Below are 144,179 nucleotides of genomic sequence, written 5' to 3' on the forward strand. Positions count from 1 at the left end.
TAGCCCAATATCACAAATGTTACATTTGTCTCAGTGGACTTCACAGTGTGTACAGAATATCAGTATGACAATACGACACCCTCTGTCCTTAGACCCTCACATCGTACAAGGAAAAACTTCCGGAGAAAACCCACAGTTTAAAGGGAAAAATGGGAGAAACCTCAGGGAGAGCAACAGAGGAGGGATCCCTCTCCCAGGACGGACAGACGTGCAATAGATGCCGTGTGTACATTGAAAAGATAATACATTTGCAACATAGGTAGTCCAAATGTTTGGAAATGCATGTGTGTATAATAGGAAGATGAATCCACGAGGATTTTGGTTTTAGAATTTTTATTTATAATCATTTCAACACTGTCTGTAAATGAGGTTGTTGCGATAGAAACAAAACAATATGATATTTTTAAAATGTAAAAAAATGTTAACATCATATATTGATATAATGTTTAAAATACACAAAATATGTTGGCAGATGTCGGATTTTTTGGTTTGTAAGTTTACGATTTCACAGTACATGAGTGTTTTGGATTAGTTTTTTATGGTAACTCTTTATACCTACCTCCATTCATATTTTGAGTGTAATTCATATGCCAAACAAGAGGTAAGGAAAAGATAAACAAAGTTAAAGATCAATTTGACTGGTAGCATTTTTTTTATCCAACTTTTACTAGCCCTTCAAAAATATACCTAAACTTGTCTGAATAAATTAGCTATTTCAATAACTAGGCAAATTAAGTAACAACATGCAATGCAGACTTAAGAAACATGACTGTTTTGAGGACACGTCCAGTGAACTACAGCAACACAATGTCAGACGTACAGAGGAATGCCACAGATCCCATCTGTGATGTGAACACTGCACAGCATTCTGACAATCTGCAGGGAATTCACTGGATAGGGTTGACTGTTCAAGGTCAGACACGTATGCTGTGCATTGTTTTAATCTCTTTATTATATGCAACCATTGTGAGTATGTACATTGAGTTCAAATTCTGTACAAAATGTACACTAGATGGAGAAGCAGCACAATGGTGTTATTGTGGAGAGACACTCAGGACTGACCGGATGCTGTGGAGCACAAACAAAACAGGAATTAGAGGACTATCCATTGTTGGTTCTTCATCTGTGTAAATGGTTAGTGAATCCTGAATAGTGGAGAGAATGTAGAGGAAATCTACCATTTGCCTTGCTTCATCAGTTCAATGGCATCATTGACCTGGTCCAAAGTCATGTTGTGGGTGATGAACTCATCCACCTTCACCTTCTTGTCCAGGTAGCCTTTAACCATCTGAGGCACGCCATCCTTACTCTTAAATCCTGAGCCGCAGAGAACCAACACATTATCAAATAAGCGTAAATAGTTATTTTTAAAATACTGGTTGCATGATTGCAGAGAAAAATCCTACAGCCTTTTGGTTACTGTCACTTCAGAGGGAACGTAGTAGCAGCAGTAGCTGTCAACAGATAGGCAATATATTCCACAAGCGGCACAGCTCTGAAAAAAATTATTAACAGCATAGAATACACTCATTAGTTAGTAAGAAGTTAGTAGTCATTTTTGACAGACAAGGTGTTCACCTCCAAACAGAGAGCCCTTCCATTTGCGTCCAGCGATGAGCTGAAGGGGTCGGGTAGCAACGTCGTACAAGTCTGTCCAGCCAACCAGAACGCTGACACCCCAACCTCTCACACAAGACTCCAAGGCACTGCGCTAGATGAAGAAGCAGCACAAAGTCAGTAGACTTGTTACCCCAGGGTTACAAACCTGTAGAGTGCTTTAGGATATGTGTTTTTTCGTAGTTACTTACCATGACTCCAACATTGCCGACACATTCCAGGGAGAAGTCCACTCCTCCGTCAGTCATCTCAGACAGAACTTGGCTGATGGGTTTACTGTGATCCTTGGGGTTTACGAAGTCGGTCGCCCCGAACAACTTGGCCTTCTCAGCCTTCTCTGGATTGATGTCAACAGCGATGATCCTCTTGGCTCCTGCAGCCTTGCAGCCCATGACTGCAGCCAACCCCACGGCTCCCAGGCCGAACACAGCACATGTAGAGCCTGGATCCACCTAAATTAACACAGATAACCACATGGGTCTATAGGTTGGACTTCCTAAATACTATGTTGTCAAAGGCAGGTAATATGTTTTAATTATCAGATGTCTGACATTTAACAGAGTGATGGGACACATCTTAGACTAGAAATCTAGGTGACGTCATGGAGACTGAGTCCATATACAAAGAACGATTGTAAAGCTCAAAGTTGGTGGCGTTCGCCATCTTGGCAGTGAATAAATCGAAGAACTGTAGGCCAATCTAAAAATGGGCATTCACACTGAAGTTAATGTCGGCCCTAGTTGCCTCCAACCCGGGGTTCAATTCATAACTGTGGGGGAAACTTCTGAAGCAATTGGAGTCAGGACTCAAAGAGAGACACGATGGAGAGCCGGAGCTTTGAAGACAAACACTAACGGTTTATTTGGAGCTTCGGCCGGAGAATTCACAAGACATGTCACGGGCCACGGTTTGACCACACGGTTGAGATGCCACAATCAATTCTGAAGAACTCTACCCCAGACCCATGTATTTAGCTAGTTCAGAGAGAATAATCAACATTGTGCAGAACAAGATAGAACTATAACACCTCTATCAGCTGATGCCAACAGGCAAGAACAGGGAGACAAAACACTGAGAGCACAACAGCCAAGGTTGCAGGTGCCTGAGCTCAGTCAGGACAGAATGAACTGATAAACTGGGTCAAAGTTATGGGCCTTGGGAAATATTTCCCCAACAATAACAACAGGTATTATCCTTCAACAACACAAGTTGAACTCTCCACAACAGTCAAAATACACACCTTAGCGGTATTAACTGCTGCTCCATATCCTGTAGAGATTCCACAGCCAAGGAGACAGACTTTGTCCAGAGGGGCAGCAGTGTCGATCTTAGCCACAGCCATCTGGTTAACCACAGTGTACTCAGAGAAAGTGCTGGTCCCCATAAACTGCAGCACCTTCTTCCCCTTACAGGTAAACCTGGAGTCTGCTAATACCTTCACATCATCACCACCATCCCTGAATAGAGAATTTATTTAAATGCAAATAAAACTTCTGACTTTGCACTTATCCTGTTAAAAAATGCAATGAATGTGTGTTAACATGAGCAGAGTCACAAAAAAAGGAACAAAAACCCTAATCAATTGTTCTGTGTCATCATGAAAACTATTAAAGTCTCTCTACTGACAACATGAGCACTTTGACATCGGAGATACATGCATACAATGTGATTCCAAAATACTGTAGGTCCATAACATAATTAACACTTCCTATGAATAGGAAATAAGAAGAAAACTCTCACCATCCTTTCTCACACTGGTTGGTATTAGGATTCTTACAGAAGCGACATTCTCTACACTGAGGGATGATCAGAGGAATAACCTTGTCTCCTAAAATTCGAACACAATGTTTCCGTGTCAAAGGAATTCAAGCGGAATACAGGGCACACATACACTTTGGTGTACTCATTGCTGAAATTGATTTCACTTAGTCTGACAGGAAAATAAATATATAATAATGAATAATTATTAGCTGTTAAATTAAGGTTCTTGTGGTTTTAAGATTAAACTGACCCGGTTGGAATTCAGTGACTCCAGGGCCAACACTTTCTATGATGCCGGCTCCCTCATGGCCGAGAACTGCTGGAAAGCCGCCTTCATCCATACCCTCATATAGATGATACAGGTCAGTGTGGCATATCCCGGTGGCCACAATCTGCAAAGAAGACCAAACGACCACACAATCAAAACAACGATGGGTATTTCATTTGAAATAGAAAAACCTCTTTATCTACGGAACTTGGTGGGGTCTCTCCAACCGAGAGAAAAAGTGTTAGGAGTAAAAATATCTGTCTTTTTATATGATTCAATCTAGTGAAGTTGCTGGTGCTTCAGCCAACAGAATATTCCTCCACTCACACTTCCCTTATCAGTCATTAGTGAACAAACGGGGAAAATAAACAATTATATAGCACATTTTATAAAGACACAAAGTATATTAAGTCATTAGAAAAAGCTTTTTGTAACAGTTTACAGAATCAATTGATAACAGAGTGTGGGGAGCCATTTCCAGAGGAATGGGACACAGCTGCAAATGTGAATCAACCTTTGTATTTGCAAGCGGGGGCTGTGTATGAATACCGGACCTTGGTCAAACGATCGGAGTGGCCTAGATGAAGGAAGAAGTGAACTATGTAGGGCCTTGTAAATTGTAAACAGTATATTGGAGTCTGTTTTGTATTTTATTAGAATCCAGTGATCGGATGAGAGGATCAGTGTGATGTGGGATCTAGGATGTGAGGTTATAAGCCTGGCTGCAGCGGAAATTTGGCTGAGAACGGCGAAGAAGTGCACTGCATAGTCTAGGTGTGAAAAAAAGTGGGTATAAACAAGTAACTCTAGATCTCTGGTTGACCGCTGAACTGACAAAGCAGGTTGCCATTAGATTACATGCATAGGGAAAGAAAAAGGTTGGACCAAGGACTAAACCCTGTGGAACACCTCAGAGAATGCAGACGAGAACACAGGCTTGGCTACGGCATCCTCAAACTTCCCGTTTGACAGATTTTCTGACTGGGATTACACTTTGAGGCAGTATAGAAGGATGCTGACCTGCCTGAAACATGCAGCTCAAGCCTCAATCATTCAGCACAATATCATGCATTGTAGTGGCAAGACCCCTTTACAGGGTTTCAACTAAGCTGGCAACAGGGGATGTCATTGTCCACTAACTCAGGGAGGTAACATTATAATGTAATTAGCTTCAACTGATTAAATCTGTGACAGCTTTCATTTTGGCTGCAGAAAATGTGCGGTCACTGGTGATTTATTAAATGTCTGCTAATGTCTAGTTCTAACTAAAATCAAGGGTTAGGTGAACAGTACTTGAGATGAGCCATTCTATATAACCAGAATACTGCACATCAATAGGAAGACTTTAAAATAATGATGTCACTGCTTATTTATGGTGGGTGAAGTCCTTGTTATTTTTCAGTAACATAGCATCCAAAGCAACATCCATTCACTTACCCTGGCTGATTCACTGCTTACCTGTGTATTTTCCTTTCTAAGTCTTAAAAGGGGACGTCTCTCACCTTGATGCGGACCTCGTTGGCCTCGGGTGGGGCTACTTCAATCTCCTCCATCACCAAAGGCTTGTTGGGCTCCCAGGCCACTGCTGCCTTGCACTTGATGACCTGCAGCCCAGTGACACCAGCATGACATCTCACATTACTGGGTGCTGCCACAATTAAAAATGTACTAAGATAGGTTTCTGGAAAAGGTGCTACCGAATTACCGCAAACCTGTCAAGCGCTGCATTTGACATAAGCATTCAATGAAATGTCACTGTCTTCTGTAATACTAATTCAAGCTTACCAAGAGGCACCAAATTGATTTATCGGCCAACATGCAAATATAATAATAATAATAATTAGAATAAAGCTTTATTTGTATAGCACTTTTCATACATATGATGCAGATCAAAGTGTATAAACGAAATGCCACCCAAAACCAAATAAACTGAAACAAGAACTTCAATTTATGTCAAACATTAAAAGCTATTAACACACATGCAGTATATGTAAATGATATATAAGATTCCAAGGACTAAACTGGTGAAATATGTAAGAGAATAATAAAATAATATGATAATAATAATAGGCATGTGGCGCAGTGGCCTAGTGCGTTGGTGTTCGGATCAGGGGAGCACAGGTTCAAACCCCACTGCAGTCAGCATGTCGTTGTGTCCCTGGCCAAGACACTTCACCCCGAATTGCCCACAGTATTGAATATGTAAGTCGCTTTGAATAAAAGGGTCTAACATGTAACATGTAATGTAATAATCGAAAAGTTCACAACAGATAACACACTCAGTAAAAGTAAGAAAGACAAAATTAGACAACATTATTAAAAACAATAAAACTATCAAACTATCAAATAAATGAACAAAATAATATTAAAAATGATAGGAAGATGAATTAAAACAATTGAAACAGGATGTTGTTAATTAAAAGCTAAACTATGTGGTTTCAAAGTTTTGCCTGAGTTATATTATTAGTAATCCTCATAATGAAAGGAGTTTCATATGCTTCCTGCATAATAATTATTAATAATGTACGGAAGAAAAATTGGAGCAGGATCACATTTATCTATTTCAGTACAGCTGCTCCTGAAAAGAGAGTTTAAAGTCCACAAAAGTCACCTTGCAAAGTATTACATTTAATAAATCATTCATAAATGAAGGGATTTGACTTTAAGTGTCTTTGGCTTCTTTATTAAATTCCACAGTGGAACTTAATTGAATTGTTAGGTTTTAACCATGACCATGTTGACTTTCTGTCCCCTGATTTTTGCCAATATCCACAGTTTCACAGAAATGTTTGGATAGTTTCCAACTGTGGGCTAAGTCAAACAAGGACATGCAATATTTAACTTTGGCAGAGGAGGGAAACATACACGATATTCCAAGTTAGTTTGAGTTAAATATACATACATGTGCATAGAAAATTACATCAACACTGAACACCCACATTATACAATTAAAATCAATACAAATTCCCATAATGTTCATGTAAAATATATAAATGTGAAGTACTTACTATACTTCAAACTTTTCTCTGAAAAACCTATTTAAACTGCACAACCTACCTTACCGGCTGTGGCCATTTTTGCAGAAAAGCTTGGACTGAAAACTGCAGGAGTTGAGAAAGAAACACTACAAGAATGGTCAGTAAGAAGGAGTGATATCTCTCATAGGCTCCGCCCTCTACTGGACTCTATGGGTACTCCCCTCGATTCTATCATGCAAGCATTCATCATCCACTGAGACTTTCTAGACGTAGCCAGCCCTGGGGCGGGCCTACCTGAATGCGCGTGCATCTCACTGCATAAAAGGAGGCCACGCCTCCTTACTGTCATCCCTTTCTCTTCAGCAAGGCAGTAAACAACTGAGTGAAGAGAGACGGTTAGAGAAAAACATTAAAACGAAGGAAATGGACTCACCATTGGAGCGCCCCTGTCCTTCGTGTCCGGCCGTCATAGAAGGCGACGACCCCCACTGTCGGTGCATCGAGTGCCTGGGGTCCGACCATGCGGCGGCCAACCTGGGCCCGCTTGCAGTCTGCAGCGCCTGCCAGCTGATTCCTCGCCCCGGCCACCATCAACGGCTGGCGCAGTTCGAGGGTTGCTACGTCTCGCTGGTGGAGGACCCAGAGCTCGACGTGGTGGAGATGGAGGACCTCGAGGAGTGAGTGCCCTTCGTGTTCGCCATTCCAGCGGACCGGGCGGGTCCGTGCGTCGGGTAGAGGGACGACGATGGCGACACCTCGTCGTCTGATATTTCCAGCGACCGCCAGGAAGGCCAACAGCACAGGTCTGCGCGAGAGGACTTCCCGGCAGTGATGACTATTGCGGCGGAGCGTGCAGGCTTGCCGCTCCCCTCACCGCTGCCACCGAGGCCGGTGAGCCGCCTGCGTCGGCCTTTGTTTCACATCTGGCGGTGTGTGGAGGCCACGTGGCAGCAGCCACTGAGAACAAAGGCTCCGGTGGCTACATGGGCAACGGTTTGCAGTTTTTAACAACCTTTGTTTGTATTCTTATAATAATGTAACACCATTGCCTGTGATCTGTTCATTACACATTGATATGGTCTGTATACATATTGCATGTATACTGTGCATCATTTGATACATAATCCTATTATCTGAATTGTATTGTGTGTATGAATATTGTGTCAAGATCCCTAAAAAGGAATTACCCAATTACCCTCTGTTGCTTATGGATTACTTCAATACCATATATGCGAAAAAAGACAAGAGAAAATAAATGTCAATAATATGATTTTTATTCAATCTCAAGTAGTGATTTGATTATAGTTTTTTGGGCTGCAGGTCATTACATGATTTGTGTGTACATTTAGTGAAAGCAACATAGTTTTCTTATTGTGGAGAGACACTCAGGACTGTCCGGATGCTGTGGAGCGAAAAAAACAAAATTAGAGGTAAATCCTGAAGGATTGCAAAAGTACAGAAATAAGTGTAAACCTACCATTTGCCTTGCTTCATCAGTTCAATGGCATCATTGACCTGGGCCAGGGTCATGTTGTGGGTGATGAACTCATCCAGCTTCACCTTCTTGTCCAGGTAGCCTTTGACCATCTGAGGCACGCCATCCTTACTCTTAAATCCTGAGCCATAGAGAACAAACACATTTGGAAGCACATTTGATCTTGTCTCAATAGTAATAATGGCTGAACGATTGCGTTATCAAGTATGAAGCCATATGAGAACTATCACAGCACAGGTAGTGGAGATTAAATGAGGGGATTTAATTTCCAGTAATTCTACCGGCTAATAACAGCCCATACAAACAAGAAAAGCCTTGGTTACCTGTCAACAAGAAAATGATTCAGGCCTTACCAATGGTAATTTGACTCACTGGCTCACATTACTTTATTACTATTAAGACACACCCTCTAGAGATGAACAACCAATCAAAAATCAATGTGATAGTGACAGTAGTGTCAATAGTTAGTCGGGATGGTCATATTTGATGGACAGGCGTCTGACCTCCAAACAGAGAACCCTTCCATGTGCGTCCAGCGATGAGCTGAATGGGTCGGGCAGCAACGTCGTACAAGTCTGTCCAGCCAACCAGAACGCTGACACCCCAACCTTTCACACAAGACTCCAAAGCATTGCGCTAGAACAAGAAACACAGATTATGATATTGTAAACCTAGTCATATTAGCACTGGTAGAGCCCTCTACTGGAATCTATTGGCTAAACCAGGGGTGGGGAACCTCCGGCCCCCGGGCCGTATACGGCCCGCGAGACCATTTGGTACGGCCCTCAAGGTAATTTATAAACACACGCAAAAAAGAAAAATGTGTAAGAAATCTAGACCGCAAAAAAATTAAACAAGCGAGTGCCTGTTTTTCCTGGCCAAGGTCAGGGTCCTTGAACACAACACGAGCCTAACGTGTCATCACGTGGTATACAGTATGTCTCGTCTGACAGGGGTGCAAATCTGACGGAGAGCACCAGAACGGCTCCGGGCCGGGACTTCACAAATTGCAGTACCCATAAGGAGCCGTACACATGCCGCATGTCTTTAGTTGTTAGCCCAGTGGCGATCTGTTCATCTGTCATACTGATCATACAGTCAATAACTTTGTTGTTATTAGCATCTGGTTAGCTAGCTATGCTGATTGATTGATTGATTGAAAAGTTTATTAACAGCTTGTATATTGGGTACAGTACAGTACAGCTCAAAACATACAATTGTTAAGGGGATGCAGACCAGAGAAAGACTTTCGTCTTGTTTACATCAGGGTCCCCCATTTCCAATTCATCATGTCATTTAAGACATATAAGACATATTTGACATACAGATGGCTTATTTACAATTTACATACAGGTGGTTTTTTACATACAGATTGCTTATTTACAATTTTCATTTTAGATTTCGTTCTAATACATCCTAACCGGACATTTAAGACATACCAAGTCTACAGATATACAGTTAGTAACAGAGTCTAAAATGCGAGTATATACATAGATGGGGGGGGGAAGCTGTCCATTGAACGACAGGTTGAGATTTGTACCATTACCGGGGCCAGTTTTGCAATGCTCTCCCCCGAAGGTGCTCTTTAAGAGAGCTAACGAATATAAGAAGCTTTTTCTACTACCAGTGAGGTAAAGGCACATCTTTATATGATCATTATAGTTATAACAAAAATAAGAGAATAAAGTAAACAGGTATAAAATACTATATGACAGTAAAAAAAAGTTGTTATTAACAGTGTTGGGACTAACACGTTACAAAGTAACGCGTTACTGTAACGCCGTAATTTTTGGCAGTAACTAGTAGGCTACTCTAACGCATTGCTTTTTAAATTCAGTAACTCAGTTACCGTTACTACATGGTGCGTTACTCCGTTACTGCGTTAGTTTTTTTATATAGTCTACAGCCAGGCGAACAGAGATGAGAACTGTAGGCTACTTAAGTACAGTACTTGAGTAAATGTACTTTAATACTTCCTGCGTCACATGCGGAGACGGGCTGTGGACGTGTTTGTGTTGTTTACTAACAAGACTATCGAATGGCGGCGGCGGAGCCCAAGTCTAGTTTCTCCACCTGGAGATATTCTCACTATTTCACTTTTGTCGAGCACAAAGAAAATAAAGTTTCTGTTAAATGTAAGTTGTGCCCTCCTGGCGGGTCAAAGAGCCTATCTACTGCCCAAACCAGTAATTCAAATCTCTTAAAACATCTGCAAAAACAACATGCGACATGGGACGAAGCTAGTAACTAAGACCGGCACAGACCCAGACTCAGCCGACGCCACTCCACCTCCACCTAAGCAACAGCGGTTGGATTTTAACCAAGGGACTGCTAGCCAGGGAAAAGTCGATAAAGCCATTGCACGGTATGTTGTAGAACACATGCAGGCTATTGCTACAGTGGAGTCACCCGCTTTCAGGGAGCTAGTTAGCATGATACCATGTCCGGGCGGCACACGGCATATGGGACGGAACACTTTTTCCAACTACCTGGAGAAAGAATATACAAAAATGGAAAGCCAGCTAATATCGATGCAATCCAGATTGCATATAATGCATGTCAAGTTGATCAACAGATTGTATTATTCTCCAATGTAATAACAGTACTGAAATGAAGGCTATAAGGGCATTAATGGGAGCCCTTTTTTTAAGTAACTAAAAAGTTACTTTTTACAGTAACGCATTACTTTTTGGTGTAAGTAATCAGTTGCAATGAAGTAACTAGTAATGGTAACTAGTTACTGGTTTTCAGTAACTAGCACAACACTGGTTATTAATAAACAAGAATACAGTTTGAAAGGGGAGTGATTTGTAAAATATCCATAAAGAAAAATAAATCTGCTTACAGTTCTGTTTCATCTGGGTGTTGAGAGATGTATCCATAGAGCTCCTAATGTTTCTCTCAAAGTGCACCAGATTGATGCTTTTAACTTCAACATTTAAAAAATAAATCTTCCCGGGGAAGCATGCCCCTGGACCCCCCTAGAGGAGGTTAGGTCCCCCCCAACTGAAATCATGTGCACATGGATAGGAAACTAAATACATTTACACACATCTTGTGTGTCTATAAGCGAGTCATGGTAAGATATCTGGATTAAGAGGTTGCTTTTTCTTTGCACAGCATGAAAGAAAGGCCAAATTAATGAATTTTAGCATTTTTAAGCAGAGGTCAATAATTTGAATGGCCCTCGGAGGATGTTGAAAAAATTGAAATGGCCCTTGAGAGGAAAAAGGTTCCCCACCCCTGGGCTAAACTCTTCAGCAAGCAGTGAAAGACAAAAAAGCTTCGTTATAGCTCACACAGGACTGGCACACCAGTGGACTGTATCCCAATGATTGAAAGTCCTGTCCAGGTAGTTTGTTTCTAAACTCGGTTGAGCCATGGCCTAACCTTGTAAATGTCTAAAAAACAAGTTGTAAACACTCTTCACTGTGGCAGCTTGTATGGCATCACTGATTATATGAGTGGGTGTGTGAATGGGTAAAAGTTGTCATGGTGGTCGAAAGACTAGAAAGGCACAATATAAAAGCAAGTCCAGTTACCATTGTGGGGAAGAGACATTCACCACTTGGCATTATCTCAGGAATGGCTCAAGTTGGCCACTAACTGATCTATCTTACACTCTAATGGTGGCATCAACCTGCATTGGGGAGGGGATTTAGCCTGCTCTTCCGGCACCAGCATTTGGGTTAGGGAACCCTAACCACTTGACCCTGAACTGGGGGATGGTACAATTTTTGGCCACCATCAACCATCTTTTTCTGCATATAACAGCATGACCGAACACTGCTCCTGTCACCCTCTTTCCAAAAAAGGAGGGATGAAACAAGGCAAGGGCTAAAGCCTCTTTCTTGGCCATGGCATGAACCATCATATCATGGTTTGATGACTGCATCTACCAGGGTCATGTGAAGCTGTTAAGTAACTGCGAGAAACGGGTGTTGCGTATGTTGATGAACAGATCCCCTTCCTCTTCCTAATCCCAAGCAAGTTTGCTTCACCACCTTCAGGGAAGCGCTCAGCAGGCTTTGCAGTCCAGTGTCTTCTGAACATTGAAAAAAGCTCGGCAGTAGTTAGAAAACTTTAATATAACAAGCTTTTGTCAATGAATGTACATATATTTGATGTGCCTCACCATGACTCCAACATTCCCGACACATTCCAGGGAGAAGTCCACTCCTCCGTCAGTCATCTCAAACAGAACTTGGCTGATGGGTTTACTGTGATCCTTGGGGTTCACAAAGTCGGTCGCCCCGAACACCTTGGCCTTCTCAGCCTTCTCTGGATTGATGTCAACAGCGATGATCCTCTTGGCTCCTGCAGCCTTGCATCCCATAACTGCAGCCAAACCCACGGCTCCCAGGCCGAACACAGCACATGTAGAGCCTGGTTCCACCTAAATGTACCAGACTTTGTCAACACTGTTTTACTGATTTATTTCTTAAAACCGTATAAATGGGCATCATTGATTACATTGAGGTGTACCCAGGTGACACAGCAGAGAAGACAGCTAGTTGCTAGCAACATTATACGGCACCCATCTGTCATTCAAAGTAGCCGCCGCCCTCATAATGCCCATGGACAAATGTCCTGAACAGGGAAATTAGCTATAGATACAGTAACTATACACATTTTTTGTACCAGGTTGTAAGCATGTTTATTTCTCCTGTAAATGTAGGCATGTTAACATCAGGGGCAAAGAGACTTTTGGTAGCAATTCGACGAGATTCAGTTTTTGGTACTTATGTATTCGCTTCTCTGCTCAGCCCCAGAGAATTCTTCTTAGATTTGCCCCCAACAATCAAAATACATACCTTAGCAGTATTAACTGCTGCTCCATATCCTGTAGATATTCCACAGCCAAGGAGACAGACTTTGTCCAGAGGGGCAGCAGGGTCGATCTTAGCCACAGCCATCTGGTTAACCACAGTGTACTCAGAGAAAGTGCTGGTCCCCATAAACTGCAGCACCTTCTTGCCCTTGCAGGTAAACCTGGAGTCTTCGACTGACATCACATCATAACGATCAGCAGCCCTGAATAGAGAATTTCTTAAAATGAAAATACAACCTGAGACTAAATGTTTTCATGGAACCTGTTCTATCAGTGTGGAACAAAACGTTTTTTCACATGAGCAAAGTGACCGATAGTATAAAAACCAAAGACCCAAACGGTGTCATCTGCACACAACAACTAAAGACGCGTTACTGACATAGTGACCAATAAGCCATATGTAGATACATACTGCATGCAATGTTAATATTCCTGAAATGGGTCTGCAACCTTATGACTACCTCCTGAATTTATAAAGTAAAGACATAAGAAGATAGAGATGAGCTCACCATCCTTTCTCACACTGGTTGGTTTTGGGACTCTTACAGAAGCGACATTCTCTGCACTGGGAGATGAACAGAGGAATGACCTTGTCTCCTGTAATTCAAAAACAATTGGTAGTCCAAAAATATGCCTTAGTGTTGATGATAACATTTCTGCAAAAACTTCCAATGGAGAAAAAAACACAAGCTGGTGGACAAATTAAGGTTGTTGAGGTTGTTCGCTTTAACTGACCTGTTTTAAATTCAGTGACTCCAGGCCCGACACTCTCTACGATGCCGGCTCCCTCATGGCCGAGGACTGCTGGGAAGCCATCTTTATGCATACTCTCAAACAGATGGTACAGGTCGGTGTGGCACACACCTGTTGCCACAATCTGGCCAGAGACAATTAAAAAAATGTGCTTTCCAAAACCAACAGTGATATGAAATGAATTACATTGTGTGTTTATCTGAACCAACAACATTAACATGTCTGGCTATCTTAACTGAAATAGAAACCAATTAAGTTTAGCTTCTATTTCAGTTAAGCTAGTCAAGTAGCTTTACGTTAGCTAATAACATTTTGCAGGGTTACAACGTTTTGTAAAATTGAACTAGCTGTTAACCTAATGTTACATTACTAATGCTCATGTCGAACATAATATCATGTTGAAACCTTAAATGTTTCATAAATGGAATTAATGGTGTGTTTATCTGTGCCAGACTAAGATTGGTTCAAAATACCTCATGAAAGAACAACAAAGAAGTGAGGATACCCAGCCCGGAGGAAGCCGGGGGGTCCTTCTAGAGCCAGGCCCAGAAGGAGGACTCGTCAGCGAGCGTCTGGTGGCTGGGCTTGCCGGGCACAGCCCGAAAAGGCAATGTGGGCAACACCTCCGCCTCTCCATCCCGCGGGCCCACCACCTACGGGAAACACCGATGGTGTCGGGTGCGCTGCCAGAAGGGTGGCAGTGAAAGCAGAGGGTTTCGACGGACCAGACCCGGGCGACAGAAGCTGGCTTTGGGGACGTGGAACGTCACCTCTCTGGGGGGGAAGGAGCCGGAGCTTGTGCGGGAGGTGGAGTGTTACCAGCTGGATCTGGTTGGGCTCACCTTTACGCACAGCGTCGGCTCTGGAACCTTACTTCTGGATAGGGGTTGGACTATATTCTTCTCCGGAGTTGCTCAAGGTGTGAGGCGCCGGGCGGGTGTGGGGATACTCACAAATCCCCGGTTGGGTGCTTCGTTGTTGGAGTTTACCCCAGTGGACGAGAGGGTCGCCTCCCTACGCCTGCGGGTTATGGGGGGGGGGGAACTCTGACTGTTGTATGTGCTTATGCACCAAACAGCAGTTCAGAGTATACGGCCTTCTTGGAGTCCCTGGAAAGAGTCTTGTATGGGGCTCCTGAAGGGGACTCTTTAATCTTGCTGGGAGACTTCAACGCACATGTGGGCAATGATGGAGACACTTGGAGGGGCGTGATTGGGAGGAACGGCCCCCCTGATCTGAACCGGAGTGGTGGTTTGTTACTGGACTTCTGTGCTAGTCATGGATTGGCCATAACAAACACCATGTTCGAACATAAGGATGCTCATAAGTGTACGTGGTACCAGAGCACCCTAGGCAGAAGGTCCATGATCGATTTCGTTATCGTATCATTGGACCTGAGGCCGTATGGTTTGGACACTCGGGTAAAGAGAGGGGCGGAGTTGTCAACTGATCACCATCTGGTGGTGAGTTGGGTCGAGTGGCGGGGGAAGCCTCTGGATAGACCTGGTAAGCCCAAACGTGTAGTTCGGGTGAACTGGGAACGTCTGGAGGAGGCCCAAGTTCAGGAGGCCTTCAACTCACACCTCCGGCGGAGCTTTTCGGACATTCCTGTGGAGGTTGGGGACATTGAACCATAGTCGTCGGTGTTCAAAACCTCTATTGCCGAAGCCGCGGCGGGGAGCTGTGGTCTCAAGGTCTTAGGTGCCTCAAGGGGCGGTAACCCTCGAACCTCCTGGTGGACACCGGTGGTCAGGGAAGCCATCCGACTGAAGAAGGAGGCCTTCAGGGATTTGCTATCCCGGGGGACTCCCGAGGCAGTTGCAAGGTACCGACAGACCCGAAGGGCAGCAGCCTCAGCTGTGGCCGAGGCAAAGCAGCGGGTGTGGGAGAAGTTCGGAGAAGACATGGAAAAGGACTTTCGGGCGGCACCAAAGTTGTTCTGGAAAACTGTCCGACACCTCAGGAGGGGGAAGCAGGGAACCATCCAAACTGTGTACAGTAAGGATGGGACGTTGTTGACCTCAACTGATGGAGTGTTAGGGCATTGGAAGGAACACTTTGAGGAACTCCTGAACCCGACAACTCCGCTGGAAGTCGGAAACAATACCGAAGGAGTGGCAGACCGGGGTGGTGGTTCCCCTTTTCAAAAAGGGGGATCAGAGGGTGTGTGCCAATTACAGAGGCATCACACTACTCAGCCTCCCCGGGAAAGTTTACTCTAAGGTACTCGAAAGGAGGGTCAGGCCGATTGTCGAACCTCAGATTGAGGAGGAACAATGCGGATTCCGTCCTGGTCGTGTAACGATGGATCAGCTGTTTACTCTCGCAAGGATCCTGGAGGAGGCCTGGGAGTACGCTTATCCGGTCTACATGTGTTTTGTAGACTTGGAGAAGGCGTATGACCGAGTTCCCAGGGAGTTACTGTGGGAGGTGCTGCGGGAGTATGGGGTGAGGGGTCTCTACTCAGGGCCATCCAATCTCTGTACTCCCAAAGCGGGAGCTGTGTCCGGGTCCTCGGCTGTAAGTCGGACCCATTTCCGGTGAGGGTTGGCCTCCGCCAGGGCTGCACTTTGTCACCAATCCTGTTTGTAATATACATGGATCGGATTTTGAGGCGTAGTCGTGGGGGAGGGGGTCTGCAGTTTGGTGGACTAAGGATTGCACCACTGCTTTTAGCAGATGATGTGGTTATAATGGCTTCATCGGTCTGCGATCTTCAGCACTCACTGAATCTGTTCGCAACCGAGCAGGGCTGGACTGGCCATCTGGCATACCGGGCATTTTCCCGGTGGGCCGACGTGCCTTTTGGGCCTTTTTTTTTTTCTGAAGTCCCGACCCATAAGACGGGTAGATTGGGTAGATTGGCCCTCTGTTTAAATGTTTTTAGTAATTGACACTGGGCCGGCCCAATCAAATCTTTAATCACCTCCCCCTTTGGGCCGCTCGGTGTGCATCATTATATCACGCCCCCAGGAGGTGAGCCGGCCGTTGAAGCCAAACTGCCTTTTTTTCGAGAAAAAATAGTTAGAAATGGAAAAGGCGAAGACGAAGGCCAAGCGAAAAGGGGGAGCAGAAAAATTGCGGGCAAGAAAAAAGCAGGCCCTTCGTGCTGATGCTGCCGCTTGTGTCAAAATAACCGACATATTTAGTACAGGTGCAGGTCCATCTTCAGCACCCGTGGCCGATATTGGTGGTGAGGAAGATGATGAGAGGAAGAGAGATCAGCGTGAGTGGGGAGAGGGAGGAGAACTCGCGGGTAGCAGATATGGCCTTTTTTGGGCCGTTTTCTCATTGGGATACCCAGGCCGTGGGACACCATATTAGGTTAAGGGACAACCAGGGCAGTTTGGTGTCCACTACCAGTGTACGACTCCTGAAGTGGGATGCTGCCATGGTGGGTGCGTGTATCGGACCCTCGGTGGCGCTATAGTCATGGGGGGGGGGGGGGGGGGGGGGGGGGGGGGGCAAGGGGGTGTCCACACATCAATATGGTGTCCTACTTCCCGTGGGGGGGTGTCCACAGATCAATATGGCATCCCACTTCCCATGTAGGGGTGTCCACAGATCAATATGGCATCCCACTTACCATGTAGGGGTGTCCATACATCAATATGGTGTCCCACTTCCCGTGGGGGGGGTGTCCATCCATCAATATGGCATCCCACTTCCCATGTATGGGTGTCCACAGATCAATATGGCATCCCACTTCCCATGTAGGGGTGTCCACAGATCAATATGGGATCCCACTTCCGGGTGTCCATACATCAATATGAGGTCCCACTTCCCATGAATGGTATACACCAATCAATATGGGGTCCCACTTCCGGGTGTCCATACATCAATATGGGGTCCCACTTCCCATGAGGTTGAGATCTGTTTAAAGGTCTTTGGAAAGGGCTAAAGAGATGATTTTTCACAGGATGCCTCTAAATAGGGCCCAGATCAGGAATCTGAAGTATGGAAACTTAAATCCACCCAGAATTTTTTTTTCAATAAAATGTCAAATTACTCACATAATCCTGACTGCCGCGAAGAGTCTGAGAGGCTAGTGCTGAAGAAGAGAGGTCAAATTGAAAAAAATTCAAAACATGTGCTTGGCGCTCCGAGCCTTTGAGAGTGTGTTGTTTAACTTGTGTGGAACCCGCTTGCAAAATATGGGGACCCTGCGACCTCCGAGAAGGTCAAAACTGAGGTCAGAGGTCACGTTGTAATGCCGTATGGTGCCCTTTACGGCACAAAGGAAGGTCCGACCGCTTTGAGCTTGCTCTCATTAGAAACGGCTCGGAGAGAAGATGCAGATTGATGCCTCTGCTGCTCCTAATGTCAAAGGTTACGGCTTGAAATGTAACAAAGCTCCAAAGGTCAAAGGTCACCTGTGGATGGTATACGCTACTGTTTTTGCCACTTAGGAAGGTCCGACCGCTAACATTCGTTAGCCTACAAGCTAGTAAGCTGGCTTTTTTTAGGTTTTCCCTGGCAAGTTAAAATATAGCTTAATGGGACTCTGATTGACTCTCATTGAAAGAATGTCATTATTTTGTTAACCACCATTCATGAACAATTACTGTCAGCTGGCAGCTTGTTTTGTTTAGTTTATTTACTTATTTGGTTATAAGGGCAACAGTGGTATTTTGGGACCTGAAACAAATGTTTATAGTCAGCTTTTTGTAGTAGTTTTGATTGACAATATATGAATAATATAGAAATAAATATAAAATGGAGGCACACATGTAGTTTTGACCATTAACTGTGTGGTATTGTTATGTCAATGCCTATTTGTATGGACCTCTATCAGGGAATCCATTAATTCTGTATCATTGTGTTGAGCCAGGTAGCATCCCCAGAGGAGGAGAGTGTCAGCGAGAGTGAGGAGAGCAAAGAGCAGGAGGACATAGATTACTTTGCCCGCCCCGAGCCATCTATGTTACAGATGTTTTTAGAACAGCACCCACAACAACATACCAGAAATACAGTTGTGCAGAAGGTATTCACCTGTAAAGATGACACCAGTAGAAAGTGGCTTACATATTGCAAGGGACGTCATATGTTGTTTTGTTTTGTATGTCTGGCATTTGGGAAGAGGACTGACACTGGAACATTTATAACTGGAATGTCAGATTGGAGGCACGCACACCAGCGTACAGAGGAGCACGAAAAGAGCATTATACATTCAACCTGTGCTCAAGCTTTTTTCTTACGGTGCTCTAAAGCAGACATCGAAAGCATGTTTGCTGGCAGTCAGATGTCTGCTCATAGGGAACAGGTCCGAAAGAGACGTCAGGTTTTGGAGCGTGTGGTGGATGTGGTGAAAGAGCTTAGGAAGAGGGGGCTAAGCTACAGGCAGGTGGAGAATGAGGGAGCATATATGCTAGTTTACAACACGTGGACCACGGTAACTTTTTGGAGCTCATCCTTTTATTAGGAAAGTATGATTTCTGCTTAAAAGAGCATCCTTTTTGACTCTCCCAAAGCCCCCCAACTACATGCAAACAGACACACACACACACACACACACACACACACACACAAACTCCTACCCCGAGGAATGGACGCTGGACATAGTGCCCCTCTCCACAACAAGCATTCATTTGAGTTATTTCAGTCTAGTATATAAGTTACTTTGTGTGTACAGTATATATATATATATACAGTATATATATCTTGCTAGTTGTGTACTTTTGTAATTTATGTGGGCATACCCCCCCAGACCCCCCTATTAGTGCTCGGTCACTGTTCGCTTTGTGAGAGGGTTTAAAGGTCTAATGTCTAATGATTGATAGTTACACATACTTGTGGTATGTATTAGTTTTGTTTGCCCCTGGTACGTAAAAAGGATAATAATAGCGTTTTTTAAATTAGACTGAGTTATTCTTCTTGTCAGGAACCGCTACTATTCGTTTGTTTTATGGATTTGGGCCGGTCTGGGTCTAAATGCCAGGGCCGATTTGCTGTCCCAGTCCAGCCCTGCAACCGAGTGTGAAGCGGCTGGGATGAGGATCAGCACGTCCAAATCTGAGGCCATGGTTCTCAGCAGGAAACCGATGGACTGTCCACTCCAAGTAGGTAATGAGTCCTTACCCCAAGTGAAGGAGTTCAAGTATCTCGGAGTCTTGTTCTCGAGTGAGGGAACAATGGAGTGTGAGATGGGCCGGAGAATCGGAGCAGCGGGAGCGGTACTGCAGTCGCTTTACCGCACCGTTGTGACGAAAAGGGAGCTGAGCCAGAAGGCAAAGCTCTCTGTCTACCGGGCCATTTTCGTTCCTACCCTCACCTATGGTCATGAAGGATGGGTCATGACCGAAAGAACGAGATCGCGGATACAAGCGGTCGAGATGGGTTTTCTCCGCAGGGTGGCTGGTGTCTCCCTTAGGGATAAGGTGAGAAGTTCGGTCATCCGGAAGGGACTCGGAGTTGAACCGCTCCTCCTTCGCGTCGAAAGGAGCCAGTTGAGGTGGTTCGGGCACCCAGTTAAGATGCCACCTTGGCGCCTCCCCAGGGAGGTGTTCCAGGCACGTCCAGCTGGGAAGAGACCAAGGGGTAGACCTAGGACCAGGTGGAGGGATTATATCTCTTCGCTGGCCTGGGAGCGCCTTGGGATCCCCCAGTCAGAGCTGGTTGATGTGGCCAGAGAAAGGAAAGTTTGGGGCTCTCTGCTGGAACTGCTACCCCTGCGACCCGACCACGGATAAGCGGGAGAAGATGGATGGATGGATGGTTTATCTGTGCTAACAACAATAACATGACTAGCTAGTTCAACTGAGGTATAAGCTAAGCTTACTTGGCCTTACTTCAGTTAAACCCGCCAAGGATCATTACTTTAGCTAACAACATTTTGTAGAGTTACAGGTTTTGTGCAAGCAAAGTGTTAGCTATTAAGCTAATTTCACCTTATTCATGTTCATGTCTAAAATAATAGCATGTTTAAATCTGAAATGATTCATGTTTTTCTTATATTTAGAAAAGAAACCCTTAAAGGTCACCTATTATGCAAAATCCACTTTTTCATGTCTTATACATAAATATGTGTCCCTTCTGTGTTAAGAGAATCGGAAAGTAGTCTCTGTTTCAGGGTTTCCGCTAGGATTTTTTCTCGCCGGTCAAATGTCCGGGCAGAATTTATTTTACAGGACAAATTTGAAACTTACCGGTCATATTTCAATAATAATAGTAAGAGTTGTGTAGCAGAGTTTCCGTTAGCAGGTCATTACCGGACTATGAGCAGATATGCTTCAGTTTAAAACTCAGTTAATGGGCTCATTTTTATATTGCTTCAGTCTATCATCGTAACAGATCGAAAAATTCAGATCCATTTTTCAATAAATGATTCCACAAACAACAAACAACATAATTATTACATTCAAACAAACTACTTGTAGTAGATAACGTACATTATTCAAAAGTTTACATTAACTTTGAATAATAACACGGGAGAAACGGATCATCTCTTTTCCCCTCTCCCTCCCTCTCTCTCCTGACAGCCCGTCAGTTTCTCATGCAGCTAAACAGAGGGCGGGGCTTCAGGTGATTATGCAGAGCTGCTTGTCTCGGTCTGACTCAGCAGCTGATCTGATCTCTCTCTCGCGTGTCCGGTTATACTTCACTCGCGTTTATGTCCATATCGATCAGATCCAGCTCTCCTGATCGTTCTTTATAGAGAGCACCGATCAAACTATTAAGAGTGAATATCGGCCGATAATGACCGGTGGCCGATCTATCGGAGCCTTCCTAATTATTACCAGACATTTTGACCGGCAGGTTTTGAATTTACCGGTTTTTAATATATTTTACCAGCTAAAAACCGGTAATTACCGGCTAACGGAAACCCTGCTCTGTTTGTCCTGATCCATCTATATAAAAACCTGTCTGAAAATCAGCTGATCAGATTTTGGCCACCGGCTCGAAATACACTTTTTGTTATATTCCATGGAATGCTCTTAACATCCCGATAGCAATGAATATCTTAAGTGCTTTGACAAAAAATCCATAAAAAAATTTCATCTGTGGAAGCCTTAGTACTGTAAAAAGCACGACCAATCATTTTAGCCGGCCCGGCTAAAATAACTGGATGGCCTACCTGCCTGTCAGCCTTCCATCTGTGCACAAACTTATCTCGTGCCCTCATTGGTCATGTGCGCGTTCGTGTGTGTTGGAGGAGGGGCTCTGTAAGGAAGTGGCAGATTTTTTCCGGCTGTGTATTTTCAAATTCTCGCGCACTCCTGGGCCCCGTCTCAGGTAGACTATTTTCATTTCCTCGCTCCTCGGTCCTCTGTCTCACCGGAAGTTGATTTGTCTGCGCCATCTTGAGTAGCGTCCCATGGCTCTTATTTCTGCCGGAGGACCGAGTATCGAGGAGCGAGGAGCGATAATGAAGGAGCGATAACCGAGGAACCACCAGACCATCCTCCGATGAAATCCTCAGATACTAGCCCCGCCCCTTACTGTGTATCGCTCACTGATTGGACGATGCAGCGCATTCTCTGATCTGATGCTTCTTGACATGAGAGCCGTTTCCCAGCGGAGTGAAGAAAATACATGAAACTCACGGGACTCACTCCTCAGTTTATACCGTGTTTTGTTTCAATTCATGTATAATTTAGTTACAAATATGTGATATACCTGAACAACAAAGTGGTCAAAAATCATTTTATTCATTTATTGGAAACATTTTCATGATCGCTTTTTTCGTTTTACATTTTCATTTATTGTCATTTCCATTCAGTCAGTCATTAAGTGCTATTAAAATGTTAATATGCTACATATCCACAAAAACAAACAAAGTGTGCAATCCAATGAATGTTAATCTAACTGGGTTTTGATAGATAACATATCTCTTTTTCTTCTCTCAATTATTGTATTTCTATTGTGCACTCTAATCAATATTAATCCAACTATTGTTCGTTTATAGCCTACATTTTAAGAATGGCGTTTATTTTTTTAGAATGAGTTCTTATTTTATTTTATTTATTGGGGTCTACAACAGATGATACAAATGTTTGTGTCAGTAAATGTGTGGCGGCGGTGTTTGTGAAAATAACGGGGACAGAGCTGCTGTCAGACGAACAGCTGTGCCGCATCATCACAAACGGACGCCGCTTCACGTGACGCTCCGGAGGAAAGGACGTCCCATTGCTCTTAAAACTAATTTCCCTGCTTCTCGTGGTTTCCTTAGAGGCTTCTCAATACTCAAATTTCCCCTCCTCGACTCCTCGGTCCTCTGGTAGTGACCCGGAAATGAATTTCAGCGCGCCATTTTGAAGGACATCTCATTTCTCTAAATGCACACTGAGGAACGAGGATCGAGCGTCGAGGAGGCTCTCTGGAGGAGCTATAACCGAGGATACACTGATGGTTCCTTCCAGGGTCGGCGTCATGGGGGGTCATTCGCGGGCCATGCCCCCCCAAATGAGTCACTGTGCCCCCCCCAACGCAGGGTGGGCAAGCCTTGCCACTTTGCCGTTTTTTTCTTTTTTTAATCATATAAGTGAAAACGTTTCCACTAAAGGTTTTTTGTGTGAAATACATCAGAAATAAAGAATACAAATATAAAACACAGCCTGAGGTGTGCTCACTGCTGCTCTCTGATTGGTGTGTTGCTTGACCAATGACCCCCAACCTTTTTTTTGTTATCATTACGTGGCTGTGTGTTTAGATGAAAGCCCAGTGGCGATCTGTTCATCTGTTATACTGATTATACAGTAAAGCCATCAAAAATAATATGATATACAGTACAGTACAAGTACATGGGTCTCTGTGTTTCATTTAAGCTCGGCTCTGTGTGTGTGTGTGGCACGAGCGCATTTTGTGAGTTCGCGAGCGGTAACGTGGAATGTTGTTAGCATCTGGTTAGCTAGCTATGCTAACGGATATAAAGGGCTGTTCTATTTCGTATATGGCTTCGCCCTCTAATCGCTATTGGGTTATCCCTCTGCGCCCCCGCTCAGCACTGAAACACTTGTAGTCCACGCCCACCCGCCAGGTGGGCCCCACTCTCGGGCCTCCTTCCGGTATAAATAGGAAGGGTTCCCGGCAATCTGCTCCCTCTTTTCTTCAGCAACCAGCAGTTTACTGAAGCACGAGAAAAGCAAGATCATGAGCAACAAAGAGTGTGTCCGTATGTGTCCTTCGTGCAATACGGGGTACATTATGAGCTATGATTTGCACCCGATATGCGCAGCCTGTCTGGGGCCAGAGCACGCGGACGCGGCTCTCAGCCAGAAGGTCGCATGTCCTCACTGTGTGCGTCTCCCTTCATCCGACAGGAAGCGAAGGGCGGACGCTCTAGCTGCTGCGGGTGAGGAAGACGTCTGGGGGGGGCAGGAGCCCATCCAGAACAGAGACAGCCTGTTTCTGGAGGCGAGTGGGGGGCAGGAGTCGGACGACTCCTACCCCGCTTCCCTCCATGGCTCACCATGCGGCTCTCCCCTTCCCCCTCTTCCCCGGACGGGGGAGACAGGGTCGGAGTGAGAGTAAGAGGTGGCGGTCGAGCACGTGGTCCCCTTCTCCGTGGCCACGGCGCTACCGGCATTGGGGGGCATCATGCTGGAGCTGCCGGAAATAATCGGCAAGGCAGCGGCATGCAGAGGTCTCCCCGTTCCCCGAGTACGGGAGAGGATGGCTCTGGATGACATGGCGGGAGTGTTTTCCCGGGTTCAGACGGGCAGGACTGATCCGATCTGGCCGCGCTTCCCCGCCATTAGGCGTTACCAGGAAGGTGCAGCGGCGAACCCGAGGAGCTTAAGGGCTCCAGTGGCCACCTTTGTCCCCTTCATCAAGGTGGAGGGGTTCACGGACGAGGTTTTTCCAACCACCCCCGCTCTGGAACCGAGCTTAACGGCGTTTTTCGGGGTTAGACAGGCCAACTTGGTCGCCGGACGGCGCCCTATGTTGGCCGACCCCAAGGACCAGTATGTCGCCCACCAGGCTGACCGGGCGCACCAGTGTGCGATCCAGGCGTCGGCAGCGGCGAATAATATTGCATTGCTGACCAACTCGGTGGTGACGTTGGTCGAACGGTCCACCACCGTGGCTCCAGAGGAGGCGGAGGAGATCGCTAAGGCGGCCAGCACGGCGCTCACGCTGTGCGCAGCCGTGGCGGTGTCCCAGGCGAGGATCACAGCCTGGATGACACAGATCCAGCGCCACCTCTGGTTACAGCAGGCAGCGGTCACAGAGCCAGCCAGGAAGGTGTTACTGGACGCTCCGATCAGCTCGGACGGGCTGTTCGGGCCCCAGTTCCTGGCCATGGTGGATTACATGAAGGCGGCATCGGAGCAGGCGGAGGATATCCGCCAGCACGTCGGCTGGCTCCAACCAACGGTGAAGCAGCAGCGGCACCAGCGGCAGCAGCAACAGCCAACCCGGCCACAGCGGCAGACGGACAGACACCAGCAGCAACAGCAGCCGAGGCGTCAGACTCGTCCGTCAGCGGCGGCTGGGGCACCGGCCCGCGCCTCCAGGGCACCGTCCCGCGCCTACGGGCCCCCACCAGAGGCGTTATCTGGAGTGGAATTAAAAACTCAGCCAGCAGCAGAGCGCGCTCTAGCGGCAGCGAGTGGAGAAACGGACAGCTCTCCTCCGGCGTGTCACAACCCACACAGCCCTCTCCGTGACGCAGCTGCGCGGCATTAGCGTCAGCTGGTCACGGGGGGGGGGATTCCCCTGGGTCTCCCCCACAGGTGGAGTCTCCAGAGGTGCTTCATTCACTGCAGAAGCCTGCTGTTTTAACCTATTGGTTTATAAACTGCAGAGCTCGAGGCATTCCTCTGTCCCAGATATGCCTTACACACGGTGATAATAAATCCACGAGCACTGTTATAACGCCTCGTGTGGACAGCATACACACACCTCTCATCCTCTGGGCGTGTACGTGCCTCATGATGAGAGACAGAGTGGAATGCAGCGTGTGGAAACTCCCTCGCAGCCTTTTTGCTTCACCGGCAGCAGCGGCGAAGGCGTGGCACGTCACCATGACGACCATTACGGCACATCACAGAGAAGCCTCTCCCCCCAGCAGTTCCATGGGATACAAGAAACACTCCCGTTATCCCAGGAACAGTGTTATTCCCGGCGAATTTAACCGAGGGGCTCGCAGAACGCAGCAGCCGTGGTATGCGAGGAGTATGGAGACTCAGACCGGTGTCACGCACACTGGCGCCTCAGTGGGATTTGGCTTTGGTGTTACGTGCACTAAAGAAAAACCCCATTTGAACCTGATCAGGTTCCCCTTAACTGTATTCAGCCAAAGTAGTACTGCTTTTGGCTCTATCAGAGGAAAGGGTGATCTGTCTGCTCTCCCGGTGGCTCCGTCATGTCTCCGGATCCATGGAGATGCAGTTCAGCTGTTTTACGCCCTAACCCGGCTTCATGCCTATAAGGTCATCACAACTCTTTTAGGTCAAGAGTGATCACCCTGGCTAGCTTCTTCCCCCCTCCTTACAGGTCGGAGGAAGAAGCAACATCTCATCTCCTCTGTCCGGTGCGCGCGCTGTCCTGCTATGTGGCGCGCACGGCGGCATTGCGCCGTTCTCAGCGCCTGTTTGTGCATTACAGAGAGCGCTCGATCGGGCAACCTCTGTCTACACAACGGCTGTCACACTGGCTGTGTGAGGCTGTGTCACAGGCATATGTCTCCTCTGGGGTGGAGCCCCCGGAGAATATCAAAGCGCACTCAACCAGAGGAATTTCCTCCTCCTCGGTGTTGCGCAGAGGAATGTCAGTGGAAGATATTTGCACGACTGCATCTTGGTCTTCCCCCTGTTCATTTATTCAATTTGATTTGAGGGATGTCTCCCTTTCCTCTCTGACACGCCCTGTACTGGGTGTCCTGTCAGAGTGAGTGACGTCAGGGATCCAGCTGTGCGCCTCTCTCCTGCCTCGCGGCACACAGAGAGCGGCCCTTTTTCCCCTCGTAGGAGAGGGATGTCCCCCTTCCTCTGACACACTTCGTACGGAGTGCCTGGTCAGAGTGAGTGACGTCAGGGATCCAGCTGAGCGCTCTCCTACCTGGCTGACACGGAGAGAGCGGCTGTTCCCCCTCTATGATCGCAGGACAAGGTGGGACCTTCGTCTCTACTTTCTCACAGCGGTCGGTATGTATTGTTCCCAGCCTTCACCCCGTCAGGAAAATAGGTATGTTTTGCTATGTTCCAGGGACGGGGATGTGCCATTACGCATGGCACAACAGGCAGGGGGGTGTTATTAAGCAGGTATGTCTGTGCTTCTAGTGCTGGACGGACCCAGTGGGGCGCAGACTACATCATGCTTTGCCCTTAACCCAATAGCGATAGCCTTAGAGGGCGAAGCCATATACGAAATAGAACTGAGGTTACCTACTGTAACTCAGCTTCTATGAGTATTGGTGCAGCCCTCTAAGCGCTGGGCCCCACTGGCTCTACGAATAGCTGAAGAAAAGTTATATTGTATGGGAGCAGATTGCCGGGCACCCTTCCTATTTATACCGGAAGGAGGCCCGAGGGTGGGGCCCACCTGGCGGGTGGGCGTGGACTACAAGTGTTTCAGTGCTGCGCGGGGGCGCAGAGGGATAACCCAATAGCGATAGCCTTAAAGGGCTGCGCCAATACTCATAGAAGCTGGGTTACAGTAGGTAACCTCAGTTTCTACACCAAGGTGGAGGAGAGTCCTCTCCTGTCAGACTGTGAGGATCGTATAACCTCAGCTCAGTGAGGTAAGGACTCTCTCAGTGTTTAGATAGTTCACTTTAGTGTAAGTTATCTCAGTGGGTCTCAAACGGTTTGGTCACCATTTATGTAAGTATTTTCGAGGAATACCTTTATATGATCATTATAGTTATTAAAGAGAGAATAAATGAAAAACGGGTATGAAATACTATAGGACAGTAACACAAGAATACAGTTTAAAAGGGGAATGATTAGTAAAATATCCATAAAGAAAAAGTAAATCTGTGTACAGTTCTGTTTCATATGGATGCTGAGTGTAGGCTATAGATCTCTTCATGTTGCTTTCAAAGTGCACCAGATTGATGCATTTAACTTCAATATTTTAAAAATAATCTTCCCGGGGGAGCATGCCCCCAGACCCTCCTAGAGGAGGTTAGGTCCACCTCCACCTAAAACATGTTCACATGGATAGGATACTAAATACATTTGCACACTTTTTATATGGTGGCCTATGTCCATATCAAATCAAATCAAGTTTTATTTATATAGCACATTTTTCAACGATTTTTGGTCGAGCCAAAGTGCTGTACATATAATAAAAAAATAACCTACAGTAAAGACACTTTACAGCAAATACAACAGCACAGTTTGTGCAGAATATCAGTATGAGAAAACGACACCCTCTGTCCTTATATGTTTCTGTTTTGATGGTCGTGCCACAACCGTGCATGTATGCACAAGTCATAGGTGCGCTATACAATAGCACTACACCCCTGCAATGTGTGTGAAAGACAATAGACTTTACAGCATGTTTTTTGAAATTGAAGTTGCGTTGGTGTTTGTGTGTTGGTTGTTGACGGCAGTGTGTGCCCCCCCTTGGTAAATGATTGCCCCCCCATTCGATTTGTTCTAGAGCCGACCCTGGTTCCTCCACTGCTCCTCCGCGGATGCATTTCCGGGAACGGTGGAGTCGTGATGTACGGCCGGACTTATCTCAGCCAATGACAGCTCTGCGTGCATCCCCTGGATATGATTTTAGAAACTGCTTTCATCGCGACGCGATGTTTACAGAGAGAACAGCTGTGAGGTTCGTGCAGAAAGCAGAGCAGTGTGTATAATAGATATCACTCATAACAGGCCTACTCTCTTTATTTGCTTTAGTTTAGTAGATAACTACAAACAAAGAGTCGATATTTTTCTAAGACCATTTATTGCTTCACATAATAAAATACACAACGGCTGTATCCTGATTATGCTTTAGGAGCTGTAGGTGTGAGTGGTACAGTGTGTAGGTGTGTGTGTTGTAGATGCGGCGGACAGACGGGTTTCAATTGGTCTGCTTACTTTTAATACTTGTAAATACAACTTTTGGCCCGTAATTTCAATTCCCCATTTCAGTGACCAGAGAGAGAGGGGGGGGGGATATATCCAGTCTCTGATTGTGTTACGTTATTATGTGTGCTCTCATACTTTAAATTGTATATATATAAGTCGTCATGAACACATCTGTCCATCAGACAGAGGGCTACTGTGCCTCCTGTCATCATTAATGGACGTCTCTTTAAAATGAGGAGTTCTCATTTCTCTAACTGCTGCTTCCCCTCCTCTCTCCTCGGTTCCCCTCCTCAGTCCTCCGCTCGCATCTCCTGTGGGCGGGACTAAGTCTCGAGGATAGGAGTCGAGGAGGGGAAATTGAGAAGCCTCTCTTGCGTCCCTCCATGCTTCCCTGGTGGGAGGACTAAACGCAGGGAAACGAGCAAGTGAGGGAAGCAAGGATTTCATTTAACCGACCTGAGACTGGGCCCAGCTGGTTTCTCCAAAATTACCTACCCCACCTTTAAGCCAATAACCATCCAAGGTAACACCTTATCACTTAAATCTCCTCCTAGACCACCATTGTATTTTTTTGTAAACCAATCATCTCTCAGAGGGACGTAGCCAGCAGCAGCTCATTAGCATTAAAGCTACAGACACAGAATCAGCACTTTTGAAACAGAGTGGTATATGGCATGCTACAATGATCTGTTTGGTATTACGAGCCAAACACTTCAGAGACATGATTTGTATGTATCTGAGACCTATGATATATTGTTGCAAAAGTGTATAAGAGGGGACCTTTAATATTGAAAATAACATGTCATTGAAATTGTTTGAGAAATATATACATCAGTTTATTTCTAGTAAAACAGCATCTAACCTGTTTACTTGTATTAGTTTACAACTAGCCTTACCCAGGATAGAATGGTGTTGATGAAATGCAGCCAATGCGCTGTGTATGAATGAGTAAGGTCTGTGCTGTGTAGATGGTAAGTGTCTCTCACCTTGATGCGGACCTCGTTGGCCTTGGGCGGAGCTACTTCAATCTCCTCCATCACCAAAGGCTTGTTGGGCTCCCAGGCCACTGCTGCCTTGCACTTGATGACCTGCAGCACAGTGATACCAGCATGAACTCTCCCATACTGGGTGCTGCCTGTTTGCAATAAGGATTTATGGCAGTTTACGGACACCCTTAAAGCACTGCACCCATGCATTGTTGAGGATTATATGAAATCTTACTTCCCTCTGTAATATATTTCAAGGTTAACACTCATCTAGAGGCAACAAGTAGATGTATATGCCACCATGCTAATGATCATCATTGCTTACATTATCAAGGGATTTGACATATCCGCTGAACTTTCTTTATTACATTACATTATAAGTGTATTAATCTCTCTGATACAGTTGCTCCTGAAAAAGCAAACGTCACATGACATCAAACAGTTCAAAGACCACATAATTATTTGGCAGTATTTTGATACAAGCATAACAATTATGTGTTTGGTGAAGTATCACTTAGTGAAACAGCTGTTAACACACTTGGTAAATAAAATGTCCCCTTGGTAACGTTTTTTTTTTCTTCCACTGTCCACATCCAATAAATCCTTGGGTTTCCATCATGATCTTGTTTGGCTTCATACCCTCTAATCCTTGCCAATATCCACAGTTGCGCAAATATGTCTGGATAGTTTCAGACTGTGACATATCAGACGAGTAAATGCAATATCAGGGGCAGAGGGTACAGAAAGAGAAATACAGTATATAATTCATTTAACATAGTGTTCGCAGTAAAAAAAACTCATTCTAAGTCGGTTTGAATAAAGTAAACATGTATGTGAAAAGACAATTACATTAACACTGCACATGATGTTATTGAAGCACACTGAAAGAAGTTTCCAGGTATCAGTTTGGTATAATCTAACCATCCAGATAATAATATCTTTATGATCATTACAATCTTAAAATGATTCTCAATAATAGCCTCAGTATGTGGTTACAGCACATGCAACCTTACTTCAATACATGTCTTTTCAGTAGTAAATAACAGTACTCCATGATTTAATATTGTACTTACCTTTCCAGCTGTAGCCATTTCTCAGTGTCAGAAAGTTTGGAGTAGAGAAAGAAACACTGCCTGACTGGAGAGTGAGGAAGAGAGAACCTGGATTTGAGTTTTAAACAACGCTGCCAGAAAAAACTGTTGCACAAACATTAAGATGGGCGGGGACTAATCGTAAAGTAAGGCACACAATATGAATCCAACTGAATTTAAAAGTGTGTTTATAAGTGTTGCTCTTGGCAAGGCAAGGAAAGGCAAGGCAAGTTTATTTATATAGTACCTTTCAACACAAGGCAATTCAAAGTGCTTTACAAAAATGAAAGACATTAAGAAAATGGCATTTAAAAACAGTCATTAAAAAGTAAAGATAATAAAATAAACATTAAAATAAAAAAATACATGAATAAAGTGACAGTGCAGTTTATGGAATAGTTCAATTAAAAGCAGCGGCAAAAAGAAAAGTCTTCAGCCTGGATTTAAAAGTAGTCAGAGTTGCAGCGGACCTGCAGGTTTCTGGGAGTTTGTTCCAGATATTTGGAGCATAATAACTGAACGCTGCTTTACCATGTTTAGTTCTGACTCTGGGGACAGAAAGCTGACCAGTCCCTGAAGACCTGAGAGATCTGGATGGTTCATAATTTAGCAGGAGGTCAGAAATGTATTTTGGGCCTAAACCATTCAATGCTTTATAAACCATCAGCAGTATCTTAAGTTAATATACGACATTACTGTAATGGTCAGATCAAATCTGAAATTAGACTTGCTTCACAGCAGCTCCATTTGCAACATTAATAAGGACAACATAACAAAAAAGACCCTTTGCATTTGAGCTGTGATTTAACTCTGTGTCTTTACTGTTAGGATTGACTGCGGTGCACAAAGGAGTGCTTCAGTTTGACTTTATTAAAACGAGGGACTCTGTATCTCCGATAATATTTCAATAATTCATATTCTCTGTTCAGCACATGGTTTGGGTCTGAGATGATGTTGTTGGACAGCCTCACTAGGTTATTATGGTATGCTGACTCATAAAGTCTCTGAAAGGGTTGACCAACAATCTTTGAGCAGATTTTCCGCTGGTGGAGCAGTTTTGATTTGAAAGCAGTCGACAAACACTTGTACCAAGTAGTATTGCAATACTGTAGAATCATTACACCCATATTTGTAGGAAAGTACCTGCTTGTTTTTTTTCAGTATGAATTAAAATGGGGACTGTATGGGAGTCAGACGGTGAGCCAAAGAGTATTTCCTCTGTTTTCCTGGTGTTAATCTCAAGAGCATGTTATCAGTCCACCCAACCACCTGATTTACACCCTGTTGGTGCAGCCCAGGGTTGCTGAGTTACATAACAGAGATATTAACACTGTATCAGAGTACTTAATAATCAAAGTCAAAGTCAGCTTTATTGTCAACATTTCTACATGTGTTATACATACAGAAATCTTGAAATACCGTTTCTCGCAGTCCCACGGTGACATATTTACATAAAAATAAGATACAAAAAGGGCCTAGATAAACGGGGTATAAAACTAAGCAATAGTAGTAATAAGTACTAGTTAATAATATATTTATAAAAACACAATCCATAGAACATGAATTGACATGAATGGAAGTATTCTTTAGTGCAAATGAGAAAATTATGTTCAAAGTAGTTTCAGTGCAGTAGCAGCGGAGATGGGTAGAAAAATTACTGGTGCTGAGGGAAGGTTGTGTGTGTGGTTAAAGTCCAGGTCCATTTGGGGCAGGGGGGAAAGGTGGGAGGTTGGGTGGAGAGGTCAGGGGAGAAATGTCAGAGGAGGGAGGGAGGGAGAGAGGGAGAGAGTTCAGCATCCTGACTGCGGAACCTTCTCCCTGAAGGCAGGAGGCTGAAGAGGCTGTTGGAGGGGTGGGTGGAATCACCCACAATGCTGAGTGCTTTGCGGGTGAGGCGGGTGTTATATATGTCCTGTAGCGATGGGAGTGAGGCACCGATGATCCTCTGGCCAGAGTTCACAATGCGCTGCAGGCTCTTGCGGTTGGAGGCGGTGCAGCTTCCAAACCACAGCGTGATGCAGCTGCTGAGGATGCTCTCAGTGGCGCCTCGGTAGAAAGACAGCATGATGGGGGGTGATGCTCCGGCTTGCTTGAGCTTCCGGACGAAGTACAGGCGCTGCTGGGCTTTCTTCGCTAGTGCGGTGGTGTTGTTTCTCCAGGTGAGGTGATCAGTGATGGTCACACCAATGAATTTGGTGCTGGTCACCTGCTCCACAGCTGCCCCGTTGATGGTCAGGGGGAGAGGGGGTCGGTAGTGGGTTCTCCTGAAGTCAACAACAATCTCCTTTGTTTTCTCCAGGTTGAGGAAGGCAAGGCAAGGCAAGGCAAGGCAAGTTTATTTATATAGCACTTTTCAACACAAGGCAATTCAAAGTGCCTTACAAAAAATGAAAGAGATTAAGAAAATGGCATTTAAAATCAGTCATTAAAACGAAAAGCTAATAAAATAAACATTAAAAGAAAAAATACATGGATAAAAGTTACAGTGCAGTCAATTAAACATTAAAAGAAAAAAGTACATGGATAAAAGTTACAGTGCAGTCTAAGATATGAATAGTTCAATTAAAAGCAGCGACAAAAAGAAAAGTCTTCAGCCTGGATTTAAAAGTAGTCAGAGTTGTAGCGGACCTGCAGGTTTCTGGGAGTTTGTTCCAGATATTTGGAGCATAATAACTGAACGCTGCTTTACCATGTTTAGTTCTGACTCTGGGGACAGAAAGCTGACCAGTCCCTGAAGACCTGAGAGATCTGGATGGTTCATAATTTAGCAGGAGGTCAGAAATGTATTTTGGGCCTAAACCATTCAGTGCTTTATAAACCAGCAGCAGTATTTTGAAATCTATTCTTTGACACACAGGAAGCCAGTGTAAAGACTTCAGAACTGGAGTGATGTGATCCACTTTCTTAGTGTTAGTGAGGACTCGAGCAGCAGCATTCTGAATCAGCTGCAGCTTCCTAATAGATTTTTTAGTGAGACCTGTGAAGACACCATTGCAGTAGTCGAGTCTACTGAAGATAAAAGCATGGACAAGTTTTTCCAAATCCTGCTGTGACATTAGTCTTTTAATCCTAGATATATTCTTTAGGTGATAGTAGGCTGATTTAGTAACAGTTTTAATGTGACTGTTGAAACTCAGGTCAGAGTCCATGACTACACCTAGATTTCTGGCTTTATCTGTTGTTTTGAACATTGCACAATGAAGCTCAGCGCTAACTTGTATACGTTCTGCCTTGGCTCCAAAAATCATGACCTCAGTTTTATCTTTGTTTAATTGGAGACAGTTCTGACACATCCAGTCATTGATTTGTTCAATGCACTTACTCAGTGTTTGAATTGGAGCATAGTCTCCTGGTGAAATTGTTACGTACATTTGTGTGTCATCTGCATAGCTATGGTAACTTATTTTGTTGTTCTTCATTATCTGAGCCAGTGGTAGCATGTAGATGTTAAAGAGAAGAGGCCCCAAGATGGAGCCTTGAGGAACCCCACATGTCATATTTGTCAACTCAGATGTGTATTTACCTATAGAAACAAAGTTGTTTCTGTCCTTTAAGTAGGATTCAAACCAATTTAGAACTGTTTCCGAAAGTCCCACCCAGTTCTCCAGTCGGTCTAGTAATATGCTGTGGTCAACAGTGTCAAACGCAGCACTGAGATCTAATAATACTAACACTGAAGTTCTGCCACTGTCTGTGTTTAAGTGGATGTCATTAAAGACCTTTACAAGAGCAGTCTCAGTGCTGTGGTTTGGACGAAAGCCTGACTGGAACACATCAAAACAGTTATTTAAATGCAAGAAATTACTCAACTGTTGAAAAACAACTTTTTCAATGATTTTACCTAGAAATGGCAGGTTTGATATGGGCCTGTAATTGTTCATTACTGAAGCATCTAGATTATTCTTTTTTAAGAGCGGTTTAATGACTGCAGTTTTCAGGGCCTGTGGAAAAATACCTGAGTGAAGAGATTTGTTTACTATATGAAGTAGATCTGAGGCCATGCAAGGCAAAACATCTTTGAAAAATCCTGTTGGAATAATATCAAGGCAGCAAGAGGAGGATTTCAGAAGTTGAATAATGTCCTCTAGGTTTTTATCATTAATCTGATGGAATTGTGTCATGATGTCTGAATTGATGTTAAGTGGAGATAGGGACAACACATTTGCTGTTCCTGATGCAGAGGCACTGACTGCTTGTCTGATTTTCTGAATTTTGTCAGTGAAAAAGGAGGCAAAATCATTGCACGCCCTGGTGGATAGAAATTCAGAGGCTACTGACACTGGGGGGTTAGTTAGTCTGTTGACGGTAGCAAACAAGGCACGTGCGTTGTTTTTGTTTTTGGTAATGATGTCAGAGAAGAACGATTGTCGTGCGTTTTTCAATTCCAAATTATAAAGGCCAAGTCTCTCTTTATAGATTTCAAAGTGAACCTGGAGATTTGTTTTTCGCCACCTGCGTTCAGCTTTTCGACATTCTCTTTTTTCTGTTTTCACGGTCATGGCCTTTCTCCATGGAGATATTTTCTTGCCAGACACTTCCTTTACCTTAGTTGGAGCAATGGCATCTATAACATTTTTAATTTTTGAATTAAAATGATCTACTAGCTCATTTACTGAGATGTTGGCAGGGGCAAGTGTGGAAGAGAAATTCTGAGTAAACATTTCCCTAGTATTTTCAGTTAAATATCGCTTTGTGGTTACCTCTTTTTGAACATTTTTGTGAACAGAAATAGAGCTCTCAAAGAAAACACAGGAATGGTCAGAGAGTGTAACATCAGTCACCACAACCTTAGAGATATTCAGACCCTTTGAGATAATTAAGTCCAGAGTGTGCCCCTTATTGTGCGTGGGCTCCGTCACATGCTGAGTCAGTCCATAGCTATCAAGAACACAAAACAGTTCTTTAGCCCCTCTGTCCTGGGGGTTGTCAACATGGATGTTAAAATCACCAACAATGACTAGACGGTCAAAGTCAATACACACTATAGACAGCAGTTCAGTAAAGTCATCAAAAAAGCTTACACAGTATTTGGGTGGTCTATAGATATTTAGGAACAGAGCTCGAGAGGAGCATTTCAGCTGAAGGGCCACATATTCAAAAGAATCAAAGTTTCCATACGATGTCTTCCTGCATTGAAGGGAATCATTGAACAAAATAGCAACTCCACCCCCTTTCTTATGCATTCTTTCCTGACTCATAAAACTAAAGTTGGGAGGGGTTGATTCGATAAGAACAGCTGCACTGTTATTTTGTTCAATCCAAGTTTCTGTTAAAAACATAAAATCGAGATTGTGCTCAGTGATAAAATCATTGATTAAAAATGTTTTTCCTGCCAAAGACCTGACATTTAATAAAGCTAGTTTAAGTTCGTTAAACACACTATCAGTCAGGTTTTTTGTAACAAGCTGTGGCTGACATGGAATCACTGCTAAATTAGATACACTCACACAAACGTTTGAGCGCTTCCTGTTTCTATGATTCACCGCTCTTAATCTATTACCTATCAACACAGATATCGGCAAAGCTACTGGCAGGCAGGGCCCCGACATGTCCTGGAAAGAGTTGAGAGTGCCATACGCCCTTGAGCCTGGACCCATCACATATCAGTAAGAGTTTGTTGTGTTTTGTACACACACATCCCTATCAGGCTTCGGAGACTGCAGATGCCCCCTCGAAAGGAGGAAGAGGTTATTATTTTGGCACCACAGGGACAGCTGGTTCACTTCCTTCCTTCCTTAGTCTCATCGTTTTGGCTGATGAGACCCACCACAGTAGTGTCGTCTGCAAAACTTCACGATGTGGTTGGAGCTGAAGGTGGCTTTGCACTCGTGGGACAGCAGAGTGAAGAGAAGGGGGCTGAGCACACATCCTCCCCCGTACTCAGTATGAGGTGTTGTTGTTGACCTGTACAGCTTGAGGTCTCTGTGAGAAAGTCCCGCAACCAGTTGCAGAGAGAGGGGCTGAGGCCCAGGTCTGTAAGATTTTGTACAAGCTGCTGGGGGATGATAGTGTTGAATGCCGAGCTGAAGTCTATGAATAGCATTCCAACATAGGAGTCCTTAGTGTCCAGGTGTGTGAGGGCTGGGTGGAGAGCGGAGGAGATTGCATCCTCTGTGGACCGTTTAGCTCGGTAGGCAAACTGAAATGGGTCCAGCAACGGGGGGAGGGTGGATTTGATCTGCTTCATGACCAGCCTTTCGAAGGACTTCATGATGGTAGAAGTTAGTGCGACGGGGCGGTAGTCGTTGAAGCAGGATGGAGATGACTTCTTTGGCACTGGAATGATGGTGGTTTCCTTGAAGCACGAGGGAACAGCCTGGCTCAGGGAGATGCTAAAGATGTCTGTGAGGACATCTGTGAGCTCCTGGATTTGGATTTGGAGCAGCTAATGTCAAACTAGCTTACTTTAGGTAGCGCTTGCATCATCTATTTGTAAGAATAGGTCTGTGTGGGCCACATAGAGAAAAAAGTATTGACCTTATAATTATTATTTTCCTAAATCCTCTTGTTGTGGACTGAGGAAGCAACTTTGATTGACCTTTTTCATTAAAAAAGGTTTCACTATACACATTCCTAAAAGGCAACCAGTCACTGTAGGCCATACATTGAAAGGCATCTCTAATCATATGAAACCTCAAATACCAAAAATACAGATAATGTAAACTTGAGTCATAATGGCATTTCGTGTAAATGATGTTTTAAAAGTTGAATATTGTGTTAGAAATGTTTGTGAAAGTTGAACGTTTTTGTTTTTTTCTAAATGATCTCCCGATTCGCACAATGTGGCCTTCATTCTGCCAGTCCACAAAGAACCTTCGCTTTTTAAGCCATATACCTCTATTAACGTTGAAAAAGTATTTTCCAGTAATTTGTGGACAAAGGATTAGACAATAGCACAACAAAATAAAAGGTATATCATCAGCATCTAGATTTGGTAAAGGAGTCTTGACAAAACTGAAAGAAATTCAAAACAGCATTTTTTTATTGTTTATTAATGATCTATTGATATCATGAACATGGGTGACACTTTACATGTTAATAATTTGCTGAAAATGTGGCAAATAGTGCATTTTCTATAATCAAATGCATTGCAATAAGTCGACGGAAAACACACCCAGCACTAGTTATAAATACTGTTGAAGACAAAGTAGTAAAAATAAAACAAAGACTGTAAAAGATGAGCAATCAACGTTATGACACTTAATATAATCAAAACTGTTAGAAAATGCTTCAAAAGGCACTATATCAGAAAATAATGATCTCTGATGTGTGGTAACTCGCCTCTATTAATGGCACACTCAACACAAGCTGCCAGTAATAGTGATAACCATCTTTTCCAGGTTTCTCTTTAGTAAACAAAGTATTCTGATTAGCTCCTTTGCAATGAAACAATATAAACTTTGTACAAAATACCGGGATTATCTCCATTTTACATCAAAGCTGAAAAGTTTTCCTTTTAAAGTACATCACTTTTAAGACCAAAACCGTTAAATGGTTCAGTGAAGGATCACACTGTATTATTCAGAAAGGGCACAGAATGTTTTACATGAGACGATTTTTTTTATGAAGTACCTATTGTTCTGAAAAGGTACTTTTATTAAAAGGATACATTGGATGTTTTGAAATGGGGTTGTGCGCTACTTATCCATAATCAGTGTACTATAGAATGATGCAGTGATGTATTTTTGTAGGCCAACCTAGAAGTTATCATCAAAAGGGCTCCTTTGAATGTTGCAGAAAATAAGATGAGGCAAATTAACAGTTTATTTTACACGTTTTGTAATAATCTAGACTTTTATGATTTTTGAAGTTTCAATGCAATCACTAGAGGTAAAAAGCTTATGTTAGGCTATACACATCACGGTCACATGACTGTGTGTCACCACCGCTAAGCTAAAGGCAGCTAATGTTCGACGTGATGCGTTTAATAGTCTCATTTAGCCGACTGTTAGCAACGGCCGTTATTAAGAGTTAGAAGCTTCAGACATTCACCAGTTGGGTATATGATAACGTATTTTATGTTCTCGAAACAAAACTTAAAAGTCTTGAGTTAACCACAGACCTTAATTCTGGCATCTAACCAAAATCAAGAAAAAAAAAAACGTAGACTTCGAGACGATGTAAGAGGAAGACTTATTCCTGTACCACTCTAATACCTTAAGCAGATGACATGCCTCAGGAGAAACAGAATAGCACAGAAGCGAGCAATGTGCGGCTGTGGATTGGCACCGAATAGAACGTTTTTTTAGCATCTTAAAAAAATCTACCTGCAACCTACTTCAGGTAAGTTCCTCATACAAACCCCATTTCAAAAAGGTCTGCACTGTCCCTTTAAGAAAAGCATTATTAAGACATCAGGTCATAAGGTCTTGGGTCTTTACATTATTCTGCTTTCATATCAAAATATAGTCTAAATGCCTGCTTTTAGTATGATTTCATGGCTTTCCTGTGTGCAAACATAAAACAATTCAACAAAATATGATAATCTGCAACAACATACATGTGTAACTTTTAGCTTATGGACAATCATTTGTAATTTAGGTATTTTCTAGTAAGAAAATAAAAAAGGATTAAGATAAACACTGATATGGAAGAAGGCAAAGAAAACCTTCCTTAAACCCAGACAGATATATTAACTTTCTCTGGAAATAAGTAGATTTTTATGTCAACATTCATAAGAATACTGTACTGTATATTGTTGAGCACGGGCTGTGGTGCAGAGCAGCTTCATGACTGATTATTACAGTACATGTGTAATTATGAGGAACGAGTGGTTACACAATGCTTATTAGTATGCGTGGATGCAAGTGTGAATGTATGAATGTATGCATGTATGCATGCAAGTTTGGTCACAAAAATGCCAAGATAAACCCAGAGCTCAAAAGACAGGTGTAAAAAAAAAGAAATCAAGGTAAAAGTGCAGCGCGTTAATACCGGGAAACCATGCAAGCAATCACACACATCCTTAGTTAAACACTTATTGGAAATGTTAATGACATCTGTGTCACCGCACAAACAAAGCTTTCTCTCTTACATAAGACAATGTTATCATACAAAGAGCAATGATAATACTAATAAGAACCCAGGTGATAGGATGGAAATGAAAATATCTTTAATTCAAACACAACTCAAATCCAGACATGTTTTGTTTACACCTGACACCTATAATATATTGTTGAAAAATAGTAATATTATAATAGGGGTATATTTTTCCATATCCTGATACCGACCTAGATAGAAAATACAAATCTGAAAGCCAACTGGACTATATACAGTATATATATATATATATATATATATATATATTGGACATCTGTCTTTTAAAAAAAGGGCCAAATCCATGTGTAACAGGCAAATCTGGTTTTATTTGTCTTTAAATGTTCAATGGGTATTTGTTCGCATTTCATTTTTTGTAGAAATGACTTATTAGAATCAATATGGATTACAAAGTTAGCGTTTACGAAAACTGGTATTTTTATTAAAATAGAGCTTTTATAGTTCAACCAGTGACAGCTGATACAATCACTTTTGAAATTATATCCACTATTTTTGAAGTAGTAGGATATAAGTTATTTTAATACAACTCAAATGTTGTCACTGAAAATTGCAAAATACTATCATTAGTAAGAATTCCCAATTAAAAAAATTCAACAAAATAATCGAAATAGATAATTAAAATACCAAAAAAAAGGATGCAATGAAATGTTAAGGGGACTGATGGATTAGCTGAGCTTCACTCCACAAAAAAGTTGTTTTCTTCTTGCATTTGAAATGAATACAGATTTTGTTAATGCCAAGTAGATTGGACTTAAGAAGCTGTACCAGATTGTTGGAGTTATGCAGCGTAGGGCTTTTCATTATCCAACACTAAGCTAATATGGCTAATTACAGGCTCACTACTACTTGGCTCCATTTCCATTTTGGCATTGTTGCACTGAAACAGACTTGGTTCAGCTGAGATAAATTAAGTTGTCAAGCAGTAGTTTATGGATGCTAATTGCTAAGTGTTTTTGGGAATATTGCTAACTTTTATTGGGAATATGCCTTGCTTGGTTTGAAATTCCGACGAGATGCCATTATATAAAGAATCGGAATCAGAATATGGTATCATGAGGAGTTACAGGCAGAGACTGTTTCTTTTTGGGGTTACAATTAGCAACGCCTTATATTGCCAAAGTGTGGTATGGATCTTGCAATTCAACTCTAGAATGAAAGATAAGTAACAAGCCAATGTCAAACGCATTGGTTAAAAATGTGTACTTAATCAGGTTGAAGAGCAAAAAAGTATCAATAGCAGTGCTTCTTAGACTAGTCCCCTAAAAATGTGAACAGGTTCTACCTGTGTTTACTTATAAAACTAGTAGCTTCCTGGTAGAGTGAGCATTGCCACACTAACAAGTCTGAAAATAATGCCAGGTGGATGTTGGGTATAATGTTAATATATCCTAAAAATGGATCCACCTTGTATGATATTTTTTATTAAAAAAGAGGAAATGTGATCAGTAACTTGTTCCTGTACGAACAACCAGTGGGTGTTCTGATTCAAGCCAATGTTGATAACCACTGATCTGAACAATACTCGATGAAAGTGTATTATTGATGTTTAAAAGTCATCCTTTTTTACCCATAAAAGTTAAAGATGGATACATTTGTATGGAAACTTGACATTTTCCATTTCAAATTTGGCATTTGTCCACATCACATACGCAACCATATGGCTAACCCTAACCCTAAACATGACCAATGTTACAAGCACAGCAGACATATAACTACCTGTTATTGGACACAAAATGATAAAAAAAATAACTAACAAAAACTACACAGGAAAAAAATAGTTTTAAGTGTCCCATTTGATGCGGATGATTTACGTTATGGCAAGCTAGTGACAAGGGGCACCTGTGCACACCTCGGTCCTCGTGGAAGACTTGTGATCCATCTCGACCCGTTCCGAGTGTTCCGGGTTTGTTAGGTTCACGCCGCTTCAGGAGAGGAATCAGTCGTCAATGTCCTCGAACACATTATCGTCGAAGAACCGCGCCACAGACGGCTGTATCTTTTGCCGGGAATACTTGAGATTAACAAGGTCTCCCACCTCACTGATGACACTCAGCGCCTGTGGAGACATTTGTTCAATAAAAAGTCTGTCAGCATGAAGGGAAATATGTGGCTCCAGGAAATGTAAAACTGCACCAAGCTAGATTTGTACATCTTTCATGTAAGATTACATCAAAACTTGAGCTGAAACCTTAAACCTTAAATCTTTTCAATTTTTCTTTCCCATTAATTGGCGGGATGGGTAGTCACCAGTAGGACATCCTGTAATAGCACAGGAGGTGATGAGTTCATACAGATAAATCATCTAAACAGCAGCAAGAGTTCATTCTGTCTGAAACTCTTCCCCGAAATGGAAGATCTTCCGTCGTAAAAGCGCTTCTTGAACGTTTTTTAAAGTTAAATCAGTCAATGCTTAACAATATAAACAAGTTGTTGGTAAAACACAATGAAACGAACAGTTGTGTGTAGGTTGAGTGTGTATTTGTGTAAAACAGTTAGTGATTAATCTGATTACCTGAATTTCTTTTGTGCTATTTGATTTGTTTTACATATCATTAATGTTGTACAGTAGTACCTGAGAGACCAGTGAGAAAAATAATTGGATGATCTTTTTTCTAATATATATATCTGATATCAATTGTTTATGACTTAAGAACAGGTGGTGAAATGATCACTTTCCCAGTGTTTGTTCTTGTAATTCTCATTTGGACCACAAGGGGCTGAAGTGCACCACTACCCCATAAACTGATATGGGGAATAGGATTGAAAGCATTCACACTTTTCTTTCAGGTCAGTCTTATTATCTTAATTACTGTAGTTTTTGATTGGCTAGAAATGTAATTTAACCATATCAAAATATATATTTAGAATGCAAGGTCAAACTCAACTGGAAGAAAACGAGTACAAATTACATTTAGATTATTGGGTAGTGGTGCTCTTTCGCCTCCTATGCCTGAAGTCAGTATTACAAAAACAAACAAAAAGTTCACATTCAAATTTTGGAAGACTTGTTTTCACAGATGAATAAAATATAATTTTGGCAAACCTTTTTTTGTTCATAGTCATACATACATTATAGAAATGATTACATTATAAAACAAAATATATCAGCCTTAGAAAATGGGTCACTATAATATTTTATCTGACTTACATCTTAGGTCTTCCGTGTTTTTCTTTTTGAAATGCCAATAGGTTACAACAGGGGTGAACACGAGATTGAAGGTTTATGTGGTAAATGTTTTGACAAAAATATAATCTATAAGGGTGACATGCAGAAATAGCACAGTAATAGTGTTCATTTGGAGTTGTGCTTTTGGCCACCTGACACCTCTTTGCGTCAGGTGGCCATTAGTCAGTCTTTTTGGCTATTAAACTGCTCATTGCTCCACTGCAGATTAAAATGCCACAAAAAGTAGTCTTTGTCTGTTTTGACTTTTTCAAGAAGTCAGAGTAGACTTCTATGATCAAAGATGTGTGGGTGCTATTGAAGGAGAGGGCTTGACTGCCAAAGCTTACCAAAAGATAAAAGAAACTCACAAATCGTCACGACACATCAAAGTACAAGAAAGTGATACAGCAAGGAGGCCTAACTAAAAGATCTTAACAACAGCGACTCCCTGTCCTCACTTTGTTTGTCTTGAGAGCAAGACAAGGAATGGGAGTGGATAACAGCCCCCGCACTTCCTGGAGACACATTTGACATCCGAGCCACAAGGACACCCCAATTAGAACAGGGGATTTAAGACTTTTGCTGGATGACCTAGAGGCTGAAGTTAAAGACGGTGACTGCAAAAGGACAAGCAGGCGAATATAGTAGAAGAGGAGCTCTTGCAGTATTTGAGAGGAGTGGGCGGCTTTGTGATGTAATGCCCAGAGACTGCACTGACATTGAGACACTGAGGAAAATGAGGGTGGGCGTCTGAACTCGTAACAGATAATGCAGTCTCCCCTTCAATCCATCTCTCCTCTACTATGACAAGCTGTGAGGTGGTCACACCTGAACAACCATCCACAATTGGTCTGATTTTGTAATTTATTTTCTAATTTAATAAAAACTTCCAATAAATAAAATGAAATCAACAGAAAATAATATCGGAGCCTAGCTCACCCTCTTTGTCTAAAAAGAAAATGTGCTCTGCTATACAAACAGGAAGCCTTAGTACCCTGAAACCACACTGAGGTGACAAAAGGGTGGTGCAGTGAGGCCAAGTTAACATTGCAAAGTCTCTCTTGACAAACGCAATGAGATGTCCCCATTGGATTTTTGGGTATATTGCAGGAATGTGTCATACTTATGTGTTTTGTTCCGCGGAATAATCTCCACATATTAACAACATTTTTACGATTTATTTTGTGTAATTGCAATTGCGAGAAGTAAAAAGCAATCCTTAGAATATAAACAAATTAGATCACGGTAAGGGGGAAAATAATACTGATGTTTGACCAATGAGTGTTAACCGTTTTGTCCATCCAATCAGGACCGAGTATTTTCAGTGGCCATGATAACACAGGTTCTAGTAATACTGTGTAAAGCTAAACACTAACTTTCCTATTATAGAGAATTTAGTGTAAGAAAAACAGATAGAACTAAGACTTTTGCTATCTTTTTTACTTCTTGTTGTTTTTCTCAGATCTAATTTCGTGCCCAAGAAGAATTAAATTAAAACAGTTTTATGTGATAAAACCGTGTTTGTATAAATGAGTTACCCTGTCGAGCACGTCCTTCGTGTGGGCGGCGGAGATGCAGAAGCGTGCCCGGGACTCGATGATGGGCGTAGCGGGGAAGCCCACCCCCACCACCCCGATGTTCCTCTTCAACATCTCCCTGCTAAACGCTCTGTGGGACAGAAGAGACGCGGCAAGAAATGACATACCAAAATATAGTTCTAATAAAGACATTAACCTTTGCAACATTATGGCAAGCTAGTATTGTTCATTGAGATTTATTGTTTAGAACATTTATACTTATAAAAACACATAGGTTTTATAAGTGGGTATTGTCCACATAATTCAATCTATTACAATATGTAATGTAAAGCGCTAAAATAAATACTATGACTAATTATAAGACTAAGACCTTTTTTTTTAATAAAGCCTATAATTAGGGCTTACCTTAAACATCTTCCTGGATCTTATATTCATTTAACTTTATTTGTGTTTTACATTCAAATTAGCATTTAGTTAATTAGATTGTTTATGTTGTCATGCATTATGTATTCAGTTTACATTTTCATTCATGTTTGATCTGCACACACTGTAAAGCCCCCTGATGAAAATGTGTTTTTTTATTAATACAAAAATCAGGATCTTTTGAAATATGTAAATCTGGCTACATCTCATATCAAATAATATTATTCATCATTCTGTATTGTTCTAGGCTTTAATGCGTGAAAACGACTTTAAGCAGCGAGTCAAATCTGTAGGCTTACGCTATCTTGGCGGGCATGTAGAGCATCATGGGTACAACAGGCGAGTCCTCGTTTCCGTAGATGATGAAGCCCATCTTCTGAAGCTTCCTGCGGAAATACACTGCGTTCTTTGCCAGCTGATGCACACGGTCACAGCCTGGGGAGGATCAGAAGAGAATTTTTAACAAGAGTTGACAGAAAAGCAATGGAGGAACCACAATGCTATTAAAGTTAATGATCTTTTAGTTTGGGGGTCTTTGACAATTGTCAGCCCAAAGACCCCAAAGCTAAAGCAGGGGACTCTTACATATGTATACAATTGAGTTGGATATAAGGTTCGGAACCGTCATTTGGAATTCAAGTAAGAACTGATCCAAAACGGCCCATACCAGAACAAAAGCTTTTGTGAGCAGTGACGTGATGGGAGAACTGACGTATTGTAGGCCTTTTCCCAAATTAAACTCTATGCTTTTCATTTAGAAGTTTAAAATTACTCAAATCGAGTTGCATAGATAGAAGCGGAATCTCTAAGCAGAACCGGAATCAAAACCAGAATTGTGAAATGCAAACGATACCAAACCCTAGGGCGTTTTTATGCAGTCGCTCTGAATTTACAATATTATAGAATTTTTAAGAAAAGCACCGGTAAAGTGACTATAGAAGATGGGGATTATTTGAACAGAAACCGAAACGCCTGTTTGTTGGAACAGATTGATCGGGAGGATCCTGCTGGTTTGTGTTGTGACTTTTATCGTCGTCTCCCATCGCTGGCAGACTGAGCGGTGAAACTCATTTAGACAAACATATCCCGGTTGATGCTCATAGTAAAACAAAGTCAAATAAAAATATAGTACTAAAAACACAGATGATAAAATCCAAGGGGGGCAAAAATGATTTGTCTTACAACAGTGGTGATACGCATTACGCACAAGGATTCATGGGTAACAGTTAGACTCACTACATATTACCATAATGTGTATTTCCAGACATTTTAAATGTGAGAAGATGAGAAATATTTATAGCGAGTCTGATGAAAAAAGAAAGGGAAAAAAAGAGTGTTGATAAGCAGCTGAAAACTAACACATTCATGAGATGTGAGAGGAAACATCTGAGGGGTGCAGCCCTCGGGGGAGGGGGAGTTTTGACTTCTCTGTAATGTTTTCCTTCTGCCACAGGAGATAGAAGATTCACTGATTCTTTAAAAACACAACTACAAACTATGTTAATTTGCCCACAAATGTAGTCACAAGGAACTACTATTATCATAATATTGCACCAAGACATACACGTCCATGCAAATAAAATAAAAAGTAGGTCAACAGAAATGACTTTTTTGATACACAAAAGCTAACCTCACCTCAAGATACATCTGGATTGATCTTGGTATAATAAATGGGAAGAAGAAGGGTTTCTATTTATTATATCTCACACGGATACAGCTTCAACTCTGTGTTTTTTTAGTAGTAGTAGTGTGAAATAAAACTACTGATTTCATCAGTTTGTACTGACACTCAGTGGCAACTGCTTACAATTACAGCATTGAAATGAAATCCACTCAACACTGACAATCTGAACATCTCAATTCTTAGTTCATATTTAAATGATAAGATATGCTCTTTCAATAAAACAACTCAAGGCCAAGTACGGTACTCTTCATTATGATGACATCAAGGTTTTTTTTTATGTAGTCAGGACATGATGCACTCAATTTGTCACAGATAGTGATTAAGGAGACACTCTAAAGGTGAATAGGTTACAAACACCCAACTAATAGCTCACTATGAAAGTTCCCCCGTTGATTACTTATATTAACGAAGACATATAATGCTAATTTCAGGTTTGTATTTTGTACCTCTGCTGTGACATGTGTCCATGCTTTAATGTTGAAAAAGCTCTCTATTTTTCTCATACTGCCTGTGCTGCACATTGTCTTATTAAATAAAGGTCTATTTGCAATCTATTTTACAACAGAAAACTCAAAATTGGATAAAAACTCATTCTTGTTTCAGCAGCATAAAAAAAGCATTAAAAAAAGCAATCTTGTAGCCTATGGTGTTAAGCCTTAGAGACACAACTACACAAAGTGATGCCCTATCAATCTATTTGTTCCTGAATGTTAATTAAAACATTACAGGGCACTGGGGGGCACACTCAACATATAATAGGCAGTGTTGGGCAAGTTACTTCCAAAATGTAATATATTACATATTACTTATTACTGTCTTTTGAAAGTAATAAGTTACATTACAATATTAATGTCTCTGAAATGTAATGAGTTACACTACTTTGTAGTTACTTTTGAGTGACTTTCACCAAAATAACCGCAAAAGAATGGCTAGGTATTTTAAATGCTAAAATGTAGTTTAGTGCAGCTCATTATACATCCAGTGAAGGGCAATGTGGTATAGCATAACAACTGTGTAGGCCCTTAAGGCTACTAACAACTTGTATTACACGGCTTAGTTGAATACTTGATTCTGATTGTAAATTATTAACATGTGACACGTTGTTAATACAGCAGTACAGACCACTGTCAAGGACTATAATGAAGGTTGCTAAGGAGGATCAAGAAAGAGAAAGGAAAAGAGGTTAAAAGATGGAGCGCTGGACGTCAGATAGATCACCAGAAGAAGGCAGACAGGAAGTAAACAATAACAGGACATGGAATGGGCTCTGTAGTGTGTTTAGTATATGGCCGTGTACAGGCCCGGTTCCAGAACAAAATGACTCGGGGTGCATCTGAGATTACAGGGGGTGCAGCAGTAGTTGGTTTACATGAGCAATAGTGGCCGGCAACAGCAATGAAAAATAGCATTGATGGTCCCCAATGAACAGATTATGGCATTTGTTATGTTTTGAAACCAAGCAAGTGAGAACATTTCAAGTGAGTTAAAAGTGCAATCCTGAAATATTTCATATAGTCCAAAGTGAACTATGGCAAGGAAAAGCACAAAAGCTTCAAAACTGTACTGATAAAACAAATGAGAACATATTGTAAATCAAGGCAAATATGATTTGAACCAGCTCATGGTTTGAAATGGCAAACATTGAAAAGCAAAAGTATTATTAAAACCATGTACTAAATCATCACCTTGGTCCCATCATATACTTTTTATTATTATTATTATTACATTGCATTTAGCTGACGCTTTTGTCCAAAGCGACTTACAATAAGTACATTCGACCAGGAAGACACAACCTTGAAGAAAACAGAATCATATAAGTATATCAGGTTTCATAGAGCCAAACATTTCAAGTGCTAACTGGCTTTAGGTAATCCAGTCCTTTATTAGTATAAAAGTGCTTCGTTAATCGTTCTAACGCTCGAAGTGGAGTCGAAAGAGATGAGTTTTCAGTTTGCGCCGGAAGATGTGCAAGCTATCTGCCGTCCTGATGTCAATGGGGAGCTCATTCCACCATCTTGGAGCCAGGATAGCAAACCCACGTGTTTTCGCCGATGGGAACTTGGGTCCCCCTCGCGGCGAGGGCGCAACGAGTCGTTTGGCTGATGCAGAGCGTAGTGCACGCGCTGGGGTGTACGGTTTAACCATGTCCTGGATGTAGGAAGGGCCAGATCCATTCGCAGCACGGTAAGCAAGTACCAGTGTCTTGAAGTGGATTCTAGCAGTTACCGGAAGCCAGTGAAGGGAGCGGAGGAGCGGAGTGGTGTGGGAGAATTTAGGAAGGTTGAAGACCAGACGAGCCGCTGCATTCTGGATGAGCTGCAGAGGTCGGATGGCACATGCAGGTAGACCAGCCAGGAGGGAGTTGCAGTAGTCTAGGCGTGAGATGATGAGAGCCTGGACCAGAACCTGAGTCGCTTTCTGAGTCAGCTGGGGACGTATCTTCCTGATGTTGTAAAGCGTGTATCTGCAGCAGCGGGTTGTAGCAGCGATGTTTGCAGTGAAGGACAGGTTGTTATCTAGGGTCACTCTGGGAAGAGAATATTTACTGTGCTTGAAAACTGGTATCACATCATCATGTGAGGTTGACTTTGTGACCTGGAGAACATTTCAGCTGCAACATTAGCTTGTTGATAAACTTGGGATATGAGATATTTTTGTAGCCATTCGTGGTGAAGGCATCTGTGCTATTGTATGCATTATTTTTGACCCAACATTTCTACAGGCATGGCAGAATATGGCACTATTTTCACATGAATATTCTAGCCATTGTCTATTTGTATGCCACGAGCTGCAAAATGACCGCCTAACCCCACTGTACAGGCGGGTACTCGTTTAGATATACCTGTAGGCTCTGTTTTGCCGTTTTTTTTACTGTATAAAAGCTAACCCGCATACATTTGCATCAGACAAAACTAAACTGCAATCCAAAAAACACTTCAGTAGCTCCACTAGCTGAAAAGAATCCTCTGGTTACCTTTAATGTTGTTTTGCCACTCACCTATCGTTGTGCCATCCTCTCCCATAATGCACTTCATAGAAGTGATGATTTGCTCCACCACAGGTGGAGACATGGAGGATGCGTAGACCGCACTGTGGGAATGGGAGCGCAGGTACTCAATAAGCTCCTAAAGCCAGCAGATACACAGGAGATGTAAGGAGACGTGCATGGAAATTAATTATGTTGTACATCCATTGAGAGTTAAGAAACTGAGGTTCTTTTGATAGTAAAGGTTGCTGACCCTTGGCTTGGCCTAACCCTCTTATGTATATATATATATTTAAATGAAACCGCAGACAAATAAAAATCCTCCAGCCTCACCCTTTTCCCCGCGATGTATCCCCCTGCAGCACCGAAGCTCTTGGTGAATGTTCCCATCATGACGTCCACATCACAGGGGTCCAGGCCAAAGTAATCGACCACGCCTCTGCCTCTAGGCCCCAGGGCTCCGATGCTGTGGGCCTCGTCTAGGTAAAGGTAGGCCTTGTAGCGCTTCTTCAGAGCAATCATTTCTGGCAGGCGCACTATGCTGCCCTCCATGCTGCAGGGAGGAAAGGACAAAATGGAAGGGATTAAAGCCAGGGTCAAGCAAACGTCCTTGTTGATTACTGACTAAGGGAATACAGTATGTTCCCTACTCAAGAACTTAATAATACGAATGTTTTTCCACGAAAATAAGCACGTTTATGTTGTTTACAACATGGTAAAACTCACTAAAAAACAGGCGATATACTTTGTTCCTATTGACGAGTACATTTTTTATATAGATTATAAAGATAATAATGTACACTGATATAATGTACACTAATGTACAATGATACACAGAAAAGTGTATAATTAGCTGGAGCCTTTTAACTGCAGATTGCTATACAAACAAAAATGCAATGTTGCTTACTGTGTGTACAACCAGTTAGATCTATCCCAGCACTAAATCAGCTGTCAACTTGTAATCCTGTCCTAATACAGCTACTAATGCTGAATCTAATGGAACCACACGAGCCATAAATAAAAGATAAGAGCTACTTTTCTGACATTGAACAGTAAGGAAATCTTATCTTTAGAGCTGATGACTACCATTGTTCTACTGTTTTTGGCTCAATGATTCTTATGGCACAATAGTAAACATTGATGTCCCTCCTCCTTCCTCTCAGCACTGATAACACCTGATTTGTGTGGTCTGAAACAACGTTTTATCTTTGAATAACCTTGTCACTAAAAAACAAATCAAAAGAATCACAAGGGTAGATCAACAGAACGTGAATGGTAGGTTTCGGTAAATATTTAACCTGGGGAGAAAATGGGTAAGGTACCTGTAAATGCCCTCTACAACAATGAGAATCTTCTTCCATGGTCTTCGGGTCCTGGGCTGCCCGTGAACTATGGCCTCCCTCAGCAGTTTCTCCAGGCTCTGCATATCTGGAAAGGAAACCAGGAGATTTGAGTCAGATTCTTCAATAAAGTTGCCCTTGTTTTTAATCACATTAGCCATGGGGAGACCCCGTTGATTTGTATTTTTTAAGATTCAGAAAGAAGAAACAGATGTACTTGTATATTAACTTGTGGTGATTTTTGGTCTGTGGCTATAACTGACAAAATAAGCTACTTTAACAAACAACTAAAATGATTAAGCTGTAAAAATAGACAGGCAACTGGTTTTAGGCAGCTAGCTGAGGTTTTGGCTAGTTAGCTGGTAGCTAATGGCTAAATGTGTAAAGGTTACTAGCAAACCCGAACCAGCTAATAACTCAAGCAGCAAACTTTTAGTAACATCAATTAATTATTATTATTAGATAAAAGATGACCAAGATGGATTATCCACTAAATAAGACACCAACTGATCTACCCGATTAAAAGTAAAAAAATGCTAACCACCTTTAATGTGGACATTGCTTCTGAGCTAGTTAGCCCAATGGCTATCAAACAGCTAGAGGCTTATTATTTTTAGGCTAATTAGTAGTGCTGTAGCGACGCGTCGACTTCAAAATATCGTCGACGACATATTTCCGCGTCGACGCGTCGCTACACACACACGTGGGTCACCCAAAGCAACAAGCAGTTCGCAATCGCACTTCAAACACAATGGAGACTGAAACGGCTACCACCTCCTCCTCACAGGATTGCGCACGAAGCCCCAAACGAAAACATCTCGCCCTAGGTCTTCAAAAGCATGGGAATATTTTAAAGTTAGTCCAAAACGCAAAGATATTTATATATTTATATCTCACTGAGACTGCTGCATAGCCTAGCAGAAGCAGCAGCTAGCTGTGGTGGCTACCATTAGCAGCTAGCATTTGCTCTCCGATTTGTACATAAAATGGAATTATGGATTATAAATTCAATCATTTTTTTATACATAGACGTTAAAAACCTATGGATTAACCGATTCAGCCGCGTTTTTTCTCATTTTATTGCCATTGAACACGTCTTTTGATCAGATTACGGTGGTGAGACGATCTCCCGAGAAGCTCTGTGAAGGTACGTGTTGTGATGACTGTATTTGCTTCCCCTGTCGCGAGTCCGGATCACTCAGTGATGATACTATATACCTACATAATCTGTGGAGTCTCAGCTTTAATCGGATATATTGTATGTGCAGCTATAATAAGTAATAAGGGTACTTTTATCTTGAGTTCTGTGCCAATGTCTGTTAGCATTTTTCGCTCAGGGGTCATTTAGATGCTTCTTATGAGACTTGTGTTTTGTTTTGGTAAACATGGTTTGTATCGTCAGTTAGCTGAGATTATTTCCGTTAATCTGGTATAACACATTAATCGGTTCTTAAATATTAAGATCTCCTGAGACACAGCATCGTGAAAAAAAATTGTTTTAATTACGTTTTTTATGAATTGAACAACAGAAAAATAATCGTTAGATTAGTCGACTAATCGATCAAATAATCGCCCGATTAATCGTTTTCAAAATAATCGTTTCCCCCCAGCACTACTAATTAGACACATACACACATTATATTTATATAGTTAAGCATAATCCATATCGTGTTCTATAAGCAAAATCTTTTATGAGCTCCCCTAAATACAATTCTCAATGTACTTGATTTAGCATGCGAGCACAGTTATGGGGGACCCTGATGTAAACAAGACGAAAGTCTTTCTCTGGTCTGCATCCCCTTAACAATTGTATGTTTTGAGCTGTACTGTACTGTACCCAATATACAAGCTGTTAATAAACTTTTCAATCAATCAATTCAATCAATCAGTTAGCAACTAGCACTTCTCCTCTGCAGTTGACGTACATTACAATCACAGATACTTGTTTTTGTGTGAATACAATGAAGTTTGAGTAACAGAAAGAGTGGTTACAGAAAACAGATACAGTCTCAAAATAACTTTTTCACAGCAGACTTTTCAAATTGTATTCAGAAAAAGCACAGTTACCAATAAAATAACAAAGGCTATTGTTCCGTTTATTCAAATGTCTCAGTAAGCTGCGAGTGTGGCAGTGAGTCAGCATCTACAATACAAGGAACATAAAAACCGTCCATAAAAGTGGCCAGTTTTCTTCTTTTGTTTTACCCTGAGCTTTTTATATTAGCAGAATGTCAAAAATATCTTCGATTAAAAAGGGTACTCCTAATTAAAAAAAAAACTAAAAAGAAAAACACATTGTATTTTATAGGTTCTAGGTTTTTTGTATTGCACTTCCACACTAAAGAATTCTGTATAGAGACCTTTAACATGTCAAAGTCCACGTGCTTCAACACTTTCCAGGAAATAACAATCCGGCTGTGTCAGGCTTTAACCAGAACACTTAGTTAAATGCCCAGTATTGTATGTGGCACTGTAAAGCATGTCAACGACTAAATCAAAGAAAGTAATGACGTCAAATAACAAGAAAGCGGCAACCTTCATCACATGAAGGCAATCTTTGTTTTGCAGAGTCATTCAGAATATCAATGATGTATTAGACCATGAAAATAATAATAATGATAATCACACACACACACCACACACACACACACACACACACACACACACACACACACACACACACACACACACACACACACACACACACACACACACACACACACACACACACACACACACACACACACACACACACACACACACACACACACACACACACACACACACACACACACACACACACACACACACACACACACACACACACACACACACACACACACACACACACACACACACACACACACACACACACACACACACACACACACACACACACACACACACACACACACACACACACACACACACACACACACACACACACACACACACACACACACACACACACACACACACACACACACACACACACACACACACACACACACACACACACACACACACAACACACACACACACACACACACACACACACACACACACACACACACACACACACACACACACACACACACACAACACACACACACACACACACACACACGAAAAATACTACTTGTGACTCACTGTTGTGTTTGAAGACTCTGATGGTGGACCCGGAGAGTCTGGCTCCCAGGACCAGAGAGGCGTGGTTCAGTTCATCACTCAGAAGCAGACAGCCCTGCAGGACACCAGAAACACTTCAATATGTACACACGTCGCATTTGGAATAAAATAAAATAAAAATATTTATATGAAGATAAGAAGTTTAAGTAAAATGTCCTATAAAATATATTAGAATAAAAAAAATATATATACAAAAAAAGCATAATTGTTATGTAAACACGCAAAGTAAAAATATGCGGTAGAGATGAAAAATAATAAAATATTTATACAAAAATAATAATATTTATACAAATATAATTTAAACTAAAGATGTGCACTATAATAACTAAATGAAATAAATTAGAATAATGATATTCATATAAACCAAAGTTAAAGTAAAAATTGGAAATAAAATAAATGCAAAGTAAAAAAAAATGCAATAGAGATGACAAATGTTTTAATACACACATATATATATATATATATATATATATATATATACTGAACAAAAATATAAACGCAACACTTTTGTTTTTGCTCCCATTTTTCATGAGATGAACTCAAAGATCTGAAACATTTTCTATATACATAAAAATAACCATTTCTCTCAAATATTGTTCAAAAATCTGCAAAAATCTGTGATAGTGAGCACTTCTCCTTTGCCGAGATAATCCATCCCACCTCACAGGTGTGGCATATCAAGATGCTGATTAGACAGCATGATTATTGCACAGGTGTGCCTTAAGCTGGCCACAATAAAAGGCCACTCTGAAACGTGCAGTTTTGCTTTATTGGGGGGGTCTGGGGGGGTCCGAAATCCAGTCAGTATCTGGTGTGAGGGGTAGGATTAGGGTTAGGGATAGGGTAATGTTGTGAATTGAGTGGCCCATGGTGGTGGTGGGGTTATTGTATGGGCAGGCGTATGTTATGGATGACGAACACAGATCACTCAATTCACAACATTACCCTAACCCTAACCCTAATCCTACCCCTCACACCAGATACTGACTGGTTTTCGGACCCCCCCAGACCCCCCCAATAAAGCAAAACTGCACGTTTCAGAGTGGCCTTTTATTGTGGCCAGCCTAAGGCACACCTGTGCAATAATCATGCTGTCTAATCAACATCTTGATATGTCACACCTGTGAGGTGGGATGGATTATCTCGGCAAAGGAGAAGTGCTCACTATCACAGATTTTTTCAGATTTGTGAACAATATTTGAGAGAAATGGTTATTTTTATGTATATAGAAAATGTTTTAGATCTTTGAGTTCATCTCATGAAAAATGGGAGCAAAAACAAAAGTGTTGCGTTTATATTTTTGTTCAGTGTATATATACACACACACATATATATATAATAAATAAAGTAAAAAAGGCCAATAAAAAAATACAAATATTTATATAAAACACAAGTTAAAGTAAAACAAATTATATAATTTTTTTTTTTCCATTTTTCTTAAACATAACAAGTTAAACTAGAATCACACATTTATACAAATATAAGTTATAAACGACTTTAGTTGCTGATGGGGAAATAAGCTGTGTTAGTCTATTTACTGTGTATACCAACAGGAAGTGTTTCCTCATATCCTGCCACGTGGTTCTGTGTCTGTGTACTACTATCTGGGCATAGATTTGTCACATAATTATTTGTGTCAACATTAAAATAATTTGTGTGTAAATATGTAATTTGTAAATGTAAAACACCATCCACAAATGCATTTAAAAGATTTGCTAACTCACAAATACATTTGCAAATGTAAAACGGATCCGCAAATACGCTAAATATTGTCACAAATAAAAAAAAGATCTGTGAATATCTCTCTCCAACATTGATAACTTTCGATCAGGCATTTGTGAATGTAACGTAACCCTATTACGTAACCCTATTACAACAGAGATCAACAACCTATAACAGGGCCTATGCACAGAATGCAGATATTCAATACTCATTCTTGTTTAAGAATATGAGCATGTCTACTCAGGGGAGAGGCGGGTGCGGAGACTATTCACAATCAGGCCAGCTGTAGAGAAGACCCTCTCAGCTGGAATTTGGGCATAAGATGAGGTTTGAGTCTGCGTGATCTGTGTGTAGGGAGGGGCAGCAGCCATATCATTAGCTAGAACTAGCTAGATCTGATGGATTTGGACATAAACGCGAGTGAAGTATAACCGGACGCGAGAGAGAGAGATCAGCACAGCTCTGCCCGCTGTGAGGGACCGGTGAGCGGAGCAAAAACACACCTTTAGACCTGACACATTTAGCTATGGCAATGTCGTATACATTCAATTATTCCATTTGATCATATGTAATCAACTTCGGCACCCCTCCCAAAAAAATAAAATTACAATAAAAATATTCATAACTCATATTCGAATACCTGAATAATTTCGAATATTCGATTAATCGTTCCCATCCCTAATGCATATATTCCTGTCTATTGCTTTTATTTGTATTTAATGTTATTATGTTTATAATAGGGCCGGGACTTTAACGCGTTAATTAAGATGAATTAATTACACAAAAATTAACGCGTTAAAAAAATTAACGCATTTTAATCGCACTTATTTTTGCACCGTGGAACGTTTCTCACTGGATGAGTTTCAGGCGTACCGATTATACTGGAGCACCAACTAACGTTCATGACTTCAGACAACAACAAACCACAGTGAACAACAGTGGGAAATGTTGTTTTAAAAAACGGACGGATGGAAGCGTCGATAAGAGCACGGTTGTGTGCAAATTATGCCAAAAGGAATTCGCATATCACCGCAGCACATCAAGCCTCAAGTATCACCTCAATGCAAAACATATAGCAGCTAGCGTGGAAGCTAGCGTGGACGTTAGCCTCTTTTATCGCGTTCACACCAAAAAGAGCCGGTACTAAAATTAGTTAATGAGAACCTTTTTACCCCCACGAAAGTCCCTGCTAGAGAGCAGAGAGCTGCTAGAGAGCAGGGACTTTCGTACGGCTCTCTTGTGAGAAAAGAGCTATATTTCTGATTGGCTGGGCGGATTGCAAACCACGCCCCGTAAAACTCCCAAAAAGTTTTGTGAAGCCGCCATTTTATTATCCTCCCATTAGCATTATTAGCATTAGCCCAGCGCAGAAACGCAGAGAGACTAACTTATGGCAACACAAAATAAAACATGGGAGCGGTGGAGATGAGGAGGTGTCGGCGTTCTGGCGATTTACTCGGAAGGCTTCAGTAGAAGCTGCTGGGACTCCCAGCAGCTTCTACTGAAGCCAGTCCCCAACTCCGGGGACTTCCGGCCGGGGACTTTGGGCGGCAGTATACGCCGTGAAGTGGTTTGCGGCCTGCCAGTAAACCCAAAGCAGAAGAAGAAGAAGTGACGTCAGCGGCTTCATTTGCCTAATCCACCCCCAGGTTCAAAGAGTTCTCATGAACTAAATTCTCATGAACCTTTGTGGGAAAAGTACTGCGGTGTGAATGCGCCTAATGGTATACTAAAATCCATGTGAAAAAAAATTGCTTCTCACTGTTCTCAGGTCAAATATGTATATGCGATTAAAAATGCGATTAATTTCGATTAATTAATTACAAAGCCTCTAATTAATTAGATTAATTTTTTTAATCGAGTCCCGGCCCTAGTTTATAATTTTTTCCACACATTTCACAATTTGGGATGAATTAAGTATCTATCTATCTATCCATCCATCCATCTATCATAGATAGATTTTTAAAAAACATTTTTAAAGACAGGAATATATGCATACAGTAGAAAGGATACAATGAATATTATAACATTTAATGTAGCCTTACTATGAAGGCTAACCTAAATACGGTGCTTTTCTACAGATTACTTTATTACTGCACTGGTAAGGTAAAACTAGGCCGATTAATAAAATGTGAAGTGCTTTGTAACTTTGACCCGCTTGACTGAATACACAACAAACAATGAAGAAAGAGTTATCTCTGGGGCTGCTTCGCTGCCAGCTGTAGCTCCCCGGGACCCAAAAGTGGCGTAGCCTGTAGCCTAGTTCAACATCAATGCATACGAAAGTGCTCGATATATGCTGTATTGAACAAATAAACTAACTGTATCACTATAACATGATGATGATGGTGATAAAGAATGCATCTAACGTTCCGCTGTTCATTATAATACAAAAACAGTGCATTAAACAAACCATCATGCTCTTACTTTGCAGAGATTTGAGATCCGCGAGCGCATTTTTGGTTGACAAATACAAAATGGATTCACAAATGCCTGATCGAAAGTTGTCAATGTTAAAGAGAGATATTCACAGATATTTTTTGTATTTGTGAAAATATTCAGCGTATTTTCAGATCCGTTTTACATTTGCAAATTTTTTTGTGAGTTTGCAAATCTTTTAAATGCATTTGCGGATGGTGTTTTGCATTTACAAATCACATATTTACACACAAATTATTTTTCTGTTCAACAAATCTATGCCCATATTGCAACATATAGGACATGTGACTGAGCAAGCCAAAGAGCGGAGACAAGCAATGGAGGGGAACGTTTGCAGCAATGGTATTCTTCAATAGTAAATCACAGCTCTACAGAGGAAACATCTACCTCTTGTGGTCTTACCTTGCCAGACAGCGCTGGAATGTTCATGGAGTTGGTTGCGAACCCCATCCCAAAAGACATGGCCGACTCCACGCCCAGGAACCTGGCCACCAGCTTCTCCAACTCCTCGTGTCTGTCCAGGTTACCTGAGGAGCAGACAAACAGGAAATCACAATAAATACATTAATTCATTGAAAATGATCCTATTCTATATGGATTTATTTGACTAATTTCAGTATTTTATGATTGCACCATTATGTTCTTGCACTATCTTATTTTAGTAACACCATTTTGTTTCTTAAACATTGAGGAAAAGTAACTGCATATACACTGAACAAAAATATAAATGCAACACTCTTGCAACACATCTCCTTTGCATAGAGTTGATCAGGTTGTTGATTGTGGCCTGCTAGGCTTAGGGTTCAACCCTAACATGTCAGTGGGTGACATGTTAGGGTTAAGGTTAGGATTAAACCCTAAGCCTAACAGGCCACAATCAACAACCTGATCAACTCTATGCGAAGGAGATGTGTTGCACTGCGTGAGGCAAATGGTGGTCACACCAGATACTGACTGGTTTTCGGACCCCCCCAGACCCCCCCAATAAAGCAAAACTGCACGTTTCAGAGTGGCCTATTATTGTGGCCAGCCTAAGGCACACCTGTGCAATAATCATGCTGTCTAATCAGCATCTTGATATGCCAAACCTGTGAGGTGGGATGGATTATCTCGGCAAAGGAGAAGTGCTCACTATCACAGATGTTTTCAGATTGGTGAACAATATTTGAGAGAAATGGTTATTTTGTGTATATAGAAAATGTTTTAGATCTTTGAGTTCATCTCATGAAAAATGGGAGCAAAAACAAAAGTGTTGCGTTTATATTTTTGTTTAGTGTATATAGCACCTTTACCACAACCTCTCAAAGTGCCTTTACATACACGCCAACATGAAGAAGGTCCTGCCGAAGTACTACCAACACATCAGCTGCCCGACGCACGGGGGAAACATACTGGACCATGTTTATTCCCCTTTTCGACATGGATATAAGGCTCTCCCTCGCCCTCCCTTCGGCAAATCAGACCACATCTCACTGCTGCCTGCTTACAAGCAGAAACTCAAACGGGACAGACCGGTAACAAAGAGGAGTCAGATTCAGGCCCCGGCCACACGAAGACGAAAACGGCTAAATGCATAGGATTAACGCAATCGCAAAAAGCTTCCGTCCACACGCAATATTCACCGGATAGTGTCTGTCCACACGAGACAGCTCCGTTTAGCTCCAACCGCTGGAGAAGCTGCAGTACATATGCAGGAGCCTGTACGTGGCGCTGTAACTTCCTCCACAAAAGCAGCGAAGAAGCATGGTTGTCATGGTTGCCCTTCTGTTTATTCTCCGCGGTGGGGGCCAAGGGAACCGGGCAGAGTTTTTCGCCAGTCAACGTGTATTAAAGTTTAAATCTTCCGACACAATTATAAAAGTGCCGGTCAAAGGTCTTTGTTATTTATTGAGCTTTAAAACAAATGAATAATGACTATATAATATAATAATAAAATACATGGAGCCTCTCTTTTCCCTCCCTCTCTTCGGACAGCGTCAGTGTCCGTTTCATGCAGCAGCTGATCCAGTTATGAGTGACCCGGCCGACAGTAAAAATAAACATATTTATAACTAGTTTAGGTAGTTTGAGAGGTGTCTCCGTCCTGTCAGATTAGACTTCACTCGCGTTTATGTCCATATCGAGAGAAAGATAAATAATCTGAATTCAGTGTGCAGTTTACTTTGACGCGGGGGTGAGCAGCAGAGGCGGGGCTAGTGCCTCATCATTATCAGAAAATGATCGTATAGGGCGTACACACGGAGCCGTTGGACCCCTGCTGGAAGGTGAACCAAGCCTCAAATCTCTGGCAGACTGAAACACAGTTTCCTCAAGTATTTCCCTGTATTTTCCTCCATTCATCACTCCTATTTTTACCAGCTTCCCAGTCCCTGCCGATGAAAAACATCCCCACAACATGATGCTGCCACCACCATGCTTCACTGTGGGGATGGTGTTCTGAGGGTGATCAGAGGTGTTGGGTTTGCACCAGACATAGCGTTTACCTTGATGGCCAAAAAGTTCAATTTTAGTCTCATCCAACCACAGGACCTTCTTCCACATGTTTGGGGAATCTTCCACATGCCTTTTGGCGAACCCCAAACATGTTTTCTTATTTTTTTTTGCGACTCTTCCATAAAGCCCAGCTCTGTGGAGTGTACGGCTTACTGTGGTCCTGTACAGATTCTCCTCTCTCTGCTGTGGAGCTTACCAGCTCCTTCTGGGTTATCCTCGGCCTCTTTGTTGCCTCTCTGATCAATGCTCTCCTTGCACGGTGTGAGTTTTGGTGGGCAGCCCTATCTTGGCAGGTTTGTTGTCGTGGCATATTTTTTCCATTTTAAAATAATGGATTTAATGGTGCTTCGTGATGTTCAACATTTGTGAGATTTTTTTATAACCCAACTCTGTCTCATACTTTTCCACAACTTTGTCCCTGACCTGTTTGGAGAGCTCTTTAGTCTTCATGGTGTCGTTTTCTTGCTTAGAAAGGCCACTTGCTGTGGTATGGAAGACGGAGGCCTTCTACACAGGGGCGCCGCCAGGGATTTTGGTCCCCATGAAAAGATTTCACATTGGGCCCCACCACCAGGCCTGTCTGGCCTGGAGATTTAAACTCCGCACACGGAGCTCTGATTGGTCAGCAGGCGGTGCTTTCACTGAGTTGATCTCTTTTCGCTCTTTACGCCGGGGGCGGGCAGCGTCAGGTAACAAAAAAGTTATTTAGCCTTCCCAAACCTGAGTCTCACGCGCCGCCTATGATTACAATTATTATTTACAATGGACTACGCTTAGCTAACAGACTAATTTCCACCACTCATGGACCACACCCACCTTTTCTTTTGAAAAACTGGGTGACATACTGTCGCCCTTTAGTCCATCTCTCTTGTCTTTCTCTCCTTTCTTTTCTTTCTTGAAAGCCTGACTTTGTTAGTCGTTGAGACATCGTACACACGTAAGTACTAGCATCCCTCCTCACATGCTCTCACTAGTCTCTCTGCTAGAAAGGGCCGGGCGGTGCTGCACAGCGTTTGGAGGCAGGACCAAACCATTACATGTAAATAGAGGGGGGTGTTCGATGCATTGGATAATTAACTTTTGGAAGAAAATAAGTGAAATGAATCATAAGTTTAGTGAGTACATCATCAATATGACGTTATATTAATGTTAATTATTGATGATTGATGAAAGGTTACTTAAACATTTTTTTCTTAGTGTTCTAAAAATATTTTGGGCCCCTGTCAGTCACGGGCCCTTAGAATCATCCTAACTTTTCACCCCCTTACGGCGCCCCTGCTTCTACAACAGTTGTATATACAGAGATAATGAGGCACTTGATTGCACACAGGTGAACGTTATTTCAATAATTGTGTGACTCTGAAGGTCTTTGTTTGGGCTAAATAGCAAAGGGGGTCAATACATATGCACACACCACTTTTCAGTTTTACATTTTTTGTTATGTTTTAAAAACGTGCTCTTTTTTTCTTTCACTTCACCAATTTTGACTAACTTTGTGAGGAGTCTTGCCATAAAATCCCCCCAAAAATATTATATTATTTTGGGTTTTAATGCAAGAAAATAGGAAAAAAGGATCCTGAACTTCCTGACGGGCAGACCCCAGGCAGTGCGGGTGGGAAACATCACATCCTCCTCCCTGATCCTCAACACCGGTGCCCCTCAAGGCTGCGTGCTCAGCCCTCTCTACTCCCTGTTCACTCACGACTGCATGTCCACACACAGCTCCAACACCATCGTGAAGTTTGCTGATGACACGACAGTCATCGGCCAGATCACAGACGGCGACGAGACGGCATACAGAGAGGAGGTTGAAAACCTGACATCTTGGTGCCAGGATAACAACCTCCATCTCAACGTCAGCAAAACAAAGGAGCCGATTGTGGATTACAGGAAGCAGCAGAGAGAGGGACACGCCCCCATCGCCACCAATGGGACTACGGTGAAGAGAGTCAGCAGCTTCAGGTTCCTCAGGGTCCACATCACTGAGGACTTGACATGGACTCTTCACACCACCATCACAGCTCGACAGCGGCTCTTCTTCCTCCGCAGGCTGAGGAGGTTCAACATGGACTCCAGGATACTCTGCAACTTCTACAGGTGCACCATAGAGAGTATCCTGACCTTCTACAGGTGCACCATAGAGAGGATCCTGACCTTCTACAGGTGCACCATAGAGAGTATCCTGACCTTCTACAGCTGCACCATAGAGAGCATCCTGACCTTCTACAGGTGCACCATAGAGAGGATCCTGACTTTCTACAGGTGCACCATAGAGAGTATCCTGACCTTCTACAGGTGCACCATAGAGAGGATCCTGACTTTCTACAGGTGCACCATAGAGAGGATCCTGACCTTCTACAGGTGCATCTTAGAGAGTATCCTGACCTTCTACAGGTGCACCATAGAGAGGATCCTGACCTTCTACAGGTGCATCTTAGAGAGTATCCTGACCTTCTACAGGTGCACCTTAGAGAGTATCCTGACCTTCTACAGCTGCACCATAGCGAGCATCCTGACTGGCTGCATCACGGCCTGGTACGGCAGCTGCACTGCCCTCAATCGTAAGGCTTTACAGAGGGTGGTGAAAACTGCACAGAACATCATCCATGGAGGACCTTTACTCCCAGCAGCTCAGGAAGAAAGCCCTCAGGATTATAAAAGACCCCCATCACCCCAGCCACAAACTGTTCAGTCTGCTGCCGTCTGGCAGGCGTTACCGAAGCATCCGGACAAAAACCACCAGACTCAGGGACAGTTTCATCCCACAGGCCGTAAGACTGTTAAACACCTGAACTGCTGAAACAACATCCACAATATTCATCTGGCTGCTACTTAAAAATGATTTATCTATTAACCTATATATCATATTTCAATGACTTGCATATGGACTCTTATTGCACTATTTCACTTTTTTAAACTATTTTCTTCTTGTATTTACTATTTACTTGCACTATATTTTTCAGTTTCTGTGTTTTGTGTTGCACTGTTGGAGAAGCCTGTGACACAAGATTTTCATCGGCATAACTACACTGAAGCTATGTTCGTTTGACAAATAAAGAACCTTGAACCTTGAACCTTGAATGAGTCAGAATTCTTCCATTCAAACCCATTGATACAGAGGAAGAGGCTGGAGGAAAGATAAACACACACCACTGGCCATCTGGGGCAATTTGGGGTTAATTATCTCGCCCAGGGAAAATCTGACATGCTGCAGGGGTTGGGTATCATACCACCGAACTTCCTGAGCCAACGTCACCTAAAAGTGCCTTCCTCCAGGGTTATCTGGGTGTTACTCACGTTTTCTAAAGTACATGTGAAATTAGAAAACACCGATTCAGATATTCGCCACTGTCTATCTTCAGTATCTATCTCTAAGCGGTTGACTAATCACAACAGAGCCGGCCAGCTAACCAATCAGAGCAGACTGGGCTCTGGTTTCAGACAGAGGGTGAAAAGAGGTGCTACAGCACAGGCATTATGAGAACAATAAAGAGCTTTTTGAACATTAAAGCATGGAGACACGTCACAGTAGAGACACTAAATACTGATATGAACCTGAAAACGAGCATAATGTGTCCTCTTCAAAGAAAATCAATGTTTGTTGTGCGGTATAAATAAAACAAAGATATATTTCCCCTTAAACTCTAGGTATTTACATGGTCAGTATCTAAACAGACTGCTTCATAATGCTTTATTTACAGTAGTGATTTCACCCCTGCACATTATTTCTGTATTCCAGTAATTGCAAAGCTCATGGAGGGTAAGTCTGTATTTTGGCAGGTGTTCATACCAAGCTCTTGTCTGGTACTCGCGACTCCCACGCCGTACTTCTTGGTGATCTCGGCTGCAGCATCAGCACACAAACCCTTGTTCTCAGCGAAGCCCAGGTAATTATAGGAGCCCAAGTTAATCACATCCTGCAACACCCGGCCTGATTGACTGCGAGAGAGAGCAGAAGAAGATCAGACAGAGGAAACAATCGATGAAAGGAATCTATGGTTTTTAATTTTCCCTTACACGAAAGTCCAGTTGTAGTCGGGGGACGTCCTCTCCAACAAGTCCATTGTGGCCCCTGGCACGCCGCATAGGGGCCGGTTCCAGTTGTCTCTGATACGGATGTAGATGTTTCTGGTGTAAAAGTTCTCGAAATCCTGGTAGAGGGGCACAAAGTCCTACACATGGACGAATAAAGAGGAGGAGAGAGGGGTACATTAGCTAAGCATCAGTATGGACATATAGTTAACATTGCAGATATTTACAATATTATTTTGGCAAGTGGTAATGTCATTGTGACCTAACAATATTTGTATTCAAGACATCCAATAGGTCATTCGGACAAAACAACATGAGAGATATCTGAAGTTTGACTACATTGCGACCAGGAAGAATGAAAATATCAAAGATATGTCAGTATTAGTATGTGGGGTATATCTAATAAAAAATGTAATATAAAATGTTATACTTGATAGAATACACAATTGAATTATGTATATTCTAATTCCAGTTTTGAGTTTGCTACGACATCATTTTGACTAGTTAAAACACAATATATTAAAAAGGAAAATTAAGGGAATTATGAATTTCTTGATTCTGAATCATGGCTACTCATAAATGCTTGGCAAAAGTTGTTCTAAATTTACGGGTCAAAATGTTGTTACAGATATCTAAAATTACAGTGTTGACTCGTATACATATAATTAAAAGCAACATGAATTAGAGCTCTGACATGGCAAAAAGAGGTTGCAGATATGGATGATGAAAATCCAATCCAGCTAATAACTGTAGAAGTCCTTGACCTACTGCAGTGAAGTGGTAGGAATGTATCAAATCTACCAGTAACATCAAAGAACTACATGCCAGGCATTGTTTGGAAAGCTTAGCTGGAAGGAATATGATCTTTCACATTAAAACCCATGACTGACAGTTCATGTTCCTTGGTTCTTGGTGGAAACATCCGTTGGGGGGAGCTAATGACTTCCCCAAGTCTATCTCACTAGCTTCCTTTCCTCAACATAACCAAATACTTCGAAACAATGGGCTTCACTATCAAAAGTTACACAACAGGTTGAAAACAATCCCAGTGGTCAAGGACGTGTTCCAAATGTTCTGATAACTCCGCCATTGGCTGTTTACTGACAAAATGCAACCTTAGGCGCACATTCCACTGAATTGCAAAGGATAAAAAGCGATTTAGAGGGAATATTAGTGTTATAGTGTTTCAACACAGAGAAAAACTTATCTTATCATCATTATCATTTCCATTTTGTGATATCATTGTGGTTGACAAGATCACATCAAATGCTCTGAGGTTTTGTTTGCAAAGTGTTGTTTCCTCTTCAAACACTTAAGAACTGCTGCTAACAGTGTGTGAAATACGAGAGCCCCGTAGCTTCGACTGTTGGTAAACTATGTGGAGTGCAAATATCACTTTAGTCCAGTCAAGTTAACAAAACAAGAAATGGATTAAGTCTAGAATTAAGTTTTTTTCCATTCTTTGTCACTGTTGTTTTGACATTAACATGGAAAACTTCCATACTAGAAGCAGCACGTGCTCAGCCTAGCAAATCACTTCCATTCAACAGTGTGCTGAATGCACACATTTCTGCCGATGCGAGGAGCAGCTGGCTCAATCTGGCAACAAAAAGAACATGTCGACAGTGTTCTTATGATAAATCTTACTGCTAGAAGAGTGGGCACTGTAAGTGTATCCATAGGGTATTAAATATTGAGAATAGGTAGCTAACGTTAGCTCGCTAACTAGAAAGATAGACAGCTAAAGTTGGCAAGTTGGCTAGATTGGTTATCAGATAGCTCACAATCGATAGGTAGTTAGATACACAGGAAGGCATTACAAAATGTCCCCATGAGATTTCAGGCCCTTTTCATACATCGTCATCCTGCAGTCACCAACAGAGAATGGAAGCTGTATAACCAGTTGGCTGCAGTGTAGCTGTTAATATTTTCTAATATAATTCATGATGTATAACGTTGCTGCTATTGCCAAACCAGAAAGAAAACAGATTTGCCTTTAAACAGAAAGTCAGGGGGGCTACATAAATGAATACAAAGCTGTGCACTAAAGGATCAGGTTTGTGGCTTCTCCTACCCTCTGTTCCTCCTTCTCCCCGGCGATGTTGCATCTTTCGATCTTCCAGTAACGGAGAAAGTCTCGCAGGTAGCCGAAGATGGTCAGAATGCCGTAGCTCATGTAGGTGAAGACGGCTGGCAGCATGGGCGTCTGCTCGTAAGACTCAACGAAGGGCCGACAGTACGGGACGCCATGATGCGATGTTGCATTGACCTGGAGACATGGAAAGCAAGCATTGTAGATAAATGACATGCACATAGGAATTGCCAGTTTTCATCAAATGTATCTCCCAATAATAGTATCTGTGAGTTCATATTACTATTTATTTTCATTTGGGAAATAACAATATTATAGATTTTGAAAAATGTAAATGTTCTGGTTGGAATATGCCCACAACAGAAAAGCTTAAAAGTTGACAGAATAATCATTACAATGATGTATTAAGTATTCAAACTAAATATTCTGTTTACTGTTGGTTTTATGTGGACCCTGTGCAGTGGTGGAACTAAAGTATGTACTACTAGCTTCTTTGTCTTGGACATTGTACTTCTAACTCCACTACATTTATTTTTATTACTTTAGTTAGCACAGGCAGTATGATAAAAAATACTTTTTTGAACATCTACATGTCACAGTAGAGGCACAAAATAAAAATATGAACCTGAAAATGAGTATAATAAGACCTCTTCAACCTTTCATGTTAAAATCCACTTCATATAAATGTGCAGCCTGACGTCCTGTGACTTCCTCTCCTTTTTTCCTAATGAGAAAACAGTTTGTCTTCTGTTATAGTTGGCTGAGATTGCTGCAACTCATTTAAAGGTGACTTATGTGCAGTCTTATTGTAAGTGGAGGGGAGATAACATGGTATCAGCTCTGGTGCAGCTGTACACTAACTATACAGGGAAGAAAACACTGTTTGACAAATGACAGGGGGGAAAGCTTTTGCATTCCAAATATGGGAAGATCTAGCTTGTGTTGATGTTGTGTTTTTATGTGCATTTGCAGCAGAGTGACTGATAAATAAACTCAACATGGATATGATCTTTTATACTGAAACTCCACATGTCTATTTTCTGGACAGAAGCTCACGACTCTCAGACTTGTTGCAGTTAGCCTTCCCCATCATGCGCGTTTCGGTGCTCATGGCTATTAGGCGCTGCATGTGACCAGTCATGCCTCCCTCTCAAATACCTTACAGAGTAGCAACGCTGACATCTGCACGCACAATAATCAGCTGAGGTTCACTCACCACTTTATCAGCCTAGTTAGCTGAAACATGAGCAGAAGAAACGGGGTTTTCCCAGCACTGCAATGGCTGGTGAGGACAATGACCTGTCAACAGTTATTTAGCTTCAAAATGTCAAGATGGAATTGATTTGAAGTGAACAACCGAGGAAGATGCAAGTATTTTAGCATGTTCAGTGTTTCCCCTGCCATTGTCTTGGCCCCGCCAACGGAGTCCCACGCCCCCCCTGAAATTCAAGGTGTTTAAAAAGAAAAAGAAAATTATAATTTTTTTATAAAGTTTTTTTAATTTATATATATATTAGGGCTGTCAAACGATTACAAATTTTAATCAGATTAATCACAGCTTAAAAATTAATTAATCATGATTAATCACCATTCGAACTATGTCCAAAATATGCCATTTCTTTATGTATATTGTTGTGGGAATGGAAAGATAAATGAAAGAAGGCGGATATATCCATTTAACATACAGTATCTATGTTTATTATAACATTTTTCTGCGTGTCAAAATGAAAGACAACCCACACACCTATCAATCATCAAACCGTGGGGTCTTAATTCATTACGTGTTGATTTCTATCAACGGGGGGCGTCTATCGTTATTCCAACCCAGTTTAGATTTTGCTTCCGCATTACGCAAGAACGTAGCTCTACGCGATAGCGTCATAGCCTTCTTCTTCGGCTGTTATAGCAACCTGGCGTTACATCTCTATGGGCGGCAAATATGAATCTGACAAGCGAAATACCGTCCTTTTAAAACGCCCATAATTATAATTATAATTATAATAATAAAATAGTGCTTCTTTGTCAATATGACTGACGACCACACTTATGCAGTGCTGAGGTAATGTTAATTCATCATTTAATATTAATTCCTGATGGATATAAGAGGGATACATTAGCAAACATCTGTATATATAGCCTATATAATGTTTCGTTTTTTTGTTTGTCATGTAACATATTAACGTTTTGACCTTCTGTTTAGGATGTAAAGGTATCTATTTAATATGTTATGTAATGTCTATTTTGTTATATAATACAACATATAACATTTGACATTAATAACATATAAACGTTTGTAAAATATAAAAATGAAATGTTGGGACATTTATAAAAATGTATTCCTTTACATAAAAGTGCTTTCCAGAGGTGTAAGAAGTGATAAGATCTTGAACTGTACTTGAGTAAAGGTACAAGTACCAGAGTGTAGAAATACTCAATACTTTTATTATATTGTGTTGTTTATATATATATGTATGTGTGTGTAGAAATGAATTAATATAAAGTGTATGTGAGTGTGTGTATAAATGAATGAATACATCTGTGTGAGTACATATAAGTGTGTGTTTATATGTTTATAAATGAGGGGGGGGGGGGGGGGGGGGGGGGGGAGCGCAGTCGGTTGGCGTAGTTTTGGCATAATTCCGTTGTACAGACCGACGTTAACAGCAGCTCTGTCTGTGCACACAGAGACCGACTCTGTCGTCCGGTGATCTAACCGCCTTCTGGAAAAGCTTCACAAGTACGTCGGTACGCAAATGCGCTTTGTGACACAAGTGACCGTACGCATTTCAGAGAGATTACGCACATAACCTGCGTACCAGTTATGTGCACCCCTGTACTACAGCAAAAGTATTCTCCGTCGGGACTTCCTGCAACAACACCACGCCGTTATCAAAGATGTTCTATTGAGAAGACGATCACTACGTGACAAAAGTTTTCAAAACCGTGGCTACTGAAATCAATCTTACTAGCTGCTGTCTGTGCAATTTACTCCGCCCGAGTTGGCAGACTTTATTTTGCTTACTTTAACATCATTTTTCATGGTGGGGCTAAGCCATTTCTTGGTATGGGTGTAGCCTACCCCAGCCATACTCTGACGCTGCCACTGGTGGCACGTATGGGGCGGGCCATTCTGCACATGCGTTAAATGCGTTAAATATTTTAACGCAATTAATTCAAAAAATTAATTACCGCCGTTAACGCGATAATTTTGACAGCACTAATATATATATATATATATATATATATATATATATATATATATATTGCACCAAATTGCAACTAATCTATATCTACTGTCACTTTTCACATTGAACATGTGCTCTTTCATTTTAAATAGTGAGTTTAGTGTTGTTGACCCTAAGAAACACTGATGCATTCCTCAATAACAAAAATCCACAGCTCCTCTCTCTGCTCCAGAGGATTTAAAATATATATATTCTAATGCAGCTTATTTAAATAAACTGGAAGATTTAAACTCATGTGTTTTCCTTTTCCTGTATTGTGTTCTATAGCTTTCTGTGCATGTAAATGATCTGCAAAGGCTAAAATCCCTGTGTTTCCTCCAGAGGGAGTTTCTCTCCCACACACTACCCCCCACCGCCTGCCTGCTAGGCCTACATTGGACTCTTTGTTTACTTCTGTAACATAGTGACAGCACTATGTAACACTCATGCTTCTATTGGCTAGGCTCCAACACATTGTACCTAATATGCTAAGGGTGGGACATCTCTAAGCATTTGACCAATCACAACAGAGCCGGTCAGCTGACCAATCAGAGCCAACTGGGATATCACAGTAGAGGTACAACATATAAATATGAACCCTAAATTAAGGCTCTTTAAACAAAGTAAAACTCTGTATCACAACATGACAATGAGTCTGAACGTTCACAATGTCTGAGGGGACATATTCATTTTCACAGAGGGTGAATCCAATGGTGCAAAATGAATGAGCGCCCTAGGACAATGTTGTTTTGAGGCACGCATGTAGTCTCTATGGACAGCAGGTGTATTGGTTCAAAGTCTCCCTATTCACTAACTCATCATCTTTTTTATGGAGGGAGTTGCTCACTTTTACAAACTTGTATAGCCACTGAAGTGTGCAATATACACCATCAAATGAGCCTAAATGCTGACGAGTATGTTATAGTTTAAAAAACGGAAATAAGAACACAAAGTAATATACTAAAGTGTGCACCACATAACAATTACCCTACTTACTAAGATGGACTATGTCTAAAATGATGATTTCATCCAGGGAGAGAAATTATGTAAATGCATCATGAGCTACTTGATTATTTTAGAAATCGTGGTTATATCTTCGTCACAAGTGAACATATGTTATCACATTTGTAAAGAGGTCTGCAGAAAGACCTAGTCTTAAATTCGGCATACATATTATGAACTTAAATTCAGTGCAATATGTCACGTTTCGGAGTTGTCACACCCGCCTTTTTTTTTTTAAATCAACCTCCCTCTTATAAAATAACTGAGTGGGCGGTGGAACGCAACACGAGACCCCTCATAAAGTTTACATTTTAACACATTTAGATAATAATTGATGCAATTCTGATGCTGCCGAATTGAAAAGAGTATCGCAACGATTGAGATCAATGGATGTATTCATATATTTTGGGTAAATATAACTTTAAGAAAGGGCGACAACTCTTTAAACTATAGTATTTCATACGGGATTTGGCGTTCGCTCGGTAATCGAGAAAAGCAAAGCTCGATGACAACAAACTGTCAGACAATAAGGAGCAGGGCTCGGTTAATACATGTAAGCTGTCATACAGTGTTATACTAATATCGCCTAAGTTCATACAAATTACAACATGACAGTATTTCTGGGTGTTTCCGGATCCACACAACAGATGCCTCCCAGGCTTCACCAGCCTCCACTCCCCGTCCCATCCCGGGCCTCACCTCCTCCTCCTCCTCGGGCTGGCCGTGGTGCTTGGACTTCTTCTCATGGCAGCGGTAGAGGCTCTTCGCCAAGCCGTTTCTCTCCGGCTTCAGTCCGTTCTTCACACGCTGACACACGTCCCCGTTCGCTGGCTTGGTGCTGGGGCTTTCGGTCATTGCTGGCCAACGATTGTGGAGCCGCTAAGGTAACTTGCATGTAGGAACACTGCGCCTGCCTGCGGTGCAAGGCGGTGACAGTATCCGAGCTGGGAACGTTTACAACCACACTACAAACTCTTTCACACACGCCCAACACACACATGCATCACACACACCGAACCCACACTATGGAACCTGAAAATACAGACACTAGATACCGGAAATCAACGCCCATTAGGGAGCATTGGAGGAGGGGCGGGGCCACGTGTTTCACATTTAGAGAAGGGCGGGGCTTGTCGACAATAAACTTGATTGACACTTGAATCGTTAAGTAAGGGGTTGTGACATTTTTTACAGTGGGGAAAAATAAACGGTAAAGTTACATCAGAGAATCTCTCTGATGTAACTTTACCGTTTATTCTATACATGTATTAACCGAGCCCTGCTCCTTATTATCTGACAGTTTGTTGTCATCGAGCTTTGCTTTTCTCGATTACCGAGCGAACGCTATAGTTTAAAGAGTTGTCGCCCTTTCTTAAAGTTATATTCATCCAAAATATATGAATAAATCCATTGATATGAATCGTTGCGATACTCTTTTCAATTCGGCAGCATCAGAATTGCATTGTAAAAATGTTCACAACCCCTGACTTAACGATTCAAGTGTCAATCAACATTTTTTAAAGTTTTTATTTTAAATTTTTATTTTTCCCAACTGTAAACAATTTCACAACCCCCTAATATAATATTCGGCATAGCCTACGGCTCGAATATTATATTGTTGTTCAAATACTTTTTGTTTTTACTCAAAAATAAAACTGAAATGTAATTATATTTTCACAACACATCATTAAATATGGCAATAAAAGCCACTTGTATCCAAATGACAACTTTTAGCTGGAACTATACCGGCTAGATTTTTTATTAATAACCAATTAAAAAATATGTATGGATGGAAACTTTTCACATTAGTGAAGCAGGAGGAATATAAAGTAAAATATAACCTAAAACTCTTACACTGGTTATAAACAAGAGGTCAAATAAGTGCCATGGTATATTAAATACAAATACTGATGTTATAGAGGTCCCGATTTGAGTTTCGTGTTAATGTATTCATCTGCAAAGATATAATGTAACCCACACCCTAACCCTAATGTAATAGTGGTTGATAAAAAGTAATTTAATATTAATATAATTCACACAGTATAAAATTATTGACATTTTATTAAAATGAGTGGAAAATGTAATTGAAACACGAGAAAGTATCTCGTGAGCATGAGAAAATAACCCGTTATCCTGACTTTTTTTTGTTTTTGTTGAGAAAGTTATCGGTGCACCAAGGAGGAAGTGGAGCACACAGGAGCAGGGCCGTCCCTGGCCAACTGGAGGCCCCACGCAAAGTTATATGATGAGGCCCTCTTTTTCGTGAGCATCGACGGGGGGGTTGCTAGTGGAGCCTCGCAGCAGCGATACCACACTAATTGCGCCGCATAAGCACATAGGTGCACCGCATTTGCGGCTCAGTTGAGGCTCCCCCCGCAAGGTGAGGCCCCCTCCGCAAGGTGAGGCCCCCTCCGCAAGGTGAGGCCCCCTCCGCAAGGTGAGGCCCCATGCAGTCTGCATGATCGGGAGACAGGAGACAACCATTTCATTGCAGACTGTTATGATTACGTGGGGAAATGACAGTGCATACATTATTTGAGATATATTTCGAACTCAGACTTAATTTTATGGACATTTCGGCCAGGGGTGTAGAGCTCATTTGTTTAAGCACCGGATTGGCAAAACAGGAGAGTCTGTAAACCAGTTTGCTTTGATCTATGAATTAATATCCATGACTCGCAGAGTACCAGCTGCCTGCAGCTGTTTTAAAGGGAAACAAACACTCAGAACACCTACACACAGAGCGGAGCTGAGCAGAGCACAAACAGACTCACATCATGCACCCTGGTGACCAGACCTCTCCTTCATTAAACTAACCAAAAGGGGACTAATCGGGCAGTTCGATGTGTGTAGAGGTGTGTGTGGAATCTGTAGAATCTGGAGAATCACAGAACGGCCAGTCGTCAAGGGCCTTGACGGCCGGCTCGGTTCGCTGACGGCCGGCACCGCCCTTACATGTTTATGTTTTTAAACGGCATCATTGAAGTTGCGCTGACAGGCGACAGAGGTCCACCGTTTCCACGCAGCGAGGCTCCCCCCAGGTTGACAGTTCACTAGCACCCCCCCTTGACAGTTTACTAGCACCCACCTCAAATAATGTATGCACTGTCATTTCCCCACGTAAACATAACAGTCTGCAATGAAATGGTTGTCTCCTGTGTGCTCCACTTCCTCCTTGGTGCACCGGTAACTTTCTCAACAAAAACAAAAAAAAGTCGGGATAACGGGTTAGTTTCTAGAGATACTTTCTCGTGCGCACAAGAAACTAACTTGTTATCCCGACTTTTTTTTTCTCTCTATCTCTCTCTTATTTTTACCATGTCCCTTTAGGGGCTCCGTAGTAAAGGAAGTACAAGTCTAAGGTTGCGTTCCAATAGTCCATTTAGCTTAGGAACCTTCCTAACCAAGTGAAATGACCCGGAAGTCCCTCAGTGGCAGCCATGATAAGTGCTGTTCCAATTCTCTAAATGAAAGGAAAGGAGGTTTCAAACTTCCTTTATAACCTCCTTTAGCTTAGGAACCACTGGACCTCCCTTACCGAAAGGAGAGGAGAAAATGCTGCCCCACAATGCATTGCAGCCGCAGCATTTGCCGTCACTCAACAGTCGGCCGTTCACGGAAACAACCGATTATGACCGAGAAATTATATCATGAAAGTTACGAGGCTTATTAAGCATTTTAAAACGTATGTGGTAAGTGCTTTGTTCTGAACGTTCATCAGTATTATAATCAAAAAGAGAAATATGAACATTAGTTTTTACTGAAATGGTCAAATAAAGTCAACATCTCACAGTCTTTACTGAGCTGTGTGGGGTTTGTTCAACTTTTAAAAGATGTTTGAATGGTGATATACACAGTGATAGATGTTAAGGACTAACGTTTATAATAAATACATTTGTATTGATTTTAAGATCTTTTCATACAATTATACGTATTGGGATCATTTAGGGAGAGGGTGATGAGCATAAGTTTCACTTTCCTTTTTTATTTCAATTCCAACTTTGGTCATGAAGAATATGTTTCTCTGTTGTCCACGTTCATAAAACAACAGCATCAGAGCACGGTACAGAGTCTCTAGATGAGTCCGTCGTTCTTATTAAACATCCATGTTGTAGTCCGCTGTATAGAAAACTGTGGTTTCCATAGTTTCCCCACAGCAGCAGACGCACATTCATGACGTCCGCTGGCGCATCATAAACACGTCGGATAGTGAAAGTTCATTCGGATTCTCTAAAGCATTTAGGAGCTGATTTTTGGATTATCGGAACGAAACCTAAGGTTGCGGTCGGATAATCCAAAAATCAGCTCCTAACGTCTAACCCTATCGTCTATCCCTTGACCTCTGAGTGAAACGTCACGGGGTTAAGTGATAGTAGATAGGAGAATTCAAAAGGATTTAGGAGAAGAGACTGCGGTACTTTAGAGAATCCGAATGCACTTTCACTATCCGACGTGTTTATGATGCGCCAGCGGACGTCATTTTGTGCGTCTGCTGCTGTGGGGGAAACTATGGAAACTACAGTTTTCTATACAGAGGACTACAACATGGATGTTTAATAAGAACGAGGGACTACTGTAAACTCATCTAGAGACTCTGCACCGTGCTCTGATGCTTTATGCTTTATGAACGTGGACAACAGAGAAACATATTCTTCATGACCAAAGTTGGAATTGAAATAAAAAAAGAAAGTGAAACTTATGCTCGTCACCCTCTCCCTCCGGTCTACATTAATACAAATGATCCCAATACGTATGATTGTATGAAAAGATCTTAAAATCAATACCAATGTATTTATTATAAACGTTAGTCCTTAACATCTATCACTGTGTATATCACCATTCAAACATCTTTTAAAAGTTGAACAAACTCCACACAGCTCAGTAAAGACTGTAAAATGTTGACTTTATTTGATCATTTCAGTAAAAACTAATGTTCATATTTCTCTTTTTGATTATAATACTGATGAACGTTCAAAACAAAGCACTTTGGCAACTTACCACATGCGTTTTAAAATGCTTAATAAGCACCGTAACTTTCATGATATAATTTCTCGGTCATAATCGGTTGTTTCCGTGAACGGCCGACTGTTGTGTGACGGCAAATGCTGCGGCTGCAAGGCATTGTGGGGCAGCATTTTCTCCTCTCCTTTCGGTTAGGGAGGTCCAGTGGTTCCTAAACTAAAGGAGGTTATAAAGGAAGTTTGAAACCTCCTTTCCTATCATCTAGAGCAGTGGTTCCCAACCTTTTTTCCCAAGAGCCCCCCCAAATGACTCCTGTTGGAGGTTGCGCCCCCCCCCCCCCTCACACACACAACAGCGGTAATTCAAGTTTTAAAAGTCTCAAATTGCTACAACTACTGTCACAAACTGGATGAATGTGGAGTATTTTGTTAAAGGAGGATTAAAGCGTAATTAAGGAGCACTGTTGGAGTGACTTTGATGGTTATTGGACTCAGGATTAATTCATTTGGATTCCCGCTGTATGAAGAAATTAAAGGACGGCGCAAGTGGAAACAATTCACAAGGGGATTAAACTGTTTAAAACACATGCTCAAAGTAAGCCGGATTTTGCCCATATGTGGATTCAAAAGTCGTAAATAATATACAAAATGGAGGAGACCGATCTGATCGGAGCAACTGTGACAAATAATCCAACTGAAACCGGCATGGACAATGATACGTTTTAAAAATGCGCTTATCCAGAAAAGCCTGGTTTGGACACTTTACGGGCAGAAGAAACATTTCTATTAAAAAAAGAATTACACATTTCCGTCTTGTTATGCCTATAATAGCTACTAACTTGAAGTAAAAAAAAAGAAAAAATGTAAAAAAAAGAAAAGTCTAAATATGATATTTGGCCTCAAATCATCTAAGGCCTGGCGCCCCCCCTGCAACCTTTGGGAACCACTGATCTAGAGAGAATTCGAACGAAACTTATCATGGCTGCCACTGAGGGACTTCCGGGTAATTTCACTCCGTTAGGAAGGTTCCTAAACTAAATGGATTTAAGCCTAAATATTTTGTGGAAATTAAAGTTAGGCTACTCCCTCTGGTGGTTAAATGTTATATTGCTCGAACATGTGTCACATTTTCATTCTTACTAACTACAGATGAAGGGACAAACAGTGGGTTACATTTAACGGGATTACGTAATTATTAGACATAACAAGTATTCCCATACAGTTATATAAACAATAGGGATTACCAGCTGGATGACAATGATACAATACATTTGAAAACAAAGATGTATATCATAAGAATACTTTTTTCCTGAATTTCCTTTTTGGATTTTTACTTAGGCTACTTTCATTCAGCTTTAAGTATCCTTTTTTTTAAAATGGATTTGTACTTAAAGGCAGATGCACCAGCAATGAAATGTTTAAGACAACAACGAAAAGATGTTTCAAAATAAAAATATAGTGGTGAATGATTTTGGGTTTGTGGTTTATTTTTATTTTCCTTTTAATGATCATCATGTATGCACAGAGGGGCGTGTGTAAATGCGCAGCGCTTTGGAACCATGCCTCTGTCTTCAGGCTGCTGTATAATTACAACTGTCGCGATAAATAAAAAGTTGTTGTAGCCTATATGAATGAGAACATTTTGTATGTAAACATATTAACACTGGCAACGTTAATTTTCCGGGTTTTTATTTCAGTTCAAAATGTTAATTTGTTTGTCTTGCAATAAGACCCTGTTTACACGAGAACAAAACGGGTTGGATCCGCATAGTTTCTCTTGCGTATAGCCCTTTCATTTACACGAGGCCGTAACAAAACGATAGAAACGGACCCCACAAACGATAACGGGTCTCAAGGTGGACAGATTTGCAAACGAAACGCTCTGGGGGTTCAAACGGATCCGTCTGTACACCTCTATACGATCATTTTCTGATAACGATGAAATAGCCCCGCCTCCCTCTCCCCACGTCTCCTGCTCAGAGATCAGCTGCTGGGCTGTCCGAAGAGGGGGAGGAAAAGAGAGGCTCAGTTTTTTATTCTTATATTATTATATAGAGTCGTTATCAATTTGTTTTAAAGCTCAATAAATAACAAAGAAGACCTCTGACCGGCACTTTTCTAATTTTGTACGGAAGATTTCAACTTTAACGGACATGTTGACCGGCGAAAAAAATGTTAACGGAAACTCTGCCGCACGGTCAAGCCCGCCTTAACCTGCCATCAGGCCCTGGGGCTGATAGTTTTTGTAGGCCCCCTATTTAAACAACAAATCAAAGTCATTTATAGCCTCGGAAGGCTCTGTGATCGCACTTCTCCACTCTGCTCTACGCGCGCCTGGTCCTCTCCTCCAGATGAGTGACGTATCAGGCCTCCCTCATGTATTTGTCCGGTTGCCGTTGGCTCCCCTCCACGTAGCAAGTCCTCGTCGTCCTCCCATCTCCTCCAACGGATAATGTCCCTCCTGTCTGTTTTTCCTCTCTTCCTACTCCAGCTACTCCATCGCTATCAGAACCAGACGGCCTACTTGGCTCCGAGGCCCCGCGGCCGGTGTTGTGCCGTAGATTGAAGCCTTGCCGTAGATTGAAGCCTTGCCGTAGATTGAAGCCTTGCCGTAGATTGACATCGGCAAGGCGGGGACGCGCAAACGTGACGTCATCTGACGTTCGTCTAGTTTAATAAACTTTTCTCCCTCTTTTGAATGATATATTTCCCATCAGATTAAACAGCAAACGGCTGAATAAATAATGTGCATACAATTGCGAGGAGGCTCGTTTTAAGGACACTTTTCAGATAGTCACAATCTTCGTATTGGAACAAACTTCCGTTTTTGAGTACAGTCCCACTCTGTTATATTCCTCCTTCCTACAGAACAGATAATGACAGGATAATATGTCATTTGTCAGTATAGTCCTATTTCTTAAAACCTTCTCTGTTGTTTAAGTGTCTGATAACCACGAATAGTAAGCAATTATATAACAGTAATGATATAACATATGTCAGACACTGTGTTATTTTCAAGCAAGCCTAAGATAATGTGTTCAAACTGGCTTCACTCGCTTTAATTGCTCCTTTGAATGTAATTTTCCTCTGTGGTTTCCTACTCAACACATGTTTGTATTGTAATGCCACTCATATTTTATTTTGTATTGTATTTTAAGGTGACATTGAATGCTTTGAAAGGTGCCCTAAAATAAAGTGTATTATTGATCTTATATCTGTGCCTATATCACACTATTAATGTTCCTTATTTTAGATCTGCACTGTTCTCTATAACATGTTCAGCAGAGCAGGTATTTCTCCTTCCAGATATGGCACGCCACCCCCCCCCCCCCCCTACAACTTTGTCCAGGACAGTCACAACTTCACCACAATCACACTGGTGTTGCATGTTCCCCTCTAGTTTATGCTCACCAAAGCATTTTACTCTGGGCCCAGCAAGTCAAAAACCACAGAGGGGCTTCCATATCCGGCAGTGCAGTTGCTAGAGCTGCCGGATTTTGAAGCGCCCCCTGTAATTTTGGCCAGGATAGTCACAATGTCACCAAAATCACACTGGTGCTTGCTGTCCCCCTCTAGTTTGTGCTCACAAAAGCATTTTACTCTGGGCCCTGCAGGTGAAAAACTAAAGAGGGGCTTCAAAATCCGGCAGCACCAACACCTGATCTGCCGGATTTTGAAGCCCCTCTTTAGTTTTTCACCTGCAGGGCCCAGAGTGAAATGCTTTTGTGAACACAAAGGGGAACAGCAAGCACCAGTGTGATTTTGGTGAAGTTGTGACTATCCTGGACAAAGATATAGGGGGGGTTCCAAATCCGGCAGGAGAAATACCTGCTCTGAACATGTTATGTAGAGAACAGTGCAGATCTTCCCTATTGACACCAGGATTAACCTAGTCTAAAATAAGGAACATTAATAGTGTGATAGAAAATGAAATGTAATGTAATAGAGGCACAGATATAAGATCAATAATACACTTTATTTTAGGGCACCTTTCAAAGCATTCAATGTCACTTTAAAATACAATTAAAAAAAATATATGAGTGGCATTACAATACAAACATGTGTTGAGTAGGGATATATAAAAATGATATTCAAAGGAGCAATTCAAGTGAGTGAAGCCAGTTTGAACACATTATCTTTTAGGCTTGATTGAAAATAACACATGTCTGACATGATCATATAATTATGTGATCATTACTGTTATATCATTGCTTACTATTCGTGGTTATCAGACACTTAAACAACAGAGAAGGTTTTAAGAAATAGGACTATACTGACAAATCACATATTATCCTGTCATTGTCTGTTCTGTAGGAAGGAGGAATATAACAGAGTGGGACTATACACTCAAAAACGTAAATGTATTCCAATACGAAGATTGTGACAGATCTGAAAAACCTGTCCTTAAAACGAGCCTCCTCGCAATTGTATGCACATTATTTATTCAGCCGTTTACTGTTTAATCTGATAACTCAAAAGAGAGAAAAAAGCTTAGAAAAGGGCGAACGCTCAATACAGGCGATGACGTCACCGTTGCGCGTCCCCGCGAACAGGGCTTCAATCCACCGCAAGGCTTCAACCTACGACATAACACCGGCACCGCTGCCGCTCGGTACAGAACTCATCTGTCCTTCCTCCTCATCATGGCCTACAGGTTTAAAATAACCTGTAAGCGTTGGCATGTTTTGTAATAGCTGCTTGTCTCGAAACTCCTTTTCCCTCAACAATTTCCTTTTCAGAGCGCCACTCTCAAACTTTTTCTTCTCCGACATTTTCTCCTAAACAACCTTCATCTGTCACTCAATCACTCGCAATTTGAATAAGTCACATGTGAAACATATTCTCATTCTGATTGGCTGTTAAGTGGTGCCCACTGACTGTTACAGAGTCATCATTTTTGAGAAACATCTCTGGAATCCATCGATCTGATTGATTAGCGGAGCAAATGATCAAAATAGTATGGAGGGAAGATATTTGCGTTTGGATTACTGGTCTGGGGGAAGCTCACGAGTGTGTGTGTGTGTGTGTGTGTGTGTGTGTGTGTGTGTGTGTGTGTGTGTGTGTGTGTGTGTGTGTGTGTGTGTGTGTGTTTGTTTGTGTAATTTTGTGTTTGTGTGTATTGTGTTTGTTTCCCGGGGAAAACACTCACGAGAAACACCGGCTGTTGTTATACTTGCTGTGACGTCAAGTTACTCCGTTCTCCGCTTGTAATTATGCCGTTACAAGCTTCAAAGTTGTATGTATCATTTGAATTTGCCGAAACAAGATTTATAATCTGAAAGCCAAGAGGTTGTTTAATTAAAGTCAGATGAAAACAAACTGTAACGGACCCTGCCGTGTTATCTATGATTACTATACACCTTACATTCATAATTTCAGCCGGAGGGAGGGGGGGCAGCGCTGTGGAAGAGCAGGGTGGCGAGTGAGAGCTGTCATCTTCCCTTTACAAGCTTCAAACATGTATTTATTGTGTGATTTTGGAAATAAAAGTTTCATATTCTGAAAGCCAAGACTTTGTTTATTTAAACATTTTTAAAAACACCCGAAAAAAAAAAAATGTGAATGTTTGAATGTATTGTAGTTGCTTTTATGAACTGCACGTACACGCGCTCAAATCGTTCTTGAAAGAATCCCAGAGTTCGGCACAAGTTGGACTGTCACTATGGATACAGGCAGCTGCAAGTGCGCATTAAGAGTTGAACAGGAACAACAAATGGGCTGATCCATTTCCTCGATCATCAACAGGTAGGGAATAAACGACAAGGGTTGGGAGGGTTTTTTATAAATGTATTCCGTTACAATTACTAACTACCTGTTAAAAAAATTGCCCCAGTAACTTAATCTGAGTATCGAAATATAAAAGGAATGTAACCTGATTACTTTCCGTTACTTTTGGTTAACCTCAATATCAATTAAAATAAATGAAAGAGAAAAATAAATATAAATAAGATGTGTTTTTTTTAGGGCCGGGACTCGATTAAAAAAATTAATCTAATTAATTAGAGGCTTTGTAATTAATTAATCGAAATTAATCGCATTTTTAATCACATATAAATATTTGACCTGAGAACAGTGAGAAGCAATTTTTTTCACATGGATTTTAGTATACCATTAGGCGCATTCCCACCGCAGTACTTTTCCCACAAAGGTTCATGAGAACTTAGTTCATGAGAACTCTTTGAACCTGGGGGTGGATTAGGCAAATGAAGCCGCTGACGTCACTTCTTCTTCTTCTGCTTTGTACGGTGGCCCTGAAGTGCAAGACACCACAGCATTTCAGAAAACACTACAGCATTTCAGAAAACACCACAGCATTTCACAAAACACAACAGCATTTCAGAAAACACCACAGCATTTCACAAAACGCCGCAGCATTTCAGAAAACACAACAGCATTTCACAAAACGCCGCAGCATTTCAGAAAACACAACAGCATTTCAGAAAACACAACAGCATTTCAGAAAACACCACAGCATTTCACAAAACACAACAGCATTTCAGAAAACACAACAGCATTTCAGAAAACACCACAGCATTTCAGAAAACACCACAGCATTTCACAAAACACAACAGCATTTCAGAAAACACCACAGCATTTCAGAAAACACAACAGCATTTCAGAAAACACCACAGCATTTCAGAAAACACAACAGCATTTCACAAAACACCACAGCATTTCAGAAAACACCACAGCATTTCACAAAACACCACAGCATTTCACAAAACGCCGCAGCATTTCAGAAAACACAACAGCATTTCAGAAAACACCACAGCATTTCACAAAACACAACAGCATTTCAGAAAACACCACAGCATTTCACAAAACACTACAGCATTTCACAAAACACCACAGCATTTCACAAAACACTACAGCATTTCAGAAAACACCACAGCATTTCACAAAACACCACAGCATTTCACAAAACACTACAGCATTTCAGAAAACACCACAGCATTTCACAAAACGCCGCAGCATTTCAGAAAACACAACAGCATTTCAGAAAACACAACAGCATTTCAGAAAACACCACAGCATTTCACAAAACACAACAGCATTTCACAAAACGCCGCAGCATTTCAGAAAACACCGCAGCATTTCAGAAAACACCACAGCATTTCAGAAAACACCACAGCATTTCACATTGGACGGAAAGGGTAATCCTTTAGGGAGAACACTTCTTGTTTGTGATTGGACAGAGCCAGCCAGAGAAGCACTGCTGTGATTGGTTGTTTTTGCTGCCAGTCAAGAAATGACGCTTCGTGATTGGTCAACACCCGACAGCGAAATATGTCCCAACACATCAGGCGTTAGCACACACTCAGAGCTCACAGCTCCTCATATCTGTTCAGAAACTGGACACAAGTTAAACATGTACAAACCACAGACTGTCTATGTCATGGCGAATACAGTCGCTGCTTTATTTATGTCTGTATGACGTTGTTGTGAGTGTGGACGGAGCAGCAACAGGTTAGTTTAGCCTGATGGATCCGATTCCATTCCGAAAACACGCATTTTAAAAGCTTTTCGCCTGCCGTCTTATCTGCAGACTTGTCAAAGCGTTAATTCATGGTTTTTACTAACCGTTATCAGTATGTAGTTACTTCGGCATCACTTTGAAACGTGTATTACAATTAAATCACGGTCAAATATGTTCATTTTGTTGTAGTTGGTATCTCCCATATAATTTACTTCTCCAGCGCCTCTTGTTTGAATGACAGGAGCAAACACAGCTGACAGCCGCGGTGAAACTCGAGCGATTAGAGCGATGCGAATATTGGGTGGTCTACCATAGTATTTACATGGAGATAAGCCCCTTAAAAACCATGAATTAATAAAGCATTAATTCTGTGTTTAATTCTGGGGGCGGGCAGTATCTCCATGTAAATCCTATCGGAATCGGATTGATTGATTGATTGATTGAAAAGTTTATTAACAGCTTGTATATTGGGTACAGTACAGTAGCCTACAGCTCAAAACATACAATTGTTAAGGGGATGCAGACCAGAGAAAGACTTTCGTCTTGTTTACATCAGGGTCCCCCATTTCCAATTCATCATGTCATATAAGACATATAAGACATATTTGACATACAGATGGCTTATTTACAATTTACATACAGGTGGTTTTTTACATACAGATTGCTTATTTACAATTTTCATTTTAGATTTCGTTCTAATACATCCTAACCGGACATTTAAGACATACCAAGTCTACAGATATACAGTTAGTAACAGAGTCTAAAATGCGAGTATATATATAGATGGGGGGGGGGGGGGGGGAAGCTGTCCATTGATCGATCAGGCTAAACTAACCTGTAGCTGCTCCGTCCACACTCACAACAACGTCATACAGACATACATAAAGCAGCGACTGTATTCGAAATGACATAGACAGTCTGTGTTTTGTACATGTTTAACTTTTGTCCAGTTTCTGAACAGATATGAGGAGCTGTGAGCTCTGAGTGTGTGCTAACAGCTAACGGCTGATGTGTTGGGCCAATCACGCAGCGTCATTTCTTGACTGGCAGCAAAAACAACCAATCACAGCAGTGCCTCTATGGCTGGCTCTGTCCAATCACAAACAAGAAGTGTTCTCCCTAAGGAATACCCTTTCCGTCCAATATGAAATGCTGTGGTGTTTTCTGAAATGCTGTGGTGTTTTCTGAAATGCTGTTGTGTTTTCTGAAATGCTGCGGTGTTTTCTGAAATGCTGTGGCGTTTTCTGAAATGCTGTTGTGTTTTCTGAAATGCTGCGGCGTTTTGTGAAATGCTGCAGCGTTTTCTGAAATGCTGCGGCGTTTTGTGAAATGCTGTGGTGTTTTGTGAAATGCTGTGGTGTTTTCTGAAATGCTGTGGTGTTTTGTGAAATGCTGCGGCGTTTTGTGAAATGCTGTGGTGTTTTGTGAAATGCTGTGGTGTTTTGTGAAATGCTGTGGCGTTTTGTGAAATGCTGCGGCGTTTTGTGAAATGCTGTGGTGTTTTGTGAAATGCTGTGGCGTTTTGTGAAATGCTGTGGCGTTTTGTGAAACGCTGTGGCGTTTTGTGAAATGCTGTAGTGTTTTGTGAAATGCTGCGGCATTTTGTGAAATGCTGCGGCATTTTGTGAAATGCTGTAGTGTTTTGTGAAATGCTGTTGTGTCTTGCACTTCAGGGCCACCGTAGCTTTGGGTTTACTGGCAGGCCGCAAACCACTTCACGGCGTATACTGCCGCCCAAAGTCCCCGGCCGGAAGTCCCCGGAGTTGGGGACTGGCTTCAGTAGAAGCTGCTGGGACTCCCAGCAGCTTCTACTGAAGCCTTCCGAGTAAATCGCCAGAACGCCGACACCTCCTCATCTCCACCGCTCCCATGTTTTATTTTGTGTTGCCATAAGTTAGTCTCTCTGCGTTTCTGCGCTGGGCTAATGCTAATAATGCTAATGCGAGGATAATAAAATGGCGGCTTCACAAAACTTTTTGGGAGTTTTACGGGGCGTGGTTTGCAATCCGCCCAGCCAATCAGAAATATAGCTATTTTCTCACAAGAGAGCCGTACGAAAGTCCCTGCTCTCTAGCAGCTCTCTGCTCTCTAGCAGGGACTTTCGTGGGGGTAAAAAGGTTAACTAATTTTAGTACCGGCTCTTTTTGGTGTGAACGCGATAAAAGAGGCTAACGTCCACGCTAGCTGCTATATGTTTTGCATTGAGGTGATACTTGAGGCTTGATGTGCTGCGGTGATATGCGAATTCCTTTTTGCATAATTTGCACACAACCGTGCTCTTATCAACGCTTCCATCCGTCCGTTTTTTAAAACAACATTTCCCACTGTTGTTCACTGTGGTTTGTTGTTGTCTGAAGTCATGAACGTTAGTTGGTGCTCCAGTATAATCGGTACGCCTGAAACTCATCCAGTGAGAAACGTTCCGCGGTGCAAAAATAAGTGCGATTAAAATGCGTTAATTTTTTTAACGCGTTAATTTTTGTGTAATTAATTCATCTTAATTAACGCGTTAAAGTCCCGGCCCTAGTTTTTTTACATAAGAGTATTATGTGAGACAATAGAACAATGCAACCTTAGTAAAGAAGAAACCAGTGGTGTTCAGTAACTAAGTACATTTACTCTGTAGGCCTACTCAAGTACAATTTTTAGATACTCGTACTTTACTTGAGTATTCTCATTTTATGCTACTTTGTACTTCTACTTTACTACAATTTACTCCACAACATGTATTTGATACCTTTAGTTACTTTACAGATCTGGATGAATGATGTGAAATATAATAAACTCTTAAATCAGACTTTAGTTCCACCTGGAGTAAATTCACAAGCTACCCTGCAGTATACAAAGTCATTAAAACTAGCTGCACCTTTACCAGCTTTGAGAACACTTTAATTATCAATAATTATAAAACATATCATATTATTCTGAAATGGACCAATCTGCACAATGACTACTGTTACTTTTGGTACTTTAAGTATATTTTGATGCTGATACTTTTGTACTTTTACTTGAGTCACATTTTTGACTGCAGGACTTTTACTGTATGTAATAGGGTTTATCATATTCCTAGAATCTAGTACTTCTACTTTTACTTAAGTATAGGATATGAGTACTTTTTCAACCTCTGGAAGATCTGCACGTGTGTCCATTAAAGAGGGTTTCATCCCTCCAATTCTATCTATCTATCTATCTATCTATCTATCTATCTATCTATCTATCTATCTATCTATCTATCTATCTATCTATCTATCTATCTATCTATCTATCTATCTATATCTATATCTATCTATCTATCTATCTATCTATCTATCTATCTATCTATCTATCTATCTATCTATCTATCTATCTATCTATCTATCTATCTATCTATCTATCTATCTATAATAAAGATAGTTATTATAACAAATGTGTCGTCTGATCAGAGATTCTATTTAGAAGGAATCCTACCTTTCATGAAGCATATTCAGGCAGTCTATACACCAACACACCTTTTGTGTGTCCTTATTACATAATTCTGTTGCATGCTGAGTCACTGCTATGATAAATGATTGCTGTGAGAGTTAATATATCCAGTCAGAAATCTGATCTAAATTGTAAGTTTTATTGACCTACTGTACTACAGCCTATAGGTCATGATGAGACATCCTGTGGTACTCTGTTGTTTCCTTCTCATCATCGGTGAAGGCCTTACAGTAAGCAACAAACCCCGCAGGAGTGTTTTCTTCCAAGGTAAGGCATATAATTTTGTACATTTAGACTACAGATGATACTTTTAAGAGAGCAATGATGACACTGTATTGTTACAAGACATGCTGAATATACAGTATGACTACAACAGACATACAATTAACAAAATACACATCCACTACCAGTAACAGTTTTGAGATAGTAGCAAGGGAAAACATTACATGCTATTCAGTTGACGCCTTTATCCAAAGGGACTTATATACACTTAAACGTCCGTGTCTCTTGCCCAAGGACACTTTGGCATGTTGATTGCAGGGTTCGGGATCGCACCAGTGAATCCATAATTGGCAGATTATCACTTTTACCCCACTTAGCCATATAGCCACATACAGACTGTAGATTGTAGAGTTAGGCCGGAATGAGTCCTAAAACCGGGCATTAGTTAGCATTTTACCACTTCCTGTTCCCCTCGTCTAGATGACAGCTTTTTTTTTTTTTTTTAAATGTGTTTGTTGTTAGAAGTCTGAACTAAGGTCTGTGGTTAACATAAGGTTACGAGATTTTCATATTTTGTTCCACCACATACAATATACAGTAAATATCCCACTTGTGAATATCGGAAGCGTCTTTGCGTCATTAAAAACAGCGTTCACTAACAAGTGACTAAATAACACTACTGAACGCCATCCCATCACGCCAACACCAGTCTGCCTTAGCTTAGCGGTGCTGATGCGCAGTCACGCAACCGTAATGTCATTTGTTTATAAGCTAACGTTAGCTTTTTACTTCTGGTGATTGCATTTCCTTTTCAAAAATCATGAAGTGTAGTTTATTTGTGGAGATAATCCTGCTGAACCAAACGTGTCATGCGTTGCCACAGAGCTTATTTTATTATTTATTATTTATTTTATTATTTTATTATTATTTTATTACACCAAAATCCAATATACCAAAATCCAATAATAAAATCGCATTGATCTTTTTATCCTAGATACTTAGGCAAGGCAAGGCAAGTTTATTTATATAGCACTTTTCAACACAAGGCAATTCAAAGTGCTTTACAAAAAATGAAAGACATTAAGAAAATGGCATTTAAAATCAGTCATTAAGATAAGATAGAGCTTTATTGTCTCCCTTAGGAGAAATTTGTCTTGGGCATCGAGATAATACACATAAAACATTCAGGTCAATCAGTCATAGATACAGAACAGAGATTACATATCACATGGCAAAGAAACAAACAAGAAACATACAGGTACAGAACTTTCCCTATTGCACATATCCCTATTGCACATACATCATCAAATTGCACTTTCCCTATTGCATTCATACATAATCAAATATTGCACTTTCCCCTATTGTATTCATACACAAATCAATATTGCACTTTCCCTATTGCACCTATGCATAGTGTCCGTCAAATTGCACATATCCCTATTGTGTCCATACCTATTTACACATAATGCACTTCCCCTATTTAACCTTCTCGATTGCACAAACTACACTGTAAACATTGCACCTCCCAACAACTCCTAACACAGCATAATCACAATTGTTTCTGACTGTTCAGCAGCTTGATTGACAGCGGAATAAAGGAAAACTTATACCTGTTCAATTTACAGTTTGGTAATCTATACCTTCTGCAGCAACTCAAACTCTCTATACAGGATGTGTTTGGGGTCGCATGTGATTTTACGGCCTTGCTTTCTCACCATCTCCTCAAATATCTCCTGAAGAGAGGATGGTGGAAGCATGCCAATTATTTTTCCAGCCCTTTTTATCAAGCTCTGGAGTTGTGATTTAGATTTAACTGACAAGTTACCAAACCATGTTGTGATGCCATAACGAATAATAGACTCAATTGCTGCCCTGTAGAACATTAACATGATGCATGTATCCACTCCATGAACCCTGAGCCTACGCAGAAAATGCAGGCGCTGGCTTATCTTTGAGCATACCTGATCCACCTGATGGGCCCAGCCTAACTGAGCATCAAAATAAATCCCCAAATATTTAAAACGTGTAACCTGCTCAACTCCCTCCCTGTTGATAAGGACGGGGCTGTGATCACCTACTGACTTGGGGTCAAAGATCATTTATTTTGTTTTTTTAAAATGTAACACCAGGTTGTGCGCCTCACACCACTTCACGACCTCTTCAATCTCAAGTTTATATATAGAAATGTCTGAGTCTCTAGTCAGTAGACTAAGTATGGCTGTGTCATCAGAAAACTTTATAATGTTGTTGTGTGTGCGCTGACTCCTACACTCATTTGTGTAGAGTGTGAAGAGAAGAGGAGAGCTAACGCAGCCTTGTGGTGCCCCTGTGCTTATGACCTGTGTGTCAGAGAGGGTCGAGTTTACTTTCACCTGCTGCTGTCTTTCAGTTAGGAAGGAGTGATACCATCTGATTAAGTAAGGGTTCACATCCATCTGTTTGAGCTTCTTTAACATAATTTGGGGAAGAATAGTATTAAAAGCTGAGCTAAAGTCCATGAACATTAATCTAGCATGAGCTAAAGGATTTTCCAGGTGTTTTAGAATAAAGTGAGTTGTAGAGGTCAGAGCAACATCTGTACCTCTACCATCGCTGTACGCAAACTGGTAGGGGTCCAAGAGGTGTTGCACCTCAGTTCGCAAGTTCCCTACAATAATCCGTTCTAGTGACTTCATAACTATTGAGGTCAAAGCCACTGGTCTGAAGTCGTTGTTGTCATGTGGGCATGTTTTTTTTGCAACTGGTATGATGACAGCTTTCTTCCATATTTGAGGGATGCTTCCCGAGTCAGCAGAGAGCTGGAATAATGGACTCCAGGCAGGGGTCAGCTCGTCTGCAAACGTTTTCAGCAGGAGTGCCGAAATACCGTCTGGCCTACTGGCCTTCTTAATATGCAGTTGTTTGAAAACCCTGGCCACAGCACTATCATCAATTATTATTCTTCTATTGTGTATTGGGTCACAGGTTAAAGAGGTTGACAAGTTATTACATGCATCAATGTTAGAAGCAGAATTAATATCAAAACGTTTGTAGAAGTTGTTAACTTAATTTGCTTTGTTAAGCTCATCCAGAACATGCATCTCCCTCTTGCCGGAGTTCAGATTTGTAATTTATTTAACAGAGTCCCACAGTTCTTTTGAGTTCTTGGTTGAGAAAGCCTCTCGAACACTCAGACTATGTTGCTCTCGGGCTTCTTTAAATTTCCCCTTTAGTTCTCTTTGAGCTGATCTCAGTTGTATTGCATCGTTCTTTTGAAAAGCGAAAATTAAAAAGAAAAAATAATAAAATAAACATTAAAAGAAAAAATACATGGATAAAAGTTACAGTGCAGTCTAAGATATGAATAGTTCAATTAAAAGCAGCGACAAAAAGAAAAGTCTTCAGCCTGGATTTAAAAGTAGTAAGAGTTGCAGCGGACCTGCAGGTTTCTGGGAGTTTGTTCCAGATATTTGGAGCATAATAACTGAACGCTGCTTTACCATGTTTAGTTCTGACTCTGGGGACAGAAAGCTGACCAGTCCCTGAAGACCTGAGAGATCTGGATGGTTCATAATTTAGCAGGAGGTCAGAAATGTATTTTGGCCCTAAACCATTCAGTGCTTTATAAACCAGCAGCAGTATTTTGAAATCTATTCTTTGACACACAGTAAGCCAGTGTAAAGACTTCAGAACAGGAGTGATGTGATCCACTTTCTTAGTGTTAGTGAGGACTCGAGCAGCGGCGTTCTGAATCAGCTGCAGCTTCCTAATAGATTTTTTAGTGAGACCTGTGAAGACACCATTACAGTAGTCGAGTCTACTGAAGATAAAAGCATGGACAAGTTTTTCCAAATCCTGCTGTGACATTAGTCTTTTAATCCTAGATATGTTCTTTAGGTGATAGTAGGCTGATTTAGTAACTGTTTTAATGTGACTGTTGAAACTCAGGTCAGAGTCCATGACTACACCTAGATTTCTGGCTTTATCTGTTGTTTTGAACATTACAGACTGAAGCTCAGCGCTAACTTTTATACGTTCTGCCTTGGCTCCAAAAATCATTACCTCAGTTTTATCTTTGTTTAATTGGAGAAAGTTCTGACACATCTAGTCATTGATTTGTTCAATGCACTTACTCAGTGTTTGAATTGGAGCATAGTCTCCTGGTGAAATTGTTACGTACATTTGTGTGTCATCTGCATAGCTATGGTAACTTATTTTGTTGTTCTTCATTATCTGAGCCAGTGGTAGCATGTAGACGTTAAAGAGAAGAGGCCCCAAGATGGAGCCTTGAGGTACCCCACATGTCATATTTGTCAACTCAGATGTGTATTTACCTATAGAAACAAAGTTGTTTCTGTCCTTTAAGTAGGATTCAAACCAATTTAGAACTGTTTCCGAAAGTCCAACCCAGTTTTCCAGTCGGTCTAGTAATATGTTGTGGTCAACAGTGTCAAACGCAGCACTGAGATCTAATAATACTAACACTGAAGTTCTGCCACTGTCTGTGTTTAAGTGGATGTCATTGAAGACCTTTACAAGAGCAGTCTCAGTGCTGTGGTTTGGACGAAAGCCTGACTGGAACACATCAAAACAGTTATTTAAATGCAAGAAATTACTCAACTGTTGAAAAACAACTTTTTCAATGATTTTACCTAGAAATGGGAGGTTTGATATGGGCCTGTAATTGTTCATTACTGAAGCATCTAGATTATTCTTTTTTAAGAGCGGTTTAATGACTGCAGTTTTCAGGGCCTGTGGAAAAATACCTGAGTGAAGAGATTTGTTTACTATATGAAGCAGATCTGAGGCCATGCAAGGCAAAACATCTTTGGAAAATCCTGTTGGAATAATATCAAGGCAGCAGGAGGAGGATTTCAGAAGTTGTATAATGTCTTCTAGGTTTTTATCATTAATCTGATGGAATTGTGTCATGGTGTTTGAATTGATTTTAAGTGGACACAGAGACAACACATTTGCTGTACCTGATGCAGAGGCACTGACTGCTTGTCAGATTTTCTGAATTTTGTCAATGAAGAAGGAGGCAAAATCATTGCACGCCCTGGTGGATAGAAATTCAGAGGCTACTGACACTGGGGGGTTAGTTAGTCTGTCGACGGTAGCAAACAAGGCACGTGCGTTGTTTTTGTTTTTGGTAATGATGTCAGAGAAGAACGATTGTCGTGCGTTTTTCAATTCCAAATTATAAAGGCCAAGTCTCTCTTTATAGATTTCAAAGTGAACCTGGAGATTTGTTTTTCGCCACCTGCGTTCAGCTTTTAGACATTCTCTTTTTTCTGTTTTCACGGTCATGGCCTTTCTCCATGGAGACATTTTCTTGCCAGACACTTCCTTTACCTTAGTTGGAGCAATGGCATCTATAACATTTTTCATTTTTTAATTAAAATGATCTACTAGCTCATTTACTGAGATGTTAGCAGGGGCAAGTGTGGAAGAGAAATTCTGAGTAAACATTTCCCTAGTATTTTCAGTTAAATATCGCTTTGTGGTTACCTCTTTTTTAACATTTTTGTGAACAGAAATAGAGCTCTCAAAGAAAACACAGGAATGGTCAGAGAGTGCAACATCAGTCACCACAACCTTAGAGATATTCAGACCCTTTGAGATAATTAAGTCCAGAGTGTGCCCCTTATTGTGCGTGGGCTCCATCACATGCTGAGTCAGTCCATAGCTATCAAGAACACAAAACAGTTATTTTGCCCCTCTGTCCTGGGGGTTGTCAACATGGATGTTAAAATCACCAACAATGACTAGACGGTTAAAGTCAATACACACTATAGACAGCAGTTCGGTAAAATCATCAAAAAAGCTTGCACAGTATTTGGGTGGTCTATAGATATTTAGGAACAGAGCTCGAGAGGAGCATTTCAGCTGAAGGGTTACATATTCAAAAGAAGCAAAGTTCCCATAAGATGTCTTCCTGCATTGAAGGGAATCATTGAACAGAATAGCAACTCCACCCCCTTTCTTATGCATTCTTTCCTTACTCATAAAACTAAAGTTGGGAGGGGTTGATTCGATAAGAACAGCTGCACTGTTATTTTGTTCAATCCAAGTTTCTGTTAAAAACATAAAATCGAGATTGTGCTCAGTGATAAAATCATTGATTAAAAATGTTTTTCCTGCCAAAGACCTGACATTTAATAAAGCTAGTTTAAGTTCGTTAAACACACTATCAGTCAGGTTTTTTGTAACAAGCTGTGGCTGACATGGAATCACTGCTAAATTTGATAAACCCACACAAACGTTTGAGCACTTACTGTATCTAAGATGATTCACCGCTCTTAATCTATTACCTATCAACACAGATATCGGCAAAGCTACAGGCAGGCAGGGCCCCGGCATGTCCTGGAAAGAGTTGAGAGTGCCATACGCCCTTGAGCCTGGACCCAGCAGATATCAGTTTGCAGCGTTTTGTACACACACATCCCTAACAGGCTTTGAAGGGGAAGGAGGACCCACCACCCTGCTCCTCTCATCATAGGAGGGCAGGGTGAGGGCTACACTGTAGAAAGGGGGGTTTGGAAATCTGCTTCCATCTTCCTTGTATTGTTTTGGTTTGGATTGTGTTAGGCATGGTGATGAAGCCGGGGGAGATGGTGCGCGTCTCTGCTTTGGTGATTTTGGTGGGCGTCGTTGAGGGGCGGGGGTAAAGGACATGCTGCCAAGCCTGCGTATCGCCTTCATGCGGTAATCGAACTCCAGGGGGGTGGGCGAGGGTGAAAGGGTGAGCGGAGAGTAGAGAGAGCTGGGGGATGAATGAAGAGTATCCTCAAAGGCGTTGACAGGGGGGGTGACGGGCAGTGGAGACTCCTCCATGTGTCTCATAGGTCTCCCATAATCAGAACATTCCTCAGGCGGGTGCAGTGATACTTCTTCAGGGTTTTCTGCGCGATGTGTTGTGTCTTTCTCCTGTTTTGATTCCTCTTGCCGCTTGTCCTTGGCAGAGGGAACAGATTGATGATGCAGGCAGTTGAATATGTTAGAGATAAACAATTTCACTCCTGACTTGTTCAGGCAAACTCCATTTGCCTTAAAAAGATGTCTGCGGTCCCAGAAAAAGTTAAAATTGTCAATAAAATGGACAGAATGGTCAGTACAGGCAGTTGAAAGCCAGTTGTTCAGTGCAAACAATCTGCTGAATCTCTCCACTCCTCTTCTGACTTGCGGTAGAGGGCCACTGATGAACACCTCCGCATTTAGAGAGCTGACAGTTTCCAACATTTAAAGTCTTCTTTCAGCATTTCTGACTGTTGTTTCACAACATCATTTGTTCCAATATGCAGTACCACATTCTTCACAGTCGGATGTTCAGCCCCAATATGCAGGATCTTCTCAGCCAAGTCAGAGACCATATCCTTGGGGAAACAGAGTACTTTGGTGTTGTTCTTACTACACAGACCTTTTACATCTCTTACAGCAGAGTCACCCACAATCAGAGTTTCAGGCCCAGGCGTTAGCTTTCCCTCTAGCCTTTTACTTTTGGAGTAGCTATTGGTCCTTACCCTGCTGTGTGAAGAGGACAGGTTATCCAGGTCATCAGTAAGAGATCTCCGGTTCTCGGTCAGCGGAGCGTATCTGTTCTGGATTGGCACACTTGGTGGTTTAGGAGGATTGTTTGTAGTTCTCCCTTCAGCAGCTGTCCACGGCTGTTTCCTAGTAGGAATAGGGGTTGAAGAGGCGCTCTTGCTGGGTGATAACAATGCAGGCCAGCCGGTCGCATCACAGATTTCAGAGCGCTGGGCTCTGCCTGTTATCCGTCCTCCCAAATCCCATGGAAATGATTTACCCTTAGGCTTTGCACCCAGAGAGTTCCAGGGAGGACTACCACTTGTAGATTTATTACCCGGTATACAGCCCTCCTGTTCCTTGGAATCCTTGTAGCTGCTAACTAGCTGTGAGTTACCATACCCTTTTCCATTATTTTGCAACACTGGTAAAGTGGTGTCATTCCCACGACATAGTCCATTCACTTCCACGTTAACTTCCAACTGTTGCATTTTCATTTCCAACACAGCCATCTTCTGTATAAGTTTGTGGAAGTCATCTGTAGAGAATGGAGGCATTTTGCTACCAACTAGCTTAAGCTAAATAGCATGCAGTAGCCTACCAGGCTTTAGCTGTTGCTAGGCCACGCTACTGTAAGACTGAGGTCGTCGTATTTTTTTTAAAATATGGCTGAAACCCTCCGTCTATTTACGAAGATTAACTGTCCCAGTGATAAGTTAATGTCCAGGAGCCGCTGCTCGAAGTTTTCAGAGAATAAGAATAGGAAAATCAGCATAAAAAGTAAGCAGAGGCAAGAGCAAGCAGAAAAGCGTCTGCACTGTAAGCAAGATAAGCAAGGTTACTTAGATAAATACATTTAAATTACAGGCTATACAGTTGGACAATTGAACATTGAACAACTGAACTGTTTGAGCATAAATAGATCTGAAAACCTTCAGCTCCCTGTATTTTTCTGTGGTTTAGACATGAACTTGAAGCAGTTCGAAGAGTCCGGTTTTAGCAGCTTGAGCTCTTTGATGATAAGAGATGATATCGGCCAGCTTGTGGTCGGAGCCAGAGGGAAAGTGTTCACACTCAACTTGGATGACATCACCCAAAAGACCAGTGAGGTAAGACCTTCAGATTTGTACATACCACACCAAAAAAAGAACAAAATAAATAACACGGCTTTCAACAAATCTGCTGGCATAGGAATCACGTACTATTTTAACTACTAATACCACGAGAATTCTTTATATTTGCTCTTATATTAAGTATTAAAGATGTTCTTGGTCATCCCGTATTCTCTTTTCTTCCAGGCCAAATGGACGGTCAGTTCAGCAGACAAAGCCCTCTGTCAAATGAAAGGAAAGGACACTAAGGTATGCTGAGAAGTAAAATGCAAGTAAGTGCAATATTTCCCAACATCCCAGGTTATAAAGTTTCATTTTAATCACTTTTGTTCTTGCGACAGGAATGTGATAACTTAATTCGGACTCTACAGACACTGGAGGATGGTAAAATGCTAGTGTGTGGGACAAATGCTTTCAACCCTGCATGTGACTACTTGGTAAGTCAATTTATTTAACTTTCAAAACATTTAATATACTGAGATTATGAAGGCAGGTGCTTTGTTGTGTGCTGTTTCTGTTTAATTAAGTAGTTATATTGGATTAAGGGATGTCTATACACTTCCAATTCATGTTTTTGATCAAATCATATCAAAAAAGATTCAATGACAACGATGACTGGCAATAAGCAGGTACGTAAATGTCCCGAACTGCGGCAACTATGAGAGACATTTTGGAACATCTCGGTGTTCGGTCTGACTGCCATTTTGCGACTGAGGTCAAAGGTCAATATTTCTGAGGGCCTGGTGTAGCCAGCTAATACAGTCCCACAGACATTAACATTTGCTTCAACAGACTTTCACAAATGGAAATGTGTCCCTTGAGGGAAATCAGCAGGTGAGTAGGGGGAAAGTTCCCTTTGACCCTCACCAACACTTTGTCACCCTAATGAATGGTAAGTGCATAACTGTTTACAGATTTTCTAACACTTTATTTCAGTTTTTTGTATGACTGCTTTCCTGAGATAACTATCTGGTTGTAGTAAGGTTAGGGTCAGAAAAAATGCAACGTTTGTTAGAGTTTTGACAAAAATAATGACGCACAACTGTTTTGTTTTAACTTGACAGGAAACACTTTCTACTCGGCCGCTTCCTCAAACTTTCTTGGCACAGAACTGGTGTTTCAGAGACATGGACTGAACCCTCTCAAGACTGAAATGTTACTCTCCTGGTTCAATGGCAAGTTGCTCTTACATACTAAACAGAATCATGCAACATTTTATTCTGTTCATCATCGTACACACTTGAGTCTTTTGTTTTCCGACCTTGTATGCTTCCGTTTTTAGAGCCTACCATGATATCCTTAAGCCTCGTTGAAGCAAGCAAAAACAGTGAGGACGGTATAGACGACTTTGTTGTGTTGTTCTTCACTGAGAACGCTGTAGAGGAACGTCATGGCAACATACAGGTGTCAAGAATTGCCCGTGTCTGTAAGGTCCGTCTGTAAATTCATCCGATTGAGAAACTTAAAACACCTGCACTATAGCTCAACATATCCATAAATGAAAATTAAGCTAATGGTAATTATAACGATGATTTAGAGTGACATGGGGGGCCAAAGGACCCTGCAGGGAAAATGGACTTCTTTCTTAAAGGTCCGTTTGGACTGTCCATTTGGCAATGTTGGCTCCCCATCCTTGGTCCAGGACGCGTTCCTTCTCCAAGACCAAAAAGACTGGAGGGATAGCATCTTTTATGCCACGTTCACCATTTACTCGTAAGTCATTGCTTGGACTGTATAAAGAGTATAGATTAAGTTATACATGAAAAATGAAATAGAAAATACCTGGAAATCCTTTCTGTATCTGTCACAGGGAGTCCTCAGGTGCTTGCAGTCAGTCTGCTGTCTGTGCCTACAAGCTCTCCGACATTAGCCGGGTGTTCAGTGGTAGGTTTTTGACTGAGAGTGATACTGGGAGCTGGGACACATACGCAGGAGAGGAGCCATTCCCTCACCCTGGTTCAGTAAGTATCAAGCATAGAACAATAAATCACATAATTAATAGGGTTTATCATATAGATTCGGTCTCGTTCTTTCAGTGCATTAACGATGAACTGCGGGCGGAAGGTGTGATGACCTCTCTCGACTTCTCAGACAAAACTCTGCTGTTTGTGAAGAACCACCCTCTGATGGAAGGGGCTGTCACACCAATCACTGGCAAGCCTCTGTTGGTCCGCATTGGGACACTTTTCTCCAAAATTGTAGTGGACCAAGTCACATCACTTGATGGACAACTGCATCAAGTGATGTTTATTGGCACAGGTATGTAACAAGCTTGTGCAGACATTTTATCCAACCCAATAACACAAATGCTTTGGTTTATTCAATCCATGTAATTCATCTCCAATAGAGTCTGGTTGGCTTCAGAAGGCAGTGAGGTTTGATGGTGAGGAAGGCCGCGTCATCGAGGAGCTGCAAGTGTTTCCAACTCCTCAGCCTGTCAACTTTCTCCAGCTGTCTTCCAAAACGGTAGGGCCCAAGTCCCTAGAGTTGTTTCAAAATTCTAATTAAAAAATGTGAAATACCCTGATTCCTTGAGACTTGAACAACTTTTAGGGAGTCTCAAAACTCAGTCCTGAACTATTGTTTCTGCAGGGCCAATTGTACGGTGGTGCCAATGGCGTTGCTGTTCAAGTTAATGTAAGGGACTGCAGCCGCTACACATCATGCGATGACTGCCTTCTTGCCAGAGACCCTTACTGTGGCTGGGACATGATCAGCGGCCAGTGTGTGTCGGTTGTCGGCGCATTTCTTAAGTCTATGTAAATGAAAACTCTTGTATTGTTTTACTTTCAATAGTCAATTATTACCATAGACTGTATAATCACCATGAAGTTACTCATTGGTGCGTGGACTACGGTTTAGAAACCTTTAGTTTGGCATTTGTCCATTGCCATCTTGTGTTTTTCTTGAACCAGCTGTGATGCATGAAGATGGAAAAAATAAATGTTGTGACCAAAATGCTAGAATTAACTTCAAAGATGCAAATTAATAAAGTACAATCATTTCTTATTGATTTCTATAAATCTGGAGGAGTTTTACACTGCTGGCCATTAGAAAGACTTAGGTTACTTTTACATATGTTTCACTTGTCAGAACCAGAGTATGCCACCATTGTTTTATATTATTGATAAAGTGATGAAGAAATAATTTCTCTTCTTGCAGAATTCAGAGTTTGACTGATGGAGACCTCCAGATGTGCCCCATTTCTGATTGTAAGTCAAACACTAATACATGTTTTATCATTGACATTATGGTTCAAAGTTGATAACAGATTATTCATATGATAAGACACATACAAAAAAACCCTTAGGAAACATAGAAATGCAACAAGTCTGTTGGTGATCTGGTGTAATCTTCCTCAGTGAAAAAGAAACATCCCATTGTCCACCTGAACATCAGGATAGCGCAGTTCCTTCCATGTTCCCCTAAAACAAACCTCCCAATCAGCTGGCGCCTCTCGGACAGCATCCTCCTTCCAGGTCCCCGACACACTGTACTGAGCCTGGGACTCATCATCAGACCTTCCTATTCTGAGTCTGGCATTTACACCTGTGAGACAGTGGAAACAGTAAAGGGTAAAGTGCACCGGAAGATGGTGGTCCAGTACTTCGTCCAGGTTCAGGACCCTAGCACTCTTGTCAGGACATTGAAGGCAGCTGTTATCGTCTTGTCCTGCTTGCTGATATTGCTCATATGCAGTGTACTCGTGATCAGACGCATACAGGCAAAAAAGCAAAATCACATTGGTTGTGGCAACGAAAACAAGAACAACAATCACATGATCGTTAGTCCTTTCTTTCACTATGACCCTACCTCTGATCGACTCTGTGACCAGGAAGAGGAGCAGAGTGTGGAGGCTAGGAGTGTTAAAGCTATACTCATTCTCCCAGAAGTCACCTTGGTAAACCTAGATGTGGAGGTGGAGGCAGACACTGTCAACGGCTGCACAGTAATCGAGATCTGAGGGTGAACACCTTCCCTTACAAACTGTTTTGTATCACAGATATGTTCCAATAAATGCAAAATACAAAAGTAACAAATGATATCCAAGGTGAGTGATGTTTCAGATTGCAGCCTTGGAGGACCACATTTTATTACAGAAAGAAAAAATCAACTCAAATGTATTGATTTTGCCAAGTTCTGCTGTTCAATTGGACATCAAGCTCTTGCTATTCCTTGATTAAGAGTACATAAATATAAACATAGGCATTTTTTATAACATTATGAGTTGATAGAACCAATCATTATCACTTATGACATTAACAATGCCTCTTCTTTGCCAATTAAATGGAACAGGGCCATTAAAGGCTGGGTTAATAGCCAAGGTTTTCTTAATATTTTAATAAGTACAACTTTGCTTATCCAGCTGGCACCTGACATGCATGAGTGCCAGAACTCAGTGTACCTTTTATAACTATCATTGTCTATGTTTCCTCAAATGAGTGATACTCAACAAAAAAGTAGTTAAAACTAAACTTACTGGCTAACATATTCATATAGGCATTAGTCATAACATTCAGACTAACAAGAACAGAAAATGCTCAGTTATAGCTAACAGCTAAGTTATAGCTAATAATATAAACAATGCTAATAATTTCTCTGTTCGATTAAAATGCCTCAGCTAACTATGTTGAGCCAACATGCACATAAGCACAACAAACCAACAATAAAGACTGTGTTGCACAGGCCAGCTAGAGTATCACTGTCTATTTAAAATAATTATTGGTAATTCTCTTTACATTTGTTAAGAAACAAACAAAAACACAAGGAGACACCATAGAATGTTTGGTAGGGACCAAGCGGCAAGCTCTGGGGCAGAGCCGGGAGGCCAATAAGGAAGTGCCACAAACTGCAGTTCATCTATTGGCCGATAGGCGATGACTGCAGAAAGGATCAATTTCCATAGACCCCCATGTTAAAATGCCCAACTTTACAGCAGAAATAAACATGTACAATAATAAATAATAATAATAACAATTATTTGGGATATAGTTAGATTCCACCTTCATGATTATGAATTGTTGAGTGAATTGTTTTATAACATGACCCTTTTATTTATATTAGATCTTAACGTTTTTGCATAAATTAGGGCGTGGTCGCATTGAGTGACAGCTCTGTCCAGTGACTGCTGCTGTAAGCTTCCTGTCTCTCTGGCTCCGTGATGCGTGCAACAGGGACACTGCCTGGTCAGTTCATCCAGGGAACACAACTTGAACCTGGCCGTGTTTGTTTGTTCTTCATGCTTATATATCGGACTATTGTGACTCGCTCTGCGGTTAAAACAGACGGTGCATGAATGCGGTTTTGCGGTAAGTGAAATTCGAGTACTTTATTCATGTGTTTATGATTTTAATCAGCTATGTAATTAATGTTAAGGGTTAGCGTGTAAGCGAGTGGTAGCTACATCGGTGCTAACGATGCTAATCGTAGCCTCCAAGTTAAAACCATAGACTGTATATATAATAGGGATGGGAATTTGAAAGCAAATGTATATTTCTCTCTGTCTATACCTGTGTACTCTCATGTTCCGATTAACCCAGCTTCCCCAAATGTCTTTCTTTTTGGTGTCTATATACGCCGGGATCCGGAGTCATGGATGATCCTGCGCTCCTCTGTCCTGGATCGCGAGCCCTGGATCTTGAGTCGTGGCTGTGGTCCTGGATCATAGGTCCTGGATGGATATCCTCGTGGATTCATTTTCCTATTATACACACATGCATTTCCAAACATTTGGACTACCTATGTTGCAAATGTATTATCTTTTCAATTTACACACGGCATCTATTGCACGTCTGTCCGTCCTGGGAGAGGGATCCCTCCTCTGTTGCTCTCCCTGAGGTTTCTCCCATTTTTCCCTTTAAACTGTGGGTTTTCTTTGGAAGTTTTTCCTTGTACGATGTGAGGGTCTAAGGACAGAGGGTGTCATATTGTCATACTGATATTTTGTACAAACTGTAAAGTCCACTGAGACAAATGTAACATTTGTGATATTGGGCTATATAAATAAACATTGATTGATTGATTGATTGATATATTCGAATATTCGACCCCCCAAAAAATGGTTAACCGATTAACCGAAATGTACATATCCTGTCAAAAAAATTAAATGTGGGAAAAATAAATAAATACATGTTCAAATAAGTATAGAAACCAAGTGAAATTTGTCAAATGTAGCTTTCATGCTTAAAACATAACTTGGTTTTTAAATGAAAGAGGGATCATACACGAAGAACATAACGGGTTAGGGTAACGTAACCCAATTCCAACAGAGATCAACAACCTATAACAGGGCCTATGCACAGAATGCAGATATTCAATACTCATTCTTGTTTAAGAATATGAGCATGTCTACTCAGGGGAGAGGCGGGTGTGGAGACGATTCACAATCAGGCCAGCTGTAGAGAAGACCCTCTCAGCTGGAATTTGGGCATAAGATGAGGTTTGAGTCTGCGTGATCTGTGTGTAGGGAGGGGCAGCAGCCATATCATTAGCTAGAACTAGCTAGATCTGATGGATTTGGACATAAACGCGAGTGAAGTATAACCGGACGCGAGAGAGAGAGATCAGCACCTGCAGCTCTGCCCGCTGTGAGGGACCGGTGAGCTTTAGACCTAACACATTTAGCTATGGCACTGTCGTATACATTCAATTATTCCATTTGATCATATGTAATCAACTTAGGCACCCCTCCCAAAAAAATAAAAATTACAATAAAAAATATTCATAACTCATATTGGAAACCTGAATAATTTCGAATATTCGATTAATCGTTCCCATCCCTAATATATAAAGGTTCAAACTAAATAGACAAGTGTTAAGCGTTAAGTGGGATAATACTGTAGAACAAACAGCTTCTGTCTGAGGTTGGTCAAATAAGGTCATCCTTGTAACTTAGAGAGATATTTTATTATGTAGGTAGGAACTGTATGCATCGCTAAGGTTAATTTAAATTGGCTATGCTCAAGTATGAAGACAAGCTAACGTCAAAGTAGTGTATGCAGAGACGTGCACAGACATTTGGAGGGGCTATTGCTCTAAACTGGAAAAAGGGCCTCCCCCCGATAAATAAGACCTTTTGAAAATTATAACTTGTTTTTAATGTAAAAGAAACCAAACAATTAACTTCAACTAAATTGAACAGTAATTCACATCTCATAACAAAATATGCTAAGGCGACTACTTGCATTCGGTAACTTGATTTAAAAAATGAAAACCAGGGACATTTTTTGTTTTGCGGTCCATATCTCATCAAAAATATCTAATGTTAGTAACTATTAAAGACAAAATGGCGACAATTCTGTTCTAATGTAGTTTGACCATTGTAACTGCTGTGCAGACATAGCCTACTGATAAAATAGGGCCTCTAACTAATTACCTTAAATAAACTAACTAATTAGTTAAACTTGTTCTCAAGTGAGGGAACAATGGAGCGTGAGATGGCCGTGGCCTAACCTCTCATTCTCCTGATAGGTGGAGAATTGACCAATAGCCGTAGCATCACCGTCCTGACGTAAGGACAGTTTTCAAATCTGGATCAGTCTGTATCAGATCCGTTGCAGCTCCTTTTTTAGAGATTTGGGTATGGAGGAATATAGAGAGGGTTGTGTGTTCTGACACTTGGTGAGTTCCCTGGAACACCGGGGACACATATTCATGTATGAAAGACGTACAAAAGTGCATTTTGCATGATAGGTCCCCTTTAAGGTAAAATAAGATATGAATGAACAACACAAATAAAATAAGTTACATTCATTTGTTATTGGCTATGGTAGGTTATGTTCACATATACTTATTTGATTACATCCACTTGTCTAAGATGACAACAGAGACTTTCGACCCAAAACCAGCTGTTGACTTGTGGATGCAAGCATCTAATCGCAGACTCAACCAGAGAGAAAGAAGTAGGCCTACATCATCAGCTACCATGTCTGACAGAGAGGAAGACAGTGAGGAGAACAGTCAGGAGGGTAGTGATGACAGCTTGTAGGATTACTGGTCGTGCTAATGCTAATGTCTTGTGTTCACCTCTGCATGTGTGTTCTGTGCCGTGTGTCTGGCAAATAAAGTCAAGAGCCCCTCAAAAGTTACGGTTTATTTCATTTTAAGGATGAGCACCAAGTAACATCTCCAGGTGCTCCTTTGAGAACCAGGGCAAAAAAGTTATGTGCACCCCTGCTTATTATGTTGATTCGGCCACAACAGAAAAAAGAAAAAGAAACTCTCGCTCTCTCCAGAGGGGCAGGCCAGCCAAAAAGGCCAAACGGGCCGTTGCCCGGGCAACATTAGCCCGTACCTGTGCACGTCCCTGAGTGTATGTGAAATCATCCTCACAATAAGATGTGTGTATATTACAATTATTAATGTCATATTTCAAGATGATTACTTAGATATTACAATATGGTTGGTTGAGCTGGAGTTCATTATTGTGCTTACACGTTAACGTCACAGTCATCTGAAGAACGAACCCAAACCTTGTTGTTTTTAATAATTGCATTACCAAATTGGTATCAAATAAACAGTAAGCATTGGTAACACAACTTCCAAAGTTACAGTAAAATAAAAAGGACCCTGACTCGGACAATACACAATCCAACATGTTCAACAGAAGAGAATAAGTTATATCGTTTGTACACATGGTACTTTTACATATATATCTGTTTGTTTAAAGCAGGGGTGGGGAACCTTTTTCCTCTCAAGGGCCATTTAAATGTTTTCAACATCCTCCGAGGGCCGTCTGCTTAAAAATACTAAAATCACATCCCATTCATTTGGCCTTTCTTTCATGATGTGCAAAGAAAAAGCAACCTCTTAATCCAGATATTTTACCATGATTCGCGCATGCATGCACGTGCACAGTTGTGGCATGACCACCAAAACAGAAAGATATGGACACAAGATGTGTGCAATTTAGTTTCCTATCCATGTGAACATGATTTAAGTGGGGGGACCTAACCTCCTCTATGGGGGTCCGGGGGCATGTTCCCCCGGGAAGATTATTTTTTAAATATTGAAGTTAAAAGCATAAATCTGGTGCACTTTGAGAGCAACATGAGGAGATCTATCTCAACACCCATATGAAACAGAACTGGAAGCGGATTTTCTTTTTCTTTATGGATATTTTACAAATCACTCCCCTTTCAAACTGTTTTCTTGTTTATTAATAACAACTTTTTTTTACTGTCATAAAGTATTTTATACCCGTTTACTTTATTCTCTTATTTTTTTTATAACTATAATGATCATATAAAGATGTGCCTTTACCTCACTGGTTGGAGAAAACGCTTCTTATATTCGTTAGCATAGCTAGCTAACCAGATGCTAATAACAACAAAGTTATTGACTGTATGATCAGTATGACAGATGAACAGATCGCCACTGGGCTTTCAACTAAAGACACAGACACAGAAATTGCAGCATGTGTACGGCTCCTTATGGCTACTGACATTTGTGAAGTCCCGGCCCGGAGCGGCATTCTGGTGCTCTGCTCTCCGGCAGCTCTAAACCCCTGTCAGACGAGACATATACCACGTGATGGGCTAACAACTAAAGACATGCGGCATGTGTACGGCTCCTTATGGGTACTGCAATTTGTGAAGTCCCGGCCCGGAGCCGTTCTGGTGCTCTCCGTCAGATTTGCACCCCTGTCAGACGAGACATACTGTATACCACGTGATGACACGTTAGGCTCGTGTTGTGTTCAAGGACCCTGACCTTGGCCAGGAAAAACAGGTACTCGCTTGTTTAATTATTTTGCGGTCTAGATTTCTTAATTGTTTTTCTTTTTGCGTGTGTTACCTCGAGGGCCGTATCAAATTGTCTCGCGGGCCGTATAGGCCCGGGGGCCGGAGGTTCCCCAACCCTGGTTTAAAGTGTCCAGGTGATGCAGACAGGCTGGACCAGAGTGAGAGACAGAACTGGACTCCTCACAGCAGTGAACTTCAGCACAGGTACAAAGACTCTTTTCTCATACTGTACGAAGTATCAAGAAATATATTGGTTTAAATAAATGAAGTATTGACTTGAATACACTGATATACATTCCATTAAACAATACTAAATACTAGATCACCTACACATCAGTTAAGTTGAGGGTTTTTTCCATGCAAAAGGTTACATTTAGATGTTAATAAGCCATATGACTGTCAGCTTTCTAATTTAATGTATTGAAGGCAAAGATATGTGACACATAGTGAGAACTGCTACTATTTATCTCTCAATATTGTCTGTAAAAATCGTGGTAAAGGTTATTCTTTCAGTGAGACAACAGAGCAAGCTTCTACAGTTGCACTACGTTTTGATAACAGTTAAATATTATTTTTGAATATATTTAAATGTTGATGAATGTCATACTGTTCATTCATAATCTGATTGTCTTTGTAGCTCACTGTTGAAATAAAAAAAAACATTACAATTACAAAATAATTACAGTGGGGCAAAAAAGTATTTAGTCAGCCACCAATTGTGCAAGTTCTCCCACTTAAAAATATGAGAGAGGCTTGTAATTTTCATCCTAGGTATACCTCAACTATGAGAGACAAAATCAGAAAAAAAATCCCGAAAATCACATTGTCTAGGATTTTTAAAGAATTTATTTGCAAATTATGGTAGAAAATAAGTATTTGGTCAATAACAAAAGTTCATCTCAATACTTTGTTATACCCTTTGTTGGCAATGACAGAGGTCAAACGTTTTCTGTAAGTCTTCACAAGGTTTTCACACACTGTTGCTGGTATTTTGGCCCATTCCTCCATGCAGATCTCCTCTAGAGCAGTGATGTTTTGGGGCTGTCGCTGGGCAACACGGACTTTCAACTCCCTCCAAAGATTTTCTATGGGGTTGAGATCTGCTTTGCCACTGTGTCAAGTATCATACTTGGTTTGCCGTACGGAGTTGTCCAATATGTCTCTACCTGACCGGTCTCAACGCTGTGTGTGTCCGTCAGGAAAAAGGTAAATGTGTGCATTTTATTATAAAGTTGTGTATATTTACAGACTGTTGCAAAAACTAAGAAGCTTATAAACATCAGGTTTAAAACTAAAAGAGCTTTACAAAAAACACAATTAAAGATGTTTGGAGTTTTATTTGAGTTATTCATTTACATTTGTTGTCAAAGAGATGCTGATTTGAAACCATTGTTACATACAGTTACGGCATTTCCTGTTTCTGCCGGAGAGAGGGGAGTTTGTCCCAAAGCTTGCCGCAGTATTTACTCCCTCCATCTGACAGGAGGTAGCCTCATGTGTCACTCCACGGAGTTCACTCCGTCACGGAGGGGGAGTGTGTAGGGGTATAGGATGTAGGGCGTGGTTTGGGATTGGGCCATAGAGTGCCACAGTGACGCATCCTAAAACCCGGAAGTAAGTTAGCATTTTACCACTTCCGGTTCCTTCGACAAAAACCAATGCAATTTCTCCATAGGATTTTGGCTCGATCTTATTTAGCTCGAAATAAGGTCTGTGGTTGACACAAATTGAAGAGACGGATCACGTTTTGTTCAGCCGGATAATATCCACATGTCTACCCTACTTTTATCATTTTCGATAGATTTATGATTAGAAAATTATAAAAGTCCGGGTTTTAGGATGCGTCACTGTGGCTCTCTATACAGTCTATGGTAGAGACCAAGTCCCCAGGAAGTGCGCCGGACTCTGATGAAAAGATGTGTTGTGGCCAAACGGCGGTACTATAATTTTCGTATCAGTCCGTGACGTCACTGGGCCCAGAAAGACTTTTCCCCATTGACTAACATGGGGAAAGAGACGTCTGTAAATCAGCGGATATTTTTTTTAAACTACCCAGTATGAATTATTTGATAGCCCTTATTAGAATCATTAGGTCCTTAAAGAGCCTGTGACACGAGTTTCCCCCATCATCCAAACCCATCAATTTGAGTAAATATTGTCGCCTTGAAACCGTTACTGAACTGATTTTGGATATTTGTACTTTGATAACCATTAATCTGCCCTTCAATGTTGACCATATTCTGGATCTTCTCGGGGATTCTTCAAGTCCCGCCAAATTATGTGTGACGTCATTGCAGGCACAGCGCTCCAGCTGCACCGTTCAGGATCCCATTATCTGCATGTAAACGCACGATCGCGCACACAGCAGCAAGCTCAGACAGCGATGACAGTTTAATTTTGAACGTGTCTGAGAGCTCATATGAGGCTGAAGGATCGGTTGATGTTGTATCTGTTAGAAGTTTAGGAATTAGGTGCGTCAATATGGGCAATCATACGGTCATGTAGCCAGTGGTGGAAGGGACTAAAAATCATCCCGGGACTCTCGACCGGCCCACTTCGGTACCGCTAGTAAATTGTCAACGGGGGGAGTGGGGGATGACGTGCTAGTGACTTATCCGACCGGCCCACTTCGGTACCGGCCCATCGGGATTCGTCCTGATGGCCAGTCCGCCACTGCACCCAGCCCACGTAAACTGTCAACGGGGGGAGCCTCGCTGCGGAGAAACGGTGGACCTAGTGTCCCGATCGGAGTGGGAATAATAATAATAATCATAATCCGTGCATTTTATCCATTAATTTCCCCAACATTGTGGTAAATAAACCACACGTTTAATCCATGTTGGTGTACAACTACAAAAAGCATCGGTTTGTTTTCTCATCAGGAAATGCAGACCGGCTCAAACAAATGATTTTTAATCATCATCCTCACAATCATTTAATGTATCATATGTTCGCCGAATTGACATGAAAGCACTAATAAATGTAGTTTCATCCACTTGAGTTTACAACTCGATTTGTTTTTATATCACATCCTACGGGAGGAAATTCAGCAGCTCTCACTACCGATTTTTAATCCTAATTTAATCATCATCTTCACCACGATCATGTATGTTTATGTTCGCCGAATTGACATGAAAACACTGACAAATATGAATATACTGTAGTCAACTTCATTAAAATGTTATTAACGTGCCTAAACTCAGTAATTCACCATTTCTACGCATGACAACACACTTTGTCCGTGTTTGGCTCTCTCGCCACACAGTGAAGCGTTCCCGCATTGACGTCACTTCCGGCTTCCCCCATAACTTCAAAATTAGTCGAAGGAATTTCCCCGCGATGTTCGGAATTATTGATATTTATCGGAACGGTATCGCACCTTCTTTTTTAAACTGACGGTTCGAGGTGACTAGTAGCTCAATATTTCATTGCACAACAGTTGTTGGGATGCTGTCACAGGCTCTTTAAGTTCTTTGGTGACTGATGATAGAGACAGTATAGCTTGTCAAGAAAAGCTGTGAAGTGGTTGGTTTCGGTGCAGTGCTTGACAGCATCTGACACAGACAACTCCAACCTATGGTTTAGACAATGCCAGCCTATGAGGCCTGGGTACTTACTTCTCAGTTTTGTGTAGACGCCATTCTTTCTGCCTACCATTACAGAGGCTCCATCTGAGCAGAATCCCACCAGACATTCTTTCAGAAAAGCATCATCAAGACCATATTTCTGTAGACAGTTCAGTAGTTGACTAATGATTCCATCTGCAGTTGTACTCTCTAGCTCGAGAAGATCTAGGAAGATGGTCACTGGCTCTGAGCTATCAACTGACGTTCTTAGGTACACAATAAGACAAGACTTCTTGCTTAATGATGTGCTTTCATCCACAAGAACAGTTAGCTTTGGTCGGGTCACTTTGATACTTGCCAATAGGGCTTCCCTCATTTCTTTTGAGATAAAATGTACAATATCTGTACATGTAACATTTGAGTGGAGTACTCGGCCAACATTTACACCATTTATCATTTGTAGTTCTATTAGTCCAGGATGATCAGAGTATGGCTGGTTATTTTTTGCAATGTAGTATGCCGTTCTAAAGACATTATGGGTGGATGCCAAAATGTCTTTTTGAGTTTTTAGAAAGCTTGATTTTAAAGCTTCTTCATTTTGTCTTTTTACTATGTCCTGTGCTAATTTGTGACTCTGTGAGACACTATGTTCATTTATTTTCTTTCTCAAAGATTTAATTTGCTTCTCATTGCTGTTGCCATATGGGCCTACCCTACAGTTCTGCCATTCAGTAGAGAATGAGTACCTCTCTTTCCCTGTTCTCATTTCCCCAAGGGATCCCGCTTCCCTGCATGATTTGCATCCTATATATATTTCCAACTATTAGAAATGGATATTTCTGTGTAAAATATTCCAATTGACTTTGATTCCAGCAGTCAGGCAAGTTGTCAGCCTTTCCTACACTGCTTCCCTGCTCTGCTCCTCTGTCCTCCTCAAACTGTCGTGCTCCTCTGTCCTCCTCAGGCTGCTCTGCTCTCCTCAGCCTGCTCTACACCTCAGCCTGCTCTACTCCTCTCCTCAAGTTCCTCCACTCCCTTCCCTTCTTTACGCTGCTCTGATCCTCTCTCTTTTCCAAGCTGCCCTGCTCGCCCATCACCTGCCTTGTTCTGCTCAACTCTGCATTTAAATGTAGGATAATTAACAAAGGAACTTATGGTGAATAAATAAAAGATACAAATGGCTTTGACACGCTAAGTAGCAGTGATGTCTTACATACCTTTTAAAGAAGTCTGTAAGTTTCCTCCTTTTTGCTTCACTCATTTCTGCATCATGCATACTTGCCAACCTTGAGACATCAGAAATCGGGAGCATTTCCAAAACCACCACGGGGGTATTTTACAGGAAAGGAGTGAGCAGAGGGTGGAGTTGCTCTGTTTGCTGTGACTGTCTTCCTCACCCTCTCAGACTTTCAGTTGCGCACGCTACTAAAGAGACGCGCTACCATGGAAACCAAACAATGATGTAGCTGTATTAAAGTCCGAGTGGAAACAGACCCGAGTAAATCTGATTTTGTCCGAAATCGGGAGAAATGCAGGAGAAATATGACCCCGGGAGGAAACCGGGAGAGGGCAATGAAATCGGGAGTCTCCTGCGAAAATCGGGAGGGTTGGCAAGTATGGCATCATGCCTCACTTTAAACTCTGAAACTTTCAAAGAGAAAGGAAATAAATATATGCATATCTCAGCTTTATGCACACACATACATAGCATCAGGCTGGGGCCAGTTATTTCATGAGAGGGGTACAATAAAAGCGGGTTAAATTGACAGTATAAAGTAATTTTGTAAAATAAACAAGCTTTTCGGGCATTCCTGTGGAGGTTGGGGACATTGAACCAGAGTGGTCGGTGTTCAAAGCCTCTATTGCCAAAGCCGCGGCGGGGAGCTGTGGTCTCAAGGTCCTAGGTGCCTCAAGGGGCGGTAACCCTCGAACCTCCTGGTGGACACCGGTGGTCAGGGAAGTCGTCCGACTGAAGAAGGAGGCCTTCAGGGATTTGTTATCCCGGGGGACTCCCGAGGCAGTTGCAAGGCACCGACAGGCCCGAAGGGCAGCAGCCTCATCCGTGGCCGAGGCAAAGCAGCGGGTGTGGGAGAAGTTCGGAGAAGACATGGAGAAGGACTTTCGGGCGGCACCAAAGTTGTTCTGGAAAACTGTCCGACACCTCAGGAGGGGGAAGCAGGGAACCATCCAAGCTGTGTACAGTAAGGATGGGACGTTGTTGACCTCAACTGATGGAGTGTTAGGGCGTTGGAAGGAACACTTTGAGGAACTCCTGAACCCGACAACTCCGCCCTCTATGTTAGAGGCAGAGCTGGAGTATGACGGGGGATCAACACCAATCTCCCGGGGGGAGGTCACTGAGGTCGTCAAACAACTCCACAGTGGCAAAGCCCCGGGGGTGGATGAGATCCGCCCGGAAATGCTGAAGGCTCTGGGTGTTGAGGGACTGTCATGGTTGACACGTCTCATCAACGTTGCGTGGAAGTCGGAAACAGTACCGAAGGAGTGGCAGACCAGGGTGGTGGTCCCCCTTTATAAAAAGGGGGATCAGAGGGTGTGTGCCAATTACAGAGGCATCACACTACTCAGCCTCCCCGGGAAAGTTTACTCTAAGGTACTCGAAAGGAGGGTCAGGCCGATTGTCGAACCTCAGATTGAGGAGGAACAATGCGGATTCCGTCCTGGTCGTGGAACGACGGATCAGCTTTTTACTCTCGCAAGGATCCTGGAGGGGGCCTGGGAGTACGCTTATCCGGTCTACATGTGTTTTGTAGACTTGGAGAAGGCGTATGACCGAGTTCCCAGGGAGTTACTGTGGGAGGTGCTGCGGGAGTATGGGGTGAGGGGGGTCTCTACTCAGGGCCATCCAATCTCTGTACTCCCAAAGCGAGAGCTGTGTCCGGGTCCTCGGCAGTAAGTCGGACACATTTCCGGTGAGGGTTGGCCTCCGCCAGGGCTGCGCTTTGTCACCAATCCTGTTTGTAATATACATGGATCGGATTTCGAGGCGTAGTCGTGGGGGGGGGGGGTCTGCAGTTCGGTGGACTAAGGATTGCACCACTGCTTTTTGCAGATGATGTGGTTCTAATGGCTTCATCGGTCTGCGACCTTCAGCACTCACTGGATCGGTTCGCAAACCGAGTGTGAAGCGGCTGGGATGAGGATCAGCACCTCCAAATCTGAGGCCATGGTTCTCAGCAGGAAACCGATGGACTGTCCACTTCAAGTAGGGAATGAGTCCTTACCCCAAGTGAAGGAGTTCAAGTATCTCGGGGTCTTGTTCTCGAGTGAGGGAACAATGGAGCGTGAGATGGGCCGGAGAATCGGAGCAGCGGGAGCGGTACTGCAGTCGCTTTACCGCACCGTTGTGACGAAAAGGGAGCAGAGCCAGAAGGCAAAGCTCTCTGTCTACCGGGCCATTTTCATTCCTACCCTCACCTATGGTCATGAAGGATGGGTCATGACCGAAAGAACGAGATCGCGGATACAAGCGGCCGAGATGGGTTTTCTCCGCAGGGTGGCTGGTGTCTCCCTTAGGGATAAGGTAAGAAGTTCGGTCATCAGGGAGGGACTCGGAGTTGAGCCGCTCCTCCTTCGCGTCGAAAGGAGCCAGTTGAGGTGGTTCGGGCACCTAGTTAGGATGCCACCTGGGCGCCTCCCTAGGGAGGTGTTCCAGGCACGTCCAGCTGGGAAGAGACCAAGGGGTAGACCTAGGACCAGGTGGAGGGATTATATCTATTCGCTGGCCTGGGAGCGCCTTGGGATCCCCCAGTCAGAGCTGGTTGATGTCGCCAGGGGAAAGAAAGTTTGGGGCTCTCTGCTGGAACTGCTACCCCCGCGACCCGACCACGGATAAGCGGGAGAAGATGGATGGATGGAACATAAAATAGAATAATTGGTATTTGTTTTGGTAAGTTTAAGTGACAATTTAATTAAAAAAACATAAACAGTATTTGCCTTCATAAGGTAATGAACAGTTTAATCTCTACTGTACATCCGGGTCTCTGATTTGATTTAATTCCAATAAATCGTAATATTGTAACCTTTTTTTGGAGGGGAGCCATAGGGGGGTACCTGGTCAGTGTTACGGGGGCACTGGCCCCTGTCCCCCACCCCCCCCAGAACCGCCCCTGCATAGCATGGTTTAGGAAACGGGCGCTCTGCACGGAGGAACCGCAGCAGAGTCCCGCGGGAGGTGCTGCGGTGTAAAGCTCACGATCGGAGCAGAGACACACGTTCACTGACAAAGCCGACAAACTATAGCTGGTCGCAGAGATCTGCTATTCTAAAATAAAGTCAACAATATCGACCATTGGCCGGTGTCTTTCTCTTAGTTTAAGAAACACTTGATTTGATCAAAAGTTAGTCACACAAAAAAACCTTATTTAACTTAATGGTAGTCGAACGTAAAACCAGAATATCAGACGAATTCATGTTAAGAAACCTGTCAGCGTATTACCTATTTTTCTTCACACTTTTTCCCGGATTCACCTGTCACTCTGCTGGCTGTCTGTGTGACTGAAGGAAGAGACTGTGTGTGTGGTCGCCGATCAGCCAAGTAGATTTGAAGAAAATAAAGAAAGGGGAAACCCGCGAAAAATTTGAAAAGTGCAAGTCATCGTCGCGTCATCTTATTTACTGTATGTTCCCTATAGCTAGAAAGAGTGTTTTATTGATTTTTCGAATTATTAAGAACCTTAAACATATAGAAAGAAAAGTTTTAACATGTATATATTTTTTGTGTAAACATATGATATAGGCATGCTGCATACATTGTTAAAAAATATGCGAGGGGCATGACGTCAGAGCATTTTCCTATGTGCCGGTGCTTAGCCCCGGCCCAATTTAACCCCTGGCCAGTGTAGTGCCGTGAAAAGAGAGTCGGAGGCGGTGTATTAAGAATGGAGTTCCAATCTTTATTATCCATTAATATCAGAGAGGTTAACACATGCACTGCTCTGCCTGATGAGCTAGCAGGAAAGGCAGCTAAAGCTACAGGTGTTTCCCACTAAAGGGTCCGTGTGGCAACACAATAAGCAAGGTGAATTATGGTCCCACATGGTGTCACCACAACCCTACTTTTATCATTTACGAATCATAAATCTATCGATCATAAATCTATCGATTAGATTTATGATTAGAAAATTATAAAAGTAGGGTAGACATGTGGATATATCCGGCTGAACAAAACGTGATCTGTCTCTAAACCCTCAATTTCAAGTATTTATCCTGAAATGATTGAAACAGCGCCCCTCTTTAGTGGTTGGAAAATGTCATTGAGTCCTTACAGTAAAAGGCGGTAGTGCAGTCTATCCCAGACAGTCGTGTCGAGCCCACCTGAGAAAATGGTGTCGACCTCCTTTGCTTAGAAACAGCTTAAAGTGAGATGCGGTAATTCTCGTGGCACTGGAGAAATTTAAAAGACAGGAATCCAGGAAGGAAACCATAAAATAAATTATGCAGCCATTCATACTCAAGCCATAAAGTAATACAAAAGTTACCAACGTCATTTTAAATTGAACAACCGTTAGCTAATGATATTAGCCATGAGCTATTGTTAGATGATTGCAGTCAGCAAGTTTGCTAGCAACGGAGAAGAGAGAAAATAAAAACATGTTATGCGTTTGGAGCTGTCCAGCTTCACCAATGAAAGAAGAATGGGATTCGACATCATAAAAGTAGGTCAAATAAACCCTCTGTCTGTGTGTTTCTTCATTTGCTTTTCTTGTTGTCTGTTATGTGTTGTTGTTGTTGCTCTGAATATTGCATTTGTGTGTGATTTGTTAACAGTGGTGGAAAGTATTCAATTCAAAGGCTTTATTGTCATATGCACAGTAATTGGCGATATGGCAATACAAATCTTAAGTCCCAAGCTCCTACAACATTGCAACATAGTTATAAAGGCCATACAGCCTTCAAAAATAACTCAGTACATTTACTCAAGTATTATATTTAAGTACTTTTTTTGACCTATTTATACTTTACTTGAGATTTTCCATTCATTGGGAAGTGGGAAATATTATATATATATATAAGTTGTAATGAACACAGTTCTGTCCTTCAGACAGAGGGCTGCTGTGCCTCCTGTCATCATTAATGGACGTCTCTTTAAAATGACCAAGAGGAATTCTCATTTCTGTAAACGCCTGCTGCTTCCACTCCTCTCTCCTCAGTTCCCCTCCTCGACTCCTCTCTCCTCAGTTCCCCTCCTCGACTCCTCCGCTCCCATCTCCTGTAGGAGGGACGAAGACGCGAGGAAAGGAGTCGATGAGAGGAGTCAAGGAGGGGAACATTTGAATTGAGAAAGGGCTCTAAACTAGCCGCTCTATTTAAGATGCCAGATCTGCCTGCCTCTGCCTCGCTAATGCTGCTGCTAATGCTGCTGCTAATGCTGCATTCACGTTGCTGCTACATTCATGCTGCTGCTGCTCGCCTGCCCCACCACCACAGCACAAGCTAACACGATTTCTGAGTTTTGTTCCACTTCGTAAAATACAGCAGTTAACACCCCACTCGTAAATGTCGGGAGCTCTTTAAGTGACTGAATAACACTACTAAATGTCATCAAACCAAACCTTTAAAAAAAACACTGACTACCAGATTAGTGGGCTATGTGGGGAAGCTGTGTGTGTTCTATTTCGTATAAGGCTTCGCCCTCTAAGGCTATCGCTATTGGGTAATCCCTCTGCACGTGTGCAGCACTGACAGACTTAATCCACGCCCACCTATGTCGTGGGCCCCACCTACGGACTCACTTCCGTATAAATAGGAAGTAGTCCCTACAATCTGCTCCCACTTTTCTTCAGCACTCCGTTGCAGAAGCACTGTACAGGCACAAGCTCTTTTCAGAGCTGTTTACTAGAAAGCAAACATTTCCCCCTGGCCCCATCCTCCCTCTCCTCCGGACGGGGGAGACAGGGCGGGGCTCGGTGTTAGCCGACATATGAGTTACGACCGGCTGTGGCTGGCTCGCTCCAGGGAGGAAGCGGCTTTACACAGACGATACAGGTGAGTCCTGCCGGGGATTGGAACACGCAAACGTGGCTCTCACTCCCCAGGTGTCGTGCACTCATTGTGTCCGTCTCCCTATGGCCCACAGACAGCGGAGAGCGGCCGGGGATGATTGGCTAGTCCAGGAGTCTTACTCTGTGGACCAAGCCCTTGATTATTGGATCCGAGTGGCGGGCAGCAGTCAGGCGACTCCTTCCCCTCCATTCACGGATCACCATGTGGTTCCCCCGGCCCCATCCTCCCTCTCCTCCGGACGGGGGAGACAGGGCGGGGCCCGGTGTCAGCCCGGCAGCCGAGCCTATAGGTTCGGCTGCCGGGCTGTTACCGGGTCCCTCTATCCGCCATCTCGGCTCTGCCGTATAGGCGGTATTCAACAGGAACTCCCGGAGATCATCGGAAAGGCAGCCGCCTAATGAGATCTCCCCGTTCCCCCGGTTCAGGAGAGCTCTCCTCCGGATGACATAAGCGGCTGCCTCATAGCCTGTCGGTTATTAGGCAGCAGGGCTCGCGGCACAAACCGGCTGTCTTTAAAACCTGTCGGTTGATTAGACAGCACAGGCTTGTTTCCTATGTCACAGATATGCCTCCACACACCGTTCATTCCTCAAGCGGGTTTAAGCGTGAACGTGCCTCAATGTCCGGTTTACGAGCCTTCTCCTAAACGGCGACATGATGAGAGCCGCTGTGCAATACAGCGTGTGGAGGTGCAAGAGCCGGCTGTAACCTGTCAGTCAGCAGGCAGCAGGGCTCGTGGCGCAAGCCAGCTGTATTTAACCAGGCGGTTATTAGACAGCAGGGCTTGACGTTTAAACCTGATGCTCCTAACCTGTCGGTTAGCAGGCAGCACGGTTTTTTTTTCACACTGTCGTAATGAGCCCAGGGCTGTTATTACGCACTGTGTGAATCTGAGACAGGATGAGAGCCGGTGTGAGATGCAGCGTGTGGAGGCCCCCTCGCAGCTTTTCGGTCCGGGCCCCTCTTGGGTTGCTTCACGGGCAACGGCGGCGAGGGCTCTGACGTGGCTCGTCACCATGACAACCACAGCACATCCAGAGCATGTCGCGCGCTCTCAGAATATTACTCAGAGTGGCGATGCGTGTGTTCGATGGACAGATGGATAATGATAAGCAGCAAGGCCCACCGGGTAAGCTAGCTGCCCCTAACCTGTCGGTTATAGGCAGCATGGCTCGCTGCATAACCGGCTGTCTTTAAAACCTATTGGTTTTTAGGCAGCTCGGTTTTTCTCCTCTGTCCCAAACCTACCTCTTACACACGGTCGTAATGAGCCCACGAGTGCCATTATTACAGTGAGGACAGCACTGCACACAGCTCCGCTCATCCCTTAGGGGTGTTGAGCGTGAACGCACCTCGGTGTCCAGTTTAACACTGTAAGCAATTGCTGCTATTTTACAGCCAATTTTCAACACTAATCTACTGGCAGCCCCCTAACCAGAATGTTACTGTGAATTATTGCATTTTTTACAGTAATAAACTGAAATTGTTCAACAGTTTGAATACTATATAATTTCAGTGTATTGCTGGCATCTCTGCTGCCAGTATTTTACTGTTAATTGAAAAAATACAGCGGTATACTGTATTTTATTTTTACAGTAAGAGGCTGTAAAGTCATTTCACAGTATGAGTACTGTGGTATTACAGTGAAGTGCAGGCGTCTGTGAAGAGACTGCCGGCACTTTACTGTTATTTGACAGGAAAATGTGTTACAGTGGGCATAATGAGAGCCTGTGTGAAATGCAGCGTCTGGCGGGCTCTGGCGTGGCTCGTCACCATGACAACCACAGCACATTCAGAGCAGGTTGGCGCGCTGAGTGGCGGCGCGTGTGTTCAATGGACAGATGGAAGATAATATGCAGCAAGGCTCCCCGGTTAAGCCGGCTGCCAATAGCCTATTGGTTACTTGGCAGCATGGCTCGCTGCCTAAGCCGGCTGTTTTTTTAAAACTTATCGGTTAATAAAACAGCAGGGCTTACTATTCAATCCGTCTACCTTCAACTTTTTGGGTTTAGGCAGCACGGATTTTTTCTCTGTCTCAGACGTACCTCCCACCCACGGTCGTAATAAGCCCACGGAGGGCCATTATTACGCATTGTGTGGACAGCACTGCACACACCTCCGCTCATCCCTTAGTGGTGTTGAGCGTGAACGCGCGGTTTACGAGTCTTCTCCTAAACGGCGACATATTGAGAGCCTGTGTGAAATGCAGCGTGTGGAGGGCTCTGGCGTGGTTTGCCACCAACCACAGCACATCCAGAGAATGTACACCCGGCGCTATCAGAGTACTGTATGGTACTCAGGGTGGCGGCGCGTGTGTCTGATGGACAGATGGATGAGCAGGCGGATGGGCAGAGGATAGTCTCTGCAGTTTGCCTCTCCCCCCCGCAGTTCTACGGGATACAGGGAACCCTGTCATCCCGGGAACAGTGTCTCGCGCTCCGTGCAGAGCGGCAGGAACTCTTGTTAAAAGAAAACTTCAGGGTTCCTCATGAAAGAAAATCAGGATTTTTTACTCCCGGTATTTTCTGGTCCCGAAGGAGACGGGGCAGGGGGAATGAGACCCATCCTCGATCTGTCAGTGTCCAACAAGGGAATGGCCTTTTCCCATGCTGACGATCAAACAGGTGCTGGAGTGTTCACCAGGGAGACTGGTTCACATCCATAATCCTGAAGGATGCATTCCTCCACGTAACCATCATCCCGAAACACAGCAATTTCCTGCGTTTCTCATTCCTGGCTCCACGCACTTTTTCAAAGTGGGTGGAGACGGTTGGAGCAGCTACTCAGAATGGGGATGAGTGTTATTTTACCTGGACGACCGGCTGTGGCTGGCTCGCTCCAGGAAGGGAGGAAGCGGCTTACAGACGATACAGTTCGTATCTCATCTGTCAAACCTGGGTTTCATTATCAACTGGAAGAAGAGCTGTCCTCGTCCCTCCCAGGTTATCTTTTTAACTGGGAGTGGAATTGAACTCAGCCCGCATGAGAGCGCGACTCTCACAGCGGAGAGGGGAGAAAGTGACAGCTCTCCTCCGGCGCGTCACACCCCGCGGGGCGGTGACACCCCTCTCGGTGATGCAGCTGTTAGACATGATATCAGCTGGTCACGTGGTGATTCCCCTGGGTCTCCTTCATAGTGAGGAGACTCCAGAGGTGGTTTATTCGCCTGTGCATCGAACCCGTGCGTCAGAGGAGACGCATGGTGTACATTCCTCCTTCCATGGTTTTCGATTGACCCACTGGAAAAATCTCCACGTCCTGTCAGTGGGGGTGCCCCTGAGCAGAGTGACGTCACACACCGCATTGTTCACAGACGCATCTCTCGCAGGCTGAGGAACGTGCATGTCACAGGCAGTGGGGGGACAGTGGCTGGCTCACATGTCTCTCCATATAAACATGCTGGAATTACTCTCCGTATGGAAAGTGCTCCAGCACTTCGTCCCATTGCTGTACAATCAACATATGTTGATTCAAACAGACAACAAAGCAGCGGCGGCCTACATAAATCGCCAGGGAGGTGCTCGATCAGCGCAGCTGCTGAACACACATCCTACACAGCCAAATGGACAGCGTTCCGTGTGGTGTGCAGGGAAAAGCCTGGACCCCATTGGGCCCCCTGCCTCGTGCTGTCGTTCCTCCAGCTGTTGCTGGACAGGAATTGGCTTATAGCACGGTAAAAACATATGCTGCTGCCATTTCATCTTGCCACGTAGGTTTGGGGTCAGCACGGTGTTTAGTCACCCGCTGACAAAACGTTTTCTACGGGGAACACAGAGACTCAGACCTGTGTCACGCGCTTTGGCGCCTCAATGGGTTTTTGGCTTTAGTGTTACGCGCACTGAGTAAAGCTCCATTTGAAACTTTAGATCAGCTTCCCCTAAAGTTCTTGTCAGCCAAAGTAGCTCTGCTCTTGGCTCTGACATCAGCTAAAAGGGTGAGTGATTTGTCTGCTCTCTCTGTGGCTCCGTCATGTCTCCAGATCCAAGGAGATGGCAGTTCAGCTGTTTTGTGCCCGAACCCGGCTTTTATGCCAAAGGTGATCACAACCTCTTTTAGATCGAGAGTGATACCTTTGGATGGCTTCTTTCCTCCTCCTCACACATCAGAGGAGGAAGCCACATCTCATCTCCTCCGTCCCGTGCATGCGCTGTCATGCTATATTGCACGCACGGCTGCTTTACGCAGTTCCCAGCGTCTGTTTGTGCATTACAGAGAGCGCTCAGTAGGGCAGCCTCTGTCGGCACAGCGCCTGTCACACGGGCTGTGTGAGGCTGTGTCACAGGCGTATGTCTCCTCTGGGGTGGATTCCCCGGAGAACATCAAAGCGCACAGCACCAGAGGAATTTCCTCCTCCACGGCGTTGCACGGAGGAATGACAGTGGAAGACATTTGCACTGCTGCATCTTGGTCTTCCCCCTGTTCTTTTATTCGTGTTTATTTTGAGGGATGTCTCCCATTCCTCTCTGACACACTCACTGAGTGTCCTGTCAGAGTGAGTAATGTCGGGGACTCAACTGCGTGCCCTCTCTCCTGCCTGTCGGCACTTAGAGAGCTGCCCTTTCCCCCCTCTTTGATCGTTTTAACAAGTGGGACTTTGGTCTCTACTTTTTATAAACGACAGGTAGCCTATTTAGCCTACCTTCTTTCCCTGATGGAGAATATTCATTTTTTAAATGCTATATTCCCTGGGAATGTGATGCTCCATTTACGCATGGCGAAATGGACATGGGTTATTAACTGAGTAGGTGTGTTTCTGTGCTTCTGGTAACGGACGGACCAGTGGGGCGTAGACTACATCCTGCTTCGCCCTTAACCCAATAGCGATAGCCTTAGAGGGCGAAGCCTTATACGAAATAGAACTGGGGTTATGTACTGTAACCCAGCTTCTATGAGTATAGGCACAGCCCTCTAAGGTTCGGCCCCACTGGCTCTGCGAATAGCTAAAGAAAAGCTGTTTGTGTGGGAGCAGATTGTAGGGACTACTTCCTATTTATACGGAAGTGAGTCCGTAGGTGGGACCCACGTCATAGGTGGGCGTGGATTAAGTCTATCAGTGCTGCACACGTGCAGAGGGATTACCCAATAGCGATAGCCTTAGAGGGCTGCGCCTATACTCATAGAAACTGGGTTACAGTATGTAACCCCAGTTTTGTCTGCAGTTGCAGAGAAAGTGTAACATTGTTTTTTGTTGGTGGCCTTGAACTGAGCTGTGGTAATCATCTTCTAATGAGGTCTCGGGGGATTCAATCTGCTCTCCTACTGTCTGCTGCTTTCTGCCTATCTCTTTACTCTCATTCTCTGGTGTCTGTCTCTTTCTCTGCCGCCTCTCGCTCAGTTCTTTTCCCTTTCTGTCTTCTTTCCTGCGTCTTTATTTCCCTGTGGGTAAGGTAGGGGTGTGACTGAAAAAGCAGTTATTTCCTTTGGGAGCATTTGGTGGATAGTCAACAGACACATCTAACATAGAGACAAGGGGGAAGAGAAAGGAGAGCATTTGATAATTCTAATATTAAAAAATAAAAAATGCATGGAGTTATTTGACAGTCAGCACGCACATACTCAGTATTACCTCAGGCACGTACTGCCCAGGAAGCAGGATTCAATCAATAGCTCTGAAGGCAAGTATACCTGCACTAAAATATTAGGGCAGAACCAACCAGTGTAGTATTGATCAGATATTTCTTATGTATAGCCATCAGTAATAAGTGAAAGCAGATCAGAAGGTGGGGAACATATCAATTCAAATATTCAAATTACAGTGTAGAACATTTAAGAAGTTGCCAAATTCATCAAGCGCACTGAGCTCTCGGTTTTATTTTTACATGTAAACCCAACAAGACAACAATCTTTGTTATTTTTCTCTCTTATGCTTTAACTGTTTTTGACACACAAGAAAAAGCAATAATTCTATTTCATTTCAAATCCTTGGCAACATGTATCTAAATATATTACCGCTTCGCGCCACAAGGTGGCAGTCATGTATAATTTATATTTAAGAGTGAAGGCCCTCTGTAGATCTGTGGGAAACAAATAGGTAGCAAAATCTGCACTGGCTTTGATATCTGATCAACCATCTATCAACGGACATGGGAGTATTATATTATTTATAGCTGACTAATGATGATTGTCTAGGAATAAAAATAACTACATTCTACAAGCTTGTTTTGCTTAATAATTGTAATTTGATTTAAAAAATGAATCGGTCAGTATGATTATTCAAATAACAATTATTTGCGGGGGTATATTGGCTTTATTTGACAGGACAGTGTAGAAATAGGGGACAGACTGAGAGGTAATTCATGGAACACAGGTCCACAAGCTGGAATCAAATATTTTAAAAACGCACAAAATTAAAACAAATAACTGGAAAACAATTTGGTTTGAAACGGAATGACACTATTATGTTTACAAATGATTATATTTTAAAAGGTCTATTTGGATGAGAAAATGACTTATGCTTTAAATGTAAGAACCTCTTTCACACAATAAAAATATGAGAACCTTCTTTTTCAAATCACACTTCATGGCTTAAAACCCAACATATATTAATATAGGTTTCTCTGAGTGTAAATGGTCTGCGAAGGCTAAAATCCCAGAGTTACCTCCAGATGGAGATCTCCCCCCCTGCCTGCCTGAAACGCCTCCATTGGACTCATTTGTGTACTTCCAGAACATGTTGACATCATTATGTAACACTCGCGCTTCTATTGGTTAGCGCTCTAACACATTCTGCGTGATATGCTAGGGGGAGCGACATCTCTAAGCGGTTCACCATTAACAACATAGCCAGCCAGCTAATCAATCAGAGCAGACTGGGCTCTGGTTTCAGACAGAGGGTGAAAAGAGGTGCTGCAGCACAGGCAGTATGAGAAATATAAAGTGCTTGTCGAACATTAAAGCATGGAAACGTGTCACAGAAGAGGCACAACATAAACATTTGTTTAACATCCTTCTAAGTGTGCTTGAATTTTGTCGGTAGCTCACTTATAAAAAAGCCTTGGCATTTCGATATGTAAGAAAAATCTTCTAAAGACTCTCAGTTCCTGCGGAAAAAGTCTTACTACTGTTTGTTTGTTATTTGTAAGAGTAGCACTCACTGTGGAGTTTTGTCATCTCTTTGAAAGTATCCATGAAAAAAAGAAGTGTTTTCTCAGTATTTTTCTCCAGTAGAATTTCAAACGCCCCTTTTTAAACAGTAGTTCAAGTTTTCAGCTTCACACACCAAAACAAACACAAATCTACACAAACGCTTTATCATGCACACATTGGTTATGCATATTCATCTTCCTTGCATTGAGTGCACTCGGTGTGGCTCTCCTGCTTTCTCTCTTCCTCTGTCCTCTTCTTCCTCCTTCTGCTCCTCCTCCTCCCCTCTGAATCCTAGACTTGCTAATGAGGGCAGTTCTATAATGTCCATCCTCCATCAATTATAGATTACAGTGATGACTTTATTAAATTGTAATAGTCACCAATATTAAAAAAGCTGATCTCTGCACCTGTAATGCCAGTGAGAGCAGACCTTTAGCAGTATAAGAGATAAAGGAGAGAAATGGAAATGTAGATAAAGTAAAAATACCTTTTCCATGACTTTCACTATTTTCCTCCATGTTTGATCTACAATGGGACCTATATAAGAGACGATACATTAATTATAACCTGGTTTAATCCCATAGGACAGCCTCTGCATGACCCTCCCTACGGGTATTACCCCAGATATATACATGTCCCTGAACAGGAAGGATCCCAGCCCCCTCAGAATGACCTCTCAGGATAATACGTACGTTTCATCCTGGCACGCCGAGGACAGCTCCTGTATGACCCCCGCATCTATAATGTTATGGTCCCTACTAACAGTCGGCCAAGTCCCAAGGGCAGCTTGTGTATGCTTCTTGGGGCCCCGGGACATTAAACTAATTATAATCAGGCATATCCAAGGCCGGTCTTATTTGATCATGTTAGTATAAGGTTCCCATGTCATCTAACCAAGTCGCTCCAAATTAATACAGCATTGCAATGCTGGACGAGTAGGAAACACCACATTTCAGTGTTATTTTTCAAATGTATTACAATTTGTTTGTGAAATTCTGATAATTTTTAAATAGAAATTCCCTTTTCTCAATTAGGGATTGTAATTATAAACTGGACGAGAAGGAAACACGTTTTGTAATTGGATTTTTAGTTTTATTTAAATATTTGAGATATTTTTTTTGTATTCTGTTTTTTTTTTCAATGGCTTCCATGTCATGTGACCAAGTCACTCGAAATCAGTGTAGCATTGTCATACTACACTGGTTGAGAAGGATACCTCTGAAGTGTTTTTTCCTATTGATTATCAATATTTTATTGAAAATGTATCATTCTTTTTAGAAAGTTCCATGTCATGTGACCAAGGGATTCCAAATCAATGCAGCATTGAATTACTATAGAAAAGTAGGGCATGCCTCCTTTGATTGGATTTAAATGTGTTTTCCTATTTTATATGATTCCTTTATGATATTTGAAACATTACGTAGTCACAAATTGGGACTTAAATGGTTGAAATTGTAGAAATACAGCAATATGTTTTTTTATTATTAAATAAACTCATCCTGTATCGAGTGAATAAATCATTTGTATTTTGAGCGGACACTTGAGCATCAGGACAACATCAATTCTTATTTTTCAACAGGGCCCCTGAGGGAATGTCAAGGTAGTGGAGTTGTCGCTCTTCACTTTGTTAAGTGGGGAACAGGAAATGTGAGTCAGGGGAAGAAAGAGGCAGTGACAGTAATGGGATGAAAAAGCAAGAGAAGTGCAGACAGAGAGGGAGAGGCAGATGCAACCTTGAAGGACAAATGTAAAAAAAAGGGAGAAGAAAGAGAGAGAGATATCTCAATCTCGCATATCGCGTTGTAGTGTAAAATCAGTAGAAGAATTCTGGTTAAATGACCATTTGCATAGTGACAAAAAGCACGTCCAATTATCTGCCTCGGCCCGCGGCAGATAGAATGGCCTACCTGCTTGTCAGCCTTCCATCTCGTGCACAAACTTATCTCGTGCCCTGATTGGTCATGCGCGCGTTCGTGTGTGTTGGAGGAGGGGCTCTGTAAGGAAGTCTGAAGGAAGTGGCAGATTTTTTTCGGTTGTGTAGGCCTACTTTCAAATTCTAGCGCACTCGAGCTGGTTTCTCCATTCTTACCTACCCTACCTTTAAGAAGGTTCCTAACAAAGTGAAATGACCCATAGGTACCCATGGCAGTCATGATAAGAGCTGTTTGAATTCTCTAGATCAGGGGTCTCCAACCTTTCTTCATCCGAGAGCTACTTTGACAAAATGAAAGTGGCTAAGACCCAGTGGCGAGCCCTCAGGGCCCTCTAGGACAGAGGGCCTAAGATATTCTAAAAAATCATATTTAAAAACATTTTTAAAAAAAACATTTTTTAAATATTATTTGTTATGTATATATATTTTTTTTTTTCATTAGTTTTACCAAAATAACTTGATTTAATTGTATTTAAAATAACATTTCCAAATAAATAAATCCTTCGAATCTGCCTGTTCAGTTTATGTTAGAATGTGAAGGGTTAAATGCCGTCTCTGCAGTTACTGGGCCCTTTTCAGGTCGGTTAAATGAAATCCTTGCTTCCCTCACTTGCATCGTTTCCCTGCGTCTAGTCCCTCCCACCAGGGAAGCATGGAGGGACGCAAGGAAACCACGAGAAGCAGGGAAATTAGTTTTAAGAGCAATGGGACGGGACCAAGCACCCCAGGAAGTGCGCCGGAGTCTGATGAGAATATTCGTAGTGGCCAAACGGCGGTACTACACTTCCGTTTGGTTGCTGGACCCGGAAACACTTTTTCCCATTGACTTACATGGGGAAAGAGTGGTCTGTAACTCGTTGGATAATTTTTTTAAAACTAAATAAACAACCCAGTATGAACACTTGTATAGCCCTTATTAAAAACATTCGTTCCTCAAGTTGTAAAAATGTGCTAATAACGTTATTCTGAGAGTTATTTCCCTCGGCATTATGAACGCGCATCTAACCCACGGGACCGCGCCGCCCGGAACGTTCATGTTAGGTGTTCAGTACTACATGAGTTTCTCTTTACCCATGGATGCACAATAACAACGGACCATATCGCCTTACTGCCATCTCACGGAGCTGTAATAATGGATATATTGCACATCAGGGGCGTCGCCTGGGGTAGGCATCCGGGGCTAAAGGGACGGGACCAAGCACCCCAGGAAGTGCGCATCCGGGGCTAAAGCCCCGGATGCCTACCCCCGGACAAATTCTCCCTCAATAATATGATACATTAACCTACTTTACCTATAGGACGGACAGTAGAAATGTAATTTCCCATGTTCAGTGAATGCAACACAGAGGCAAGACGACGCCACCAGACCAATCAGAGAGTTGCATGGAAATAAACGTGTTTTATTGGCTGACAGGTCAGGCTTTTCAATACTCAAATTTCCCCTCTTCGACTCCTCGGTCCTCCGGTAGTGACCCGGAAATGAATTTCAGCGCGCCATTTTGAAGGACGTCTCATTTCTCTAAATGCACACCGAGGACCGAGCATCGAGCGTCGAGGAGGCTCTCTGGAGGAGCTATAACCGAGGATACACTGATGGTTCCTCCACGGCTCCTCCGCGGATGCATTTCCGGGAACGGTGGAGGCGTGACGCACGGCCGGACTTATCTCAGCCAATGACAGCTCTGCATGCATCCCCTGGATATTATTTTAGAAACTGCTTTCATCGCGTTGCGATGTTTACAGTGAGAACAGCTGTGAGGTCCATGCAGAAAGCAGAGCAGTGTACAATATCACTCAGTATAACAGGCCTACATTACTCTCTTTTATTTGCTGTAGTACAAAGAGTCGATATGTTTCTAAGACCATTTAGTGCTTCACATAATAAAATACACAACGGCTGTAGCCTGATTATGCTTTAGGAGCTGTAAGTGTGTGTTGTAGGCAGTGTGTATGTGTGTGTGTAGTACAGTATGTAGGTGTGTGTTGTACAGTGCGTAGATGCGGCGGACAGACGGGTCTCAGTTGGTTTGGTGTCCTCTGCTTACTTTTAATTTAATTTAATTTCAAATCTTTATTTATACAGATAAATCCCATTGAGATCATTGATCTCTTTTTCAAGGCAGACCTGCTCAAGTAGTTCCACATGAAACATAAAAACATAAATAGAACAACAAAAGGACATCATACAGCATCATTTACATAATTATCCACATAAACAGGTACCAATAGCTTCCGATTGACTAGCATCCAACCGAGCTTTAAAAACATTTAGTGGCACCAGATTGCTCAGTTTCCATTTAATTTGCAGACTATTCCAAGACAGAGGAGCTGCGCATCTAAAAGCTGTCTTCCCTAAGACAGTCCTAGCAGTTGGCACATTTAATAAAACCACAGCATGCGATCTCAGGCAGTAGCCACTTACAATTCTCCGTGAGATCAGGGAGCAGATATAAGATGGAAGTTTCCCTAACATGGCTTTGTATGTTAGGGAAACTTCCATCTTATATCTGCTCCCTGATCTCACGGAAAATTGTAAGTGGCTTATTATTATTACAAGTTAATACTTGTAAATACAACTTTTGGCCCGTAATTTCAATTCCCCATTTCAGCGACCAGAGAGAGGTGGGGGGGGGGGGGGGGGGGGGGGGGGGGATATATCCAGTCTCTGATTGTATTACGTTATTATGAGAGTGCTCTCATACTTTAAATTGTATATATTTATATAAATATATTTGTGTGTCCGCATCTGTAGCCTGTTATTGTCTCATTATACCGCACTCTCAATGAATTCAAAGTAAATATGTGGGGGAACAATGTTCAGCTGATCTAACAGAGATACAGCGCTATGACAAAACACTCGACAGCTGATGCAGCTGTTGCCACGTAATAATGAACGGACGTCGCTTTAATATGACCGCTCAGAGGAGAGGAGTTCTCATTTATTTAAACGCCTGCTGCTTCCCCTCCTCTCTCCTCGGTTCCCCTCCTCGGTCCTCCGCTCGCATCTCCTGTGGGCGGGTCTAAGTATCGAGGAGGGGAACCGAGGAGGGGAGTCGAGGAGGGGAAATTTGAGTATTGAGAAGCCTCTAATGTTTTTAAACTTTAAACTGTCAGCCCCGGACGCGGAGTTCTGAAGATGGACATTAGACATTTATTTAATAAAAAAGACGGCAATTCTCAAGTGGTGGCTCACACAACAACCCCAGAGCCACCACCTGAGCCAGATGAACAAGGTATGTACCTGTCAGTAAACTTACAAGTTATGCGAACATGTAAGCAAAGCATAAATTACAGCTACGTTGACGTTACTTTGAATCGCGCGGGTAAGCTAAACCGTTAGCAAGTAGCTATAGCTAGCCAGATATATTAAATAAACACTTTGTCATACAATCTAAATGTTGTGTTTTTTAGCGTTACTTGGTGATTTCAAAGAAAGCTCTCTGGGAAATGTTGACTTACTGTCTGTGTTCGACATGAAGCTAGAAGCTACCTTACAGTAGTACACAGTTGATCCTGATTCCTGAGTCCTGTCAGTTAAAGTGTTTCATAGTTAGCTTAGCTAAGCATCAACCTAGCACTGAAATATATATGGATGTTATGTGACAGTATTTCTGAGAAAAAGTCAGCTGAAATGGTGGCATAGTTGCCACTGCTTTACGTGTCGACAGCATGTTTGAACGTATTTGCAGCAGTAAATGTGGCTGTTTGGCCACTGACGTTGCCATAACAACACCTGAATTTAAATGTGAAACCTCTTTTTGTGACAGATTTTGCATGAAAATATAATTCTTCTGATTGATATTTCCTGTTGACAGCTAGTTTCTATGTGAACATTATGAGATGGACAGCCAGCTAACAAGCTTTTTATACAAATATTTCAGATCAAAGCTAATCCAGTGGGGCTCCTGAAAGGGAGCAAGGGACACTATGCTCCCAAATATTAAGCCTTGACCCGCATCTTAAAATTGATATGATCAAAAAATGATCTGCATTGTCGGAGGCCTTTTTTCCTCATTATCATGTCAAATTGTACAGCTTTCCTTAGTGTTGAATGCAGAAAGATGACTATATTAGAGAATTAAGTGAAAATGACTATATTAAAGTGTTAAGTGAATATATTAAGTGAATTACTCAAACTGCATTTGTATAGGAATTAGGGTTGCCAGAAACTGACCATGATCAAAATCGATTATTCGGCAGCCCTGGCGAATAATAATCGATTAATCGACCAACCCGATTATGGAGACTGTAACGATTAATCGAATAATCGCTGGCATCCCTAATAGGAATGATTCTGTCCTATTGGCAGATAACTACTCTTAACAGTGATATCTACAAGAGATGTAAATGTCAATTTAACTATTTTCAATTGGTTAGTATTACATTTTGTGACAGTGTGGTGACACTCATTTTAATGAAGACAAATGTGTGTATCTTGAAATTCATTTATTTGACAGAGCTGGAAACTGATTGACTTACATACTTGTTTGTGTTTAGCTACACAGTCATCACAGATGAGCCAAACAGAGTAGAGGATGAAGAAAGGAGAACAGGAGAAAGGGACACACAAGAAGGAGATACAACAGACAAGAACGACAATGGAGACAACAATGAACAGGAACACCAGAACAGACAAGAGTCAATGGGTAACATGACTGATTTAGGGACTGCAGATACAGGGCCAAGGCAAGTGAGACATCACTGCTTTCCATTTGGCCAGCAAAAGAGATCATTTCAACCGCAAACAGCAAGTGATGAAGGATTATTATTTCCTCCTTCCATCCCTTTTTTCTGTTTAATCTGATTACTAACAACTTCTAATAATTTGACATAGTTTATGATTTAATTGGAAAATGAAGTGTTTTAAAATAATAAACCCGTTTCTGATTCTGATTCTTTGATTTATTTTTGACATATGGGTGTTGAGAGATGTATCCATATCTCTTGATGTTGCTCTAAAAGTGCACAAGATTGATGCTTTTAACTTCAATATTTAAGAAAGTCTTCCTGGGGGACCCCAGAGGAGGTGAGTTCCCCCCAAAATAGCACTTTAGCTCTGCTTATGTAACTCCGGTGTAGTGTCCCCTCGGCAACAGATCACTCAGAGCTGATTACTTTCCTGCATTTCAATGGACAGCATAAAAGGACACGTGAGCTGGGTTCTGGTGCTCAGATTAGCTATTGATGATCACGTTGATAAATCATATAAAACAAATAGCCAATCACACAAAAAACATGTTGCTGTGACTGAGCATTAAACAATTAACATTAAACTAAACAAACACAACAGTACGTTATTGTCCTTATAAAATAAAAACATACATTTTGTCCACCGAGATAATACAGGCACCTTACCCTCAAGAGATCCTCACGTGCTATGAGAATCTCCCACAATCCATTGCCGTAACAAAGCTAATGCAGGCACACGTTTGTGACACCAGATGGCGCAATTGTGTATGTGCGTGTGGGGAGTCTTGCAGTAGAACATTTGACTGTAGCGCCGCCACTGTGGGCTAAGCCCCGAATGTTTCCAGGTCCAGGCGACGCCCCTGTTGCACATGTTTGCTGTAATTCATCATTTGTAAAATATTATACTACATGGGCTGTATGATGTAAATCTTGTACCGTAAATGTTGTATTAAATAAAGTTAATATTACCGACGTAGATTAACGTTCCTGTAGCTTCTTATTGCACTTGCAATTGTTTTAGTTACTTGTGGGCTACTTAACATGAATAATCACAGTTACTATCCTTTTACTCCATCACATTTAAAAAAGAAATAGGCTATTGTTATTTTAACTCCACCACAGTAATCCATCACCAGCTTTACTTTTTAGATAAAGTTTTAACTCACAATTGATCTTAACAGGCTTCAACATATACATTTTTATATATTACCAAGTGGTTTCATGTACAACCCACACAAGTATCATGCTAAATGAAGCTCTGTTGCTTGGATATCACTAGATCCTGATGTCAGCGTAATATAAAAGTACATAACGATTTATGTTTAAGTTAGCATCATTTACTAGCTAGCTGCTAACTGCCGCCTCGATATAAATCCAGTACCATGCTGTCATGAACGCGCAGTGTTGTTACGTGTACGCAAATTCACATGCTTAATGTGGACGAGCCTTTTGGACGGCGTGGTTAAAGTTGCGCATGCTCGATGAGTGCACATACGGGTACTTCTCAGGCATGCCGGGTAATCTGTGACGTTTCGCTCTCTCAAAAGTTGGGCCATTTTGTCATCATGCGCCATTGAGCAACTCTCATAGGAATGAATGAGGCCCCGCCTCCCACGCTGTATCCAGTTCTTATTATACATCCATGGACGGGACGTCCTTTCCTCCGGAGCGTCACGTGAAGCGATGTCCGTTTGTGATGACGCTGCACAGCTGATCGTCTGACAGCAGCTCTGTCCCCGTTATTTCCACACACACCCCCGCCTCTGTTAGTACCAAGCGGCAAACTGTGGGGTAGAGCCGGGAAGCCAATACGGAAGTGCCACACACTGTAGTTCATATATTGGCCGATAGACCCCATAGACCCCCATGTTAAAATGCCCAACTTTACAGCAGAAAAAAACATGTTTCTACCCCTGGCTCCATACATTTTTATTATCGATATAGTTAGATTCCACCTTCATGATTATGGATCTGTGAGTGAATTGTTTTCTAACGCGACCCTTTTATTTATATTAGGTCTTAAAGTTTGTGCATAAATTAGGGCGTGGTCACATTGAGTGACGGCTCTGTCAAGTGACTGCCGCTGTTAGCTTCTTGTCTCTCTGCTACCTACTCCGTGAAGCTACAGGGACTCTGCCTGCTCAGCTCATCCAGGAAACACAACTTGTAGCCGGCCGTGGTTGTTTGTTCTTCATGCTTATATATCGGACTATTGTGACTCGCTCTGCGGTTAAAACAGACGGTGCATGAATGCGGTAAGTGAAATTCGAGTGCTTTATTTATGTGTTAATGATTTTAATCAGCTACGTAATGAATGGTAAGGCTTGGGTTAGCATGTAAGCTAGTGGTAGCTACATCGGTGCTAACGATTGTAATCGTAGCCTCCAAGTTAAAATCATAGACTGTATATATAAGGGTTAAAACGAAATAGACAAGTGTTAAGTGGGATAATACTGTTGAACAAACGGCTTCTGTTTGAGGTTGATAAAATAAGGTTACATCCTTGTAACTTAGAGATATTTTATTATGTAGGTAGAACCAGTGCTTGAATTGGAATGAAAAAGGTGCCAGTACTCTAAAATCAGCAACTTTTTCAAGTCAATTTTATATATACAGCCCACAAACAAGAATTTGGCTACTATAATGCTGGTGGGTTTGTCTCTTTACTACTGTATATTTTAGAAAGGTTCACTGTACTTAACATTTTTTATGATAGGCAGCGGATATGGCTAAAGCTCAGTAAGGTCAATATTAACTGAAAATATAGCAATCAAAGTCTAGATCTTCTGCTGAAGACACATGAAGCAGAGACCTTTCAGGTGAGAGCCCCTCTGGTGGTGTTCAACATTAATGACAAGGAAACAAAGCTCTGGTCAGAAGCATTTTTTATAAAAAGCTTTAACAAAATTAAGTATTTCTGTACATTTTGAATGCAATCTAACTTTCCAACTCAGAAAACGAAAAAGTGCCAAAAGTCTTCTCACATGGCTGAGCTGCTTTGCAATATACTTCACCACTGAAGAATACAAATATGTATAAAGTAAACTATGATGCAATCTAACTTTCCAACTCAGAAAAATGATAAAGAGCATGAACAAAGAACATGTAAAAACAAATGCAAAATTTGCTCAATCTAAAATGAGAAACTGTAACTGCAAGTAACAAAGTCTGAGCCATGGTAAAGAGTTACATTGAACACCAAGCTGATCAGATAACTCCCTGGTTGGTCTGAAGTCCTTCTATCTCCAGGATCTGTACAAATCGGCACATTATGCCAAAAGTCTTCTCACTGGGTGAGCTGCTTTGCAATATACTTCACATTGTTAGAAAAGGCTCCAGAAGGCCTTGGGGACATCAGTATCAGGGGCTGGAGCTGGACAGGCTCTTTCATCAGCACTTCTCCTTCCCTTTGCCAGCCAGGACCTCACATACTATTCCGGATTGAACTGTCCTAGTGATGGTCCATTACATTTAATGAAAACCAGGCTGGACAGTCGGCTGACAGAGAGAGCATTCCTTTTTGCAGTAAGGATATCGTTCATGCAGCTGAATGCCCGCTCACACTCACTAGTGGAGACAGCGATGGTTCGGACTGCTTTCAGTAGAGGCTCCATGGCAGCAGGTGTACGGGATGCCCTGGTTTCCTTGTATTCGTGAAAGCCCTGAACAGTCTCTCTTCTGTCCACTTTCAGCACTTCGCACAAACGTAGCACCTCTACGTCCCCATACTGTACGTCTAACTCCTCTTCAGGCCAACTTCCAGGATGGATAACTTTCATGTCCTGGATTAGCTGATTGTCCCGGGCCTCCCGGCCATGTAATGGGATTTCTCTTGTGCTGACATGAGAGGAGGTTGTGGAAGTCATTCTGTGTCTCAGATTCTCTACCATACTGCGGAAAAACTGACCTGCATGAATCTGTACAAGCCTGCCATTCTCACGCAGGGCAACACCCTTGAAGGACTTCTCAGCTAGAGCTGTATGAACTGTAGTCATGTGTGGGCCAGGCATGGTGACCATGGATTCAAAAACTCGTATTTCTCGAGTTAAGAGCCTATCTGCTGTAGGCAGTGTCATCTCTCTTTTTTGGAGTTGCCGAGAGAGGTCGCTGAGCTCTGTGAGCGCATCGTACATCAGTCCCAGATTGCTGACAAACGTTGCAGATGTGAGCACATCATCCAGGCCCTTGTACTTTGCTCTGTCTCTGGAATCCCTGCTCGTGTCGTTTGCAGCATTTGTGAAGTGATCATGAAGCACTCGGTAGTTTTCCCAGACTGCTCTGACGCTCCTTTCACTTGAAGCCACCCAGCGGATGGACAAAACACGCCCTATCACCAGGAGACGCTGTCCGACTGCTTGCGCACACTGCGCTAACTGCCTCTGATTTTTGGGGGAGGCATGGAACAAGGAATAGAGTTTGTCAAAAAGATCTGGAAATGATTGAGCCCTGAGACCTCCTTGACCACATCCCCAACTGCCAGCTCTAGACGATGATTGGAGCAGTGCCACACAAACAGGCTTGGGAATTTACTACACAACTGGGTAGCAACGCCTGTTCTCTTCCCTAGCATGACTGAAGCCCCATCACATGCAAAAGAAACGAAACACTGACCTAAAAAGTCCTCGTTAAAATCTCTTCCAAGACACTCCATTAACGCCTTTGTGATGTCATCAGCCGTTGTTCCATCCAACTCGATCAGCTCCCAAAAAAACGTTTCGGGCTCAGCATCAGCTAATGCTGAGCGTAGACACACAACAAGCACCGTTTTACCACTAATAGTGGTAGATTCATCGACCAAAACACAGAGTTTTCTTTGGTTTTCTGTAATGTCTTTTGCCATTTTTTTCTTCAGCTCATGAGCTATGTGGTCGATGATTTCGCCACAGGTTTTATTGGAGTGCAAAACCCTGCCCACGTTCAGCCCATTTAGTTTCTGTACATTCAAATCAATTGGCATGTCTGTGAATGGCCGGCTATGTTTGCCAATTTTATATGCCGTTCGAAAAACTCTGATAGTGGTGTCTAATTCAGATTTATGCATAGACTGCACTTGATGTTGAATAGTTTCACGTGAAGCAGATGTAAGGATGTCAGCAGCTTTTACATGGGCTTGTGATTCTTTATGTTCTTTGATTTTTTTTCACAGGCTAGCTTGTTGTTTGCCCTTGTCAACACCGAAATGAGACACTGCACACTCACCCCATTCAGTTGACAGTTTCAGTCCTTGTCCAGTGTGTATTCCCAAAGATTTGACATCTCTGCATATCCGACATCCTAGCTTCTTATCTTTAAGAAGGAGCCATGCATTGGTCTTGCAAAAATATTGCACCTGGTCCGTTGTCCAGCAGTCAGGTGCATCGCTTTGCCCGGTGTTGGTGGTGGCAGTTGCGCCAGCAGCAGCTAACGTTAGAGGCTCTGGAGGAGGCGGCGGAGCTAGTGCTAATGCTAATGCACTAGAACTTGGAGCAGGAGGATCAACCAAAGAAAGCTCCCCATCAGACACAATTTCCAACACAGGCACAGCATTCTCTGTATTTGAAGTTTCTTCCGGCGACAACCGCTGTCTTTTTGCACTTTTATTAATCCACGCTAACATTTTAGAAATGCTAATTTGTGACGTGACTTCCTTTCCTTCTCTCGGGGGCGTGCCTGCTCTGTTCTATCACTCTACATAGCCACCCACTGGGTGGGAGTTGCACTGCATAAACACAACACACGTGCATCTAGGTATGTAAATTGTAAAGCATTAAAACATGGTTTTACTAACAGTTTTCAGTATGTTGTTACTTCGGCATTATTATTATTATTATTATTTTGAAACGTGTATTACTATTAAATCACGGTCAAATAGGTTAATTTTGACATAGTCGTTTCCACCACAGTATTTACATGGAGAAGATAAGCCCCGCCCCCTCTCCAGCACGTTCTGTTTGAATGACAGGAGTAAACAGCTGACAGCCGCTGTGAAATTCCAGCGGTTAGAGCGATGAGAATGTCCGTTCGGCACCTCATGACGCATCTACTGAGTACCGGGCGGCTGTATATATATATATGGATGTATAATAAGAACGGCGGGAGAGTGTTGAGTACTGGCACGGTGCATGAGTACCGGAGTACCGCCAGCATGCCGGTACTGAGCAAGAAGTGCCAGTACTCCATGGGTCAGAACCAGAAGTGCCGGTACTGCGTACCGGTGAGTACCGGCCCAATTCCAGCACTGGGTAGAACTGTATGCATCTAAGGTTAATTTAAATTGGCTATGCTCAAGTATGTAGACAAGCTAATGTCGAAGTAGTGTATGTGAAATCAACCTCACAATAAGATGTGTGTATATTACAATTATTAATGTCATATTTCAAGATGATTACTTAGATATTACAATATGGTTGGTTGAGCTGGAGTTCATTATTGAGCTTACACGTTAACGTCACAGTCATCTGAAGAACGAACCCAAACCTTGTTGGTTTTATTAATTGCATTACCAAATGGGTATCAAATAAACAGTAAGCATTGGTAACACAACTTCCAAAGTTACAGTAAAATAAAAAGGCCCCTGACTCGGACAATACACAATCCAACATGTTCAACAGAAGAGAATCAGTTATATTGTTTGTACACATGGTACTTTACATATATATCTGTTTGTTTAAGGTGTCCAGGTGATGCAGACAGGCTGGACCAGAGAGTGAGAGACAGAACTGGACTCCTCACAGCAGTGAACTTCAGCACAGGTACAAAGACTCTTTTTTCATACTGTACAAAGAATCAAGAAAGATATTGGTTTAAATGAATGAAGTATTGACTTGAATACACTGATATGTATTCCATTAAACAATACTAAATACTAGATCACCTACACATCATTTAAGTTGAGGGTTTTTTCCATCCAAAAAGTTACATTTAGATGATAACAAGCAATATGACTGTCAGCTTTCTAATTTAATGTATTGAAGGCAAAGATATTTAACGCATAGTGAGAACTGCTACTATTTATCTCTCAATATTGTCTGTAAAAAACGTGGTAAAAGTGATTCTTTCAGTGAGACAACAGAGCAAGCTTCTACAGTTGCACTACATTTTGATAACAGTTAAATATTATTTTGATAATAACATATATTTCAATGTTGATGAACTTCATACTGTTCATTCATAATCTGATTGTCTTTGTAGCTCATTGTTGAAATAAAAAAAAAAACATTACAATTACAAAATAATTATATCTACAGCCCCAAAACACACAAACACACCGCTTTCATAAATAACACACTTGTTCTGCAATAATATGTTTTATGTTTCCTGTCATTTTTGTTAGGAAAGGACATGCCTGAAAGACACGACATTTTCTCCTTCTCTGAGGGTCAAGAAGAACATCCAAGAGGAACATTAAAAGCTGATGTTATGAGATTTTAAGACCAGTACAGGACATTCACTAAGAAACTACTTTTATTGTAAAAACAGTCAGCTGATCGAATGCACCTATTTCCACATCTACACTCCATCAGCTGATTATTTCTATTTGCCTCGCTTTATGAGCTTCACAACATGTACCTTGTTTTGCAACGTCACAAATAAATGGGGCCAATCTTCAGTCAGATCTGAATGTGTAATCTAACATTTTCAGTAAGAATAATGGACAAAAGGAGAGCAAATACAATTTATTGAAATGTGAACCAAAAGTTAATCAAATGTTTTAAATAAAAAACACATATGGACAGAAGGTGTAAACCTATTAAATGTATTAAACACATTTAGTCAAATAAAGTGACCGACTAGGCCTGTGCAGTTGGTATCAGCTTTGCCCAGCATGGGCTCCTCCATCAGGCCTGGTCCTGCTCGCAGAGGAAAGACCCTCAGTCCTCTCCAAACCAACAGACAGGACGTCCATCACACGGAGATTTCTCCCTGAAGTCTCTGCTGCTCTCTGGACACCATGCTGTCTCAATCCGTCCACACTGAATATGAGAGGGGGAAAATGAAAATAATAAATGCTTTAGACAATAAGAAACATAAAGTTGACTGTTGAGTTGCTCAGTTTTTTTAGATTGTCAATACTATTACTGTATAACTAATATCTCAGGTTAAGAGGCACATTCAAATAAAGATTGGTCTTTAAATACATTTTGTCTTTTGAATTGTTTGTCTAAAGTCAAAGATCTATAACTGGTACTTAGTTTTAATGATACAGTCTGGTTATTATGCTGTTTGGAGGAGGCCTCACAGGTAAGAGCACTAACTAGCTACCGTCACATGTACCTTAGCTTGACTTAAATGTATTAAACGTATAGTTAAGTGATATCAAAATATAAATAACTAATGTCATGCAAACATATTAATATTTGCTTGATTCCAGTGTTGAATTTAGCACAATAGAGAGGCGAAGTCACGCCCATCTACTTCCGGTCCATGGGACCCCGGAAGCGAAAAATTATACATTGAATTCAATGGAGAGAGAAAACGTATCTTTTGATCCCGTTTGAATTGTGCCACGAACTACACATATGATGTTTGTCAATCTTAAACAATCATTTCCATGTCAAAAAAGTCACATTTTGTCGTAAAACTGTTGAAATATAAGACTATGAAAAATACGCAACTACAAAGACTACAAATCCCAAATCCCATTCTGGGTCGCATAAGTGATGTCACCGGCGATAATGCTCCAAGTGGTTGGTTCACTTTTACAAGATGCCTGTGTGCTTTGTACCAGGTTGTAATCACAAAAGTGATCATACCACTTGCTCGTTCTATCGCTTCCCGTCTGATGAAAGGACCAGGAGTCGCTGGATCAGACATATCAGGTAATATCATAGGTAATATCAGGGTTGCCAACTTTGGGTACCTGGCTGGAGTGATATTTTGATATCATGGGTTTAATTACACATATGCGCACTAAATGACTGCTATCGTGTCAGCAGCGGGACCTTAGCCTATATATATGATATATATATATATACAATATATACAGTGTTTCTCCTACCATTGTCTTGGAGGGGCGCTGCGCCCCGCCAACGGAGCCCCACGCCCCCCCTGAAATTCAAGGTGTTAAAAAAAAAAGAATTATAAAAAAAGATTATAATTTTTATAATATATATATAGCACCAAATTGAAACTAATCTATATCTACTGTCACTTTTCACATTGAACATGTGCTCTTTTATTAAATAAACTAAACGCTTTCATTTTAAGTTGTGAGTTTAGTGTTTTTGACCCTAAGAAACACTGATGCATTAATCAATGACAATAATCCACAGCTCCTCTCTCTATTAATTAACGCACTCTCATACTCTTTGACGCTATTTTGGCCTAGTAGAACAATAAGCAGCAGACTTTTACTTTTTATAATTTCTACTGGATCTTAGATCTGCACATGCGTAATACGGGTCGGGGATTGACCAACCAGCTCCCACTGCTCTGCTGTCTGCTAACGTTGTTAAGAGTGGTGGGGGCGGGGAGGGAGCGGATCGACAGCAGCTGTCAACTCAACATTGTAAATAACCAACCAAAAACGATCGCCGGTTCATCTTATTTTTGGCGTGAGAATAGTTTGGGCAGCGTGAGAGCGTGACATTGAGAGTGAAAGCGTGTGTCACACGCCAGATGCGTGAGAGTTGGCAACCCTGGGTAATATACATGTTGTGCATGGAACATAGTCAAGTTAGCTACCTAGCTAGTAGCGACGAGTAGCGAGCACGTTAGTTAGCATTACATTACTTAGCCTTGTCATTTTTAGTAGCCTTACCATGAAGTTATTGTTTTATTACATGAAGTAAACCAAAATGTTAAACAGTAAGAGTAGTCATGATGGTAAGTATTTCGTGAAACATTTGAAGAGTAGCCTACTGCGCCCTCCACCGGGTGCTAAGGAAGCAGTTCAGGGAGAGTCGAAGGCAGGCAGGGAGCTTTGCATGACATTCTTCTGGACGTGTTTCATTGTGATGACAGTGAGGGTGAGTCAATCTCTTTGTTGGAAAGACAGTCGTTGTGTGCTTACTGAGAGAAAATTGTTAGAAGAGATAATTATTCAAAGTGTTGTTACTTTAAACTAAGTGTTGTTACTGACCTTATTCTCTTTTATTTTATTTACCTCACCTGTAACTGCTGAGACGTTGAGGAACATGCACACTGACCTGCTCTGGCAACCTGATTTCCACTGTACGTAATAGTATTTGGTTATGGTATATTATTTATATACATCAAAGGCACAATGCACCCCCCAGAGACACACATGTATTGAGTGTGATATGTTGCATAGGTCATGTGAAATCATCTTTACATACTAGAAAACTGTAGGAGCGGCAACTTGTTTTGAAATTGAATTTTTAATATCCGATAATAAAGTTGATCTGTTTTCTTTATTCTTCTCTCTTCCCAGCTCCATCCATCACCATTCTCTGTTCCTGCAGGTCCTGCTTGCTAATCAATGCTCATATTTTTTTAAACAATTACATATAAAGTCAATGTATTGTATGACATGAAGTTGTGCTTCATTCGGAGTCAATAATAAATTAATTCTGCCTTCAACTGCACAATGATTGTGGACTGCACCGACATCCATGTAGCTGCCCCCCAGTAAGATGAACCAAGCAAAGAGGGTCACCATCATGCCCATGGACATCCAGCTGGCCCGCCGCATCCGTGGAGAGAGGGCTTAGACTGACCTGAGACCAGCACACCCAAACACAACGGCTCTTTTAAGAGCCACCTACAGTTTCAAAGAGTTGCAATCCTACGTTATTATAATGATTAAACTGGTTCATGTATCACTTAGTTTACTGAACCGTGATGAATGAAATAAATTAGTGAGGTAGTGGTTTACTGAAGTTACAAAGACATTAATATATGAGTAACAGGTCAGTGTAAACACAAGCTTCTGTCAATTATGGATCATTCAAACTATATAAAAATATGTAATAAAGTGCTAAAACAAGTATTCGGTATATTCCTTGATAGCTTTTGGAGAAGGTTGTTTTTAAGTTTACTAAAAATCTATCGTTTCAACTGTTTCACTTTATAAAAAGGGAACAGGTGAGTAGAGCATCATTGAGTTTCTTATTCTGTCAGTAAATTATCCAAATGAAATGTTTTTCATTATTTTAGTCAACCCTAAACAAATTGATTGTACCTTTTAATAATGACCTTACATGGTTGGCAAAGTTAAATTAACTTCAGAAAATCAAATCTGTTCTGAGAAAAAACTAATAAATGTTTAAAGATAGGAACTTGCCATCCCACTGAAAAACAGTCCGTAGAGATTTAAAGGCGTAGTTGTAGTTCAGTCCAACGTTTCATTTGGATTCATTTCTCCAACAGTCAACTATTTTCATAAAGAATATATATATTTTTCAAAGTCAACTTTATTGTCAATCTTACTCAGTTTGTGTTTATAGACAGAGAGATCAAAAAGACGTTTAAATAAAATTATACAATTTACAGATATGTATACAAATATATCCTATATACACCATCATGTATAATGATGGTGTATGATGTAGAAGGAAGTGTGGTAGATAACAAGTAAATATAGAGTTACATACAGATCCATGTTACAGCAAAAGATGGAATAACTAAGAAACACGCAGTATAATAATAATTACATGCAACAATTAAATAACTGCTCAGCATCTCCACCACAATCCCAATCTGCTGTGTCCTGTTTTCCTCCCCCCTGCATAACACCCCATCACACGTACAATTTCCATGCCATGCAGGGTCTTTGGGGATGGGGATAATGATCGCCTCCTTCGTGGTCCACACAACAAAGTAGCAGAGACTCCGGTCTGTGATGTGCAGCTGCCCTTGGACCTGGTGCCAGTATGGGTGATTCTCCTTGAGAATATATGACCCACCCTCCTCACGAAGACAGAAGGATGGTAACTGGACTGTCTCCGTGATGGTCATGTTCCTCTGGCTGTGTGGACACTTCACCTCCAGCAGGGCAGATGGCTGCACAAGTCCATCGGGTGATGCTCCCAAAACACCCGACTCACTCACAAAGAGACCAGACTTGAACACTGTCACCCGATAGGCCTGCACAAAAGCCTTCACCACTTCGGCCTCGTTTACAACCCCCCAGTTGACAGTTGGCGATGTATCGATGTATCTCTGCATCGCGCCATCGTCTCCCATGCAGATCTGTAAAAATAAAGTAAGTACCATTTGTTAGCATGCTATAATAGATTGAATGAGCAATAATACAAGGATGGTCCGGATCTGGGGGTGGGAGGGTTTATTTTCCATAGTTTTGTCCTCTTGTCTGATTGTTGTTATTGTTTGTTTTTTCTGTATTTTTTGTAATTTGTGTTGTATTGGTTGTGATTGTACATTGTATTTTTCTAAATGTGTATGAATAAAACATTTTTAAACATTTGATCAACAATAAAAAAGGATTTGGTCAGGATCTAGACTCAGTGTGTAGTTTATTAATTAATCAATGCTCTCTACATTAGGAAAACACATACCAGTGTACCAGAGGGAGTCACACACAGCTGTGCCTAGATAACCAAAATCCTTGAATCTACACACAGCAAATAAAGTCAAATGACACAACGAGAAAAAGGAGATCACACATACAGTATAGTCGATATAAAACTGTCCGCTTCAATCTGAAGAGCAACTAAAACAAAACACGGGAGTGTACCTTGTTCTTGTGAACACTAATGTTATCCACATCATACACAGAGACCACGAAGTTCTTAAGGAGAAAAATAGTTACTAAAACAAAACACGTTAGTGTACCTTGTTAGCTAATGTTAGCTAGCTGACATTAACGTTACACATTGCACTCATATTACTCACCGGTCCCGCATGCTGGCTCTTACAGAACCGACTAACTCCCCTTTCGTGTATGTACAGCTCTCAACATCACTTTTCGCCTCATTCTGAAAGAAACAGGTTACATTTGCTAACGTGACGGCCGTCTTTGTGATGGTGACGCGTATTGTGCGAGACCAGAGACCTGTAGTTCACTGAGCGGTTTCACACAAACAAATGTGTAACTTCACAGTTTTACGACACATTTTTATTTTTTTGACTTGCAAAATGTTCTTTTAAATTGACAAACATCATATGTGTCATTCGTGGAACAATTCAAACGGGATCAAAAGATAACCTTTCTCTCTCCATTGACTTCAATGTATAATTTTCCGCTTCCAGTGTCCCATGGAGGCTCCCGGAAGGGGAGGGACTTCGCCTCTCTATTGCATACAAACGTTAAGGGGTTTTAAGATTCTGAAGTATTATGTTAAAACTCAATAACTTAGATTATTATTTATAGTTTTGCTGAATAGTTTCATGTCCGCTTACCTTAGAAACGTAAAATGCGACGGCAGCGTGCAGATGGGGAGCATGTTAGCTTAGCTTGGTAGCTTCAGCTAGCTCTGGAACTTCCAGCTCGGTGGCAGCAGGTCCCGCCTCGGCTCCGCCTCTTTGCCCTTATTTGGAGCAGGCTGGAGAAGGCGGGAGTTGAACTCTGACGTCACTGTCGAGCCGTTAGTGGCCGACTCCGCCTACTAAGGGCTTCACGGCAACTCTGCAGAATCCTATGGGTGACGTCACGGAACCTACGTCCATTTATATATACAGTCTATGGTTAGTACACATTTACTGACACAACATTTGTATCATCTGTTGCAGACCCCAATAAATACAAATAAAATAAGAACTCATTCTCAAAAAAGATAAACGCCATTCTTAGAATGTATAAACGAACAATAGTTTGATTAATATTGATTAGAGTGCACAATAGAAATAAAATAATCGAGAGAAGAAAAAGAGATATGTTATCTATCAAAACCCAGTTAGATTAACATTCATTGGATTGCACACTTTGTTTGTTTGTGTGGATATGTAGCACATTAACATTTTAATAGCACTTAATGACTGACTGAATGGAAATGACAATAAATGAAAATGTAAAACAAAAAATTAATACAATTATTTTTGACCACTTTGTTGTTCAGATATATCACATATTTGTAACTAAATGATACATGAATTGAAACAAAACACAGTATAAACTGAGGAGTGACTCTCGTGAGTTTCATTTATTTTTCTTCACTCCGCTGGGGGTCAAGAAGCATGAGATCAGTGCATGCACTGCATCGTCCAATCAGTGAGCGATACACAGTAAGGGGGCGGGGCGAGTATCTGAGGATTTCATCGGAGGATGGACTGGTGGTTCCTCGATTATCGCTCCTCCATTATCGCTCCTCGCTCCTTGATCCTCGGTCCACCGGCAGAAATAAGAGCCATGGGACGG

General features: G+C 42.0%; 4 protein-coding genes across 5 annotated transcripts; 1 reads left to right on the top strand and 3 right to left on the bottom strand.

Annotated features, from left to right (window-relative positions):
- Window positions 1–729: 729 nt before the first annotated feature.
- LOC117542401 (alcohol dehydrogenase 1-like) lies at window positions 730–6,721 on the bottom strand. Its single transcript, XM_034210059.1, has 9 exons — window positions 6,704–6,721; window positions 5,149–5,250; window positions 3,629–3,770; window positions 3,358–3,445; window positions 2,858–3,074; window positions 1,809–2,069; window positions 1,579–1,711; window positions 1,179–1,317; window positions 730–1,068 (listed from the first exon to the last, which is right to left on the bottom strand). The coding sequence occupies exons 1-9, from the start codon at window positions 6,719–6,721 to the stop codon at window positions 1,035–1,037; spliced, it is 1,134 nt and encodes a 377-aa protein (XP_034065950.1). The 3' UTR covers window positions 730–1,034.
- Window positions 6,722–7,876: 1,155 nt separating this feature from the next.
- Window positions 7,877–30,843, bottom strand: LOC117542399 (alcohol dehydrogenase 1). Its single transcript, XM_034210057.1, has 9 exons — window positions 30,735–30,843; window positions 29,662–29,763; window positions 13,686–13,827; window positions 13,460–13,547; window positions 12,934–13,153; window positions 12,255–12,515; window positions 8,623–8,755; window positions 8,102–8,240; window positions 7,877–8,026 (listed from the first exon to the last, which is right to left on the bottom strand). The coding sequence occupies exons 1-9, from the start codon at window positions 30,750–30,752 to the stop codon at window positions 7,993–7,995; spliced, it is 1,137 nt and encodes a 378-aa protein (XP_034065948.1). The 5' UTR covers window positions 30,753–30,843; the 3' UTR covers window positions 7,877–7,992.
- Window positions 30,844–37,712: 6,869 nt separating this feature from the next.
- Window positions 37,713–72,197, bottom strand: LOC117542393 (serine palmitoyltransferase 2-like). 2 transcript variants are annotated; one of them, XM_034210050.1, is made up of 12 exons: window positions 71,842–72,197; window positions 66,896–67,090; window positions 64,807–64,961; window positions 64,580–64,728; window positions 58,699–58,823; window positions 54,097–54,190; window positions 50,929–51,034; window positions 49,940–50,159; window positions 49,619–49,745; window positions 45,236–45,371; window positions 44,514–44,643; window positions 37,713–41,865 (listed from the first exon to the last, which is right to left on the bottom strand). In XM_034210050.1, exons 1-12 carry the CDS (start codon window positions 71,992–71,994, stop codon window positions 41,746–41,748), a joined length of 1,710 nt encoding a protein of 569 aa, XP_034065941.1. In that variant the 5' UTR covers window positions 71,995–72,197; the 3' UTR covers window positions 37,713–41,745. The 2 variants fall into 2 exon arrangements, with proteins under 2 accessions (XP_034065941.1, XP_034065939.1); XM_034210048.1 differs by having other exon boundaries at window positions 71,839–72,197.
- Window positions 72,198–87,209: 15,012 nt separating this feature from the next.
- Window positions 87,210–99,843, top strand: LOC117542419 (semaphorin-4E-like). Its single transcript, XM_034210073.1, has 14 exons — window positions 87,210–87,306; window positions 95,731–95,876; window positions 96,066–96,128; window positions 96,221–96,316; window positions 96,672–96,771; window positions 96,944–97,054; window positions 97,162–97,310; window positions 97,417–97,592; window positions 97,690–97,840; window positions 97,916–98,138; window positions 98,227–98,345; window positions 98,472–98,638; window positions 99,042–99,091; window positions 99,242–99,843. Exons 1-14 carry the CDS (start codon window positions 87,210–87,212, stop codon window positions 99,841–99,843), a joined length of 2,250 nt encoding a protein of 749 aa, XP_034065964.1.
- Window positions 99,844–144,179: the final 44,336 nt, after the last annotated feature.

The sequence above is a fragment of the Gymnodraco acuticeps genome, unplaced genomic scaffold (assembly GCF_902827175.1).
Source record: "Gymnodraco acuticeps unplaced genomic scaffold, fGymAcu1.1, whole genome shotgun sequence".
NCBI lineage: Eukaryota > Metazoa > Chordata > Actinopteri > Perciformes > Bathydraconidae > Gymnodraco > Gymnodraco acuticeps.

What these genes read in the sequence shown, in the direction of transcription:
- LOC117542401 (XM_034210059.1), bottom strand. An exon ending in AGTCACTGAATTCCAACCGG is followed by an intron (nt 3,446 to 3,628) that starts GTCAGTTTAATC and finishes TTCGAATTTTAG; the next exon opens with GAGACAAGGTTATTCCTCTG. An exon ending in AACCAGTGTGAGAAAGGATG is followed by an intron (nt 3,075 to 3,357) that starts GTGAGAGTTTTC and finishes TTCTCTATTCAG; the next exon opens with GGATGGTGGTGATGATGTGA.
- LOC117542399 (XM_034210057.1), bottom strand. An exon ending in AGTCACTGAATTTAAAACAG is followed by an intron (nt 13,548 to 13,685) that starts GTCAGTTAAAGC and finishes TTTGAATTACAG; the next exon opens with GAGACAAGGTCATTCCTCTG. An exon ending in TCGGGAATGTTGGAGTCATG is followed by an intron (nt 8,756 to 12,254) that starts GTGAGGCACATC and finishes TTCTTGTTCTAG; the next exon opens with CGCAATGCTTTGGAGTCTTG.
- LOC117542393 (XM_034210048.1), bottom strand. Translation starts at nt 71,994, where the DNA reads ATGACCGAAAGCCCCAGCACCAAGCCAGCGAACGGGGACGTGTGTCAG. An exon ending in CAGAGTCTTCAAACACAACA is followed by an intron (nt 51,035 to 54,096) that starts GTGAGTCACAAG and finishes TTTCCTTTCCAG; the next exon opens with ATATGCAGAGCCTGGAGAAA. An exon ending in GATACATCGCGGGGAAAAGG is followed by an intron (nt 49,746 to 49,939) that starts GTGAGGCTGGAG and finishes TGCTGGCTTTAG; the next exon opens with GAGCTTATTGAGTACCTGCG.
- LOC117542419 (XM_034210073.1), top strand. Translation starts at nt 87,210, where the DNA reads ATGATGAGACATCCTGTGGTACTCTGTTGTTTCCTTCTCATCATCGGT. An exon ending in CAGGAGTGTTTTCTTCCAAG is followed by an intron (nt 87,307 to 95,730) that starts GTAAGGCATATA and finishes TCTGTGGTTTAG; the next exon opens with ACATGAACTTGAAGCAGTTC. An exon ending in GATGTGCCCCATTTCTGATT is followed by an intron (nt 99,092 to 99,241) that starts GTAAGTCAAACA and finishes AATCTTCCTCAG; the next exon opens with TGAAAAAGAAACATCCCATT.